At 42.3% G+C, this 138,470-nt stretch overlaps 4 protein-coding genes across 5 annotated transcripts; 3 read left to right on the top strand and 1 right to left on the bottom strand.

Moving 5' to 3' along the window:
* The first annotated feature begins 7,964 nt into the window (after positions 1–7,964).
* LOC306939141 (POU domain, class 5, transcription factor 1-like) lies at positions 7,965–12,216 on the top strand. The gene is made up of 5 exons (XM_079523654.1): positions 7,965–9,116; positions 9,250–9,361; positions 10,006–10,136; positions 10,335–10,499; positions 10,972–12,216. Exons 1-5 carry the CDS (start codon positions 8,262–8,264, stop codon positions 11,269–11,271), a joined length of 1,563 nt encoding a protein of 520 aa, XP_079379780.1. The 5' UTR covers positions 7,965–8,261; the 3' UTR covers positions 11,272–12,216.
* A 1,489-nt stretch (positions 12,217–13,705) lies between these two features.
* On the bottom strand, positions 13,706–17,298 carry fut7 (fucosyltransferase 7 (alpha (1,3) fucosyltransferase)). Of its 2 annotated transcripts, none has more exons than XM_079524511.1 (2): positions 17,200–17,298; positions 13,706–14,827 (listed from the first exon to the last, which is right to left on the bottom strand). In XM_079524511.1, exon 2 carries the CDS (start codon positions 14,789–14,791, stop codon positions 13,751–13,753), a length of 1,041 nt encoding a protein of 346 aa, XP_079380637.1. In that variant the 5' UTR covers positions 14,792–14,827; positions 17,200–17,298; the 3' UTR covers positions 13,706–13,750. The 2 variants fall into 2 exon arrangements, with proteins under 2 accessions (XP_079380637.1, XP_079380636.1); XM_079524510.1 differs by lacking the exon at positions 17,200–17,298 and adding an exon at positions 15,490–15,613.
* A 5,433-nt stretch (positions 17,299–22,731) lies between these two features.
* On the top strand, positions 22,732–29,619 carry clic3 (chloride intracellular channel 3). The gene is made up of 6 exons (XM_079524221.1): positions 22,732–22,777; positions 25,982–26,091; positions 26,632–26,757; positions 26,874–26,980; positions 27,999–28,174; positions 29,102–29,619. The coding sequence occupies exons 1-6, from the start codon at positions 22,742–22,744 to the stop codon at positions 29,267–29,269; spliced, it is 723 nt and encodes a 240-aa protein (XP_079380347.1). The 5' UTR covers positions 22,732–22,741; the 3' UTR covers positions 29,270–29,619.
* Positions 29,620–32,426: 2,807 nt separating this feature from the next.
* On the top strand, positions 32,427–117,645 carry LOC306940146 (patatin-like phospholipase domain-containing protein 7). The gene is made up of 35 exons (XM_079525148.1): positions 32,427–32,553; positions 33,796–33,856; positions 35,443–35,517; positions 38,843–38,930; positions 41,985–42,067; positions 43,561–43,646; positions 44,246–44,386; positions 45,337–45,496; positions 45,939–46,019; positions 48,017–48,145; positions 48,580–48,660; positions 49,380–49,530; positions 50,371–50,417; positions 51,656–51,829; positions 52,025–52,102; positions 59,445–59,650; positions 60,110–60,241; positions 61,206–61,329; positions 64,394–64,507; positions 65,502–65,568; positions 66,535–66,684; positions 70,220–70,283; positions 72,180–72,348; positions 76,111–76,293; positions 78,065–78,183; positions 79,805–79,961; positions 97,571–97,687; positions 98,687–98,756; positions 101,697–101,813; positions 103,839–103,987; positions 105,879–106,031; positions 107,168–107,287; positions 108,623–108,707; positions 113,135–113,250; positions 117,123–117,645. The coding sequence occupies exons 2-35, from the start codon at positions 33,809–33,811 to the stop codon at positions 117,267–117,269; spliced, it is 3,981 nt and encodes a 1,326-aa protein (XP_079381274.1). The 5' UTR covers positions 32,427–32,553; positions 33,796–33,808; the 3' UTR covers positions 117,270–117,645.
* Positions 117,646–138,470: the final 20,825 nt, after the last annotated feature.

Raw genomic sequence — 138,470 nt, 5'->3', positions numbered from 1 at the left:
TGATATTCAACATACTCACCTTTTTATCATCATCTAGCTGACCATTTAATTGCACAAAATAATTTGATCACTTTGGAAATGAACTATTAACATCTGTGAGTTTGACATACTACACTGATGAAGACAGCATGTATATGTTAGCATAACGATGAAGACATTGATGAAGAATCTTCGCCACGGCGACTTGGTAAACTGGTCAGTTCTCCGGATACCCTCTGGCTTGTCTCATGGGCATCCATACGAACACGTTTGGCCGTGTTGGGGGGAGGGAAGTGGCCTCTGTCAGCACAGGTTGACCATGGGGTATGGCTGGTACTATAGGAAGAATAGCATGTACCTCCACATGCGTTACGTCATTGCGAGCAGTGTTGTGTTGTTTTTGTTTTGGTCTCTTCAATAGTACATTTTAGTCACCTGGAATGTTTTAGTGCTAGTCTAGTTTTAGTCGACTAAATCTACAGTTGATTTGGTCGGCTAAAATGTATTTTGGCGGGCCTTGATGGCGTCGTAATGACTGTTTTTACATTTGCTGAAAATAGCCTTATCTACAAGCTCACAAGTTGTGAGCTTGTAGATCTGCTATTTTCAGCATGCAACCAAGTGTAAAATGACTTATACTGGATCTTTTGTCCACTATTGTCCCTTCCTAACATTTTAGTCTAGTTTTTATTTGTTGACGAAATTCTCAGTATATTTAGTCTTAGTTTTAGACAGTCATCATAGCTTAGTTTTCATTTAGTTTCCATTTAGTTTTAGAACACTTTTCGTCTTAGTTTTAGTCTACGAAATCAACACTGAACGAACTGCCATGACATCACGCATATCAGAGGATCTGATCTTCTAGTTAGATAGTTAGATAAACAGTCAACTACACAGGGTTTGACATTGACAAATGTAAGGGTATAGCAAATTTGACTTGACTTGCCTATATACACTTATTATATTATATAATGATATGTAAATTAAGTACCTGATGATGTCTCTTACATAGTTTGATTGTGACATTCTTTTAATCATGGTGAAGGTGATTTTGATGAGTCATTCTGCTCTCTCTGTGTGTGTGTGTCCTGTCATAGGAGGAGGAATGTAAAAGTGTGTTCTTAGCACTTGAATGAAAACTACTCTTTTTAATGGACTCATTGGCTTTAATAAACATCACTACTATTATCCAATTTTTCTTCCTAACATGTACATACAAAGAGTGAAAGAGTTCACTTTCTTATATGGATTATATTTGTATACTTTCAGACCCAAGCATTGAAATTAAATATTTTTACCACACGTGGAAACTCGTCTTTTCTTCCCCCTGATGTCTACTTTATTATAGTATCAAGGCTACATGAAAACTGTGCAACAATGAAGATAAATATTATGTCTTCAAATGATATGACCTACTAACATAGATAAGGGACCAGTGGAACAGAACGGGAGAGTCAAGGGTATTCTGCAACAGAACTTGTGTCAGTGGGACAGATAAAAGATTTGAGTCAAGGGTTATAAAATAGATCAACACTTCAACGACTAAACAGTCAACCTTCTGTAACAAAACGTACAGTACAATAACCCAGTACAGGACAAACTGACTGGCCTCAATCGGTGGCATTGCCATTTATTTTTTTGTAGTATGTATGTATTGAATGAAAATGTTAGCTTATATATAGGGCATATATACAGTGTTTTCCAGACAATGTGTCGGGGACACATTTAATGGGTATATCTTTTTTATAAGCATATGGTTTCAAGAGATTTTCAAAAATAATAAGAGACCAAATAAACCCCCTTGAGGTACATAATTGGCAACATATACAATTCCTGTTTGTCTTAATTTTGTTGACCGTGAATGACTGCACCCAGAAACCTGGAGTTTTTGGGACGAGGCTGTGTGTGTGTGTGTGTGTGTGTGTGTGTGTGTGTGTGTGTGTGTGTGTGTGTGTGTGTGTGTGTGTGTGTGTGTGTGTGTGTGTGTGTGTGTGTGTGTGTGTGTGTGTGTGTGTGTGTGTGTGTGTGTGTGTGTGTGTGTGTGTGTGTGTGTGTGTGTGTGTGTGTGTGTGTGTGTTGGGAGGGGAGGGGAGGGGAATGGTCACCTTAACAGTCCCTATTGAGCTGCATGCCAAGGGTCACTATGGGCCTTTGTGCTGGTCCACGGTTGAAGGAAGGCAGCCATTGGTCAGAAGATGAAGACATGTGGTGGGTGGAGGATCTGTGTGTGTGTGTGTGTGTGTGTGTGTGTGTGTGTGTGTGTGTGTGTGTGTGTGTGTGTGTGTGTGTGTGTGTGTGTGTGAATACAGACATTAGGAGAAAATCAAAAAGCCATCAGACTTGATTGTGGGGGAGGATTATATCATGTTGCTCAACAGGAGAGGTGGTATTGATATCACAGGGCTGCTGTTGAGATGAGATGAGATATACTTTATTGTCCCACGACGGGAGATTTGTCTTGGGCAAAAGTGCAGTAGTACATGACGCTTTTTAAAACAGACAAACAATACACAGTAGACAATACACAATAGCAGCAATGTACAGTATCACAAGAGTATCACAAGAACGGTGCAAAATTGCAATCAGAGGAGGTATATAAATATAAAGTACTAGAGTATTCACAGTTTTTAGTACCACAGGTATAGTGCATTAACTAACTGATGAAGGTCAATAAGTACCTTCCCCACTATGAACTATGTGGCGGTTGTTTAGTAAGGCAATTGAAGTAGGAAGAAAAGAAAGTTTAAATCGGTTGCTCTTGCAACGACACGCTCTGTAGCGTCTACCAGAGGGGTTGACAAGACATATAGTAATATTAGTTTTTGTATTGAGTTGTACTTGAAATGTACTATAATTCTGCAAACTGTTAATAAATCAATCAATACACAATACAATACAATCATGCACATGTAGATCCGACACACCAAAGGCCGGACATACGGACCGAAACATGCGCTGCTCCGGTGCTTGCGGTTATGGTTACAGTTAGGGTTGAACAACAATTATAGAGCATAAGAGCAATGTTAGAAATCATGATGAGAAGTGTCTAGTTGCCAGGCATTATAATACTGTAAAACGATGACATTTGTACACTTGAGATTTAAAGGTTTAGAAGTTGTCAACTCATTGTCAACTCATACTGGATCAAATTGTATTCATTAAATGTGCAGTAACAATACAGAATAGTTTCATGTCTTGCATCTAACAATGGAGTGGTGTTTAACTTTAAAGTTGATGTCCTGGTTTTATAACAATTGTATAACGTTTTGTTGGAAACTGTCGGTAAATAAGCATGTGTTCTCAAGTCTAAAGCACTGGTCCTGGGGCCACCAGTTGGACTCTTGTACAATTTACAATTTAGGCATTTAGCAGATGCTCTTAATCCAGAGCGATTTACATTAGGCAAGAACAAAAGCATGGGAATACATCACATATATAAAATGCATTTATCATGAAACATGCGTAAGCTAAGAACGTAACTAGAACATATCTATATAATGACACTATACATAAACTATACTATACTATACATATGTAATATGAAGTGCTATGACTACAATGCAATTAGTGTGCTGTCTACATGACAAGTCTGTATAAAATGCTATCTAAGGGGGTAGGGTAAGTGCTATGGGCCATGATGGAGTCTGAAAAGGTGGGTTTTCAGACTACGGCGGTAGATCTTTAACTCTTGTAAAATGAAACCGTTTCATTTTACACTCTGAAGAGAGTTCAATTATGAAATTGTTAAACATCTGGACTACTTGAGTTACTTACAAGAAGTCTACACAATTAGAGAACGTAGAAGAATTGTTAGTAATATCAAGAAAAGAAACTGATACATTTGTGTGTGTGTGTGTGTGTGTGTGTGTGTGTGTGTGTGTGTGTGTGTGTGTGTGTGTGTGTGTGTGTGTGTGTGTGTGTGTGTGTGTGTGTGTGTGTGTGTGTGTGTGTGTGCGTGCATCTGAGAGTGAGTCAGTACGTGAGTGAGACTGGCTGCAGGTTTTAATCCGCAGCATGTTTGTACTGCATCTGTACCAACCTAATATACAGTAGGCCATTGGTTCCCAAAGTGGGGTCCGGGGACCCCTAGGGGTACTTGAGGGAGTTCCAGGGGGTACCTAGCTCAATTAGAGATGGTTAGGAACCAAATGGACCCTTATGGGTCTGTAACTCAGAGAGTGTACAAAGTATTTTTGTATTTGTATTTATTTATTCAGCACAATATAAAAAACAACACAGTGAACAGTGTTGAAGAGGGGTAAAGTGCTAGGCTGAGGCAAAAAAGCCCAAGGGGCTTATACGAGGCCTCTACCTAAAAGTAACAGTGGTTTTACAATTTAAATTGGGGTACCAGAGATAGAAATGCCATTAAATTGGGGGTCCGTAGCCTAATGCGTGTGCATTTGGAGTCCATGAAATTAATGTTTCGGAATCACCGCTAGAGCCGGCATATGTTTTCAAATGGGGCGTCCGTGACCTAATAAATGTTGATTTGGGGGTCCTTGACACGGAAACGTTTGGGAACCACTGCAGTAGGCTTTCCTTTTACCTCAACTGTTCTCCCTCTACTAAACTGTCTCTGAAGTCTAAGCAGAAAATGCATCGTTCACATCAACAACTGAGAGATCTGAGACAGGGTGCATTTCAGCAATCCCCCCCCCCCCCCCCCGCCCCCCATCAATCTCCTACTACTGTACCAGGCTATTCAGGATCTTCCCCCTAAGCCCCCCACCCCCTCTGGACTCCCCAAGTACCCTAGCTGTGGTCAACGTGTCCCTTTCTCTCTGAAACCCGTGGAATAATCTCACTGCTTGTGTTTTGCATGACAATCCCCCGTCCCAAGTCCATGGTCCAGGACAATGACAGCATAGTTGTGGGTTTTGATGTCTTCTAAAAAGCCATTGATGGGGCCCCCATGGCCCCCTCTTAAAGACGTCCCGGTCTGATCCCATACCTAATGGAACCAGAAAAGAGATCACATACGAAAATAATATACGCCTTGTAAATCCTATACGTTTTCTGACATTTTTATTCAAAATATGTATTTTCAGTTGGGGGGGTCCACGGCCAAATATGAATTTATATTTTTTTTTCCCAGGTCTAAATGGGTTCATTCGATTCAATTTACAGGGAAACGTGTACATTTGTGTTGTCAAAGCAAGTGATAAAACAAAACAAAAAAACAAGTAATAAACAGAGCAGTGTAAGTGTAACAGTTCAACTTTGCACTCATAGGTACAAAACTACAATAAAATAAACTAACAAGAAATAAGAATACACATCGGCTATGATTGTCAGTCTTTAAATCATTATACCATCCAGATAATAACAACTAATGATATCTATATGTCCGTGTGTAACCTATAGTCCAGTAATAATGTAATTTGACCTCTAACTAATTGCAAAAAAAACAAACTCAACTGATTTGGCATCTTCAATATATCCTGAATAACAGAAAAAAAGTTGCCTGGAATTGTCTGAGGGGAAGTGTTTGAAAGGGAAAATGGCCTGTGTACAGTATGGCCACCATTGACATCCTATTATAAGGCAAAATTTGGCCATAACAACTTGCCAAAATGTGATGATGTCAGCACATTTGGGCAAGTTGCTATGCAATGTTTGCCTTATATTGGATGTCTATGGTGGCCATACTGTACAGGCCATTTTCAACACTTCCCCTCAGACAATTCCAGGCAACTTTTCTGTTATTCAGGATATATTGAAGATGCAAAATCATCTGAGTTTTTTTGCAATTAGTTAGAGGTTGATCCTGTATTTTCCATAGATTTCCTGTACTACTAGGCTGTATTTGCCATGTCTCTGATATGGCAGGTTTTTTCCCTTTGTCTCTTCAGACTTATATTATTCTCTAAGCGTTTAATAAACTTCATAACTTGTAGTGTTATACTGCCTGGTGTCATCATAGCTTTACCACCCTTAATCAGATTACTTATTCTTAGGACCAAATCCAAGGGGCTATATTAAATTCACAAAATAATTGGTTTGACTTTCAGGAACATGGGCAAGATAAGATTTATGTCAGTCTACTTTCTAACAAGTTTACAATGATCCATGATAGGCCTACTGTGTAGACAAATTACCCCCCGCCCCCACACTGATCTAATGTAGAGCTATTTTGAAGAGAAGTCCTTCATTGAACCATCTCTAGATTCTAGAGTGAAACCGCGCACTGAGTGCCCCATCTATAGCTAGCTAGTGTTTGTTTCAGATTCAAAACAGGGGGCGGGTGGGTGTTGGGGTGTGGGCGGAATCAAAGCGTTGAGACTTATTGTTCCAGGCTGAAAGGGAGCTAATGGTCGACCATCGCTACTCGGGCGCTGAAATCCGCGGGGTGTCCAGGGGGGCCAAGTCTCACAATGGCACCCCCCCTCTCCCTCCCCCGCAGTGTGTCTTCCTGCCACAATCTGTAGGGGCAACGACTCTCACACTGGGGGGGGGGAGCAGGGCAGCATCTGTACTAGGCCTATCGGTACGAGAACCATCTATCTATCTACGCCGTTTCAATAGCCACCATGCACCGACCAAGGGGTTTATTACCTGCATGCTGGTGGCGTTTTAAATACATTTCCTCTACGTTCGTTGTTATTTAAGTGGTTTGTGGTACTTCTAAATCCAAAACAGCCGACTTTTCAGTTAAAAAAAACAACGATGAAGACAGCCCTTTTAGCTGATGATCAGCCTAAAGGGGGGGGAGTAATAAAACAATTAGATTGTTTTTCTGATTGACTGGCTGACTGACTGATTGACGTTTTTATTGAGAAAAATGCATATGAACGTAGCCAACCTATAAAAAGGTCAAAACACAATAAAGGGCCACTGTGATTTGATTTGAACACACTTCAACTCAGCCTATTAGGCTGCAAATAAACAATGCTCATCAGCCATAATAACTTAATTACAGTCTTGACACATTGCCTTTTTCTTCCCTCCAAAAACTACTGACACCAATATGAAAACAGTCCTTTATCTGTTCACAACCTCCCACTGGTAAACACCACCTAATTACATATGTTATGACACTCTGTCTGACATCAACATGGCCCAGCCCCATGTGGTTATTTGTACATGATAGATTGTCGAAGTACATTAAATGTGTTAATGTGTACTTTTGTAGGCTACTTGTGTAGGCTACACTTGTGTAGGCTACTCATTTGCCTACCTATGTGAATGAAATATGTCACAGCATGTGGCTGCAAGCCTGCAACACACACATGTGTGTGTGTGTGTGTGTGTGTGTGTGTGTGTGTGTGTGTGTGTGTATATATATATATATATGTGTGCGTACATATATATATATGTACACACACACACACGCAGATAGACATACATACATTGCAAACATATGTTGCAATGTATATATATGCATAGGCAACATATAATGCCTGTTATGTTTTGTACCCTTTTAATCATCTTTTTTGCTTTAATTGTAGGATATACATTTGCCTCTTTTGTGGCTTTTTATGTGGCTAATGGAAGTGTTTACTAATGGAAATGGGTTTAGTATTGAGACCCCCACTCAGAAATGTTAATGTCAAAGATATCTTCTCAGCTGAAGGGTGAATAATCTAAACAAACTGCGCATGCCGATTAATAATGTATGAGGCGAGCTGTTTATGTACAGAAGCAGTCATGTCTGTTTAGCAATGTAAATAACCTACTATATTCGCTGGGGACAATGGTATTAGGTTAATTAATAAGGGTGTATGGGTGATGATTTTTTGCATTGCACAAAATGTGAAGAAAATGTAGTGCAGTTTGAATAGTGCCAGTGAAACTGCTTCAGGAGAAACTGAAAACACGCCCACTACTATTGCCAAGTATCAAGGTCATTCACAACTTCACCCCCAGCTGTGCGTAATCTCTGGTGACCAATGAGCGAAGAGATGACCCAAACGCCACCTCTTGGTCTGCTCTGGTTAAGTAAACATGTTTGGGGAGCCAATGGAGCACATCAGTGTTTGAGCTTGAAGAAGGTGTCTGTCTCTGAGCTGAACTGGAACTCCACTCTAAAGATTGTTGGTGGACATAATCATTTGGCAACAAGTGGCTTACATTTGTTGAATTTATCAACACGGAGATACCTTGGCAAATCCTTTGAGGAGGAGACGCGGCGATCACCATTATATTGGACACCCTTTTTTACCCTTTACGTGACTACTTATTTTCGGGGTGAACGGGCTTATAACAACATTCGACGCTAGTTTTTCCCACACATTTTACGAAGGGCCCGCCGGCCATCCAACTCGATTCTAGTGTAAAAAATGTCTGAGAGCTCTAACAGCCCGCTTTCAGATTGTAACAGCCGACCGTATGACTTCAGCCGAGGGGTCAATCCGTACGCCCATCAGGTTGGTTTGGGCCCGGAAGGCGTAATGAGTGCCGCCGGAGTCGGAGTCGGACCCATCCAATTTCCCCACGGCATCCTACAACAAGACCCGAGTGCTGCCGCCAGTCTCTTTTTCAACAAAACGGCCTACAACGGCATGGCGACAACGACATCGCAAGCCTTCTTCCCGTTCCCACCGGTCGGCGCCGGCGATTACCGGGCGCACGAGCTGCAGGCTGGAGGAGACTATGGCCACCCCAAGCACTGGTATCCTTTCGCCGGGCCGGCAGATCAGGCCGTATACACGGGGCAGGTGGCCAGCGTGACAGCCGCCACCCAGCCCATGAACATGAGCCCCCCCATCGCCGAGACCAGGGAGCAGATCACGCCCGAGATCAAGACCGAGAAGGACAGCAGCGGCGACGAGTCCTACTCCTCGGAGGTCAAGATCCAACCGTATCCAACGACGCCACAGGCCGCCATGGCGCACCACCACACCGGGGTATACTACTCGACCCCGTGGAATCCGTCCTTTTGGCCGGGCCTGGCCCACATGACCACGCCGCCCACCATCGCGAATAACAACCCCAGCAACAACCCGTCTATTGCGTCTTCGTCCGCGTCTTCCCCGTCTCTTTCCCCGTCGCCTCCCAGTAACGGGGTGCCAGGGAACGTGTTCTTCAGCGGCAGCGCGAGTCAACCCGTGTCCGCGCCCCAGGCGCAGAACCCCGTCGGGTCTACAAGGAGCAGCGGGTCGTCCAGTGGAGCATGCAGCGATTCCGAGGAGGAGGTTAGAACAAAAATCTTATTATTTTGTAATGTGTGTTCCGCGCCTGGGTGTGATGATGGATTATTATTTATTTTATTTATCTGAATGTAATGTCTTTATTCGCTTTTCGTTAATGTCTGTATTCTTCCTATAGGAAAATCTTTCCACGGAGGAACTAGAGCAGTTTGCCAAGGATCTGAAACATAAACGTATCACCTTAGGGTTCACCCAAGCTGACGTTGGCCTCGCCCTGGGTAACCTTTATGGTAAGTTTTATTATTTTTGTACATTGTTGTAATGCTTTTTCATTGGAAAGTGGTGTGGGTCTACATGTAATTCTCAGTAGCTGTAGTGTGTAGAGGCTGCATTTCAGTTGTCAAATTGAGTAGTTATTGCCAGTCAATTTATTTGTAGGCATATAGTAAGTCCTTATACAGCAATGGTAGTGAAATGGACCAGAGTAGCATAAGTGACCATTACCCCCCCCCCCCTATACAATCTCCAAATCTTTCCAAAACACCACCCAGATTCATACATTGTTGGGTCTAATGCACCACCATAAACACACAATGCATATGCCCACATTGTCTTAATACCAGGTAATGCACACATTCTATCGTTATGTCTCAACTAACAGACATGTAAGTCTGAAGGACACAGTTTCCACTGATCTCATGTCATTCATTAGTTTTCACAGTGTAACTGGTCTATGAGCAGTGAACATGTCTGATGCATTTAGGTAGGCGCTAGACCACCCGGCCTGTATGATGGCACCAATTGGGAACAAATGGATTGAAAAGTACAGGACCCAGAACTAACCACACAGACGTTTCCAACTCTCCTAGTAGTTTAAGCCAGCAATATATGTATATATTTTAATATGTATACATTTTTTTCCTTTTGTGCGCAGGTAAGATGTTCAGTCAGACCACCATCTGTCGTTTCGAGGCTCTCCAGCTGAGCTTCAAGAACATGTGCAAGCTGAAGCCTCTTCTCCAGAGATGGCTAAATGAAGCGGAGACCTCTGACAACCCACAGGATGTAAGTCTGCCTATTGCGTGACCTCCACACTCACTTTTTAGCCATACGAGACACATTCACTGTATAGCATAGGCCTGTTCTTTCCTTTCAAGTCAAATTTTGTCTACTGGTAGTAGTGTGCATAATGTCAGAACTTGTTGTGCTGCTTCCTGTCCTGGATTCAACGCTAACATTGTCACGCTTTTTCTTTTATGTCAGATGTACAAGGTTCAGCGAGTATTTGTTGACACCAGGAAGAGGAAGAGACGGACCAGCTTAGAGGGGACTGTGCGTTCTGCCCTGGAGTCCTATTTTATCAAGTGTCCCAAGCCTAACACGGGCGAGATTACACATATTGCTGATGACCTGGGCCTGGAGAGAGATGTAAGTGCACTGTAATATTTGACTTGTATCAGTGTTTTTGTCGACTAAAACTAAGACGAAAAATGTTCGACTACCTTTTTTTTCACTGACAAAAACTAAATGAACTAAGCTATGATGATTGATGACTAAAACTAAGACTAAATGTATTGACAATTTCGTCAACTAAAACTAGACTAAAATGTTAGGTAGGGACTAGTGGACAAGAGATCCAGTACTATCTAGTCATTTTACAGCTTGTAGATCGGCTGTGAAAAAAAATACGACATCAAGGTCTGCCAAAATATATTTTAGTCGACTAAATCACCTGTAGATTTAGTCGACTAAAAATCTTATTATGATATCTAGTCGACTAAAACTATTGACGAGACTATGACTAAAACTAAAATAAAAAATGTGCTTCCAAAAACAACACTTGTATCCATCAAAGGTGTCTAGTTCTATGTCTAACTCGTCTTTTTATTTATTTTTGCAGGTTGTACGTGTTTGGTTCTGCAACCGCCGACAGAAGGGCAAACGCCTGGCGCTGCCACTGGACGAGGAGTCTGAGGACCATTCCCCCCATGCAAACCATTACTACGAGCAGAGTCCTCCTCAGATGAACATGCCCCAGCATTCTCCTCTTCCCGGGCAACTCCAAGGCTATGCCACGGCCGGCTACCCCGGAGCCCATCCGACTGTATACATGCCCGCTCTCCACCACCGGACAGACGTCTTCAAGCAGACCATGCACCCCGGGCTGGTCGGTGGGCTGGTCGGTCACCTGACTGGATAAATATGCATTCACTCACAACATCCCTCGCTCGGACATTGGGCTGGATGTTACTTTTTATTTTATTTTTTTATTTTTATTTTTTAAGATGGGGATCATTCAAAGACTATTTCATATCCCCCCTTTTTTATTTTCGGACTTGGTGCACGTTATTATATATATATATTTTTTAAAGATGGGGATCATTCAAAGACTATTTTATATCCCCCCTTTTTTAACATTTTCTGAATCGGTTACGTATGCCGCTTGCCAAAGAATCTTGGGTTCTGCGGTCATACGCGTACCATATAAAAGACTTGTTCTTTGCAGAGGGCCAAATGCACATCCATCTTACTTGGCCAAACCACCAGAGAACAGTTCAACCAATCAGCAACACATTGGTTTCCTCAGACTGAAAGGAACTATCGATTTTTAAGCATGCTGTAACACTATCGAAGCATGAGCATGTCGACATTGTAACTGTTCGTTCAGTACGAGGACTTGTTGTGTTGATGTTCAACTCTGAACTCTACTGTCCCAACACCAAAAGACTGCCATATGTTAATTATTTCAGGGTTTGACCATTACATAATGCTTTTGCACAAAGTAGCTTTATACGATTTTTTTTTTTACTTTTACATTTTTGTATGCCTAAATATCGCTGCTGTTCCTCTTATCTATGCAGAGCTGCAAGTTTTTTTTTTTTTGATGATTGTTTACATCATTGGAAAGGCTTTTCATGGCCATGGTGAGATTATAGTTTAAAATATTGAGATTGTGTCTCTTAAACTGAAATGAAATGTTCTGAAAAGATAAATGAATGGAAAGTCTGTTTTGCACAAAGACTGAAGCACATGAAATGGGTCGCAAAACTGCTGATTGCAGCTTTGAGTAAAACAAACGGGTGTCATCTGATGTATCTAACTTGTTACCTGCCTAGCCTTTCAATAAAAAATATATTTTCCTTGACATTGATTGGTTTATACAGTATACTAAACCCAACTGCGCTGTTACAGATGCAGATTTTATTATTTTTTTCCTAGCATACATGGAAGTGGGTTGGGTTGATACTTAAGCCCTAACCACACCAAAGGTTCGATGTGGTTTTAGCGTTGTCCCTGCGATGTGATATGTCCTGTTGCACATTGACGCGCGTCGTCCCTAGTGATTCAACGCAATGGCACAAACCACACCACGGGTCAAGACGGTTTTAGCGTTAACTCCTTGCAACCGTTTGGACCCAAGGAGCTGCAAGTGTGGTTAGGGCTTTAGAAATCACAATTGCACAGTTTCCCTTATTGCTGACAATGCAACTAGAAATGATTCTGGTATCACATTATGCTTTGGATACTTTGGGGGAAAAAAGCACAGGGAAGTACAGGAATTAAACCTAGTAAGAAAGCACTATGGCTTGTTTCCAGTTCTATGTACTCAATTCATCAATAGCAGGGGTGTCCGAAGTGCAGCCCGGTGACATATTTTCTACGGCCCTCGGCTTTACATTTACGTTTTTTTTATTAACCTGCCCAGGTTTCCCACAGTATAATTTGGCAGATTCCTTGTTCCTTGTCTCATTCTGAAGGGGTAAAAAAAAGGCTATTTATTTCATGTTTTACCTTGGGCTTCTAGCTACATTTGGTAATGTGAAATAAGGCTGAAATGTTAATTTTTGTGTTTTGTTCACAGCACACCTAACCAAAAAAAAACCACGATATTAAATATTGATGGTTACATAAAATTGTTTAAATTCATATGTATGATTGTGTTATAGTCCGAAGGCACATTATGTCAGTCGAGAAGATGTAGTTGGCCCCTGGGTGTTTTGATATTTTCTAATATGGCCCCTTCCCCTTGGGAAAAAGTTTACACTAAACTGAACTAAAGCGGTTCTCATTCCTGATGATGGGAGCATCACATGTCCTATCTGTTTGCTGCTGGTGTGATGCCATTTCCCATGCTGTAAACCTTCTTTTTGGGAATAAATCACGATGTGGCTGCATTTTACCTCCAGACTCTGTGCTCATTTCCAGCCGCTTATTGGGCCAACACTATTGGTGCCTGTATTCTCTCAACCTCTTGGAACAGGGTTTCTAAGGTGGGGGAACGTGTACCCCTAGTGGCACGTGGATGTAATACAGGTGGTATGTGAAGTGAAAAATTGAACAAAAAATATTTGACCATATTTAAACAATGATAAAACAAAAACTAAAGGTTCAAATAAACTTGACCGGCAACTCTTGTTTTGAGCAATACTTTACTGTTAAACAGTAGGCCTACTGTTTTATTTAATATGAAGATAGACATACAATGGCCACTCATTTTCATTTGAATTTCAAATTCATTGAAATGAAAAAAATTTCATGAAATTTCATTTCATTTCAAATTCTTAAAATCTTTCACTCCAGTTATTTGTAATGTTACACTACAAAAGGTGGCTCATGATACATAACCTGTGGTTTTCTCTTGCCGTTTTCAAAGCAAAATATAGTTTTTATGTATTTTTTTACCCATTAACCCAGGCTTCAAGGTCAGTGTAAACCTGATGTTGAGGTAACGTGTCATACTGAGAGCAGATTCTACACAACCTCTCTCTCCAGTCAGTGTAAAGCTTCACCTTCCAGTTTTGTTTCCAAGCAAAATAGGCGGCGTAGCTTTTCTTGTCACCCGCCAGCCGTTTCAGATGATTCCCCAAGTCCTCTATTGATGCAAACTCATCGACGTGGATGAAGGAGTTCGGTGGAGCCACAGCCCTGTAGTCCTCCAGCGATGGTCCGAGAACGACGGGCACGGCGCCTCCCTGGTACGCGTTCCTCCACAGCTTCTCGGTGATGTAATCTCTGGAGATCGAGTTCTCAAAGGCCATGTAGAAATAGCAGCGGGAGATGGTAGGCAGGAGGGCTTGGGAAGACAGCGGTTCCCCTTTCCATCTCCCATACACGCGCACAGGAACTACGGCGTTCAGCTCTCGGTAGACTTGGCTTCTCCTGTGGCGGGAACGATAGTTCCTAACCACCCAACATACCAAATTGCTTTTATTCACCGCAGCGCCTTCAGCTCCCCGTTCCTCACCGCCGGGCTCTGTCGAGACCAGCTCCCCGTAAGGGATTTTAATATCGGCGTCTCTCCTGTAGGACATGGTCAAGTTGAAGGCGCTGGCGTAAGGGCCCAGGTCCCCGTTGTGCTCGGGGGACTCCAGGGACATCCAGACCCACCTTTGACCTCGAGGCCGTGGCAGATCGTGGGGCAGCTTTTGACGTCTCTCTTGCAATTCTCTGTTGTGGAAGACCACCACGTCCGCTGTCGGGTACAGAGAACGCTGGTCCACCAGGCGACAGTGCGGGACGCCATACCGGTCCCAGCACACGTCACCCGTTAGGTTGTAAGAGCTGCCGAAAGGCCAGTACCACAGCAGGACAGTTACGGTGATGACGCCATGACCGGTGGAGGTGAAGGGGGATGTCAAGGTCTGGAATCCCCACTGCCATCCAACAGCGAAAATGACAGAAGAGGTCAAAAGAACATAGAGAAAGGGATGTCTCCTCATTGAAGTGATATTTTCACCTTAGTGTCAACATGAGCCCTGTGTGTGAGAGAGAGAGAGAGAGAGAGGGAGAGAGAGAGAGATATTTTGCCTTCTATCTTTATTTATACAAGTTTTAACATACGTTTATAATGATATTTTGTGCATACTATAATAATTATAGTACACATAAAATCAATTATTATAGTATAATTGATTCCCCGACAAGTTTCATAGATACAAGACAAAAAGTAACGACAATCAAGACAACTCTTTGAGGGGCCTCAAACACTGTGACTGTTACTGCAGGCATTCGGAACAGGATGTGGTCAAAGATTTATGGCGTTATGCAAAGGATAAAAGTGGGACTTTTATATGTATGTTTAGTCGTTTATAATGTAAATCGCTGCTGCACTGGACGTAGGCTATACAATGTACATAGGCAATGCACAATGATCACCTTTGGCATTGAAGGTGCAATTATCACTTTTTATCTGCTTGTACCTCAGTTTTATATTCAGAAGAACAGCAGAATATCAGTACTTCTTATTTTGATAATAATAGTATATCTGTGTGAAGAGCACATCCTAGCAACACCCTCTCCTGACCACAACGAGCACATCCTAGCAACACCCTCTCCTGACCACAAAGTCAGAAGCACATGGTAACACACAGTCAACCCCAAAAGAAAACAAAATCCAAACTTCAAGCTCCGCACTAACCTGACGATGAGTACAACAATCTGTTCCTGCGGTCATCACAGAAGCAGCAACCATCGGCACACAATTTTGAGATGGAATGGCAAGTCTCTTATAAAGATGATGATCAATTTGAACAAGATTGAAAGAAAGTTGCTATACGAGAGACACACCCGTGTTATGTGATCTGATCTCTCTCTCTCTCTCTTGTGATTACTCTCTTGCCCAATTGATGCTCTATGAATGACGATAAGAGGAAGTTGTGGTAAAGTATCAACAGGAGTGTCCCAAAGTTTCGTAACCCTACCACATGTTCATGAATTGCAAATGCATTTACAGGAACCGGGCATGGCAATAGCAATAGTTTACACTGAGAAGAGGGAATTAAATCAAATCAGTTGCCTTCATATTAATATCCTTTTTTTCAGTAACAAAGTAGACAAGGGCTGGATGTGAAATGACAGTGTGGAGGCTATCCTCCACACTGTCATTTCACACGCTTTACATGTGTGGGGGCCAGGGAAGGGCACAAAGAAAAAAGGACAACTTTATTAGCAGAAACAAGTAAAATAAGAATTAAAAACAGTACAAGTAACAACTTAAAAACAGGTCAGCTTGGGAAGGCTAGTCTAAACAGGTGGGTTTTCAGTGCGGTTTGAAGGTAGGGAGAGAGGGGGCTTTTGCTCCTCACCCTCCTCCACCCCAGCTATACACCTGTCGTTTTGGATCTGCTGTTTAGGTATACAGGGGATTCGGAGTCCCTATGGTTGGGACTGATGCGCATGATCACAGTACCTAAAAGCAGATCCAATTCATCGCCAAACAAATATATTGCTCATTTTATATTCAATAAATATATATTCCATCCATGAGTTGTCCTGAGTCTGACTGAACAGGGTTAATGTGGTTTTAATGCATGCAGGTTTTTTCATTATTCTATGATGTGAGACTGAGGTGCAGTGTTGCTTTCCAAAGTATCTCATGGAAAAAAAGTCTTAATTCTAGATAAATGACACAGATATCAATATGCTTACTTTAATTGTTTATGTTTGCAGATTCGAGTATTTGATTATTTTATTATTCTTGGGGTTTAAGTGGTTTTTATTGTTAACCATTTTAAAACCAAAGGAGATCAAATCTCTCACTGTTAAGAAATACAAATAAAACAGGATGTTAAACAGGAAGCTTGCCTGCACCGTAATGCCTTTTATACAGAACTCTCCATTTCACTCTCTGCACCAAGTAAACAGGAACTGTGTGCGTTGTAACACATTTTCGTATAGTTTCTGTATCTTGTAGTCTTTAGAGTTAATTTTCATCATGAGAGTTAAATGAACCTACAGTGCTACTATATGATCTCATCATCCTAGGTAGAGGCAATGATGGAATATTGCAGATTTCCACTAGCCAAATAAAATTCTGGTGTGTTCAATATTTTGTTCTTGGATGCTAATAGTTAATATTAGGGTTGAAGCTTGAAGGACATGGTGATCGAGGCCTCCATCATGCCATATAATATAATTACAACCCACTGGCTCCAACCACTGGGTTATATGAGGAACTACACAGCTTCCAATAGAGGGTATGCGTGTGACATCATCATCAAACCAGGAAGTTATGCAGGGACGCCTACTGAGTGGCAAAAAACTACTTTCTGGCCTTGACAGCCCATACATCCACACAGAAAAGTCTTATCTGATTGCATTAAACAACATTAAACAATGTTTAACTCACTTTGCCTGTTGCTTTGCCACTCGATGTGCCATTCACTTTAAGCATGCGCATACTCTCTATTGTAGCCCTAGCTGCACACACACACACACACACACACACACACACAGTCAGTAGTAATCAGTATTGGTTTACAGCTGCTGCTAGAGGCGTAAAATACAAGTGATGAACGGAAATCTTTGCAGGTAATAAAGTCCAATAAAGTATTCCATAGAGCAGGAGTGTGTGAATGTATGTGTGTTGAAGTAGCCTAAGATTTAGACTCTCGTAGATGTATTTTTCGATTCTGACGTCATCCCTCGAAAAATACATACGAGATTCTAAATCTTTAGGCTGTGTTGATTTCATTGGTTTCATAAATGCCAATACATGTGCCAATGTAGTGTGTGTGTGCGTGCGTGCGTGTGTGTCTGTGAATCAATGTTTAACTGTTTCAGATAAATCTTGGTCCAGAATGACCACTAGATGGGAGTGTGCTGTTGTAAAAATGGCCAGTTACCCAATGCAATTGTTCATACATGCAGTATTTATTTTTTATACCTTTTTCAAAATGCTATCATCTTGTTACCAACAAATAGCATCGATTCCTCACACATACTGTGTCTGACTGTACAGGATAACTATGTTAAATGTCTAGCGGATTGTGATTTGTAGATTCAGTGGGACGTCACAGATAAATTTGATTGATTGATTGAAATATTTATTAACAGTTTGCAGAATTACAGTACCTTTCAAGCACAAACTCAATACAAAGACTGTTAACTGTGAGTGGACGACCCAATTAAGCATTACACTTGTTTACAATAGAGCGTCGCAGTCCCGCCCCCTACCATGGCCCAGGAAATGAAACCCAATGCATTATTCTCATAGACATTTCGTAAAGTATTTATTTAAAGACGGTTACGCCGCGGACAAAGCCAACTCGAGTCGTGACAACTCATGACAACACAAACAATATTTTGGACCAAACAAATAATTAGAAAGAAGAAAAACAACAAAAAAGTGTTGTAACCTGCCGTTTTTTTCTTCTTTCTAATTATTTGTTTGGTCCAAAATATTGTTTGTGTTGTCATGAGTTGTCACGACTCGAGTTGGCTTTGTCCGCGGCGTAACCGTCTTTAAATAAATACTTTACGAAATGTCTATGAGAATAATGCATTGGGTTTCATTTCCTGGGCCATGGTAGGGGGCGGGACTGCGACGCTCTATAGGGTCCACCATGTTCAATTCATCAAAACATTTAGAGACGTACAAATAGACACTTCTATATAGACAAAGAACAGAACATGAATTCATCATAATGGAGGTAAAAAGGGAAAAGAAACATATACAGTGAGGGAAAAAGGGGGGGGGGCGGTGGGGGGGGATTCAGATTTTACGGGGGCCAGTTTCGAATTGCAGCCATCCGTAGGTGCCCTTTGAGAGCGGTTTTGAAGGAGTCAAGGGATTTGCATGTCTTAATGACTGTTGGTAGGGCGTTCCACATTTTGGTGGCATAGGAGCGCAAATAATTTAGTCCCTTGTTTGTGCCGAATCTGGGTTGTACATGGTTCGTTGCACTCCCTCTGGTGTTGTGGGTGTGGACTTAACATTAAGGAAGTATCTAGACAGGTACATGGGTATCTTGGTGGAGTATCGAATCTTGTGGACCAGACCCATTGCAAGATGCTGTACTCTGTCGTCAACCCTAAGCCATTCCAGTCTGTCAAAGTGGGCAGGGGTGAGGTGGGTTCGGGGGGTGAGGCCAAGTAGGAGCCTGACCAGTTTGTTTTGGGAAGTCTGGAGCCTAGTTTTAAGGGCCTTTGAGGTGCTGTGGTACCAGGAGGTGCATGCATATTCAAAGAAGCCTTGTACGAGGGCTCCTGTTAAGGTCTTCAAGGTGTTTTTGTTGACCAGTGAGGAGATCCTGTAAACTAAGGAATCTTGTTCTTTGGTTGACTTTTTTGATTACGTTGGTGGCCATTTTATCACCGGAAAGATTAGCCTCCAGGATGGAACCTAGGTAGGTAATTTCATCTTTACGTGTGATAACATTGTCACCCACTCTAACCAAGAAGCCATTTGCCTTGCTGAGATTACTATTAGATCCAAAGAGAATGGATTCAGTTTTTCCCAGGTGTAAAGATAGTTTGTTATCAGCGAGCCAGGTGCAGATTCTACCGAGTTCAGAGCTGAGGGCATTTTCAACCTGCAGTTTGTCCCTGTCCGAGACCAGCAGTGCCGAGTCATCTGCGAACAGGAACAAGTTGCAGTCACAAGCTGAAGTGTCACTCACACTCTCGATCCATATTTAATTTCCTTCCTACAAAATTACATTATTCTGACTGGAGGCCTGGAGGGTTGTGCTGGCATTGTCTGTATGTGTGTGTGAATGTGAAAGTAATATATTACTATAGTTACTGGAAAAAGGTAATATTATTACTTTAAGTAATACGTTACTTTAGTTACTTTCCAACGCTGATCTCAGAGGCAAATTTGTACTTTTTACTCCACTACAATTATTTGACAGCTATACTTTTGCAGATTTATTATTACAAAACAGAGAAGATCGTAGAAGATCCAAAATCTTCAACGTTGTCAGCTTGTAGATCTGCTTTGTTTCCCTGAAAAGGTTTCACTTTTTTGGGGGACATTCTGCATAATGAGTCGCCAACTGTATTTTTTTTCCCAATAATATATTTATTGATTTTTACATTTTATGACACTTTGTACTTTTACCTTCACTCAAGTGTGTGTGCGTGCGTGCGTGCGTGCGTGCGTGCGTGCGTGCGTGCGTGCGTGCGTGCGTGCAAGGTAGGGATGCAAATGATCAATTAATTCATGCTAATTGAATTAACCGGTTAGTTGATAAACAGTGTTAACTAGAAAAAGTGCCCTTCTGGGCACAGGTCTCCACCAGGAGGATAGGAGTGTGTGTGATGTTTGGCTAAATGTTTAGGAGTAATATAAACATGTTTTTTTGTTTGTTTGTTTCTTGCAACAATTTTCTTAATTTTGTTGAGGAAATGCAGAGCCAGATCACTCATAGCATCTCTGAGGATAGAATTCTGGATGAGCAGGACATGTGCAGCATTTTGTGCAAAACGGGCTACTCCTGAAAACTTTGGAAGGCAATCTTAGCTAATCAGTGTAGAATCTGAGAAATCCAACAGGCTCGTCTTGATCACATGACTACAGAGATCATGTGTACCGATTTGCGTGAGATTTGGATGAAATCTGTGCGACTAACATAAACAATGTGTTTTGCAGAAATCGGCCTCATGGTGGCGCTATAACCGGCAGATGTGGAGGGATGCAGGGAAAATGTTTTTCCTTGGCCTCTAGGGAGTGCACATACATAAATTGTCGATGCAGTCGAAACAGGATTTGGCCTGTTATAGCGCCACCGTGAGGCTGATTTGGGGGAAAAATTGTGGAATGTCGTCCTCGGCCTAGTGGAAATGTGAGTGTATAATTTCATGGAAATTGGACACTGTGTTTGTGATTTGTGGCATTTTGTTCGAAACGGACCAATCATGTGAGCTTTGGAAGCCAATCTTAGCCAATCAGGATGGAAGATGGGAAATTGTGCAGATCTGTGTTGATCACATGACTATGGAGATAGTGTATACCGAATTGTGTGATGTATGGATAAAATGTGTACGAGTCATCTACAGAAATGTGTTTTGCCTAAATCGGCCTCATGGTGGCGCTATAACAGGCCGTTGAGGAATATTTGGGGCAGAGGTTCATCGTTGGCATCCAGGGAGTGTGTGTGCAAAGTTTGGCATGGATCGGGCCAGCGGTGCCGGACATTAGCTGATAACGGACGGACGGAAGGACGGACGGAAGGAAGGACACACACACACACGGACGGAGTGCAAAACATACTCTCTCCCCATTCCTTCGGCCTGGTGGAGACAAAAATCTGTACATGTAAATGTACCTGTGCATGCATTTTTTACTTTCTCTCTGCTTGTCTCATATTGTGACCTTTTTGTGCATGTCAGCAACGCATGAGGTACCCCCTCCCCCCATCCCACTTTCTCTCAAAGACAACATTTATGTAATTTGAAAAATTCCTATAAGATGAGAACAGTTTCCGTTTATAGTCATGAATGTTGATCAACAGGAACTGCCCAAAAACAACCCACAACAAGAGAGAGAGAGAGAGAGGGGGGGGGGGGTAGAGAGAGAGGGGGAGAGAGATAGAGAGAGATTCTGTTTATCTAATGAGCATAGATAGGTATTGTGTCATCAGGGAAGGGTAGACTTGCTAAACAGAGAGGAGGCAGGATGGAGGGAGCCGTAGGTAGGCTAAAGCAATGGAGACATTGATAGAGATAATATGACAAGCCAGGCGAAGACAATAATGACGCTCTGAGGCCCAGGAGGAGAGAGATCCAGCTCTACTAGTCGGACAGGTAAGTCCTGAGGGGGCGTGGCCGACTGTCACCACTTGACAGGTGTGGTAGCAGGAGACAGACAAGCAGGGACGGACGGACGGAGTGGAGATCAGATCAGAGGAGAGGAGAGGCGAGGAAGACAGAGAAGAAGAAAGGGGGGAGCGAATCATAAGGAGAAGGAAATACAGGTGGGTTGAAAAACTGTATTCACTGATTTCACACAGAGGCTTTTATTGCCGAGTGATTCATTTGACCTCAAAAGACCTATGAAGGTAAATATTCACACACATACATACACACACACACACACGCGATTCATATTTTTATTCATATTTAGAAGCAGATTTAAATTCGTCTGGATCTGGATCTACGTAGGATCTTACTTTAGCTATTGAAAAATAGCAGATCTACAAGCTCATAGCGCTGCACCGAGTGCCGCGCTACGAGCTTGTAGATCTGCTATTTTCTTTTAATCGTGAAAATGTAGTGTAAATCTTTGAATGTATATATTCTTTCAGAGCGAACGTTTTTAACTCAAATCTTTGCTTCTGGGGGGTGCCTGGAACATACATATTTTCAAATGGGGTCGGCGGCCAATTACAGATCATTTTTGGGGTCCTTGACATGAAATAGTTTGAGAACCACTGACTGATATAAACAAACAGGTATGTCAGAAAACTGCCGTCAGGTCTAAATGTCATGTCTAAATGGGTTAAATATTTATTTAGACTTCTCTGACCTCGAGAATATCATACTGTACATCCAGTTATGTGGGTGTGTGGATGTGCTGATGTCTGTCTCCACCTGCTCTATGATATGTTCTATTATGTGTTCTACTATTGTTCTTGTTCCTGTCTGCTTCTGTGATTTGTGTCCTGTAATCTATTTTTTGTAATGTATTGTGTATAAAGTCGTATCGTAACGTACCGCATCGCATCGCATCGCATCGCATCGCATCGCATCACATCGCATCGCATCGCATCGCATCGCATCGCATCACATCGCATCGCATCGCATCGCATCGTATCGTATCTGCTGTTTGAACTCACTGTTACTGTACGTGTAACCGACAGGTCTGGAGCAAAAGAGTGAGATATAAAGGAGAGATTGAGAAGAGAGGGAAAGAGGGGGTGATGGAGAAGAAAGGGAGAGAGGGGGTGATGGCAGAGGCGCCAAAGATTGAACTCTTCATCAAGGTAAGAACTACAATACGTATAGAGAACTTAACCCATTCTGGGTGGTGTTTATAGCATTATGTTATTCTTTAGCTATTGAGCTTCTAGGTCTGCTATTTTTGAAAAGTCTTGAAAATGTGGTGCAAATCTTTGAATATACACTGTATATATTCTTTCAGAGAAAACGTTTTAAGTCAAATCTTTGCTTATGGGGGGTCCCTGGAACAACATATTTTCAGATGGGGGTCGGAGGCCAAATACATATATTTTTGAGGGTACTTGACATGAAAATGCGTGAGAACCACTGACATAGAAACATGGGTTTTTCAGAAAACTGTCAGAATTTAGAAGGCATTTGTAGAATCGTTCTCAGGTAATGCTTAGACACTGCACATAAGATGTATCTTGAGAAGAGAATTCCCTTTCTTTGATGAAAATGCCAGCGAGATTTATTGTAAGCAATCCTACAACAGCTAGACAACATACTATTATTAATATTATACAGTATTGTAATATACAGTATTACATCTCCTGGCCCTGGTCTATATGTGTCTATTTACATTGCATTTCCATATTTAATCATAAAGGCTAAGTTGGGTTGATTATGATTCATAATCAGTAGCATACAGAATCATTTCTAGACAATGCTGCAATTATTGTAAGTGTAGAAAAAGGAGTATTGGAAATATAGTTTCTTGCATTTCTTGCACTGACAGTGTGGAAAAGCCATGTTAGGTCAGTATAGCCTGAAAAGAGGCTTGTCCAGTTTGTAGACATGTGCTTTGTTTACACCATTGCAGAAACTGTCAACACTTCCTGACATTCCAGTGACTCACTGCTATTGGATTGTGGAGAATACATCATCTTTAATGCTGTATTACACAGCATACAAATACATGTTTTGTTTAAAGATGTTAATAATAACGAATAAAAACATAGTTTTAACCAATCTGAAAAAAACAGTAATACATAGTAGTACCTGATACTGATAAGCACAATATCTTAGCCAGTCAAGCAGGGATTGCCACTTTGTCTCTCATGGAGGAGACTAGCTCTGGTCCATAGCTCTAATGCCGTCGCATTTAGAGCTATGTTACCGATGACTTCCAGGGCTCGCATGAATGCAGACCGCTCGCCGGGGAACATCACTATGGTCTTCCTCCGACCCGCTACTATATGTGACTGCTAACTGTGAAAACTACCTTATATTGTTTAACCCTTTGTTCCGAACGCCCTTCGGAAAGGCGTTGTTTCTTTATTGTATTTTGTTTATTTGTTTATGAGCTGTTATTGTATTTATATCTTTGATTACGGTTTATTATTATATATATATTTATAATAAAACCTCGTATTTGATCATGGTTTCCTGCTCCCCCTTCTTATGTTGCCTAGTGCCTACTCATTTTACCCCTAGACATATGATTTGTAACAACCTGATACTGATAAGCACAATATCTTAGCCAGTCAAGCAGCGTGTGAGATGGAGGATGACTGATTTAAGCAGTCACACCTGGCCTGAGTCAAACTAGAACTGGACTCAGAGCTGGGTGTATGGCTGCGCACCTGTTGTGCCTTGATCAAGTCCATGCACAACAGGTGCGCAGCCACACCCAGCTCCGAGTCCAGTTCTAGTTTGACTCAGGCCAGGTGTGACTGCTTAAATCAGTCATCCTCCATCTCACATAGGGATTGCCACTTTGTCTCTCATGGAGGAGACTAGCTCTGGTCCATAGCTCTAATGCCGTTGCCGCTTAGAGCTATGTTACCGATGACTCCCGGGGCTCGCATAGATGCAGACCAGCCTCTCATCTTTATCGTAAATAAAAAGAACGCTTTTGCTTCTCACCAATACAAAGGCGGGTTGTGTCATTAGAAAGCCTACTTTCCTTAGTGGAAGCACTCTGAGACCCCCCACCACACGTATAAAAGGTACTTTTGGCCAGAAAGGGATTTTTTTTCACCGGAGGAACAATATTCTGTATGAGGGTTTTCTCTTGGCAATATCGGTAGAGGGCGCAGTGGAGTAACTAAAAGTATTATTTTTTTCCGGTGGTACTTTGCCCAAAAAGTACCTTTTATACGTGTGGTGGGGGGCTCAGAGTACTTCCACTAAGGAAAGTAGGCTTTCTAATGACACAACCCGCCTTTGTATTGGTGAGAAGCAAAAACGTTATTTTTATTTACGCTAAAGACAAGAGGCTGGTCTGCATTTATGCGAGCCCCGGAAGTAATCTGTAACATAGCTCTAAGCGGCAACGGCATTAGAGCTATGAACCAGAGCTAGGAGGAGACTATGGTTTGAATCCCAGGTAGGACATAAAGATACAGATTGCAGCTTTAGTGTAAATAATCTTATAATTAAAAAGCTTGTGTAAGATTGTCAGAGAAGATGTGAGCAGGCTTATATCTGTGAAGGAGTTAATTTAGTCTTGATCCAGTATTGTATTGTTTGCCAGTGATCAATGTAAATTGATGACTGACATTGCAAGGTCTGACATGGATGACTTTCACATTTAACCCTGTAACCCTTTCTGGGCGGGAACCCCTTTTGGTTATACTTTAGCTATTGAAAAATAGCAGATCTACAAGTTCATAGCGCGGCACCGAGTGCCGCACTATGAGCTTGTAGGTCTGCTATTTTTTGAAAAATCGTGAAAATGTCGCGCAAATTTGGAATATATATTCTTTCAGAGCGAACGTTTTTAATCAAATCTTTGCTTCTGGGGGAGGTCCCTGAAACAACATATTTTGAGATGGGGGGTCGGCGGCCAATTACATATATTTTTGGGGGTCCTTGACATGAAAATGTTTGAGAACGACTGACATAGAAACCTAGGGTTTTTCAGAAAACTGTCAGGATTTAGAAGACATTTGTAGAATCGAGCTCAGGTCCACATGAAACCTAATGTCTCTATGGGCATGTCAAGGTGAACATTCAGCAAAAATAGGTGAACATGTGGTGAAAATAGCAGATCTACAAGGTATAGCCTAGCAATTGTTGTCCCCTGTTGTAGCTGCATGGGAACCGATGTGGTCGAACATTGTTGTCTTTATCATGGGTCAAATTAAAGTAATTAAGTCGCACCAAGGCTGCTATTATAGCAACTATCTGAACATTGAACGCATTATTCTTTTCCCTCTTCCTGTGTGTGTGTGTGTGTGTGTGTGTGTGTGTGTGTGTGTGCGTGCGTGTGTGTGCGTGTGTGTGTGTGTGTGTGTGCGCAGGCCAGTGATGATGGCGAGAGTGTGGGAAATTGTGCATTCTGCCAGAGACTCTTCATGATTCTCTGGTTGAAAGGAGCGAACTTCACCCTCACCACTGTGGATATGAAGAGGTGAGTGGTGTTTATTTCTTGTATCATATTTAAACTGTGGTCTGTCACTTTAATCTTTATTCTTTATTCTTTATTGGGATCCCCATTAGCTCCCACAAAGTGGTTGCTATAGTCTTCCTGGGGTCCACACAAACATCTATACAATAAAAACAGATGATAATTGAAATCTAAAACATACATAATCTAGTTATCAGCTAAAACAGTGAAGTCGCTCTGCATTTAACAGACAACAACGACCAATAGTAACAAATAGGCCTACAGTGTTTACACAAAAAAAAAAAAAAAAAAATACAATAAGAATATAGAAAAAATAGAAGAAAAAAAAACGTCATCTATAAAGGACTCATCAATTTATGTTTAAGTATTTTTTTTTAAAGAAAATCTGCTTCTGGTTTGTCTCAGATAGATTGTAATGTTCAATAACAAGTGTAATGTTCATGACAGAAACCTGTATATAATATCTGTTCATGAAAGAAGTGCAGTATGTTGTTAATAATAAAAATATATATATTTATAGTACAGTTGTTGTTTCTGTTAAAGGGCTCCTGAGGTCCTGAAAGACCTGGCACCAGGTTCTCAGCCGCCCTTCCTCATCTTCGATGATGAAGTCCGCACGGACACTAACAAGATTGAGGAGTTCCTGGAGGAGGCCCTGGCTCCGCCACAGTGAGCACGCACTCACTCACTCACTCACGCACGCACGCACGCACGCACGCACGCATATACAGACACGTACAGGCTGATTTGCCAAAAGCAAAAAACTGTTAATTCTCCACTGCTAGGTTTCCAAAGATGTCCTGTCGATACAAGGAGTCCAATGGAGCCGGCGATGACATCTTCCATAAATTCTCAGCATACATCAAGAATCCCAATCCTGGACTCAATGACAGTAAGGCTACTATATTACTTTCCTTGCTATATGGACATGGATGGCCTTCTAAATCAATAGTTATCACACTTTCAAGATTCTTCAAAAAAAAGTTCAAAAATGGCAAGCTAGCAGCACGTACGGCAAGAAGTTTATTTTCTTCCTCGGTTTTAATGGGTTAAGAAAGACATAGCCTCGGAAACCCAGACGTTTTTATTTCCAGGGAGAAAAAAAAAGAAAAGAAACACTTGAAATTGATCAATATATCACCATGCCAATTATAGTTTAGCATACTATACAAAATGCTGCCTTTCTGTAGTGTTTATTTGGCATAAATCTTTCAACTGACTGATCACTGCATGCCAATAAACTGGCAGGATATTCAAATTCGGAACGGCAGAGCTGAAGAGCTCCCTCAAATCAGAAAAGGAAATAAAGGACTTGTGACTTTTACTTACTTGGACATGTGTGGAAAGACTTGAGAACAAACAGCTCCTGCTGGATATACCTATTAGGGGGTCCCCCAGCTAAATGATAGTTTGGAACCAAATGGTTCTGTAACTCTGACAATGGGTCTGTAACACTGAGAGTGTACAAATGGAACCAAATGGACCCATTAGGGTCCATTTGGTTCCATTTTGTACACTCTCAGAGTTAAATTAACATAGATTTTACAATATACTGTACATTGGGGTCTCAGAGATAGAAATGGTCCGTAGCCTAATAATGCATGTCAAACTGGGGGTCCTTGAAATTAAACGGGTTGAGAATCACTGCTAGAGCCGTACAAATCTTCTCTCATGGCGGTCCCTGGCATATCTTTTCAAATGGGGGTCCGCAGGGTAATTATAGTGTCAATTTGGGGGTCCTTGACATGAAAACGTTTGGGAGCCACTGGTATGGACTATATGGGTAAGGTAACAAAGATTGGGGATTTGGCTGCTTGGAGGTTGTGAGTTTATTTATACCTTCCAGGTGACCCCACAATACATTCAGACCTAAAGAAAAAAAACCTTTTGTGTACATTTTTGTCATTCAGTGCTAGAGAAGAAGTTCCTCAAGAGCTTGATGAAGTTGGACCAGTACCTGCTGTGCCCTCTCCCGCACGAGCTGGACCAGAGCCCAGACGCCAGCCAATCCACACGGCCCTATCTGGACGGAAACTCCCTGTCCTTGGCAGACTGTAACCTGCTTCCTAAAATCAACATAGTGAAGGTTAGCGCCGATATAACACATTCTGCCATCTGGGACCATTTTTTTCCACTGTAAATGATCATATATTTTATTTATTTATGTATGTATTTATTGGTATAGCGACAATTAATAATAATAATAATAATAATAATAATAATAACGGGCGGGGCATGTTAACGTGAACACACGCGCTGTTTCGACACCACACTGAACATCATTTTCTGTTCATATATTCAGAACGGGTAAGGACTAGTAATAATAATTATAATAATAAAATCACACCTAATTTGCGTCCTCACTTTTGTCTTCAATTTTCAATGGCATTTAATGTTTGTGTCGGGACAAATGCTCAAATCTGGCCTTTCATTGTCAATGGCATTTTAATATTTGTGTTGGGACAATGACGTAAAACTGCAGCCATTCATTATCAATGGCATTCAATGACTGTGTTTCGACAATGTTTGTGTTTACACGCGCCCTGAAAGCTGGACATAGGAGGGGCTAGCACCAGTGTTGTTTTCGTCGACTATGACGAAAAATGGTCGTCGACTAAATATACTGTTGATTTTGTCAACAAATAAAAACCATACTAAAATGTCAGGGAGGGACTAGTGGACAAAAGAGGTCCAGTATAAGTAATTTTACACTTGGTTGGATGCTGAAAATAGCAGATCTACAAGCTCACAACGCGTTGCGCTGCGTTGTGAGTAGTATAAAATCAGCCATTACGGCGGCATCAAGGCCCGCCAAAATTCATTTTAGTAGACTAAATCACCTGTAGATTTAGTCGACTAAAATCTTATGATATTTAGTCGACTAAAACTAGACATTAAACACTAAAACATTCCGGGTGACTAAAGTGTGAAAACTATTCAAGAGACTATGACTAAAACTAAAATAGAAATTTGCTGCCAAAAAACAACACTGGTTTGTCCTGCTTTCCTCCAGGTGGTGTGCAAGAAGTACCGTGACTTTGCCATTCCGGAGGCCCTGACTGGTCTGACTAGCTACCTGAAGAAGGCATATGAGCAAGACGAGTTCCGTTACACCTGCCCCAAAGACTCTGAGATCCTTCTGGCCTACCACCCTGTGGCCAAGTACCTCAACAAGAAATAAACACAGAGAGTGATCATGGAAAATGAGGAGTAGTGAGTGCAGAGAATAACAAAAACAGGGTAGAAGAGGGACGATTAAATTGTTTAACATAACTAGAAGGAGTGTTTACATGTTTGTTTGTGTGATTGATGAACATAAGTAATGATGTTGTGTCTCTATGTGTTTGTGTGTTGGGTTATAATCTATAGCTGACAAATGCAGCTAAATGTTGCCCAAAAAAATGTATCTGGATTTCTTATTCTACCCCTTATAAGAGAGAGGAAGCACTGTAAAGGAAATGCCAGGAAATATTTGTTTTATGTCTCTGTGTGAATGTGTGTATAATTTGAATAAAGTAAATATTTAGCCTATATGTATGTAACTGCTAATTATCAGATTTTTGTTGAGAAATCAGATACACTTAGAAACAGATTTGTGTTTTTTTAGTGTTTTAAGAAGGATCTGGAAGCTAGTTATGAAATGTTAGAGAATTATGGCAACGCAGATATAGGAATAATATAGAGGGTATGCGCATGCATAAAGTGAATGGCAGATCGTGTGGCAAAGTGAGTGACAAAGTGAGTTTAATGTTGATTAAAGTCATTTAATGCAATCAAATATGACTTTTCTGTTTGGATGTACGGTCTGTCAAGTCCAGAAAGTAGTTTCAGTAGGCATTTCCGCATAACTTCCTGGTATGATGATGATGTCACGCGCATACCCTCTATTTAGACTAATCTGCTCAGCTACCTTTTGCTTTTGTATGACTTTTCATTGAGAGTCTGCCTGTTTATCAAATAATAATATCTTTTGGATGGACACAATCCAATCTTATAATGTTTTGATATTTTTGCCTTGTATGGAATGGAATCGAATATATTAGAGTTGAACATGTACTTACTGATGGACAATTGGACATGCTTGCCTCTCATTATTAAGTCAGTACGCCTAATAAATGTTGATATGGTACTAATACTGAATGTGCTTAATCTGATCTGAAAATCAGGAATTGAGGGGAGAGAGGAGCTAAAGTAGAAGAGATATCAAATAGCTAATGGTGAGGCTTGGCTTTTGCTCCTGGTCAATTCATGGATATGGAGGATAATGTGAAAGTGGAGCAAAAGAAACTGGAACATAATGGTCCCATTATTCACAGAAGAGCTCCATTGTGGATAGAGAGTGGCAGAGTATATTACTGTAGGTCGGGTGTGGTCAAGGTTACAGGTCAATGCAGTGAGAGGGATGGGTGCATGAAAAGTGAAGGTTAAAATCTTGCAGTTTTAAGAGCAGGCCTAAGTACAGTCAAATTGAGCTCACAAGAAAGCCATAAAATCCAATTGGTTTCATAGAATGGAATTCTATAAGACCAATGAATCTGTATAGCCTACATGACTGAACACATGGGGCTCAGTTACAATGTGCAATTATATCCCCACTAGCTTCTGATTAAGCAAAAATGGCTGCTAATGTGACTGTGATGTGCACGGCTGAACATTAGACCAGGGGTATTCAACAGGGGGTCGGGGACCGTAGGGGGTCCTGCAGAGTTACTACTACACACAATGCCTGCGTTGCGAGGCATTGTGAGGCTTGTAGATCTGCTACTTCGGCAAAGAGGTTTGGTGGAGAGGGAAAAAGCACAGACCAAGTACAGAGCCAAAGCATTGATTCAAACAACACTGATGATGCTGTCAAACAAGTAAACAAATCTAAGTAGGCCTATGACATTTTTTTAATACAATGTATAGTGGGGGTTCCCAGCTGTATCTCTCTCATAAGGGGTCCTTGGCCTGAAAAATAGAGACTAGCATACTCCACCATATAGGCCAACTCTTATAGGCCTATGATATGAGGGCAGTATTTATCGTTAATCGTGCAAATAGATAACCTACATAAAATTAATGAACAAACAAACAAGCGCGTACACGCACGCACGCACGCACGCACGCACGCACGCACGCACGCACGCACGCACACACACACGAAATTAAGTCAACGTGCAGTGCCACCCTGTGGTGTTGATTGATTGATTGAAATTTTGATTTCACAGTATGCAGTATGGGTATACACTACATTTCAAACGAAAGTACAGGTCAATACAAAAACTGTTACTTTGTGGATGATCCATGGTTAAGCATTACACTTGTTTACAACAGGTCTTTAGAGACATTTAGAGATGTACAAATATACACTTCTATAAAGGAAGAACATGTATACAATATGGGGAGAAAGGGGAGCTCAGACTTAATTTACAGGGCCAGTTTTGCATTTTAGCCGTCCGTATAGGTGCTCTTTGAGAGCGGTTTTGAAGGAGTCAAGGGATTCACATGTCTTAATGGCTGTTGGTAGGGCGTTCCACATTTTGTTGGGCAGTGGCATAGGAGCGAAAGTACATTATGGGTATATCTTGGTGGTGTAGTGAATCTTGTGGACCAGACCCATTGCAAGATGCTGTACTCAACCCCAAGATGCTGTCGTCAACCCCAGCCTATCAAAATGGGCAGGGGTGAGGTGGATTCGAGTAGCCTGACAGTATTGCGACGGTAGGTCGCATTTACTATGAAAACCTGCATCTCGTCCGTCCGTCTGTCTGTCACCCACCCATGCCTCCATATATGGTCACGCCTCGTGACATCACGTCTCCATATATGGTCACGCCTCGTGACATCACGTCTCCATATATGGTCACGCCTCGTGACATCACGTCTCCATATATGGTCACGCCTCGTGACATCATGAAGACCCTTAGATCTCCATATTTATATGGTGCCTCGTGACACGTCACGCCACCATATATGGCCATCTTATTATTATTTTGAGACAGCTGGCTACTCCTCCATGGTGTGAAGTGTGAGACCATTTACCATGAAATGGTAAGAAGTTAGAACATAGTAGCAGAAACAAGTTGTTACCGGTATGTCAACTTAAGAAACAAAAAGGGGAAACGTCTCTCTACTCTAATAATGCTTATCATGCAGAAAAGGGGCGGAGAGGAGAGGGGGCGGCCCAATGTAAACAGGAACTTTTTTTTGACAACGCTAGCTGTCTTTTGGCCCGCATATCATGATTGGTTGACAATGGTGTACTGTATCGCAGCAACGGCAGATTCCAGAGCAGCAATTGGTCTATTAGAGTTAAATGGGTGGAGCCCAAACAAGTGAAGCGACACCATCTCATTCTCAACACAAGAAAAGTTAGTTGTTGGTGTATGTATGTATTTCTGTCAATTAGCCTGTTAGCCAGCAGTTGTTTCTTGTAGTTCATTCATCGTTCTCGTCCCCCCTGACAGTGCAACGGTTGGATTTGTAGGTAATTAACATTCCCGTGTTTAGTTGCAAAATAACTTTAGGTTTGCTAACTTAGTTGAATTGTTGTTATGAATAAGAAAAATGGCATATAGTAACGTAAAGCTAATTATTAGCCAAGCTGTGTTCATGGTAGCCCTGAAATATGACGTCTGTCTGTCATAAACATAATGCATGCATCTCGTGAAGTACGATGAGTCATGTTATGTGAATACCATGGTTCATGGCAGTGTAATGTTATCTGCAGTGTCCATAATGTCCTATGTACCTATTTCCCCTCACTGGAAATGTTCTTTTCCCTTTTTTCCTCCTTTATGATGAATTCTTGTTCTGTTCTTTGGCTATATAGAAGTGTATATTTGTACGTCTCTAAATGTTTTGATGAATAATAAGGTGGACCCTCTTGTAAACGAGTGTAATGCTTTATTGGGTCGTCCACTCACAGTTAACAGTCTTTGTATTGAGTTGTGCTTGAATTGTACTGTAATTCTGCAAACTGTTAAATATTTCAATCAATCTATTATACCAGACAGTGGGTTTTCAACCCTTTTCATATCAATTGCTCAATTATTTATTCAGCATTTGAGCCACGGACCACCATGTGATGACATTTAGCCTCTCAGACAGACCCCCAAATATATTTTGTTATTGTTGGATATTAGATATGTGTCCACATTTCCATGCTGTATTGATGTTGGTACCATTAGGAGAGATATCAGGCAAATGTTGATCAAAATAACAATTATTCTACATTCTCTAATTGTGTAGACTTCTTGAAAAATTAAGTAATGCAGATGTTTAACAATAATTTAACACTTGAGACTGAGTGTAAAATGTAACCAATTTTATAGAGTTTTTCATAGAGTTAAAGGTCTATACTATAGTAAAGGGTCCATTTGGTTACCAACTCTCCATTTAGCTGGGGACCACCTGGAACCCCCTCACCACTGGTTGGTTCCCTGGACCACTGGTTTGAAAACCACATGTCTTGCCAAGAAGTTCACTCTGCAGTGTAGTTCCTTCCTAGTTCACTCTGCAGTATACTGTAGTTCCTTCCTAATCCGTATCGTTGGGGGGAAACTGTCCAATCCGCTCTTTTGGTGTTCAATCGCTGTCCTGTCCTCACTGTTCATATATACGGTGTAATGCAATTATTGGGAAAGGATCACATGATGGTGAACATACTTTTGCCATTTTGCACGCAGTTCGAAAGCTGAAAGAGGTTTTCATTATTACTTTTAGACTTTACAGCAGCATGGATTGCCAGGGAGAAGACGGGGATCTGTGCAGCTGGGCTACTTCAGTGAGTATATGTTATATAGCTACACACACACACACACACACAATTACAATTTTACAATTTACAATTTAGGCATTTAGCAGACGCTCTTAATCCAGAGCGATTTACATTAACGCCTAAATGCCTAAATTGTATATGTAGACTTAGATAGTATTTTAAACAGACTTATAGCTTGTTACGTAGACAGCTCTAGAATTGCACTTTATGTAGTCATAGCACTTTATAGTACACATGTATAATATATTATATAGTATAGTATGTATAGTTTACATAGATAATCCACTGTTACGTTCTTAGTTTACGCATGATTCATGATAACTACTTTTTATATATGTGGTGTATGCCATGCTTTTGTTATTGCTTAATGTAAATCGCTCTGGATTAAGAGCGTCTGCTAAATGCCTAAATTGTAAATTAAGCAATAACAAAAGCATGGCATACATCACATATATAAAAAGTAGTTCTCATGAATCATGCGAATCTATGTAAACTATACATACTATACTATATAATATATTATACATGTGTACTATAAAGTGCTATGACTATATAAAGTGCAATTCTAGAGCTGTCTACGTAACAAGCTATAAGTCTGTTTAATATACTATCTAAGTCTACATAATGTGCTATCTAAGGGGCTAGGCTAGGGCAAGTGCTACGGGCCATGGTGGAGTTTGAAGAGGTGGGTTTTCAGACTACTGCGGAAGATTGGGAGTGAGGCTGCAGTTCTGACTGTGATGGGAAGTGCATTCCATAGTTTTGGAGCCAGAAGGGAGAAGAGTTTGGGACGTGTGGACACACGCACACACACACACACACACACACACACACGCGCGCATACGCGCATAGTCGCACACTTGCATTTGTCTGTTTTTACCTTTAGTAATGACTTAAACCCATTTAGACCTGACGACGATTCTACAAATGCCTTAGTTCTAAATGCTGACAGTTTTCTGAAAGTGTTTCTATGTCAGTCGTTCTCAAACATTTTCATGTCAAGGACAGTAGGACCCCCAAGATTATATGTAATTGGCTTCCAACCCCATCTCAAAATATGTTGTTCCAAAGACCCCCCCAGAAGCAAAGATTTGAGTTAAAAATGTTCGCTCTGAAAGAATATATATTCTAAATTTGCGCCACATTTTTTCAAAAATCGCAGACCTACAAGCACCGAGTGCCGCACTATGAGCTTGTAGATCTGCTATTTTTCAATAGCTAAAGTATAACATAATGCTATAAACACTAAGAGGGGTTCCTGCCCAGAATGAGTTAATGTGTTATATCCCTTTTTATTTTTATGTAATCTTAATTCATTCCTAAACACGTGTTTTAATATTTGCATTTATGTCTGGCCACTGGTATGCATGCACGTATTCGAGCTAAATTCTGTATATACAGCGACATAACAGACACATTGATTGGTTTTTCAGGCAGCTGTGATCACTTTCGCTTCTCGATGATTTTAGCCAGTCACAGATGGGCACATCTTTCGTTTCTGATATCTTACTAATTAAGATTACTAATTACAATTATGTTGCTGTAATGTTAATAGAACTAACTAGAGTTCCTTATTGATTTGTCTTCTTTAGATGTTGGCGAACAGCAGGAGTGACATCAAAGCACGAGTGTTACAGTTTGTGGAGGAGAGAATGCAGACAACCATGGTATGAGTTGAACTAATCTACCGTGACTGCTGCCAATTACTGCTGTCTGCAATTTGCTACAAATTTTCCCCAAGGCTCACATGTTTTTATTTTATTTCAAATGTATTATTTTGTTTTGTAATAAATGCAGTCCACATTTATGCACACATACTGAGAACACTTGTAACAAAAATGCATAGTATTTATATTTGAGGAGAAAACCCAGTTCCCAGGAATTGTTTGACTATAATATCTAGACCACATGATACGAAATGTGAAATAGCAAGCCATGCTGCGTTTTCATTGCCTGCTGTTGTTATTGCACGGATTCGTGTGTTCAGGTTTCAGTACCCAGCATTGGGCCGGGTTATTGCATGGGTGAATAGAATATCCTTCTTTGGGTTATTGCGTGGCCGTGGTGTAATAATTATGGATCTCTCTACCTCCCGCTGCCTCTCCATCTCCCTCTCTCAGCTTGTTTGAGGTTTTTGGTATCCAGGAAAACGCATAATATGGTGTTGTGTGTTTTGATGATGATGACAGGCTATCATTTGATTTCTATGGCATAGGCAGCTCCCAGCAGGATCCGCCGGGAGAATCTAGATGCAGCTGCGCTACATGAAACTAATTAATTAGAGCGACAGAGAGAGTGTGTGTGTGTACGTGTGTGTGCATGTGTGCGTCAATTTAACAAAGGTGCAGACGATTAGAAATCAGCAGAGAGTGATCGACATTTGCGCTACTCTATGCCGAATTGAAGTGGACTCTGTTCCCTGGAAGTAAAAACTTCTGGGTTTCCGAGGTTAATCAAATGAAGCTATGAGAATCTGACCCAGAACAGGAAACGGTGAATGCCACGTTCTGGAAAAGGGAACTGCACTCATGCACAGAGCCTATGTCCATATTTGGGCACAGACGGACTCCAAGGCTGATCTTTAAAGTAGATTGGGAAACATTTAGCCGAGCCACGCATACCCAACGTTCTCCTCCTGTTACGTAGCCGCGGGAGACTGATTGTTATCTTCTCAAACGATTAGATATGATCCCACCCAAATGTGGTAATTCACCCATGTAATCCTTGACACAACATATATTATAAAGTGATACAGAAAGATTCAATATTTTGCAGCGACGAAGAAGGAAGCAAGCTTCTAAGCATTTAATTATTGTTTCACACAGAAGCCATTTTGGTCTTAAAGTCACACGTAAGACCAAAAATCAGACCCGTTTGAACTGAGTGGTGCTGTTGGTTGTCGGACTATTGGCTGTCGGAACTATTGGTTGTCGGACTATTGGAGTAGTGGGACTATAGGCTGTCGGAACTATTGGTTGTCGGACTATTGGAGTAGTTTGACTATTGGCTGTCGGAACTATTGGTTGTCGTTGTCGGACTATTGGCTGTCGGACTATATTGGCTGTCGGACTATATTGGCTGTCTGAACTATTGGCAGTTGGAACTATTGGTTGTCGTTGTCGGACTATTGGCTGTCGGAACTATTGGCTGTTGGAATATTGTCTGTCGGACTATTGGCTATCGGACTATTGGTTGTCGGACTATTGGCTGTTGGACTATGTAGTCTGTACTGTACTGTACTGTACTGTACTGTACTGTACTGTACTGTACTGCCTCTCTTCATGCACGTGTGCATGTGCTACACCGTAGTCTCTACTGCACTGTACTGGTGGTAAAACTGCTGGTCTTACACTAAAAACCCATCTTCCCACCATGCACCTGCACCACAGTGTGAAGCTCAACAGCGCCACTTTGTCAGCTGCTGGTACTCTAAACATACATCCCTACATACAGACATACAAAGGGACACACATGATCCTTGGTGGCTGCACCGCTCAAACACGTAAGGTTAATCTAAGTCAAGAATGTGACCAAACTTCATTTAGAGTAGAGTAGACCATGTACCTTGCCTTCCTTGGAACAGACTTTGCTTTTTCCACCTCCGTCGTTGGCAATGTTGTATATTTTATTTTATTTTATTTTTTCAATGAAACTCTGGGGTTACAAGTATACTGATGTAGTGGGTTTGTGATGGGGAAGAGCCTTTGTGTATGTCTTTATTGTTTGTTGCTGTATTGTTTTGTTGTACGTTGTATGTTGTGCCCTGAGGACCCCCTTGAAAACGAGTTGCTGCAACTCAAGGGAGTATCCTCTAGTGGAATTTAAAATAACCCGTTTTTCTTCATCGCAGTTTATTTATTTTTGGTGAATGCGTCCCTCTTATGACCCATTTGAGAACTGGGAAAGCATTTGTGTCATCTTAAGTTGGCTATTCAAAAATAGCAGCCATACGAGCTCACGGCGCGTAACTTCATGCCGCTCTGCGAGCTTGTGCGTCTGCTATTTGTGAACATGGAGAAAGAAAAATCTTGAAAGTGTTGAGAATGTTTGAGAACTACTGATTTGGAAGAGTGTAAGTATTGTAATGTACACACACGCACGCACGCACGCACGCACACACACACACACACACACACACACACACACACACACACACACACACACACACACACACACAGAGATCTCTCATATCATGTTCCCCGCTGTGAGAACTGTATTTGCTCTTGAAATCTACTCCCAAGCAAGCCAGATTCTCTTCTTGGAATTGATCCATTTTAAACAAATTGGACACCTGCTTGCCACATGGGGTGCTCATTGTTTTTAAATTCTCTTACTTTGGCGAAAGGGCCTTTCTGTGCATGTTCTCCCTGTGTACCCTCACAAAAAACATGCAGTAATTCTGGTCTCTAAACTGCCTCCCCCTGGCCAGCCCCTTCCCTGATGGAGGAGAAAAGGAGCTGGTTGGAATAACGTGTTCCTTCCACACGCTACGTCCAACCAGGGAAACTCCCCCCTGTCAGGTGTAAAGGAGCGACTTGGACACTCATGCATGAAGGAAGCATGAGTTCAAGTCTGTTGCTCTCCCCAGGTTGGTGGAGGGTGTGTAGAGCCCAGGATCACATTAGATAATTGACACAGGGGGTGAAAAATGGGTTACAAAATCGTGGGATAAAAATTATGAAAAAGAAATATATATCTTACTTTTTTTTATGAAATTACTTTGATTATGTTGTTTCAAGTGGGGACCGCATGTAATTCAGACATTAGTCTGCTCCCGTGCTTGCGGTTATGGTTAGGTTAGGAGATGAGGTGGGTTGTGATTTGTCTGAACAATGTACTGCACCCGTTTCAAGTCTGTAAGGAACCATTGATTTCAAGCAGGTACCTTTGTGCTGTGAGTGTGCTTTGATTCAGCTTGCATCATTTTCATCATGTGTGTAAATATTCTCATTGCTCTGCCCTTGTCTGCCTCTATTAAATCATCCTATACAGCTCACTGGCGTACTGATTGGGGCTGCTGTCGCCGTGTCTCTGATTGGCATTGTGGTGCTTTTCCTGTACAGAAGATACAGTCTGACCAGTGAGTTATGTAATGGAATACTGGACAACTCACCCTGGTGCTTGTCCGTTTTGCCTCCCGGAATTTTTCCCCAGTGAGGGGGATAACTTTGTAATGTGCTATTGGCTGTTTGTATTCTTTTTGGAAAATATATATAAAAAGGTACTTCTATGGAAAGGCTATTTAATTTGACCCTATAAACAATTTAGTATAATTTAGTATATGTAAGGTTTTGCCCACTCAAATGGTACCTTCAATCAATCAATCAATCAATCTTTATTTGTCACATACATATTTATAAAAGTAGTATCTTTAAAATGCAGTGAAATGTAGTAGGTCAGCCCCACAGAAGTGAGCAGTAAAACAGGACAAGAGGACTCAACTCAACTTTATTTATATAGCACATTTTACATGACCAGGTCAACCAAAGTGCTGTACAGGTTCAGAAACAAAAACAATACAATATAGACAGGCATTTAAAACATGAAAACAAACAGGCATTTTAGAAGAAATTAAAGCAAGAATATACAATATAAGCAGGCAATACAAAGGAGCAAACAAAGCAAACTATTGCACTAGTGAAGGGGGCTATACTTCAACTGTCGTTAAAAGCCAGGGAGAAGAAGTGGGTTTTAAGCAGAGATTTAAAAGTTATGATGGACTGGGCAGCTCTAATATGAAAGGGCAAAGTGTTCCAGAGCCTGGGGGGCAGCCGCTGCGAAGGCTCGATCACCCTTGGATCTTTTGTTGGTCACTATCGCATCTAGTTTGAGCTGGTCGGCCGACCTCAAAGCCCTAAGTGGGTTGTAATTTGAGATAAGGTATGCAAGGGATGAGGGTGCTAACCCATTTCGGACTAAAAGCTAAAATAAAATCTACCATTTAAAGCACTTCCAACCCTAAAAAACAACACGAAAATAATAAATAACAACAATAATAATGTCCATAGAGGTATTTGTGTCATGTCCATGTGTAAATCCATAAAGGTATTATGTCATGTCCATGTGAAGGGAGGGGGGGGGGGGGGTCAGATAACCTAACCAGATTACCTTGTCAGATAATCCCCACATAGCCTACAACAACTTCTGTGAACTGACTTCACTGTAGTAGCCTTTTCATAAACTATATTTGTACTTAGGCTGTCTGCTGTCATAAAAGTTTATAGTTAGAGAAATCCAAAGTCCAGCCGTCTGCTGTCCAGCCTCTCCCACCCCTCACTGGGGAAAATGAGGATAAGGGGAAAACGGAAAAGTGGTGAGTTGTCCTGTTGCCATGTAATGTTCTTCCCGCACTACGTCATGCAGTCAGCGGAACACCTCGTCCACACTGCCAGCGCTGCGAGCCAACGATCAAATCTCATTAGCCCATTTTAGAAAAAAAGTGCAGATCTGTGGCTACGAGCTTGTAGATCTGCGTGTTTTTGTTTTTGCTTGTAGATCTGCTGCGACGTCGTCCAACCATCCTATATTTGCTTGCAGAGTCTCTATTTGAGCGAGGTTTCGCGGCACCAAACAAGTTTATTAGATCTTAATACGCTGCGATTTATCGGTTGTTTGATTGGTTCAAGTCGCAGCGCCGACGCTCCATTATCAGGACAGTTGTTTGTGCAACATCGCTGTCGGGAACGCTCGCTCCTGGCCTGTGCAGATGAGGTGTTCTGCAGGAAAATGTTGTATACGTTTCTGTTTAATTGGCAAGCTTCCTTCCTTAGATGACTCTGTTGTATTAGTCCACTTGCCAGAATGTTAACCCGGACATGTTGAGTACCCTAACGTTTTATGCTAGAAATGTTGAGTATGGATCCCCAGCATTTAGAAACTCAATCAATTGCAAGCATTAGTTTTGCATGAAAAACACTCCTTGGGCTAAATTCGGCCATAGCCACGGCTGTGGACGTTTTTAGCCGAAGGAGTGTTTGTCGTGCAGCAAAACTAATGCTTGCAATGAATTCAGAATCATGAAAACCCCCTAGTTTGACCCGTCGCATGCTACTTAAAACATAATGAAAATATAAAATGTTGCCTTATATAGGATGTTAACCAATTCAGGCCTGACGTCGAAATTAAAAAAAAATGTTTTCTAAATCATGACTATTTTCTGAAAGATTTGAGGCACATTTTAACGATTTTTCAAAAATAGCAGACCTACAAGTTGTAGCTTGTAGATCTGCTATTTTTCAATAGCTAAATTATAACTTAATGTATGTAACCACCAAAAGGGGTTCCCGCTCAAAATGGGTTAATGGTACCCCAGCTTATTAAGCTAATTATGAAAATTGCCCAACTTATGCAAGTTAGCATCCAGCAGTTTCTAAATGCTGGGGACCCATACTCAACATTCCTAGCATAAAACTTTAGGGTACTCAACACATGTCCGGGTTCACAATGGAGTTCTATGGGCTGGCAAGTAGACTATATACTGGTCAATCAAGGCTTTCTCTTGTGAATAAATGCCTTCCAAGCATGAAGCAGGATGTATCATTGGCGCTGACGCTTAACCCTGCCGGGGCTTATTTAGCTATTTTTTTACCTATTATGCAGTATTGTCATTTTTGTTGTTGTTTTACTTACTTTCTTCTGAGATTGGTTCATTTGAGGGCGACCTGTCGTTTCTCTCTAAGCTGCTTGAGAATGTGCCCTAAAGTTAGGTTGGTACAAAACGTTTTTTAACCCATTCTGGACGGGAACCCCTTTTGGTGTTTTAACTAAGCATTATGTTATACTTTAGCTATTGATTTTTTTTATAGCAGAAAAAATAGCAGATCTACAAGCTCATAGCGCGCCACCGAGTGGCGCGCTACGAGCTTGTAGGTCTGCTATTTTTGAAAAATCGTAAAAATGCGGCACAAATCTTTGACTATAATATTCTTTCAGAGCCAACGTTTTTTTTTATTTCGACGTCAGGCCTAGGTAGACCACACCAATGCAACTCAATGAGTTGCATTGGTGTGGTTTGGATCAGAATCAATGTAAGAAGTTTTAACTTGTGTTTTCTTTGTGTCAAGGTGTACGCCAGGCCGGTGAACCTCACTATCGCTTCAGGAAGAGTTTTAACTTGTGTTTTCTTTGTGTCAAGGTGTTCGCCAGGCCGGTGAACCTCACTATCGCTTCAGGAAGAGGGACAAAGTGCTCTTTTATGGGAGAAAGATAATGAGAAAGGTTCTTTTAATATTCACTCTTTTTTTTGATTGATTAATTGAAGAATACCGTATTAACAGTTTGCAAAAAAAAAGAAGAGTACAGTTTAATTACAAATGCAATGCTAAAATTGTGTATTGTGTAAAATGTGTATAACCCTGATTATGGTAGTATGCTACAAGTAGGTCGCAGTGGTGGAAAGTAACTAAGTACTTTTACTTAAGTACTGTACTGTACTAATTTTGAGGTATTTGTACTTTACTTGAATATTTCCAATTTCCAATACTTTTACTTCTACACTACATCTCAGAGCCAAAATTTGTACTTTTACATCACTACATTTATTTGAAAACTTTAGTTACTTTGGAGATTTTAGAAAACATTAACCACTTCAACCCTATACATTTCGGCTATTTGAAAATAGCCGATCTACAAGCTCACAATGCGTCGCATTTCCAGTAGTTCCACCACTGCTAGGTCGTAGGTCGGTGTTACAAGTAGTAGCATGTTGTCACTGGTGGAGTATTTCAAGACTAAAAATGCATGCATTTGTGTTATGTCATCCTTTATGCATAAAGCAAAAAGAGCACCACCAGGCGCTCTTTTTCTTTCCATCACTAGAGGGCAGAGTTTAATTAACATTTAATTGAAGGATTTATGGACTTGATAACACATTCATTCTTTTTTAACAACTTAAACCCACTTGGTCGACTTCCGGGGGCTCTATACCAGGTCCGCTACGCACCAAATATCCTAATCGAAAATAGCCTCTCTACAACAGTGTTGTTTTTGGTAGCAAATTTCTATTTTAGTTTTAGTCATAGTCTCTTGAATAGTTTTAATTTACTTTTAGTCACATTTTAGTCACCTGGAATGTTTTAGTGTTAGTCTAGTCGACTAAATGTGACCAGAGTTGACTGAGAGCCTGCCATCGCGCAAATTCCAGCTTCACCAGAGGAGAAAAACGTTTTTTCTTTTTTTTCATGTCTGAAATAAGTGTCAGAGCTGAAATCGACATGTAAATATGAAATAAATGGTTAAACATGTAGCTAGGTGTAATGTTATAGACCACAGAAGTGAAACTTTCAAGCCTGTTTTCTCAACTCGCTGTTTTCTGCAAGACATTACTCTATAAGCCATATCTCCAAAACTGGTGGGTCAAACTGAACAACCAATATGTCAATTTGAAGCTATGATTCCCAGCTTTCACATGACATGAAAAAAATGAAAATTCAAAAAAATGTGGTTTTTGTCAGTGAAAAACTTTTTTCGTCTTAGTTTTAGTCGACGAAAGCAAACAACACTGCTCTAAACAAGCTCACACCACGTCACAATGTGTATCCCCCACTACCCCATCATTGGGAATCTAGGGTTTCACATGGTTAAAACCCCATCTTGAATTGCTTCCGTCTATATTTCTAACTTGATTAATTTCCACTGCAACGTTTTTTTTTTTTTTTTTTGTCTGTATTGAAAACGGCAAAAAGTTTAACTTTCATTTTCCTGGTCCCCAGGTCCAGACCCTGTCATCTACGCCCTCCACCTCAGTCTCCAAAACACGCATACGGAAAAGAACCAAAGTTCTCAGCATAGCGCACAAGTATGACCTGTTTTTTCCTTCTTTTTTTTTTTTTTGACTTGTGAGTAATATGTACGTACATCAGGGACGTGCACACATAGACATCAAAGGGGGCTTCAGCCCCTGCCCTTTTACCCGTCTGTAGAACAACTGCCCTCTCCAGACCACGAATGTGAAAGAAATGCACATGCCACTCCTTTCCATGCCATATACCGGAAGGCAGCATTCAGCAGAATTGCTTTTTTTTAAACAGTATTTTGCATTGGAACAATTTGTTTAGAAATCCATGTCGTACAACCGCATCTCCACTAGCTAAAGAGTGCTGGGTTGCCCTGTGAAAATAGCTGATCTACAAGCTCTCAACGCGTCGCAGCGCGTTGCGTTGTGAGCTTGTAGATCTGCTATTTTCGCAACTTTCTTTTTTGTCCAAAAGTGCCCTCTTACGGGATTTCAGCCCCTGCCCCTCTAACACTCTCTGCACGTCCCTGGCGTATATCCGTGGACATCTTACTTACTTATTAATGACATTTGTGGATTTACTTTACGTTTGGTTAACAGAATCCTTAGAATTCCTAAGGACCCTCCCCACTTGTCTAACAGTTTGGTCTCCTGTCCAATAGAATCCTTAGAATTCGTAAGGACCCTCCCACCTTGCAGCCCAAGGAGCCGCCTCCCTCTCTATTGGAAGCTGACCTCACAGAGTTTGACGTGCAGAGTTCCAACTTGCCCTCCGAGGTTCTCTACATGCTCAAGAATGTCAGGTAACAGACTGGTTTGTGTGTTATTTGAAACTAAAGTTGTCAAATAATTGTAGTGAAGTAAAAGTACAAATTGTGGCTCTGAGATGTAGTGGAGTAGAAGTATTGGAAATTGGAAATACTCAAGTATACTCAAAATTGAACTTAAGTACAGTACTTAAGTAAAAGTACTTAGTTACTTTCCACCACTGCTTAACTTCTTGGATTGGGGGGGCTCTAGTAACCGGCAGACAGTAATGACTTGAATGAGGAGATTCGGATCTTCTACTGACAGCGTCCTATTTCTCTCGAGTCTTGGCTTCAATTTAGTACGATAGTTTCCATTGAACTCAATTATGTGTCGCAGGCTCAGCCATATATTGAGGTAAATTGGAGGTGTATTGTTAAACATCAATAATTCACCTTGTCAAAGTATAGCCGTTTCATCGTAAATGGTGCATTTATATAGCGCCTTCATCCATGGCGCTTACATAGATGCATTACATTCATACACCTTTACATAGATTGTGCATTACATTCACCCATTCACACACACATTCATACACCTTTACATATATTGTGCATTACATTCACCCATTCACACACACATTCATACAATGATGGCGGCCGAAACCATGCAAGGCAGTAAGGCACCAGCCAGCACATCAGGAGCAAGTAGGGGTTCAGTGTCTTGCTCAAGGACACTTCGACACTAACTCTGGGGGAGCCCACTGCAGGGTTCGAACCAACTGGCAACCTTGCGGTTACCATCCAGCCACTCTACCCCTGAGCCGCCGCCGCCCATCATCATCATCCGTAGCTTCCTAACCTACTGTAGTACGGGAATGTCCCTATAGGGACATCTCCCCGTAACAGTTTTCCTAAATGTGTATCCACTGTTTTGATTGGTTCATACCTTCAGGGTCCTGGGCCACTAATGTGTATCCACTGTTTTGATTGGTTCATACCTTCAGGGTCCTGGGCCACTTTGAGAAGCCTCTGTTCCTGGAGTTGTGTCGTCACATGATCGTCATCGAGCTACAGGAAGGCGAGGGGCTGTTCAGGCCCGGAGAAGATGACGACAGCATCTACGTTGTTCAGGATGGACGTCTGGAACTCTGCATCCATGAGAATGTAGGTACATATCGTTGTCGTCAGTGTTGTTTTCGCCGACTAAAACTAAGGCGAAAAATGTTCGTCGACTACCTTTTTCCACTGACGAAAAGTTCGAAAACTAAATGGAAACTACATGAAAACTAACCTATGATGACTAAAACTAAGACTAAATATACTGACAATTTCGTCAACGGCTAGTTTCAATAGATTTTGTACACATTTTGAACTTGTGAAATGGCACATTCTGCACAATGAGTACTTTTACTTTTAGTACTTTTAAATACATTTTGATGCTGATACTTGTGCTTTTACTCAAGTACATTTTCAATTCCGTACTTTTACTTGTAAGGAAGTAGTTCTAAATTGCAGTATTGGTACTTTTACTTAAGTAAAACAATTGAGTAGTTTTTCCACCACTGACTGTAATATGTAATAAGTGCTAGTATATTGTGCATTGCAGGACGGCACAGAGCCAGTGGTGAAGGATGTCCTCCCTGGGGACAGTGTCCACAGCCTTCTCAGTATTCTGGATATCATCACTGTGAGTTCCTTATCTTTCCTCCATCTGTCCTGTCTGACTGTCCTCGTCCCATTTTTGACCTATCCAGATTGGAATCAGATTGTCTTCGTCAAGCCTGAAGTCTTAGGCCTCACTCAGACCTTTGCAGCATTGCTGCATGCTTGTTGTATGAATGCTGTGAGTGTCATGGCCGCCCCAATGCATTTCCAATGGAAGTCACATGGTTTGAGGACTACATTTTGGACTACAAGCTGTTGTATGGCTTTCGGCTGTGTTTCGACTGCGCCCCTCCCCCTCATACAACACAAGTGTTGTGTCAGACCATGTGACTCCCATTGGAAATGCATTGGGGTAAGCTGTGTCACACCCTTTGTATACAGCAAGCATACAGCAATCTGTTGTAAAGGTCTGAGTGAGGCCTTATACTTAACCCATTCAGGCCTGACGTCGCAATTTAAAAAAAAAAGTTTTCTAAATCATGAATTTTCTGAAAGATTTGAGGCACATTTTAACGATTTTTCAAAAATAGCAGACCTACAAGCTCGTAGCGTGCCACTCGGTGGCGCGCTATGAGCTTGTAGATCTGCTATTTTTCAATAGCTAAATTATAACATAATGTATGTAACCACCAAAAGGGGTTCCCGCTCAAAATGGGTTAATATGCAATATAATACGTTGTGTCTTGTTTTATACATTTTCAATACAAATTTAGACATATTACTACAATTCTTGTAGTTTAGTTAATTTGATCGCAAAAGCCATGTCTTTAATTCAATGAACCAATCCATAAAACAACAGCTGGAGTTAGATTGGTTTATCAATTTATTAACTCTTTCCTTGAACACATTTCCAATTTCCACGCATTATATTATAATTGACAAGATACCGTGACTGCCGGGATTGTTTAAAACACTCCCATCGCCCAGGACGAAGTTCTTTGTCCTTTCTATTAGTAACGCCCGACGCCCAGGACGAAGTATTGTCCAAAAGACGAAGTTTATTGATATGAGAACGGATCGCATGGCTCCACAGCCTGGGAGCGCCTGCTGGGCAATCCTCGGTGACGCGCAGGAGTGAGACTGTGAGACGTCATCGAAAAACTCCCTCCTCTGTTTAGCTGATGAAAACGAAAATCTTAAAACGTCCATAACTCGCGATCTATATCATCGCGTCTTTTTATGAAAAAAGATCCTGTGTTAGACGGCGCTGCGCGGTCCAGTCGCTAGTCTCGATAGAATTATTCTTGTCTCCCGTTGTTGTCGATCGACTCTAGAGTGGTGTGGCTATTGTTAGCTGCTACACACACATCAACAACTTCCGCCGGTCCGTCCGGAAAAGGGGTCCGTGTTTATAATATAATAATCGAATGGGCGCTATAATGTAATGGATTAAATAACCCTGGGCAATTAAAGTGTTAATTAATTACCTTTTGGAGCATAACGCCGAAGTATTCGCACCTTTTGATCCATGAAAAGATCCGCTTGAAAATAGTCCCATGATTTGTTATTGAGCCGACACATAAAAGCCACTTCCGCGATCCGGGGTCACAGACAAAGAGAAAAGCGGGCTAAGATCATCTATACCCCCTCGTTCACTTTGCATTGGACTCAGTTTCCCAGAAGCCCTTGCAAGCCGGCGGTTGGTTGATTTCCAGGTTACGTCATCATAACCTGTCTGCCTCGTCACTAAAAAAATGGATTTTCATATTAACCGTCTAACAACAGCGAATTAACCCATTTTGGACTAAGGTCGATTAAAAAAAAAAGGCTTCTAAATCCTAACATTTTTCTGAAAACCTATGTTTCTATGTCAGTGGTGCTCAACTTTTTTCATGTCAAGGACCCCTAGAATTATCTCTATTGGGCCACGGACCCCCATCTCAAAATATGACCCCCCAGAAGCAAATATTTTAGTTATAAAAATAAATAAATAATAATGTTCGCTCTGAAATATATATTCAATGATTTGGGTTATTCAAAGTGTTAATGCCTGTCGTTCTCCTCTTGCCTGCCACACAGGGATATCCAGCGCCGTACAAGACGGTCTCGGCGCGGGCTGCTTCCCGCTCCACTATTTTGCGCTTGCCTGCATCGGCTTTCCAGTCGGTGTTTGAGAAATACCCAGAGACGCTTGTACGCGTTATTCAGGTAACGGGTCACTGTTGAGGGATTTTGTCTGTTTTCAGTGCAGCTCAAAAGGCTTCAGAACACACAGAGAAAACCCACTGCGTGTTCTGCATGTTCCCCAAAGTTCAGGTTGTGTGGGTGTAATTGAGGTCATAAAACCTAAAAAGAAAAAACGAAAACTAAATGAAAATTAATGTCATGAAACATTTAAACTATGAGAGTTAAATGTGTAAAAGTTTAGTGTAAAAGCCTCAGTTAATTTAACTCCGAGGATACAAATCATCTCAGTGTTAGTCTAACTCTCAGTCAGTCTGTCCTGAACAATCAAACAAAACAAATGTTTTCTTTAAAGCCATTTGATTGGCTGTTTTTAACCACACCACCTGCACCGAAAAGACATGATGAAAAGCATTTTGAAGCATTCTCGTCTTTGTGTGTGTGTCTGTGTGTTCCAGATAATCATGGTGCGCCTCCAGAGAGTCACCTTCCTGGCTTTACACAACTACCTGGGCCTGACAACCGAGCTCTTCAATCCGGTAGGCGGGAGGAGGGAATTACCTCAATGCACCCTTCTCTATCTCATCCTTATCTATCTCATTCACACACGCACACGCAATCGCACTCGCACTCTCACTCTGAATGGAATTCCCCCCCAAAAACTCAAAATGTTGAGACGGGTAGATGGATCTCCGTACATTCACAATCACATCCTTTTTTTTAAATTAATGCACACATACACAGACAAGCCATACACGGGCAAGCCAGAGGCGTATCTACAATAAGGCGAGGGCAGGCGTCCGCCTGTCCAAATCCGTTGTGGTAGAGGGCGACCCTCAATCACCCATTGGAATGTAAATGCATGCCTTTCAGCCTTTGTATCCTACTCGTCTGGCAGGTATATCTCTTTGAAAACCTTTAGTGCTACGATTGTGCGCGGGGAGACGACAATTAACACTTATCTTGCCTGCCCAAAACGTAATTCCTGGATACGCCACTGGGGCAAGCTAGTCAATTTCACACAACATTAAGCGTAGAATCATAACGCTGTCTCCATAACGAGTCGTAAAGCTCAGAATGAATTAACATGGAGAATAAATATATAGATTAGCTGTTCCCAAACCTTGTCATGCCAAGGATCCTCAAATAGCCATAGCCTCCCAATACAAATAATTTACAACGTCATCTCACCACCACATATAATATTAATACGTGGTCATATAGTCTGTGTTTTTATTGTGGTTATCTTAACTTCCAGGAGCGTCAGGCGGTGCCCTTGACAAACGTTAACAACGTGGTCGGAGAGACGGCCAGTCCAAGCAAGATAAACCGTCGGCCTCACTTTCAGGAAGACTCTTTTTCTGCTGGTATCACCGAGGTCCTCCCTGCTGAGACAGGTACTACTGCTGGTATCACCGAGGTCCTCCCCGCTGAGACAGGTGCTACACTACAACAGCAATGCACACAATAACAACACAAAGAACATGACATGTTACACATTCTCTCTTTGGCACACATACAGGTACATTATACATGGGGCCCTATTATGCGAGTCTTAAGTACCAGGTCTTATTCCTTAACTTAAGACCTGGAGGCGTGGTCAATGCCATTTGGCCACTCAGAATAGCCAAATGGCATTGATCACGCCTCAAGGTCTTAAGTTAAGGAATAAGAGCTGGTACTTAAGACACGCATAACAGGGCTTGGAAGTTGTAGACGTTGCCTTTAACACAATCAGTGCAGGGATTCATTCAAAATGGGAGCTCTGGGGTGCCGCTTTTACTCTGAAACCCACCCCCCGGAAACAATCCGGGAAAAAAACGGATAAATAGTTCGCTTTACTTTGCTAGCTTACATTGCTATCGTTTTAATTTATACGATATATGATCCAAAAAGCGTTCATATTTTGAACGAGAGGCGGATGAGGAGCAGAAATGAAGCGCTAGTATATCCATCAGATCAAAACCACGGAGAGCGCCCTGGATTAGGAGAGACGAGGCATTCTTTCTGCCGCGCTAACAGCTAAGTCAACGGGAAGCTAATATGGCCGAGAGTCTGAAAATTCAGACGTCCTACGGATGGAATGTGTTAACGTGAATCCAATCGTTCTGTTGTTGTGAGGAGGAGGACAATCTGACAACACTTCACTAGGGGTCCTTGAGGGACCTTATATGCTCCATCTCTGCGCCCGGCAGACAAGGTTCTAAATGCTCAACTATCCTCTTCCTCCTCCATCACAGGTGACAGAGCCAGAGTCACCATAGAGGAGCTTCAGTCCAGTCCTGTCACTCACAAAGTAAGACCTCCCCCCCCACCCCCACCCCACACACCCAACCCCGAGCCATACGTTCTGCCATCTGTGCTCTGTCTGAACCTAGCCTGGTTTTTCCAGCCTCATTAGGCCACGTTCCGTGATTTGTTTTGTCACTTTCAGTGATGTAAATAGGTTTTCAATGTAATGAGTCCCGGGATGCAGGGATGGTCTTTTAGATGAGTCCCAGGGACATTTTATGAGTCCCACTTCAACGACGTTAGGAGTCATATTTTGCCATTTTTACAAATTGCAGCATTTAACTCTCATTTCATTTTATATGGTTATAATGTGGTTATATTCATGTAGAAAACAGTCTAGTTTTAGTGGACTAAATATCATAAGACTTTAGTCGACAGTTGATTTAGTCGACTAAAATGCATTTTGGCGGGCCTTGATGCCGTCGTAATGACTTACACTTGCTGAAAATAGCCGATCTACAAGCTCACAACGTGTCGCATTTTGGCGCTGCACTGCGGCGACATGGGCACAAGGGCTACGCTTGCATGCGGGCCCTTTGTCTAAGACAAATTTCTTCCTCGGGAGACAAATAATAAAGAACCTTGATTGTGAGCTTGTAGATCTGCTATTTTCAGCATGCAACCAAGTGTAAAATGACTTAAACTGGATCTCTTGTCCACTAGTCCCTTCCTAACATTTTAGTCTAGTTTTTATTTGTTGACGAAATTGTCAATATATATTTAGTCTTAGCTTTAGTCATCATGGCTTTTAGTTTTCATTTAGTTTCGTTTTCGTCAGTGAAAAATGTAGTCGACGAGCATTTCTTTGTCATAGTTTTTAGTCGACGAAATCAACACTGGAGCCTTAAGTTGATCGGTGTCTCTCTCTCTCTCTCTACACTACACTAAAACAGACTAAACAAATTGTCAGTGATGTTACCCATGTTTGAAATGGCGAGTTTGTACTTCTGCCCTCTGGGGGAAGATACAAAGAACCAAAGTGGAAGTACATCAGATTTAAAAAAAAATCGTTTGTACCAGCATCAACTAAGATGTTGAACGAGGCTCTGAAACAGCAGTAACTGTGTGAGGCTAGATTATCCACATCATGTGTGCAATGGTGTAATGTTGTGTCTCCCTTTGTAATGTATTTTTGTTTGTCATTGATGTTTTATGTGTGGCTGTAGTTGGGGTCAAAGCCCAAGACAAATTTCCCCCGTGGACATTAAAGTTTACTTTGACCTCTCCGTCTTCCTCCACCAGTCCATTCTGAAGAAGAGCGTGACCATGCAGGACGCCCCCTCGGCCGTGTTCCACTATGACTACGCGGACGGCGGCGGTGGAGGGCGCTGCGGCGACACGGGCGTCCACCCCAGTAAGATCAGCGCCATCTTCCAGGCCGCCAAGAAAGACCTGATGGGCATCATCGAGTTGCAGGCGAGTGCCAAGAAGGGTCTAATGTTGGGGGTAACGGTGGCCAAATGCATATCATTCTGGGGGTCCTTGACATGAAATTGTTTGAGAACCACTGACATTATAGAAACATAGGGTTTTTCAGAAAACTGTCATGATTTAGAAGACATTTAGTATAATCTGTTCTCATGTCTAAATGGGTGAACGTCTCCCGTGCAGGATCCCAGTCTTCTGGAGGGCAGAGTGACTCTTCACCAGGTCAAAGCGGGGTCTGTGGTGGCTCGAGAAGGAGACCAGGTTAGTGACTCTTCACCAGGTCAAAGCAGAGTCTGTGGTGGCTCGAGAAGGAGACCAGGTTAGTGACTCTTCACCAGGTCAAAGCGGGGTCTGTGGTGGCTCGAGAAGGAGACCAGGTTAGTGACTCTTCACCAGGTCAAAGCGGGGTCTGTGGTGGCTCGAGAAGGAGACCAGGTTAGTGACTCTTCACCAGGTCAAAGCGGGGTCTGTGGTGGCTCGAGAAGGAGACCAGGTTAGTGACTCTTCACCAGGTCAAAGCGGGGTCTGTGGTGGCTCGAGAAGGAGACCAGGTTAGTGACTCTTCACCAGGTCAAAGCGGGGTCTGTGGTGGCTCGAGAAGGAGACCAGGTTAGTGACTCTTCACCAGGTCAAAGCGGGGTCTGTGGTGGCTCGAGAAGGAGACCAGGTTAGTGACTCTTCACCAGGTCAAAGCGGGGTCTGTGGTGGCTCGAGAAGGAGACCAGGTTAGTGACTCTTCACCAGGTCAAAGCGGGGTCTGTGGTGGCTCGAGAAGGAGACCAGGTTAGTGACTCTTCACCAGGTCAAAGCGGGGTCTGTGGTGGCTCGAGAAGGAGACCAGGTTAGTGACTCTTCACCAGGTCAAAGCGGGGTCTGTGGTGGCTCGAGAAGGAGACCAGGTTAGTGACTCTTCACCAGGTCAAAGCGGGGTCTGTGGTGGCTCGAGAAGGAGACCAGGTCAGAAAAGAACCCTACCGACACATAACTCTTTTATATTGTCTACAGTTCAGTGCTATAGTCATCGATTTTGCACCGTTGTGCTGAGGCTGTGATATTGTCTTTCTCTTAAAACACATTTTGTGCCCAAAACGTCTGTGGACGTCTTGGGTATTACCGCACGTGCATAGCCCAAGACGTCTGTGGACGTCTTTGAAAAAAAATAAATATATATATATATATATATATTTTTTATTATTATTAAAAAAAATCAAAACCATTTTTTTTTTTTTTTATATATACGTGGTGCCAAAGTTTGTGTTTTCGCCATTGAGAATGCATTTGGCGTTTAAATTAAATAACTCAGAAACTATAAAACATTTCAAAGTAAAAAGTTCCAGCATGTGTCTCCACAGTCAGCTGAATTATAAAAAATGTGAATGGATTTTCTAGGTGAAAGTGATTTTGGGCAGTTTTGCGTGGGCTCTCAATGTGTTAACACAATCAGCGCCGGGATTTCTTTCAAAATAGAAGCTCGGGGTGCCGGGAAGATATGGCCGCTTTTACTCTGTAAAGTAACAACGCGCATGCGTGAAAGAGCAAGGAGTATGGTGCAGAAGGAGAGGCCAACTCCACCAAAAAAGAAAAATTCAGAATATTTTTCTCTCGGTTGATATCAATTAAAATGCGCTACACGTCCTAGCAACCCGTCGGTTGGATTAGTTATGACATGCCCACACGTCGTACGGTCTGAACCAGTTAAAGATGGACTGCCCCATCCCCCCCCCCTAAAACATGATCATTAGGTACTATGATGATTATACTCGGAGGAAGATTTCTTTAAAAAAACAAACCTGAACCCACCTGAACTTAAGCCTCACCCACAGCTGTTGTTGTATGATAATGTGGGAGGGGCTAGGGTTATGATGTCACTGGTGTTATTTCGATTGGGCCTTTTGACACGAATACAAGACAACTCACCCCGGTGCTTGCCCGTTTTTCCTCCCGGAATTTTCCCCAGTGAGGGGGATAACTTTGTAATATGCTATTGGCTGTTTGTATTCTTTTTGGACAAATATAAAAAGATACTCCTGTGGAAAGGCTATATTATTTTACTTATATTGACCCTATAAACAATTTAGTATTATTTAGTATATGTAAGATTTTTCCCACTCAAATGGTACCTCGTCAGATAATCCCCACATAGCCTACAACAACTTCTGTGAACAGACTTCACTGTAGTAGCTTTTCATAAATTATATTTGTACTTAGGCTGTCTGCTGCCGTGAAAGTTTATAGTTAGATAAATTCAAAGTCCAGCCGTCTGCTGTCCAGCCTCTCCCACCCCTCACTGGGGAAAATTCCGGGAGGAAAACAGAAAAGGGGTGAGTTGTCTTGTTACCTTTGACACTAAGGCTGCGTTCGAATTGCTAGGGTTGTTCCCTACTCCCTACTCCCCATACGGGGACCCAGACTCAGTGGACTCAAATAGTGATTAATTCGGACAATACTCCCTGTATGGGGAGCACCGACTCTGACGTCAATATCGGTAGAGGGCGCTATAGGTCCGCGGGTTCATGTACTTTTTATTTGCATTGTAATCCCCATAGGGTTTTTTCAGATGCCTCATAAAGAACTGTATGAAAAATAAACAAATCATCCCGGCCGTTTCACTCAATTGGATATGAAGAATCAACTGACTACAAAAAACCAGTCAAAACGCTGCTGCTGAAATGATGATAAAAAGGTTATTATTTTAAAATAACATAGGCCTATGATTATTATCAATAAATTAATATTATATCCATTATCCAGCAATATGAAAACAGTGCACCACCTTGACAATATGAAAATATCAGCAGCATGATTATGAACCCCCGCTAACGCGACGTCCGTGTTGTGAGCTTGTAGATCGGGTACTTTTGGTAAAGAATTACCAAAAGTAGCCAATCTACAAGCTCTGCTCACAATACGGACGTTAACAGAAACAGCAGTCCAATAAATTACTGCCTACATAATGAAGTTGTAATGTATTTAGCGCAATTTAATGAAATCATGTTAGATAACATATATTTTTGAATGGCAGGAATTAATTAATATGAATAAAACATATGTTTGGAGACACAATTAATGTGTCTCACATGCATGTACAAAATATATATTGGACTTTAGCACATAGCTTTACAACCTCACCAACCTTAATCAAAAAACTATTCAAATATAAGGCCTTCTACAGCAAGCAACTGTTTTATTATAAATAAATAAAACAAATCAATTGCAAATAAATGCACAGATCATTTGTCTCGAGATCTGTAGCTTTGAGATCCGCCAGGGAAGAAAAGAGAGGGGAAACGAAAGTTTAAAAAGTACATTTGTGTTGATTTCTTTCGCTGGTTCAACTTCTGCCTCTTCTGAGTTGGAGCGCAATAAATAAGCGCATGCATGCAGAAGCAGCGCACGTGCGCGCAAACGCGTGCATGTGCGCTCAAGAGCGAGCGTGCGCAATGCATTATGGGGCAGATTTGCTTCGCTGTGTTTTTGTAGTGACCATCGGATGGTCCCTACAATTCCCGGTGCATTGTGGGATACTTCAGTCCACTACATTAGGGTGCAAAAATGCTCACTACATATTCGGACACTATAACAAAATGGCGGAACCCCAAAGTAGTGCACTATATGGGGCATAGGGAATGAATTCGAACGCAGCCCATGGCTTTCAGCTTTCAGGAAGAAACCAAAAAATACACAGTGATTGTTTTCCCCCCCTAAAACATGATCATTGGGTACTATGATTATAGTAGGAGGAAGATTTCTTTCAAAAAACAACAAGGGGTAGACATATTTGAATATTCTAACCACACCTGGGGGTCTATTAGACTCTAAGAGCTTAGATTTAGAGTAATGCTCCATAGCGACACACAGGGACTACAAATTTCACGCCCCCAAATGAGACAGCGGCCCCACTTCTGGTCCGTTTCAACTGTGTACTGCAGCTGCCAATGCAATCCCTATGAGAGGCATCATGAAATACCCTAATGTCACTGGTTCATTACTGAGGCTATAGCGATTTTTTTGTGTTCTAATAAAGTGTCCCATATGTTTGATTTGTCCTTTTCAATGTCACATAACTGCCATCTCAATATACATCCTACAATGTACTATAATATACTCCATCAGTTTGTGAAAAGTGCTAGCATTGTAAATCTCAAGTCAAAGTGGTCGCACGGTATATACGTCACGGTTGCATCCCTTGAGGTTTTCAATACCCAGATATATTTGTTGTATTTCGTTTTATATGCTATGTATTTGTTGAAAATGATCTAAACAGCTTCTTGCAAGACTATTATTAATACTCATCTGGAGAATTCACTAGGTAGTTGAAAATGTCAGGATGTCACTCCTCCATTTAGCTGGGTTATTTTCCCATGCAACTATTCAGCAAAGTTAATTATACAACAAGTTGACAGCGGTAAAACACACCGCCGGAGCTCCGTGGTAGGTAGAACATATATAGTAAGCCTGTGACATGTTCAAAATATAGACATGAATAACAAAGTCAGTCGGGATCGGCTTGTATATTGAGAATTCCACTCTTCAAAGTCGGCACTCGTAGCCTCGTAAAGGCAGTGACGTCCCTTAAAAGCGACAGGTTCTCTGTCTGCCGTCTCCCCTCTGCTCCGTTAACATTATGGGTAACTCATTCAAGTGGTAAATTAAATGTGAAATACATCCTCTATTGAGAAAACAACAATATATGTTGACAAAGACACGTCATACATTTGGAAACATATTTTTATTCAAATCAATATAGTCTTCAGTTCATTTCATATTATTTTAAAAGTAGGCTAACTACAGTTGAATTTCAATGGACTTCTATGGGCTGGCCTGCAGTATCCGTGCCAACGGACCAGAAGTGGGGACGCTGTCTCATTTGGGGGCGTGAAATTTGTAGTCCCCGTGTGTCTCTATTGACACATACAAGGCCAGAAAAAAGTACAAAAATCACGGAACTCCATCTTTGGAATGAAAGCCATTACCTGAGTGAAGTGCATGGCCATACGAGACACACCACCTAATAACAACGTTGGCTTCCCTGGACAATCTTTGGCTGTAAGACAGTTACAATGTACAGTAAATCATATTAATGTGGTGTTCAGCGGTGAAGCTGCATTATACAGACTTGTGTGGTGTGCTAGTAGTGTGATGAACGGTTTATGGTTCACCAGGACCAAATGGAAATAGCATCATAAATACTTAACCAATAATACGGACACGCATACACGCGTTGCGCACACACACACACAGGTTGTGGCTGTAAATTGTGCCGAGGCTGGCTTATCCTTTTCCTTCAGTCTATTAGGACCCACAAAAGCACCAACTCAGTAAAACGGGTGTGTGCTTTCCTTTTATGCCTTGTTTGGGGGTTTGTTTTTGCAACCCAAGGGGCTGTGACATTGTCAAGGAATGCACATTCTTTGCGTGATTTGGAATGTTGTTTTTGAGCGGTGCTATCAGCCACTCCCATTAGACGGCAATGTGTGTCCCTATGTGTGTACGTGTCCGTCCAAGCACGGAAATAGCGTTTGTCGACCACCAACTGCCACATGCACGCACGCACACACACACACACACACACACACACACACACACACACACACACACACACACACACAGAGAGGCCAGGGAGGAGAGACAGTACAGTACAGTACAGTACAGTACAGTGCCGCGCTACAAGCTTGTAGGTCTGCTATTTTTGAAAAATCGTGAATATATTATTTCACAGCGAACATTTTTAACTCAAATATGTGCTTCTGCGGGGTCCCTGGAACAACATATTTTCAGATGGGGGTCCCTGGAACAACATATTTTCAGATGGGGGGGGGTCGGCGGGCCAATTACATATAATTTCCTTGACATGAAATTGTTTGAGAACGACTGACATAGGAACCATAGGTTTTTTTTCAAGAAAACCGTCAGCATTTTATCATCATCATCATCATCATCATTTATTTAACTCTCGACCATGATCACATGGTTTAGAGCACAGATTCATAAAAGTATACAATACATTACACAATATACATAGACATATCAGAAGGCTTTCCCTATTTGAACAGTGGAAGAACATTTTTCAGAAAAGCACCCAATTCTAGATTACTTTTTGTTTTTCAGATTTTAATAATGCAATTCATTTAAACATTGGCAGGTATTTTTGCCTGAAATTCATAATGCTAGTATTCTTACATTCCAACAAAACATGGTACTCATCTCCAATTCTGGCTTCATTACATAGGTTACAAATCCTCTAACTTCTTTCCAGTCCTTTATATCTACCGATGACCTTTGGAATTCTTGTGTTGTTTAGCCTAAAGTTGCATATACTTACGGTTTTCACATAGAAGGTATTTTTCTAGTTTGAACTCTTGTTTGTATTCAACATAGAAGTCACATGATGTCATACTATTGAGTTCACTTTGCCACTTTTGCCACTTTCAACCTTTTGTTCGACAGTTCGCTTCAACCAGTCAATGTTATTACATTTCTGGGCCAACCAAATGTAAGACATACCACAGTCATCCAATATTTTCTTCACCTGTCTGTCTTCACCTGTCTGTCTTCACCTGTCTTCACCTGTCTTCACCTGTCTTCACCTGTCTGTCTTCACCTGTCTTTCTTCACCTGTCTTCACCTGTCTTTCTTCACCTGTCTTCACCTGTCTTCACCTGTCTTCACCTGTCTTTCTTCACCTGTCTTCACCTGTCTTTCTTCACCTGTCTTCACCTGTCTTTCTTCACCTGTCTTCACCTGTCTGTCTTCACCTGTCTTCACCTGTCTTTCTTCACCTGTCTTCACCTGTCTTTCTTCACCTGTCTTCACCTGTCTTTCTTCACCTGTCTTCACCTGTCTTTCTTCACCTGTCTTCACCTGTCTTCACCTGTCTTCACCTGTCTTCACCTGTCTTTCTTCACCTGTCTTCACCTGTCTTTCTTCACCTGTCTTCACCTGTCTTCACCTGTCTTTCTTCACCTGTCTTCACCTGTCTTTCTTCACCTGTCTTCACCTGTCTGTCTTCACCTGTCTTCACCTGTCTTCACCTGTCTTTCTTCACCTGTCTTCACCTGTCTTTCTTCACCTGTCTTCACCTGTCTTCACCTGTCTTCACCTGTCTGTCTTCACCTGTCTTCACCTGTCTTTCTTCACCTGTCTTCACCTGTCTTCACCTGTCTTTCTTCACCTGTCTGTCTTCACCTGTCTTCACCTGTCTTCACCTGTCTTTCTTCACCTGTCTGTCTTCACCTGTCTTCACCTGTCTTCACCTGTCTTCACCTGTCTTTCTTCACCTGTCTTCACCTGTCTTTCTTCACCTGTCTTCACCTGTCTTCACCTGTCTTTCTTCACCTGTCTTCACCTGTCTTCACCTGTCTTTCTTCACCTGTCTTCACCTGTCTTTCTTCACCTGTCTTCACCTGTCTGTCTTCACCTGTCTTCACCTGTCTTTCTTCACCTGTCTTCACCTGTCTTCACCTGTCTTCACCTGTCTTTCTTCACCTGTCTTCACCTGTCTTTCTTCACCTGTGCAACTTTAGAAGGCATTTTGTAGAATGGCGCTCAGCTCTAAATGGGGTTTTAAAGCATCCTCCTCTCCCTCTCTCTGGGTTCATTTCAGGAGGTGAGCATCCACTTTGTGATCTCCGGCCTGCTGCACGTCTACCAGCGGATGATCGACCGCGAGGAGGAGACGTGTCTGTTCGTGACCCACCCCGGGGAGCTGGTGGGTCAGCTGGCCGTCCTGACCGGAGAGCCGCTCATCTTCACCGTCCGCGCGCTCCGAGACTGCAGCTTCCTCGCCGTCTCCAAGACTCACTTCTACGAGTTAGTTTAATGACACGGCCAAAAAATGCATCTCATCAGTAGATAAACTACTAGGGCTTTAACCCATTTTGGCCTGACGTCGACATTTAAAAAATATCTTCTAAATCCTGACAGTTTTCTGAAATACCTATGTTTCTATGTCAGTGGTGCTCAATATTTCATGTGAAGGACTCCAAAAATGATCCGTAATTGGCCGCCGACCCCATCTGAAAATATGTTGTTCCAGGAACCCCTCCGGAAGCAAAGATTTGAGTTAAAAACGTTCGCTCTGAAAGAATATATTCAAAGATTTGCGCCACATTTTTCAAGATTTTTCAAAAATAGCAGACCTACAAGCTCGTAGCGCGGCACTCGGTGCCGCGCTATGAGCTTGTAGATCTGCTATTTTTCAATAGCTAAAAGTATAACATAACGCTTTTTTTTGCTGCCAAAAACTGCTTTGTATTTTTACTTGACCAGGATCATGCGCGTGGAGCCCACCGTCGTGCTGAACGTGGCGCACACTGTGGTGAGGAGAATGTCGTCCTTCGTCAGACAGATCGACTTCGCTCTGGACTGGATGGCCGTGGAAGCTGGCCGGGCTGTTTACAGGTATGGTAGTCTAGTTAACCCGGATGTGGCTGAAGCAGCTAGATGTAGCCAAAACACTCTAGAGCCGATCGACAACAACGGGAGGTATGAATAATCTACCGCGACTAGCGGTGGGCCGTCTAACACATGATCTTTGCTTAGAATTGGACGGGATGATTTAGATCAAGAGTTATTAACGTTTTAAGATTTTCGGTCTCGTCGGATAAAACAAAGGGGGAACATTTTCTTTTTTTTTAATCTTTTTTTTTGTGGCTTTCGCCTTTATTTTATATTTTTTATGGAGGGACAGACAGTAGGCTGACAGGAAATGGGGAGAGAGATGGGGGGGAAGACATGCAGTAAAGGCCGTCGGGATCGGGAGTCGAACCCGCGGCACACTACCAGACTGGATTACCAGCCAAGGTGCCTGGACCACTGAGCCATGGCCCAGGCCGGGGGGGAACATTTTCGATGACGTCCCACTGTTGCGCAACATCGAATGATGCGCAACAGACGCTCCCAGCCTGTGGAGCGATGCGATCGGTTTTGATATCAATAATCTCCGTCCTTTTGATCAATCTTCGTCCTGGGCGCTGGGCGTTACTAATTGAAAAGACGGTGAACTTCATCCTGTGCGCTAAGGGTGTTATCTCTCCTAACGGTACCGACATCAATAGCCTACAGCATGGAATTGTGGACAAAATCTTATCGACAATGACGACAAAATATTCAAGGTTTTTGGGGTCTGAGAGGCTAAATGTCATCAAATGGTGGTCCGTGGCTCAAATGCCGAATAAATAATGGACCTTCTTGGTCATGAAAAGGGTTGAAAACCACTGTTGTGCGTGCGTGCGTGCGTGCGTGCGTGCGTGCGTGCGCGCAACCTGCCTGTGCTGTGGTCTATAAAACACAATGGAGGAGGCACACCTACAGTCATTTGTGCAAACTTCTAGTGTGTGACTGTGTGTGTGTGTGTCTCTCTCAGACAAGACGAGAGGTCAGACAGCACATTCATCGTGCTGAGTGGTCGTCTGCGCTCCGTCATCATGAAGGAGGACGGCAAGAAGGAGCTAACGGGGGAATATGGTCGTGGCGACCTCATTGGAGTGGTAAGCAGTTGTTTTTGGCAGCACATTTTGGTCAAATCAACTAATCAAATGATTCCCGAGCGCGGCGCGGCACGGCTGCAGCTCACAGCTCACCGCTCTTTGGCCATTTTCCAAAATTGAGCTGTTTTATCTTAGTATTAACCACATAATAACTGCTCCAACACGTTTCTATTCCTGAGAAGCTATTTAATTTAGATAGTGGATATTCAGCCTACGAATGTCATTGATAAAGGAAATAGAGCGTCGCAGTCCCGCCTCCTACCTGCAGGGCCCAGGAAATAATTCCCCGTTCATTTTCCTCATTTATGTATTTATTTAAAGACCTTTTAAGCCTCGTACAAAGCCAACTCGAGTTGTGAGAAATCATTTTTGTAATTATTTGTTTGGTCCAAAATATTGTGTTTGTTGTCATGATTTGTCAAGACTCGTTGGCTTCGTACGACGCTTATAAGGTCTTTAAATAAATACTTTTTGGGAAAATGCATTGGGAATAATTTCCTGGGCCTGGCGTCGTCATGATAGGGGGCGGGGCTGCGACGCTCTATTGATCAATGATCAACTGATCACATATGCTTATAGTTTGGAAATCATTACACTCGGGTTCTATTTTTGTTTCCCACAATGGATACAAAAATAATAATAATTCAGATTACAGACGCAAATGGGTCTGTTTTAGATATACTTTCTTTTTTGTTAATGGCTGTGTTTAGGACCTAGATTAGAGAAGTATAATTCTAGGATTTGTCACGGGTTTGATATGCTTAACCCATTTAGGCCTGACCTCAAAAATTTAAAAAAATCTTCTAAATCCCCCAGTTTTCTGAAATAAATATTTTCACGATTTTTCAAAAATAGCAGACCTACAAGCTATGAGCTTGTAGGTCTGCTATTTTTCAATAGCTAAATTATAACATAATGTTTAAAACACCAAAAGGGGTTCCCTCCCAAAATGGGTTAACGTTGGTGTAATAGTCCGAGAGAGTGCGTTCACTAATCAAATGAGAACGCCATCTGACAGCTAAATGGCAACTATCATTAATTTATCCTGAACACATCAATTATTAAACATAATTAGGACTGGAAAACGTAGGTTTGAGTTTGTCAGCACTCTCCCGAAAAGGCCAGCGTCAGCACATCTGTTCTCCTCTTTATTTTCTGTGTGTACTCGATAATCTTCTGTGCAGGTATATTTCCAGTATGCTATGAAATACCCGTAAAACAGCCATACACTTTGATGGATTCTTTATATTCAGAATCAACTTTGTCACATCACAGTTTAAACAAGTCAAAACAAGTGGGTGGTCTTGTGGTTACCAGACAGTGGCCTTGTGGTGAGAGTGTCCGCCCTGGACATACATGTAATTGTGGACAACGTTCGCTCTGAAAGAATATATATTCAAAGATTTGTGCCGCATTTTTACGATTTTTCAAAAATAGCAGATCTACAAGTTCATAGCGCGCCACTCGGTGGCGCGCTATGAGCTTGTAGATCTGCTATTTTTCAATAGCTAAAGTATAACATAATGCTTAGTTAAAACACCAACAGGGGTTCCCGCCCAAAATGGGTTAAACAAGTAAAAACAAGTGGGTGAGACGGTGGCCTTGTGGTAAAACAGCCATACACTTTGTCCTTAGAGAGGAACCGCATAAAAGTATTCATAACACCTTGCTTCCAAATTGGGCCCATAAATAAATTAATAAAACAATGTTCTATAGTGCACAGTTTTTATTCCATCCTGGTGGATAAATGCCCTCTCCTTTTATTTATCTCCAAACTAATTGTTTTACCACTTTCACCCACTTTTGCAATTATCAGTGTCTCTGGGATATGATGCCCACGCTTCTAATAATAATACTGGGGCGAATGGATGGATGCCATGGTTACTGTTACCTGGGAAGTATTATAACCTTAGTTACAGAGTCTGTGGCGGTTCGGAAATAAGATGCTTATAACTCCTTTAGGACTGAGACCAGATTCTACAAAATGTCTTCTAAATCTAAATGACGGTGTTCTGAAAAACCCTATGTTTCTATGTCAGTGGCTTCTCAAACTACTCAAGGACCCCCCAGAAATGATATGTAATTGGCCACTGACCCCGATCTGAAAATATGTTGTTCCAGCCCCCCCCCCCCCCCCCCCCCCCCCCAGTAGCAAAGATATGGGTTAAAAATGTTCGCCGTGAATGAATATATATTCCGGGATTTATACGATTTTCTCAAATCTTTGCTTCTGGGAGGTCCCTGGAACAACATATTTTCAGATGGGGGGGGGCGGGGGCATATTACATATAATTTTTGGGGTCCTTGACATGAAATATTGAGCACCACTGATACAGAAACAAGGTTTTTCAGAAAACTGTCAGGATTTTGAAGACATTTTTTTTTAAAATTTCGACGTCAGGCTTAAATGGGTTGAAACACCAAAAGGGGTTTCCCGTCCAGAAGGGGATAAGGTCGGCTGTGCACTGTGAGACAGATTTAGCTCCCCTATATGTGGACGTCATCATCACTTGGATGATTAGATGGAGATATGGGCTAGAGTCAGATATAGATCTCATATAACGGGGCCAGCAGATACTGTCGTTCTCCAAGAATAGAAAATGGATATATATATATATATTTTCAATACCAATTCAACTTTTTCTTTACCGTCTACATTTATTTTGAAAGGAGAATTCCATACTAGAAGGCTTTCTTACCTTTTATTTGTAGTTGTTACGCTATTTCCCTACCATAAGCCCTCAATGGGGGTTGGGTTTTTGTGCTAATTCGCTTATTTACATCGAAATAAGTAGTAAAGTGTGCCGCTTGGGATACTATTTACATTATGAAGAGAGGATATATATATACAAAAAAAAATATTTTTGAGCGATGGAAATAAGCGAATTAGCACAACACCCCAATGCAATCAATTCATTGGGGGTTATATGTAATGGGGGTTGTCAGGATTTAGAAGACTTTTTTTTTTTCGACGTGAGGCCTAAATGGGTTAAGACCGTGACAGTGACACTCTCCTGAACCTTGTGTGAACATGTCTGTGTGTTGTTGTTGTTGTGCTGTCCAGGTGGAGGCCCTGACCCATCAGAACAGGGCCACCACGGTCCATGCTGTACGGGACTCTGAGCTGGCCAAGCTACCAGAAGGGGCGCTCAGCTCCATCAAAAGGAAGTTCCCTCAGGTAGGCTGTATGCTGTGGTGGGAAAAAGTACTGTAATTGTTTTACTGAAGTAAAAATACCAATACTGCAATTTAGAAGTACTTACAAGTTACAAGTAAAAGTACGGAATTGAAAATATACTTGAGTAAAGGTACAAAAGTATCGGCATCAAAATGTACTTAAAGTACTAAAAGTGTACATATTGCAGAATGTCCCATTTCACAAGTTCAAAATGTGTAGAAAATCTATTGAAAATAGCCGATCTACAAGCTCACAATGTGTCTCGTTGCGATGCAGTGTGAGCTTGTAGATCGGCTATTTTCAAATGGCCGAAATGTATAGGGTTGAAGTGGTTAATGTATGTTTTCTAATCAAAATTAAAAACTACAAAGTAACTAGTAAGGAGAGTTTTCAAATAATTGGAGTGAAGTAAAAGTACAAATTTTGGCTCCGAGATGTAGTGGAGTAGAAGTAAAAGTGCTGGAAATTGGAAATACTCAAGTAAAGTACAAATACTTCAAAATTGTACTTAAGTAAAAGTACTTAGTTACTTTACACCACTGGCTGTATGCATATGCAATGCCTGGTCTATCAGAACTTGAATTTTAATTTAATTTAACGGTTATAGTTTTTAACATAATGTTGCCTGGTTTTCCTTGTAACTACACGGCGTTGAAAACAAGGGTCTCTCCCTCAATGCGTTCCCAAGCTTCACCACCTGTAGGCCAGAATTATACTTGACTCACCTGTCGCCGAGTTTGCCTTTTTGACGCCTATTTTCGTATGTACCTCGGCGCCGATGATGCCTTATCACGCCTTTTTTAATTGTATACGATGATGTCGTGGGGAAATTAATTATCTGTTACAGTATGTTCGCTCTGCAACACTGGTGTTCGGTGAAAGATAATTTAAGCGCATGGGCAATTTATTTTTTTAAGCAATATTCCACCTACAACGGAATGCTCAGAATAGGGACTGCATCGATAAAGACTGACATTCAATTCTTCTAAAACAGGTTGTCACAAGGTTGATTCATTTACTGGGACAGAAGATCCTCCAGCAGGCGAATGGCTCTCTGACAGGTGTGTGTGTGTGTGTGTGTGTGTGTGTGTGTGTGTGTGTGTGTGTGTGTGTGTGTGTGTGTGTGTGTGTGTGTGTGTGTGTGTGTGTGTGTGTGTGTGTGTGTGTGTGTGTGTGTGTGTGTGTGTGTGTGTGTGTGTGTGTGTGTGTGTGTGTGTGTGTGTGTGCGCGCGCGCGCTAGGGCTTTCACTTCTAGTGATTTTTACTAGTTGCCTAGTTGCCTAGTTTACTAGTCGACTAGTTGTTTAACTACCTATTATGTAAAAAAGAAAAAAACTTGAAAAAGGTTTTTTATTTTTTTTAATAATATTTGTACATTTCAAAACTGTGTACATTGGTGACTATAATCTAGCATTCTAGCTGATCGTGAGGCCTACAAAAACTAGAACCCCCCCCCCCCCCCCCCCCTTTTTATTTTTCTTATCAACTAGTACCAGCAAGGTCAACTAGTGGATTTACTAGTCGTTGAATAGTCGACCATGTCACAACAACGAGGTAGAGAATCTGAATGTGATTTTTAGACATGCCTAGGTTTACTTGGTTGTCAGGTATCACAGCCTGCTGTCTAAGTCCATTTAGACCTGATGATGATTCTACAAATGTCTTCTAAATCCTGACATTTTTCTTGAAAAAACTCGTCGTTCTCATACATTTTCATGTCAAGGACCCCCAAGATTATATGTAATTGGCCGCCGACCCCATCTGAAAATATGTTGTTCCAGCCCCCCCCAGAAGCAAAGATTTTATATATATAAAGATTTGCGCCCCATTTTCACAATTTTTCAAAAATAGCAGACCTGCAAGCAGATCTACAAGCTCATAGCGTGGCACTGAGTGCCGCGCTACGAGCTTTTAGATCTGCTATTTTTCAATAGCTAAAGTATAACATAATGCTTAAAACACAAAAAGGGGTTCCCGCCCAAAATAGGTTAATAACATCTTCTGTACGACGCCCTCACGTCTCTCAGCTCGCAGCCTGGCTCTTCACACCCCGGGCAGCAAGTGGGATGCGGGGAACCAAGCCTCCAACCTGTCCACGGTGACGGTGCTGCCTGTGTCTGAAGAGGTGCCCATCATGGCCTTCACCTTGGAGCTGCAGCACGCGCTCATCGCCATCGGTACGAGAAAAGACACACACACGCACACACAGTGGCGTGCACAGATAGACACTAGGTGGTGCTAGAGCACCTGCTCTTTGCCCTCTGGATAGCAATGTGCCATTTTGAAAAATATATATACCGGTATATATTTATTTATTTTTTGTACAGTGTACACTGTACAGTATGTGGACCATGGTGACATTGATCAATGCTTGATAAAAAAAGCTTCTAATATATTATTTATGCCCCAAAACCTATAAATCTCACACTATTAAGGCAACCGGCCGGTTCCACGCGCTGCACAAGGTGCCCTTTTTTTCACTTGAGCACCTGCCCCTCTAAATGTCTGTGCACACCACTGTGCACACACACTTTATTTGAGTTTACATTTAGCGAATGAAATTCTTGAACACAAACGATAGTGGATGCGCAAACTTGCGGAAAACTCAACATGTGTTTCAGGATACAGATGACGGGTACAGGAAGCCTGGCCTCCTCCATATATACAGTATATACAGTATGGCGACCGCAGACTCTGAACAGAATGCCTTAGCTCTCAGCTTGGGCAGTCCTGCAGGTCTCTCACAACTGATTTATGGACATTATACCGTGGCTTCCAAATATGCACGCACGCACGCACGCACGCACGCACGCACGCACGCACGCACACACACAGGCTCCTTGTCTGTCACAGAGAGTTGCGGCCTAGATTCAGTGTCCTTGTGTTTACCGTTTGCCCTGCAGGTGCTCCCTGCTCAGATTTAATTTCACTTTTTACGACCTGTTTCCCGTCAACTTTGAGAGAGACTGAGCTGAGACTATAATATACCCTCTGGCCATTCTCCTCCCAATGTGTGTGCGTTCCATGTCAAGAGTAAAGGCTCATACATAGTCTGGATTTTCGGTGGTTAGGTGACCACCGAACTACAACATGACGTCACGAGCCGCGGTGAAGAGCAAACCCACCGCCACCGCTCCAGCCCTTCTCTCTGTTACTAACCACCACTCAACGTTATTTCAGCTCCGGTGGTCACCTCACCACCGGAGCTGTGGTGGTCACCTCACCACCGAAAATTCAGACTATGAATGAGCCTTTAAGCAAAGGGTTAGGGTTAGTGTCTTTTAACGTAACGGTGTGTCTTCCCTGTGCAATATGTATAGCTAATGGCTAATGGATAGCAAGTCACTGCATGTGACTTTATCGCGGCAACCATTTTGACATTAACCCATTTTGTTTCTACGTCAGTGGTTCTCAAGCCATTTCATGTCAAGGACTCCCAAAAATGTTATGTAATTAAATTGGCCTCCGACCCCCATCTGGAAATATGTTGTTCCAGCGACCCCCCCCAGAAGCAAAGATTTGAATTAGAAACATTTGCTCTAAGTAATAAAAGTATAACATAATCCTTAAAACACAAAGGGGTTCCCCGTCCTGAATGGTTTAAATAGTGGGCTAAACACAGCTGTTACAGATTAAACGTACCGGTATTACCTTCAGTTTTAGTGTAGCAGATCCGTTCCAAGAATACGAGACTGCTCGACCCTTATACCAACTCACCCCGCCATTCTTTTTAATGTAGTTAACAGTTAATTTAGTATTTCCCTCCCTCTCTGAAATCTGAAATTATCTTGTATACAGATTTATTTGATTGCATAGTAGTCGATCTCTATACTCTGTAAAATGTAGAAGGAACAACATGTCACAGAGACGGTGACTGCTTAATTAAGTTAATGTAGGACCTTCTAGCAGTTAATTTCGTTTTATTAATCACATTTCTTCCATGTAGCCCATGTTTTGTAATGGCATCATCATGCTATTATGCCCGTGGATATACAGAGTGAACTTAACAATGATAAATTAATATGATAATACCTTTTTAAATAATCACAAACATGAATTGTGTTTGTTATTTACAGCTAGGTAGAGTAGTGGGGTGAGATGGAAAAGGGGCGAGCGTACCTGTTACCCTTTCCAACAGTGAACCAACATGATGCACCCACACACTATAGTATCAGCACCCTGTCTCCGTTTGACCTGAACGGAACTGAACCTCTCGGCTCAGAGAGCATAATCAATCACCGTCTCACGCCAGAGGCGGCCAGACATGGTAGCAGCTGAGATTCTTCATGACAGAGTGGCTCCGTCACCTTGACTGCGGACAGTGTCACGCACGCACGCACGCACCATTCCCTGCTCTCTTCCGTTCTCGCTAATGTGAATTAAACAGTAGTCATTAAACCTTAAAGGGACACTTCACCCTTTTTTGCAAATGCAAAAAATATATATATGTTAATGACGTTTAGGAGATTTAGAACACTTTCCTGGGGGGTCTTTATGTGTGTGATATGTGGTTTTAGATATTTTAGATTTTAGCAGTGTCCATGATGTCACAGACACTGGGCTCACTTCCTTCCTGGGACTACAATTCCCATAATGCGTTGGTGCACTGCTCCTCCTTGTGGACAGGGGGAGGGGCTGTCTTACTGAGACAACATGTAGTCCTATTTCCTTCGCCATTTCAGTAGCGCATACGTTCGTTCACGCGGGGGTTCAGAAGAAGCAGTTTTCGGGCTATGAACAGGGTCATGATTATCACAGATAATCTGATTGAAACAATATTGTTTCGTCTTCTCTGTCCCTCTTGTTACAATGTTCTAGTCATCACTATACCGCCGTCATTTGGAGTGTGATTTGAATGACACTTCATAGCGTTTCAGTACCAAGATAGCGTACAAAATGTTGCCCTTTCAGCATTCTGCACCCAATGTCAAGGTCACGGATACAGTGAGACATTTTGTCTATCATTGCTGTACCACCTTTTATTTATGGGTCTGTTTTGAATTAAACTGTAGGGGTTCACTTAGGCCTTATTTACACTGGCAGACAAATCTAGCCTGAATCAGATCTGTGCCACATCGAGATTGAAATCCGATTGGTTTAAATTAGTCCAACATGTCACATGACAAATCGGATTCCAATCTGGATGTGGCTCAGATATGATTCAGGCTGGATTTGGCTGCCAGTGTAAATGGGGCCTTACTTCACTACTAAGACGAGATTGTGTGTTCAGCATTCTGAGTCAAAGGTCAAAGGTCAATGTTGGTGTACATTAGTTTAGCAGGAATTTTGTGCAACTGTTTGGTTTACCTCCGTTTTCCCTGCTTAAAGGGATCGTGACTTTAAAAAAACATTTTTGTAATATTTCTTATTCATTATGTTTTCTGAGCTCAATTTGCACCCTAAAAACCTGAACTAGTAGACCGTAGATTTTCTGTGGTCTGGGGTTTTTCTGGCTCAAACAAGCGCTCTGATTTTCCTGTGGACTCTGATGTTGAGGCCTGTTTTTAATTGCAGCTCAAAAGGCATCAGAACACACAGAGAAAGCCCCAGACCACAGAAAATCCACTTGAATGTTCAAAGTTCAGGTTGTGGTGGGTGAAAAATTAAATGTCATGAAACCAATTTTAAGAAAAGACTGGAGCACATATAGACCTATCATGTAAAGGCGGTGGGTTTTGTAACCAAAATGGCTTCTTTGGTCAACATGTACAGGTCCGACTCTTTTACTGACCAGTGGTTCCATCAAACAGCGTCTTGGCGCAGCTGCTCTTGACAGGTATGTATGAGGTGCACTGGTGGTAACTACCGTTCAAGGCAAGACATTCGGTAGTGTTAACATTCATTTGTCGTCAGCTTTGCCCCAAAAATAAAACTTGAGTGTCGAACTTCAAATGGCCTAAAAGGCTCATATTTTCTGCTGGCTTTTGCTTCTGTTGACGTGTCTTGTTTTTATAATGGCGCTAGCCTCTCTCTTCTTTTTTTATAATGGCGCTAGCCTCTCTTCATCGGTTTTTATAATGGCGCTAGCCTCTCTCTTCATCTGTTTTTATAATGGCGCTAGCCTCTCTTCATCTGTTTTTATAATGGCGCTAGCCTCTCTTCATCTGTTTTTATAATGGCGCTAGCCTCTCTCTTCATCTGTTTTTATAATGGCGCAAGCCTCTCCATCGGTTTTTATAATGGCGCTAGCCTCTATCTTCATCTGTTTTTATAATGGCGCTAGCCTCTCTTCATCTGTTTTTATAATGGCGCAAGCCTCTCTTCATCGGTTTTTATAATGGCTCTAGCCTCTATCTTCATCTGTTTTTATAATGGCGCTAGCCTCTCTCTTCATCTGTTTTTATAATGGCTCTAGCCTCTATCTTCATCTGTTTTTATAATGGCGCTAGCCTCTCTCTTCATCTGTTTTTATAATGGCGCTAGCCTCTCTTCATCTGTTTTTATAATGGCGCTAGCCTCTCTTCATCTGTTTTTATAATGGCGCTAGCCTCTCTTCATCTGTTTTTATAATGGCGCTAGCCTCTCTTCATCTGTTTTTATAATGGCGCTAGCCTCTCTCTTCATCTGTTTTTATAATGGCGCTAGCCTCTCTCTTCATCTGTTTTTATAATGGCGCTAGCCTCTCTCTTCATCTGTTTTTATAATGGCGCTAGCCTCTCTTCATCTGTTTTTATAATGGCGCTAGCCTCTCTCTTCATCTGTTTTTATAATGGCGCTAGCCTCTCTTCATCTGTTTTTATAATGGCGCTAGCCTCTCTCTTCATCTGTTTTTTTGATGGCGCTAGCCTCTCTCTTCATCTGTTTTTATAATGGCGCTAGCCTCTCTTCATCTGTTTCGGTGGTGGTTTCACTCTGGCTTTCTCTCCCTCATATCTAAATGGTAAATGGTGCATTTATATAGCGCCTTTATCCAAGGCGCTTTACATAGATTGTGCATTACATTCACCCATTCACACACACATTCATACACCGATTGCGGCGGAAGCCATGCAAGGTACCAACCAGCACATCGGGAGCAATTTGGGGTTCAGTGTCTTGCCCAAGGACACTTCGACAAGTAGACAGGAGGAGCCGGGATTCGAACCGCCGACCCATGGATCATTGGACGACCTGCTCTACCTCCTGAGCCACAGTCGCCCATATCTCCGCCGTCGTCTTGGTCTTTTATCTTTCATCTATCTCGCTGTGTTTTATACTTTGACTCTCGACCTTGATCGGTTTATGTTTTTCCAGCCACTTCGTCTCTTTATCTCTCCTCCTTATCTCTTATCCTCTTCCTTATCTTTCTCTGTCAAATCTAGTCTCTCTCTCTCTCTCGCCCTCCCTCCCTTTTTTTTTGTCCCCGTCTTTTTTTGTCTTTGTCAATCGGCCACTCATCAAATTGAGCTCCAGTTTCTGTACTTGCGTCACTACAAAGCGGACCCAATGCCGTCAAGCTTAACCCATTTTGGGCGGGAACCCCTTTTGGTGTTTTAACTAAGAATTATGTTATACTCTAGCTATTGAAAAATAGCAGATCTACGAGCTCATGAGCTTGTAGGTCTGCTATTTTTGAAAAATCGTGAAAATGCGCCACAAAACTTTGAATACATATACTTTCAGAGGACTTTTTTTTTAATTTCGACGTCAGGCCTAAATGTGTTAACGCTGCGACCCTGTGTCCCCCCCCCAGTGTGCACGAGTACCGTCTGTCCAGCTGGCTCGGCCAACAGGAGGACATCCATCGCATCGTCCTCTACCAGACGGACTCCACGCTGACCCCTTGGACGCAGCGCTGCATCCGCCAGGCGGACTGCATCGTCATCGTGGGACTGGGGGAGCAGGACCCGGCCGTGGGGGAGGTGGGTGTTGGAAATGTCATCTTAACTCCATTTAGACCTGAGGACGATTCTACAAAATGTCTTCTACATCCTGACAGTTTTCTGAAAAAGCTATGTTTCTATGTCAGTCTATGTCAGACCTACATGCTCGTAGCGCGCCACTCGGTGGCGTGCTATGAGCTTGTAGATCTGCTATTTTTCAATAGCTAAAGCATAACATAATGCTAACACCAAAAGGGGTTCCCGCCCAAATGGGTTAACCCATTTAGGCCTGACGATGTCGAAATTTAAAAAAAAAAGTCTTCTACACTCTCAACTCAAGAGCTACGTTATTGTTAAACATCTGCATTGCGTGGCCCTGCAGAGTGACATAACACAATCGATTTATAGCCTACTGATGTAATTGTGTGTTTTCCAATTACCACAGGACGGGGAGCAGGTGGTCGCATTGAACTGTGAAGCTACGCTACATGTATGACCGAGACCACTAGCTCATTGACTGCCAGATTTATGACTTGCTGCGTTTAGCCACTGCCAGTCTTTTTTGGAGCGGAGCCTCCGCTCCATTACGCAACTCTGTCTGTCTGTCTGTCTGTCTGTCTGTCTGTCTGTCTGTCTGTCTGTCTGTCTGTCTGTCTGTCTGTCTGTCTGTCTGTCTGTCCCTCCGTCCGTCCCTCCCTCCCAGCACGGAAAGCTGCAACACGATAACTCATTTCTCGACCGCTTCGGACACGGGAAGGCTCACCGGAACCGGGCCGGCCACCTGACCATGTTCCTGGGGGTTCGGATGTCCCCCGGGGACCCCAATACACTACAGTTGCACCGCTCACTTCACAACACAGGTGTGATTTTTAGTGTTTGCTCACCTTTTAAGTAGTCGCTGGATGTTCATCTTCACTGCGATCGTATGTATCCTTGACCGTTGATAACCCGAGAGACGTTCGCTGCACGTTCGCGAAAAACTAAATTAACACAAAAAAAAAATCTATTGAGCTTAGCATACATAGAAAGAGACCTTGCCTTCAGGCTTGTGGTTTACGAGTTAAGCCATGGACAGGGACCTTTTGACTTTGAAGTTAAATATTAAAAACAAAAAAATATATATATACAAAATGTCAAGAAACCTTGGCCTACTGGCTGCGTGCACAAGGCAATTGGTGCTGATCGATCCAGTGGTTTCCATAATTATCCCTGGACAGACAAACGACTAACAAGAAAAACCCCGGACAAAACAAATGCAATATCCTCTCCCTCCTTGCCCTCGGCCTGGTACAGATAGATATGAATCATGGTTTATGGTGGCCATAGTACTGTATGAGCCTGCGAGGCCAGTGCTTGCCCTTGAAATGCAACGTTGGAATTTTCGGAATAAGGATATATCTGCCAAAATAGACAGACGGAGGTAATCTTCTCTCGGTATGGGTTGTATCGTAGCGATTCTGTTCTATACAGACTATGATAACATTGAACTGAAATGCATTGTGAGTGTTTCTCTCTAAGGGCCACACAATTTGCAAACCACAAGCTGGAATTGATTGGATATTGTTTTTAAAGATTGTTTGTCTTATTATATTCTTGATGAAAGTCTAAGAGCCTTACGCCTTGTTCTAGTCAGTGGGTAAATGGTAAATGGTGCATTTATATAGCGCCTTTATCCACTTTATATAGATTGTGCATTACATTCACCCATTCACACACACATTCATAGACCGATTGCGGCGGAAGCCATGCAAGGTACCAACCAGCACATCGGGAGCAATTTGGGGTTCAGTGTCTTGCCCAAGGACACTTCGAGGATTCGAACCGCCGACCCACGGATCATTGGATGACCTGCTCTACCTCCTGAGCCACAGCCGCCCTTTTAGTCGCCCTTTCAGTTTGTCTTCTGAAGAGTTTGTTTGAGGAGAATGTTTGCCTCCTCCACATTTTCATATTTATCTCTTGCTTGTAATTTATATTTCCTGTCCAGGGGCAGAGCAGACACCACATGAATTGTCACACACGGACTATTAAGCGATGAACCACTGTGTCTGTGTGGAGCCAGCGCTGCTCACCACGCTGGCCAGAGTTTGGCAGAGCCGGTTGATGTGTTTGCTCAGCTTAATCCATTTACACCCGAGGACCATTCTACAAATGCCTTCTAAATCCTGACAGTTTTCTTGAAAACCCTATGTTTCTATGTCGGTCGTTCTCAAACATTTTCATGTCAAGGACCCCCAGCAAATATATGTAATTGGCTGCCGACCCATCTTAAAATATGTTGTTCCAGGGACCCCCCCCCTTCCCCCCAGAAGCAACATTTGGGCCACATTTTCACGATAAAAAAAAAATAGCAGACCTACGAGCTTGTAGCGCGGCACTCGGTGCCGCACTACGAGCTTGTAGATCTGCTATTTTTCAATAGCTAAACTATAACATAATGCTTAAAACACCAAAAGGGGTTCCCGCCCAGAGTGGTTTAATGGTTGTAGTGGCTGTTGAAAAATCTGAGGAGGAGGCTGGGAGGGAAGAGGGGAGGTATATAAGCCGATTCAATGAGTGTGTAATTGCTTTTGCTTGGGGCAACAAAAAAAAACACAAAAAAAAACCTGAAGGATTAAGGAGAAGAAAATGGTTCACTTTCATCAGGAATGCGAGGACAAAAATTGAAGAATTGATCAATATTTCCCCAGTCGCAGAATGAGTCATAGCTCTGCTGATTTTATCCTCCTTTGCCACGTGCCCTGGCCTAGCCCCGGACCTTGCCCGCCCCCCACAGACACTAAACCATTTTAGTGCGCGCCCTATTGACTACAAGGAGAAGTGCAGTGGAGCGTGACCAGGTGGAGAGGTCTGACCTTCCTTGTCGACTGCTCGCGGTTCGTATTGCACCACTAATGAGAAACCTGGTAGCTATATCGCTCTGATGAAAATGGTGGTCTAGCTGGGCCGCCCGCGGCTGACGACGTGACGATGTGTCACGGGTTCGAGTCCCGAGCCCGTCCGGCCTTTGCCGCATGTCTTCACCCCATCTCTCTCCCCCTGTCCTGTCTAATTACTGTACCCTGTCAATTATTTAAATAAATAAACTGTGGCAGATATGGCTTGCACATAACCGAGGGACACGTTAGTTTGAGTTTCCTCGCCTGCAAACACGTTAATCTAATTCCTTTGCTTTTCAACAGTGTAAAACCTTTGAACCGAATCACATACTTAAAATGTAATGTTGAATTGTCGATTTGGAGAGTTGCAACACTTCCGTACTATTGACAACCATATCTATAACCAGCAAATGAGTATTACCCTTTATTTGGGGGGAACAAACCAGTAATACAATGGGGGGATATAAAAGCGTGTGGCCCTGGTTTTTCCCTAGTGGGACTGATCGAGGGTAGCTACTGGGACGTAAGTCGGGACTTGATCAACCCCGGCTGGGTCGCCTGAGTGAGGGGTATGATGTTCGAGAGACCCGAAACCCCCGATGACCTTGGGATACATCACTGTGGAGGACACGTCCCAGGTGCATCCATGCGATGTTTTTGCGAAAGCAGTGAGCAGCTTACTATGGAAGCTAGGCAAAACTGTCTGTCTGTCTGTCTGTCTGTGTGTGTGTCACGCTGTGACACCACCCACCCGCCACCAGAGGGCGCAGCTGTATCACACACAAAAGAAAAAACATACACACACACACACACAGTAGAAAACGTAATTTATTCTAATTGTTGTTGCAATTTACGAGCTGCGTTCGCTTCCTGCGTTCGCGCGTCTTACTTGTTTGTTATGTATGTCTACCTCCATGGGCAGCTGGAGCGCATGTTGGAGAGCAGTGCCGTGCGCGCCCAGAAGCAGCTGGTGTTGCTGCACCGGGAGGACGGCCCGCCGCCCAGAGGCACCGTGGACTGGCTCAACATGCGCAGCTGGATCTCCAGACACCTGCACTTGTCCTGCCCTCGCCGGGTCTTCTCCAAGAGGAGTCTGCCCAAACTGGTACGTTACGTTGTTGTTGTGGTCTTCTCCAAGAGGAGTCTGCCCAAACTGGTACGTTACGGTCTTCTCCAAGAGGAGTCTGCCCAAACTGGTACGTTACGTTGTTGTTGTGGTCTTCTCCAAGAGGAGTCTGCCCAAACTGGTACGTTACGGTCTTCTCCAAGAGGAGTCTGCCCAAACTGGTACGTTACGTTGTTGTTGTGGTCTTCTCCAAGAGGAGTCTGCCCAAACTGGTACGTTACGGTCTTCTCCAAGAGGAGTCTGCCCAAACTGGTATGTTACGTTGTTGTTGTGGTCTTCTCCAAGACGAGTCTGCCCAAACTGGTACGTAACGTACCAGTTTGGGCAGTGGTTGGTGGTTCTCAAACACTTTTCATGTTAACCCATTTTGACCTGAGATCAGATTCTAAAAATGTCTTCTACATCCTGACAGTTTTCTGAAAAAGCTATGTTTCTATGTCAGTCGTTCTTCGATTTTTCAAAAATAGCAGACCTACAAGCTCGTAGCGCGCCACTCGGTGGCGCGCTATGAGCTTGTAGATCTGCTATTTTTCAATAGCTAAAGCATAACATAATGGGGTTCCCGCCCAAAACGGGTTAAGGACCCCCTCCCCCCAAATTGACACCAGTGTTGTTTTTGGCAGCACATTTTGATTTTAGTTTTAGTCCTAGTCTCTTGAATAGTTTTCACTTAGTTTTAGTCACATTATAGTCACCTGGAATGTTTTAGTTTTAGTCTAGTTTTAGTCGACTAAATATCATAAGATTTTAGTCGACTAAATCTACAGTTGATTTAGTCGACTAAAATGTGTTTTGGTGGGCGTTTATGCCGTCGTAATGACTGTTTTTTTTTTACACTTGCTGAAAATATCCGATCTACAAGCTCACAACACGTCGCAGCTTGTAGATCGGATATTTTCAGCATGCAACCAATTGTAAAATGACTTGTAGTGAATCTCTTGTCCACTAGTCCCTTCCTAACATTTTAGTCTAGTTTTTATTTGTTGACGAAATTGTCAGTATATTTAGTCTTAGTTTTAGTCACCATGGCATAGTTTTCATTTAGTTTCCATTTAGTTTTCTTCAGTGGAAAAAGGTAGTCGACGGACATTTTTCGTGACACTGATTGACACTTATTAGCCCCGTGGTCCCCCATTTTGAAAAGGTAGGACGAACCCAAGGACTATTGAAAGAGGACGGGAAGCGAAGACCTTACGGTGGACTCCATGTTGCTCCCTGGAAGGAGAGAAACATGCGCAATGGGCTATATGCAGCCAACACTTCCGCGTTCAGCTTCCTTGGTCTCAACTGCGCATGTTTCATTCCTTCCAGGGAGCAACATGGAGTCTTCGCTTCCCGTCCTCTTTTAATAGTCCTTGGACGAACTCCATGAGAGAAGATTTGTCTATGCTCTAGCATTATTTTCATTTGAAGGACCCCCACTTTGACATGCATGAGGTCACGGACAGACCCCTATTTAATGGGATTTCTGGGACCCCAATTTTTTTTCGTAAAATCAATGTTAATTTAACTCTTGAGAGTTACACTCAGAGTGTACAAATGTCCCATAAAATTAATTTAGCTCCTATCGTTTTGCTGGGGACCCCCACACACACACACACACACACACACACACACACACACACACACACACACACACACACACACACACACACACACACACACACATACACACACACACACACACACACACAATCATTCAATGTTCTCCTCCTCTCTCCTCTTCTGTCTCTTCTCTCTCCTCTCTCAGAGAGAGATGTACCAACGTGTGTTCCTGAAGCCGGCCGACCGCCACTCAGACTTCTCCCGCCTGGCCAGGGTCCTCACCGGCAACACTATTGCCCTCATCCTTGGAGGAGGAGGAGCGAGGTAACAAAACACCCTATCTAGGCCTGTCACAACTGTTACATAATCACCTAAATCATAATTATTTGAGATAAATCACACTTATTTTGATTGAATAATCACCATAGTCGTTTCCATGTAAAAAAAAAACAAATAAAACAAACCCACACTACACCCCTTGCTAGCAATTGAAAGAAAATGTACCATACATTTTAATTAGTAACAATAGTCTCGTCACTGCTTCCTTGCTTCTTCTTTTTTTTTTTTTTTTTGAGATTTGTTTTGGGGCTTTTTATGCCTTTATTGATAGGGAACAGTACTCCGACAGGAAAGGGGGAGAGAGATGGGGAGTGACTCGCGAAGCAAGGAACGCAGGCGTTGTTGCCTGGATCAACGACAGGTCTGCTCCAGGTCTGCTCAAGAGGGGCGCAACAACGCAAGCGTAAAAAAAAAAGCTAAACAGAATCCAGGTCTGGTAGAGTCGCGGGCGTGTGCACGAAACGAGCATGTGCGCAACAAATTCACGGGACCGCGTTCACGTAAATACGCTTGCGTTGTCGCACCGCGACTGCTCCCCAGTGCTCCGCGCAAAAACACAGGTCTCATTGAAAACGAACTATAGGCGTGTTATATCGCTTCACGTTTGAAAGGCCCTTTATACTGGATCTCTTGTCCACTAGTCACTTCCTAACATTTTAGTCTAGTTTTTATTTGTTGACGAAATTGTCAATATATTTATAGTTTTAGTCATCATGGCTTAGTTTTTATTTAGTTTCCATTTAGTTTTCGTCAGTGAAAAAAGGTAGTTTTAGTCGACGAAATCAACGCTGCTTGAACTGTATTCAAAATAAATGAGGAGGAAAGAGTTGTTTATTTTACAGCATCCAAACAATGTGTCGTAGACTTGGTTTCCTTTCCTACGAGTTCTGAATTCCTTTTCTCATTTAGTTTCACCTCTTCTCCTTTGTCTGTCTTGTCTTTGTTTTTGTATTCAAGGTGCGTCAAGGTTGGTCGATTGTTTTTTGTTTGTTTTAGTGCTTGTCTCATTTCTTTCATGCAAATACTATTGTGTTGACATTTCATTTCTTTTTTTGTTTTATAGTTTTTTCATGCAAGAGGCAAAGAGTAGAATGAACAACATCTAAAGCGATAGCAGCAACAGATGGAAATGTGGGAATCCGAACGTGGTGCAATACAAATCTCCTTTTTCAAACGAATTAAGAATTATAATGAAACGCACAACTCGAGTGTATCGCAGATTCGCACCCTCAGTTTTTTTTATAATTCGACTTCTGACATTTGCATCCCATTCGGAATGTACTTCCAATTCCACGCTACAGGAATCTCCTCGTCACTAATGTCAAGATGGCTCCACTAATGATTTTTGCAAATGACACCACGGGCCTCCGCTGACATGATAATGGATATCGAGTCGTTGTCACAATTCACACTCCTCTGACCTTAATGATCCTGCTAGTGTCTGGAGTATATGGCTGTGTCTGGGTTGTGAATGTCTAGGTGCATGTGGTGCTGACTGCAAAATAACAGTCTGCACTAAAGCCGGTTTCCCCTTTTTTCTGTGCATCGCGTCACGCTCTCTTACTGTCTTCCGTTTTGCTCTCGCTCTTCTCTTCTCCTCCCCCAGGGGCTGTTCCCAGGTGGGCGTGCTGCGCGCGCTCTGCGAAGCGGGCATCCCCGTTGACCTCATCGGCGGCACCTCGATCGGTTCCCTGATGGGCGCGCTGTACGCCGAGGACCGCAATCACAGTCGCATGAGGATGAGGGCCAAAGAGTGGGCCATGGTGAGACCATCCCCAATGCTGTCTAATCCAGTCTTAGCTGTGCCGTCGCAATTTATTTCACTGCACACATGATAGTTGCCCAATGGCAGTGGTGTAGTACATTTTCTCAAGTATTGCACTCAAGTACAATTTTGAGGTATGGTTTTACTTTAGTGGAGTATTTGAATATTTCAAAAATATTTGTACTTTGTTGTGTAACTAGTAAGCAACGAGTACTTAACACCTTGAGGGCCTATTTAATCCATTAATAAAATGTGCCCATCATTTATAGCGCCCGGACCACTTTTACCGGCGCACCGGAAATTGTTGTGAATGTCTGTGTAGCAGCTAACAATAGCCACACCACTCTAGAGTCGATCGACAACAACGGGAGGTAAGAATACATCTATCGCGACTGGACCGCGGAGCGCCATCATAATTAGACGGGATGATTTAGATCGCGAGTTATGTAATGGCAGCTTTTGATATTACTATTAGTAAGTAAACATCATCAGGAAGAAGCAGGACTCAACCATCAGGATTCGAACTCCATTATTTTATTGTATATGTCATCACACCAGAGAGAGACTAGTGTCTCCCTCCAGAGCTTCCCCCAGCACCCCCCACACACATGTCCCACACATATTTTATACTTTCAGCAGTGTACAGAGTTTCAGGAGTAACAAGAGATGGTCCTGCCTTAAATGGACTCTATTCTATAGTTAACTCACACAGTTTGAAATAGGTTTACATGAGTCAGCAGTCTCTAATGAGTTGGTCAGTGAAGAACAGGTGGTAATTAGAGTGTCCAAACTTGATGAGTCAACCAAAGACCCAGAAGTTGAAATAGAGAACTATTCTTTGATCAGAAACGACAGAAACAGGCATGGTGGTGGCGTGTGTATGTATATTCACAAAGACACTGAATATGTTACTCGTACTGACTTACAGCATGATGAAATTGAAACTGTGTGGGTTGAATTAATTTTCAAAAAAGCTAAATCAGTATTAGTGGGCACCGTCTACAGACCGCCTGACCAACATGGGTTCTATGATATACTTGAGGGGTGCTTAGCTGAGGAGGAATGTGTAGAGAAAATCCTGATTGGCGACTACAATACAGACATGCAACGAAAGGAAGCACCTGTGTTTAAGTCATTCAGTAAGTTCTGTGATCTACATAGTGTCAGTCAGCTAATTACCCAACCCACTAGAGTGTGTGATTCTACTCAAACTGTCATTGATCTCATTCTGTCCTCGGACAAATCCAGAATCTCCAAGAAAGGGGTTATTGTATGTGGGCTTAGTGATCATTTTATGATATTCTGTACCCGCAAAATACAAAAACTTAAGACCGGCTGCCACAAAACAGTCATATCAAGGGACCTCAAAACCTACTCTAGTGAGGTCCTTAACCAAGTATTGGAGAGTCTGGATTGGTCCGATGAGCTTAAAAGCACACATGTCGAAGAAGCTTGGCTTGGCTTCAAAACCAAATTTACATCAGTACTGAACAACATGGCTCCTTTGAGAACCACCAGGGGCAAAACCCGCTCGGAACCATGGATGAATTCGGACATACTGGCTGCAATGAAAGCCAGAGACAAAAAATGCTCTGAAGTTCTAAAATGCAAGTCAAAGCTAGCCAAGCGCTTCGACAGTGTTCGCCAAGCTCGTTTGAACAACCTAAATACACAACGAATCAAACTACGAAACAGTGTAACTGCCATGACCAAATCAGCTAAAAGTAACTTCATTAATGATAAAGCTGAGGAAAACAAAAACAATCCTCATGAGCTCTGGAAGCTACTAAACAATCAACTAAGCTATGGTCAGAAACTAAAAACCAGATTTTCGAACATAAACATCAAATCTGACAACACTCTCATCACTGACAACCTTGATGTGGCCAACTACTTGAATATCTTCTTTACAAACATATCAACAACTCTGGTTAACAAACTGCCCTCCCACTCTGGGCTCTTTGGTGTAGAGCACATTACAACCTTCTACAAAAACCTAGGTGTTTGTAAAGACGATTTTAAACTAGTTATGGTAACAACTGATGAGGTAATTAAGAAACTGAGTGCCCTCCAACCCCACAAGGCCACAGGACATGACAACATTCCCTCCAAATTTCTCAGAGACTCAGCCATCTCTATAGCTCCAATCATCACCCACATAGTAAACCTCTCCATCAAACAGGGACAGGTCCCCCAAGATTTCAAACTGGCCAAAGTAACCCCCTTGCACAAGAAAGGGAGTAAATTAGACCCCGGCAACTACCGCCCTATTTCTATTCTTAGTTCCATCTCGAAAGTGATGGAAAAAATAGTCTATGAACAGGTTGAAAAGTATCTTGCCACTAATAAATTATTGTACGAGTTCCAATCTGGCTTCAGAACATCCCACTCCACTGACACATGCCTCCTCTATTTGAGCGACCACATCAAACAAGAGGTGGACGCTGGCAAATACTGCGGCATGGTCATGCTGGACCTCCAAAAGGCTTTTGACACCGTGAACCACTCCATACTGGTTAACAAGCTAAAAGCAATTGGTTTCGATAGCACATCAGTGAGCTGGATGCAATCCTACCTGGAGGGGAGAGAACAGATGGTGGAAGTGAACGGAACACTGTCCCCCCCCCTCCCAGTGAGCTGTGGCGTTCCACAAGGAAGCATACTAGGGCCTCTACTGTTCCTAATATATGTAAACGACATGACTTCAGCCTGTGACTGCAACTTGTTCCTGTTCGCAGATGACTCAGCACTGCTGGTCTCGGACAGGGACAAACTGCAGGTTGAAAATGCCCTCAGCTCTGAACTCGGTAAAATCTGCACCTGGCTCGCTGATAACAAACTATCTTTACACCTGGGAAAAACTGAATCCATTCTCTTTGGCTCTATTAGTAATCTCAGCAAGGCAAATGGCTTCTTGGTTAGAGTGGGTGACAATGTTATCACACGTAAAGATGAAATTACCTACCTAGGTTCCATCCTGGAGGCTAATCTTTCCGGTGATAAAATGGCCACCAACGTAATCAAAAAAGTCAACCATAGAACAAGATTCCTCTACAGGATCTCCTCACTGGTCAACAAAAACACCTTGAAGACCTTAACAGGAGCCCTTGTACAGGGTTTCTTTGACTATGCATGCACCTCCTGGTACCACAGCACCTCAAAGGCCCTTAAAACCAGGCTCCAGACTTCCCAAAACAAACTGGTCAGGCTCCTACTTGATCTAGCCCCCCGAACCCACCTCACCCCTGCCCACTTCGACAGGCTGGAATGGCTTAGGGTCGACGACAGAGTACAGCATCTTGCAATGGGTCTGGTCCACAAGATTCGATACACCACCAAGATACCCATGTACCTGTCTAGATACTTCCTTAATGTTAACGAAGTCCACACCCACAACACCAGAGGGAGTGCAACGAACCATGTACAACCCAGATTCGGCACAAACAAGGGACTAAATTCTTTTCGCTCCTATGCCACTAAAATGTGGAACGCCCTACCAACTGTCATTAAGACATGCGAATCCCTTGACTCTTTCAAAACCGCTCTCAAAGGGCACCTACGGACGGCTGCAATTCGAAACTGGCCCCTGTAAAATCGGAATCCCTCAAACACGAACGCAATGACAACACAAGAGACGGTCGCGGCCACACAGCCAACTCAAGGTATGGCCACTGAGCCAACTTGGGGACCCAACGCAAGGACAACACAAGAGATGGTCACGGCCACACAGCCAACTCAAGGTACGGCCACGGAGCCGACTTGGGGACCCAACGCAGCTCCTCCAAGGAAAACAAACAATTTAACGGAGCTGAACGTGAATCCCCCCCCCCGCCCCCCCCCTTTTTTTCCCCTCACTGTTTATTTTTCTTTTCCCTTTTTACCTCCTTTTTGATGAATTCTTTTTTGATGAATTCCTGTTCTGTCTATAGAAGTGTCTATTTGTACGTCTCTAAATGTTTTGATGATTTGAACATGGTGGACCCTGTTGGAAACAAGTGTAATGCTTAATTGGGTCGTCCACTCACAGTTAACAGCCTTTGTATTGAGTTTGTGCTTGAAATGTACTGTAATTCTGCAAACTGTTAATAAATTCTTCAATCAATCAATCAAAGTTAAGTATCATCTACTAGTAGGCTACATTCAATGAATCAATACCATAGTGTTTATATGCATTTTTGCCACTACATTCCATCCTATTTCTCGTTGTAACTGAAAACCTCAGTTACATGTACACCAGAAAATACATATAATAACATTAGAATCATAATTCACTGGGATACAATCATGAACAAACATTCAACTATATTGTTATGTACATGTGTGATGACAGTGACAAATAGCATTGCGCATATGCTATCAGTCACCCAGTCCCACACGGTGTAGTCAACAATAATTATTTGGTTAAATAGACACCATTGACAGTATAATTTCACCTCCAACATATCTAAAACTCACTGGACATTTTGGCATATTTTTGATAATGCTATGCTTTTTGTTAAACAATGACCCTATTGGTCTGAACTCTGAATATAAGACTACGTTTTTGTTTGTTTGTTTCTTTTCAATGGAACTATCTTGGCCCTGTGACTGTTTTAGACTCATACTGGTCTTGACATAAAAGTCCTGATTTGAGAATTCCTCACAGCAAATAAAACATAAAACATTAAAAACTGTAAATAGAATTAAACATAATTAAATAATTAACATGACTTCAAATATTTCAATGTTCCAATAAACTTTAAACACTCAAAAACACAAAAAAATGAAATAGAATTAAATTGAATTAGAATGATAAAAATGAAATAGAATTTAATAGAATTAGAATGATTAAAATGAAATAGAATTAAATAGAATTAGAATGATTCAAATTAAATAGAATTAAATTGAATTAGAATGATAAAAATGATAAAAATGAATTACACTAAAAAATGAAATAGAATTAAATATAATTAGAATGATTAAAATGAAATAGAATTAAATATAATTAGAATGATTAAAATGAAATAGAATTAAATAGAATTAGAATGATTAAAATGAAATAGAATTAAATTGAATTAGAATGATAAAAATGATAAAAATGAATTACTCAAAAATGAAATAGAATTAAATATAATTAGAATGATTAAAATGAAATAGAATTAAATATAATTAGAATGATTAAAATGAAATAGAATTAAATATAATTAGAATGATTAAAATGAAATAGAATTAAATTGAATTAGAATGATAAAAAGGATAAAAATGAATTACACTCAAAAATGAAATAGAATTAAATATAATTAGAATGATTAAAATGAAATAGAATTAAATAGAATTAGAATGATTAAAATGAAATAGAATTAAATAGAATTAGAATGATTAAAATGAAATAGAATTAAATAGAATTAGAATGATAAAAATGAAATAGAATTAAATAGAATTAGAATGATAAAAATGAAATAGAATTAAAATATATATACATGTTCCAATATCACTCTGGCTGTTTGTTTTCACACCCAGATAAAATAAATTAAAATAAGAATCTAATATTCCCAATAAATATCCCCTTCTCCCCCCCTTAGTTTGTGAGTAACTTTCACAGAATAATGGTTAGATGAATAGCCCTGCAGAAACCACCATCAAACCCATTTAGAAAGCCGCACACAAACTAAGAGCTAAAACATGTACAGTATACTCAAGGTGAGGTTTAATCCCTATTAATACTATCTCCATCAGTTCAACATTTTCTGCAATATATTACTCGATAACCTAAAGCCTACGGGTTACTTTAACTTTATTTTTTATATATCATCACGTGGAATTTGCTTTCGCATTTCGTTACATGGAAATAAAAATAAGTACTTCTCCCACACAACCATCCTTCTCCGTTCTCTACACTGGCTCCCCGTAGCGGCTCCCCGTAGCGGCCCGCATCCAGTTCAAAACCCTGGTGTTAGCCTATAGGGCAGTGAAAGGAACAGCTCCTTCCTATCTCCGGGCTATGGTCGATGCCTACACCCCTGCCCGACCACTTCGGTCTGCCACCTCGGGGCGACTGATTGCCTCGTCACTCAAGGGTCCTTCTGGCCGATCCACACGGTCACGACTCTTTTCTGTTCTGGCCCCACAGTGGTGGAATGAACTCCCCACTGATGTTAGGACAGCAGAGTCACTGCCCATATTTCGCCGCAGGTTGAAAACCCACCTCTTCAGGAAACACTACCCTTCCTCTCTGCCTGACCTACTTGTTGTTAACTAGTTGTACGAACGCTTGTTTTCTATTGTTGTATTGTTTATTGGATCTTGTTTAGTCGATACACTTAATTGTTTTAGCTCATGCTCATTTGATTTAGCTATTTTGTCTCATCTGGTTAAGGAAATAGGTAGCTGATATATTGCACTTTTACCTTAGCGCTAGGTATACTCTTGGTTGCTTGTTTTTGCAGAAAATGCACAAAAAACTTCTTTGGATAAAAGCGTCTGCTAAATGACTGTAATGTACTTGCCACATGGCATTTTTTCCTCACGTGGTGCGTTTAGAACCGAGACTTACTTAACATCTATACCTAGTAATAGCAGAATAATGGACAGGAGACAAAGTAATATTGGACATCCAACCTTGTGGAAAAGCCATCATAAATGTTTTGGTATTTGGTAATGTTCAGTATTTTGGTCTGTCTCACCCACACACACAAGCACACACAGGCGACCTCTGTGAACCCTGCCACCCCAGACAGATGAGTCAATTTGTTTATCTATTTAGTGCATGTGTGTGGATATACAGGTTCCAATAACAACTTACTCACATTTTCTGACGTTATTCTCCTAATTTAGGCCTATTTTAACTAACAATTAAAAAACATTTGTATTATTAATTAGACTATAATTTTTGGATTGGATTTCACTGTGATATTTAAGGAAGTTATCTAAAATACTCATATGATCACTATTAACCTATATATTTATTTTTAAATGACAATGAATAGAACGTATAAAGAAAATCAAACCGTTTAGGACATAAGGACATGAACCTTCATGGATCCCACTCTGCATGTCATGGATTGGTGCATGTTGTATTAACACGGTCACCTGGTCCATATTGCTATGGGGCCCATGGAGCCTGATGTGGGGCCATGCAGTAGATGTGGTCCACCCCGTTGTGGATCGTAGGCCGCTGCATTGCCACCTGGCTCATAGTTGTATGGAACAGGCCCTGTCCCATACTGGTCTGCTCTGTCATATGGGTCACTGTTTCCTCTTTGTCTTTGTTTCCATTTACGGCTCCTGATACTCCTATGTGACTGATGATTTTGTTGTCGCTGTTCTCCCTGTGGCTGGTGCAGGTTCTCATAGAACATCAGCTGTGCTGTCTCCAATTTCTTCTTTTTCATGAAGTCCTGTGAGAGTGCGTTCCTCTCAGCATGCAATGCGTGACCCCACACCTCAGTCAAAGGTCGGGTTTCCCAGCCAATGCAAGAGGTCATAACACTGTAGATTGCAGGGAGCAGGCCATTGATCAAGGAGGTTTTTAACAAGTCATTGTAAGCGGGGTTGTCTAGTGGCACACCACAGTGCTTCTGAAAGCAGTTCTCCAGTCTATTTCTGTAGGTGTCACAGGTTTCATCAGGCCATTGCTTAGTGCTGTGAATCTTTGGCCAATCAGTGGGTACTGGAAATGCTGCTTTGATGCTGTCAAAAAGACCACTGTGATTCAGCAGCTGTCCAGTGACAATGTGATTTTGTGCTCCATTCACATCAAAATGTTCCCTGAGATGTAGCCATTTTAATCCAAAGACTTTGCGAAATACAGATTCGAGCATTCTTGCCGATGGCTCATACATCTCAATCAAGTCTAACACAGCTGCACACCAGCGCTCTGTCATAGAAATCTGTTTGGTCAAGTCATAAAAGAAAGTAAAGATAGTTAACAGCTTCCCATAGCTTAGTTTCCCATGGGTGAAATGATCTCCTTAAATGTATAACTCAGTGTATCCCACATTTCCTCGACATTTCCCCCATTTATTCATTTAAGAACACAAACACCCATATCACACCCCACTGAACGTAGAAGTAGGCAAAACGACCCTGAATTCACAATCAGGTAAAAAATTCCCACATGGCTCTCTGTAAGTCTTTCAGAGCAACCGCCCTCGGGCCTACGTTACACAGCGTCACAACCATAACAAGGCAAAGCCAAAATAACATACATCAAAACGTCGTAGCCCTCAGACCAAAAAACATCTCCCCTCAGACCAAAAAACATCTCAGCACCAGAAAATGTCCGTTCAGAACTGTCCACTTTGCACACATCACAGACAGTGTACTGCAGGTGCCATGTGGTCCACACCGCACAGAGCAATCCAAACCGGAAGTAGCTCTTTCACAGAGCTCAAAGCACCAATGTGCATTACATCCACAAGCCCCAGACATGTCGTGAGCTTGCAGATCGGCCATTTGACAGAACTGCACACGTCACAGCCTTCCAAAAGACCAGAAATTGTCACCGCACAGGTGATGCAACATCATTCAGAAACGGCTCCCGAGCACATGATCGCAGGATTCAGAGTCCAGAGTGCTAACAGCACTTGATCCCCCAGTGTAGGGACATCAGCGTGGACACGTCGCGGACAGCAGACTAACCACTCATTTCTGAAAAAGAAAGAAAACCAATGTGAGTAATATGTCATTAACCACACCTAACCGGAGCCGGGCATTCATTCAAGATGGCCCCTGACCTTATATAAATCACGGGTCCCGCTCCGTGGGCATGCCTGCATTTAAGCCCCCAGCCTGCAGGAGCAGTCACAGCAACCCCTGGTCCATTTCGTCAATTATATTATGGGTATGTTAAGTCGGGTCTTGAACCTAACCTGCATTAATCAATCGTACTTATCTTCTGTCCACAACAATCAGCTGGCACATTATTACCTTGTGTTATCTCAACATGGATAGGCATAATAAGCTTTGGCTTGATCATGTAACACAACCGTCTTTTAAACACGGAAATGTAAGTACCAAAATTAACTATTCATTCATAAACCAGTCTATACATACTATCATTCATTCAACCCGACTCCGCATCTAAGTGGACCTTAGTTAGTTGACTTAATTGACAACTTCTCATAATACATATTCCATATCATCCCCAAACGATACTTAGCCATGTCATCAGATCCACTTCATCATTCGTCATGTTATTCCAACACGACTCTTCTCATTATTATGGAGCTGAAAGAAAAAAACTACAACACCATTGAAAAACCCTACTCTACCTGGATCACATTTCCTTCGCTATGTCATCTCCAGCTCAGATACAGTCACATTACTACTAATTTCAATGTTGATGGTGGACTCAATACTACGTAGCTACAGCAGCAATAAACATGTATTATCGAATTTTATTTACTGCTAGTCCACCACTTCTCAATGCCCTTTCTGACCAGCCCTTTCTGACCAGGCAGCTATGCACAGCTCCAACGTACAACTCTAACTCTCAGTAAGCATATGTGTGTTTGTGCAACTATCTATTGCGTAGATATCTTATCTCTGAACACATTCTTATATGTCTCTTTAGTATGGCATCATCAAACAATACCGTTGTTCAGAACTAATCGCATAACTGCAACAGAACATGATTTAGAACATCCTCCTATGCTCAATTATTCCACCAGGAAACATCAAGTTGTTGCATATCTTACTTACGTAATACTCACAGATTCGACTTCCAAATCCAATGACTTCTGCAAACACAGCAAGATATTCGGCGCACATGCACACATGCACAATTTCAATTTCCGTCAGAGATTAGTCAATTTCGTTAGTAACACCATGCAAATCTGGATCGCTCCACCATGAACCTAAGAAACTTGGATCAGAATATTCATACAGGAAACATAACAATTTTAGTACACTCTTATACATACTTTTGTTTGTTTCAAGGCGTCCCTCGAAAACAAACCCTTCTTTGTCCTGATTTAAATACACCACATAGCACTCCTATTTCTGTATCAAACAAAGCTGTCATATAAGTGTACACAAAAGAAATCCCTGTCTCAGGTTAACGTTCCACCATCGGTCTTACCAGAGTTTTTAGATAATTGAACAATGCGTGATGGCTCATCAATATGATACTCCACCTTGGGGTGTCCAAAAAATAGATCACAATATGACCATCTAATCCAACTACAATATGTCTTAATAACGTAACTCATACAGCCAATAAAATAATTTAAACAATAGAGACTTTTGTTAACATGTTACTCAAAGTTGTCAATGGGTCTTCCTCTTCCTGCTCAAATCCTTATTTATTTAATATTTAAATGACTACTGCTCAGCTCATACCTGCTCTTACTATTGTAGCCTACTAATGTATCCTTCTACTGATATGTTCGCACTATTGGTGAGATGCGAAAATACTTTCCGCTGTACTTTACTTGTATTGTACACTGACAATACATTGAATCTCATCTCATCTCATCTGTGACACACATTCCATTTATCAATTTAAATTCACCGGTCTTGAAGACTATAGCACAATATAGTGTCAACCAAACTGTCATGCATCATTACAAATACTACTCAAATCAATTGTTATTTAACAAAACTATGCCTGCAATATACTGTACTTGCATCATGACCTTCATGACTACAGGACATTCTTTAAGAATGATTCTATCTTAACTGTCCTTATTTGAGTGAGCGTAATTACTGCACACACATGCTGAAGTGATTCAATGATCTATCTCACTTATCTAGTACTATAGGCCTACTATTGAACTCCACCAATTTATTAGTATTGTAGTATCTGACCCGAGCAGCTGATCATAGTATGCCTTTACATTCAGCCATACGGCTAACACCTGTAGCACAGCCTAAATAAACTATTCACTTTTAGGTGCATTCTATTCTGAGGTAAATATGAGATATCCTCTTTGCTCTTTACTAAACTTCTGTGTACAGAAGGACAAGGGGTTTTTTGTTGTGTCTTGCCCATGTTGTAAAGTCATAAACATTCAAATAGCACTAGGCCAGCTGTTTTCCTTAGGTCTATCCTTTGTCAAGATAAGGTCAAGATAAGATCAGATCCTGGGGCACAAGTCAAAACCCATTTTAAGAGGTTTACTAGACCAACCACCCATTTCTTTACATAGCAGCTATAATTTTCTATTTTTTGTCAATATGCATCTGTCAATTTTTACCAACACCTCTCTCCATCCCTACAGAGAGAGAAAATACAGCTTCTTGCTAGCCACAAAAATCTGCATAGTTTCCACGGTGTAGTCACAAAATCAGATGTCCAAACATATACTCCATTTCGTTGCAGAAGTCAGGAACAGCTACGCCTTGTATTGAACACAGTTCCTTTTCACGCTGCCAGTAACATGGGGTGCCCAGCCCCATCACGCAGTCGTCTCCGTACAGTTCAGTGTCAATAAGTGTCCCAAAGTCCATTGCATCATCCACACTTCCCACAGTGGTGCCCGCGGCCACACTGGAAAAAAATCAACCCAGTATATGTGGCTTGTAGCCTGTACCCAGCCTGTACCCCTCTCTCAAGGTAACGGATCAAGAGTAGGCTTACCTTGACAAATGCATATGTTCTGCACAACTGCACAACTGCAAACAACTATTCTAAATTATCACAATTATAGCTGCTATTACTCTAATAATTATATTCCATATGTGATATAGCTTTTTTGTTCTTACCTAATGTAAGTCGCTCTGGATTAAGAGCATCTGCTAAATGCCTAAATTGTCCATATTTCAATTTATCTGAATTTCTCAGATCCTCGCAAAAGATGTCACCAAATCGAACATCGTCACACTATTCCTATTTGCCAAACAGTGACTGCTTGTTAGCCTGTGATAGGCCTAAAGAAGGTTCTTAAAGGCCAACATGTTATCCTCGATAAATGCAATCATTTGTATCAGGCAGATATCTTTTATGTGCACTTGTCATGCACTTTAAGACATACAGTACAGTACATGATCAGGTCTCTGGCTCAGATACCACAAAACTAACTTTTGCCTTCTAGGTGTTGGCCGTGGGGCACAGTTTTACGGCCACATTTCCTATAATCTCACTGAGAAAACAACTCTTGGGTTCTTCACTAATAAGGGTCAATAAACCACAGGGGTGCAAACTCAACAAATGGTTGCTTGGAGCTGATAATCTGTAGACCTTTACAAATGACAGTTACAAAATGTAACTATCTTGGGAAGTAACCCTTTACATTCTCATTAGGGAACACATACTTACAGATGTTCCCTTATTAAAACCCAAATACCTAATTTACAATTTACTAATGGCTTGGTCAATGTCTATCTATCTCAAGCCAAATGGGCTTTCCTGTCTTTTCTTTTTAAATCCTGTCACATGCTGTGGGTCACTTTTCTCCTCTCCTGCCTGAAATAAACTCATTACAACAGGGGGGGTAATTATCTCACAAAAATGCTGTGACCCACCCCCTTCTAAACTGATAACCAAGGGTTAAGAATAGTTTAACAAACACAGCTGGTTTTAGCTAGCTTAGGGCTCTTTAAATGTAAACATTTTTAGCATCAACACTATTCCTACCTTTTCACTACTAATCAGACTATATTTTAAACAACATGCTTGCAGAACTGCTATTCTTAGAACACTTTAACCTATCATTACACACTATATCAAATGTATCATCTTGATAATCGTATTTCACTAGTCACTGTCCTAATAATTTCCTTTAAAAAGAAAATATATGTGCTCCATTTTACTCAAAAATACGTCAGGGGCAAATATATGTGCAATTTTACCAATGTAATAGTATGTAATAGTTAATTACTACTTAACTATTTAAAATGTATAAGACCAATGTTAGAACATCAGCTGATCAGAACGAGGTAATACACTATTTTATCAATAGTCGTTATAGCTACCATTTTCATGAGGGTATTAACCCCACACTATAAATTATAGTGAAGTTAATAGACTAGGCTATCGCGGTTACTATATCTACCCAAAATACTTTTAGCTCCACGTTCTGACACAGACAATGTCCACAATGCACTTAACTGTTTAAAAACAATGCCCACTATATGTGGTACGGATATGTTTAAGGAAATCTGTAAGTTGCTGCTATTTTACATTCCTGTTCCCATCCATCTGCCTAAACATGTCGCACCATGGTGTCATGGCACCATGCCTCTTAAATCTAGATTACAGGGGATGACCATTTAGTAATATATTGGTATATATTTTAGAAATCGTACAATTTATCTTACTTGTCCTTACTACAAAAATAATTTTAAAGACCCAACCTGGCTCAATGAGCAACAGCTGGGTTCACATGTAACATATGAGGGTCTGTTGATCAATTAGGTCAGATAAGGAGAGCTGCTCAAGGCAGCGCTGTGGGCCACATCTCAGGTCTTATCCTATAGCGATACTATTTTCACTCTAAAGCAATACAAATACATATAGTATTTCCTTTTTTCTCATCATACACATGTACACATGTCAACATACACACATCAGATCACTCTTTAGACATATGTGTTTTACCATAACTTCCTATAATTCCTCATCTAGGGGATTTCAACACTTGATTTAAAAAGTATTTATCTATTTCCAGTTATACTAATTATTATTTCATTACAATTTCCATATCTATCTTTACTTTAGGCTCTAGGCTGTTAACTATTTAACATCACTTTTCCAATTACCTCTCACTCCTTTTCTGTCTCACACTGTCTGCCTTTCACACACTTTCACTCACAGGCAGACCACTCCATTCAACACTCAATCAGTTGTCATGACAGACCATTCACATTCACTTTCAAACGATATATCCATACATAGCGCTTCACAATTGTTTTATGCTTTTGCTAGCAAAGGTACCCTAGTAGCTACGAACTTAGGCAAGACAACTTGTCTCCCTTTTTAGGCCATACATTTAACACTCACAGACACTTAGGACAATACACACACACACAGCTAGCTTTGCTTGCTCCCTTAGGCAAACAGGACCCTCAAGGCTGAACACCAGTTCACCTTTTATCAGACAACCGGCGACTTAAGTCCCAGTCTCTGTACATACGCGCATGTTTCAGGCAAGACTTTTATGTCTCCCTAGGCCTATCCTATATGTGATCACAAATTCATCATTGATACTCTAAAACTCTGAATAGCTCAACTCAGCACAAACACCAAACAGATTCCCAAGTACTCACGGTGGAATTTTGACCAACAGCAACAGACAGCACTCTCCCTTCCTGTCGGCCAACACACCGCGGCACAGCACCGTTCACCCTTATCTCGGTTGGACCTCCAAAATGTCATAGAAATCTGTTTGGAGAGCACTCATAACAGTTAAACAAAATAATGAGACAGACACAATTCAGAGTTTAACAGTATTAGAATCTTGTATTCGAATACGGAGTCAGATTAAGCATTAGCAAAGGAACGTCCATCCTGACTCCCAGAACTCAGTCAGGTCTCAGCTTATATACACGTCCGACCCCCCCCTCAGGAGTAGGTGGGTCTTAACAGCTGAGACAATGGGAAGACCCTTCCCTCAGACCACAAGTCATAGGTCAAGTCATAAAAGAAAGTAAAGATAGTTAACAGCTTCCCATAGCTTAGTTTCCCATGGGTGAAATGATCTCCTTAAATGTATAACTCAGTGTATCCCACATTTCCTCGACAGCTCCACGTTGACTTTGTGGTCTGGAAGGTCCTTCATGATGTCTTTCAGTTCATCAGGTGTCCAGCGTTGCTGCACATGTACTGTTGCAGAATCTGTGTCTATTTCTGAGTGCTGTGCCCCAGTCCCCCGATGAGGATGAGGTTCTGGATATGGAATGAATGGAAATAGCTTCCTTGGACAAAGTGTCGCTGTGACAACTGCTCCCCCCTGTCCTTGATTGTTTTTGAGGGGTTCAGGTTGTTCATGGTTGTTGCTGTTGTCTGCGGGCTGTTCCTTGGGTGTAGTAACAGTCAGTTGTGTGTCTCCGCTGTGGTTTGGCTCCTTCTGCCTCATATTGTTGTAGTCATCAGGCGTAGTGTTGGCTTGTAGATCTGCTAATTTCACCACAAATCTGTCAAGTTGCTCTCGCAATAGCATCACTTCTTTCTGTTGGTTGTTGAGTTGTTGTTGCATATTTCTGTCAAGTTGTTCTTGCAGGTCATTGATTTGTCGCTCCACAAGTTGTTCTCGCAATAGCGTCATTTCTTTCTGTTGCTCCTTGAGTTCTCGCAGTAACGTCACTTCTTTCTGTTGGTCCTTGAGTTCTCGCAGTAACGTCACTTCTTTCTCCTGTTGGTCATTGAGTTCTCGCTTCAACTTCTTTCTGCTTTGTTTCGCTCCCATCTTAAGATTCTTTTTTATCAAGTATCCATCTATGGTGAAGATGAAATAATGATCCTGTTCGTGACGCCAAAATTGTAATGGCAGCTTTTGATATTACTATTAGTAAGTAAACATCATCAGGAAGAAGCAGGACTCAACCATCAGGATTCGAACTCCATTATTTTATTGTATATGTCATCACACCAGAGAGAGACTAGTGTCTCCCTCCAGAGCTTCCCCCAGCACCCCCCACACACATGTCCCACACATATTTTATACTTTCAGCAGTGTACAGAGTTTCAGGAGTAACAAGAGATGGTCCTGCCTTAAATGGACTCTATTCTATAGTTAACTCACACAGTTTGAAATAGGTTTACATGAGTCAGCAGTCTCTAATGAGTTGGTCAGTGAAGAACAGGTGGTAATTAGAGTGTTAAGTATCATCTACTAGTAGGCTACATTCAATGAATCAATACCATAGTGTTTATATGCATTTTTGCCACTACAGTTATGAACGTTTTAAGATTTTAGTTTTCGTCCGCTAAACAGGCAGGGAACATTTTCGATGACGTGTCACTGTTGTGCAACACCGAGGATTGGGCAACAAGCGCTCCTTACCTAGGCTGTGGAGCGATGCGATCGGTTTTGATATCATTAATCTCCGTCCCATTTATCAATCTCCGTCTGGGGCACTTGACCATGAACTTGAACTTGACGGTGATCTCCGTCTGGGGCCTCTAAACTGTTAACTATGAGCTAGGTATGAGTTCTTTAATATTAATTTTCATCTTTTAACCACACAATTAGTGCTGCCCGCGCTCGTATCCAAGGTGGCACCCTGAGCCTCCCCCTGATGGAGGGGAAAGGAACCGGTTGGAATAACGTGTTCCTTCCACACGCTACAGTACGTCCAACCGGGGAAACTCCCCCTCTGTCGGGTGCAAAGAAACGGCTTGGACTCCTCATGCATAGAAGGAAACATGAGGTCAGTCCGTTGCTCTCCCCATGGTTGGCGGAGGGAGTGTAGCGCCCAGAATTACATTAGATAATATTGACCCTGGGAGAAAAATGGGTTACAAAATCGTGGGATAACATTTTTGAGCTTAAATATGTGTAAATATGCAACTTTAGTTGGTGGTGGTGTTTATCTAATCTATAATGGCATGCCCAAAAGGGACACCAGGTTGAAAGTATTTAAGGCTTGAATAAATGAAACTTATACACATCATTTATACAAGCTGAGCTTGTAGATCTGCTATTTTTCTGTATGCGTAACAGGTGTGTTCACCCAAGTATAAATCACCCTTTACTGGCGTTACTGACCTTTACTGTGAACAACACATTTTGCTGTAGGAGATGACGTCGGTGTTTAAGAAGGTTCTAGACTTGACCTACCCAATCACCTCCATGTTCTCCATGTTCTCCTCATGCTGTAGGAGATGACGTCGGTGTTTAAGAAGGTTCTAGACTTGACCTACCCAATCACCTCCATGTTCTCCATGTTCTCCTCATGCTGTAGGAGATGACGTCGGTGTTTAAGAAGGTTCTAGACTTGACCTACCCAATCACCTCCATGTTCTCCATGTTCTCCTCATGCTGTAGGAGATGACGTCGGTGTTTAAGAAGGTTCTAGACTTGACCTACCCAATCACCTCCATGTTCTCCTCATGCTGTAGGAGATGACGTCGGTGTTTAAGAAGGTTCTAGACTTGACCTACCCAATCATCTCCATGTTCTCCATGTTCTCCTCATGCTGTAGGAGATGACGTCGGTGTTTAACACATTGAGAGCCCACGCAATACTGCCCAAAATCACTTTCAGAAAATCCATTCACATTTTTTATAATTCAGCTGACTGTGGAGACACATGCTGGAACTTTTTACTTTGAAATGTTTTATAGTTTCTGAGTTATTTAATTTAAACGCCAAATGCATTCTCAATGGCGAAAACACAAACTTTGGCACCACGTGTTAAAAAAAAAAAAAAAAAAAGTGTTTTGATTTTTCTGATTTTTTTTAATAAAAAAAATAATAATAATAATAATTAAAATATATATATATATATTTTTTTTGAAAGACGTCCACAGACGTCTTGGGCTATGCACGTGCGGTAATACCCAGGACGTCCACAGACGTTTTGGGCACAAAATGTGTTAAGAAGGTTCTAGACTTGACCTACCCAATCATCTCCATGTTCTCCATGGTCTCCTCATGCTGTAGGAGATGACGTCGGTGTTTAAGAAGGTTCTAGACTTGACCTACCCAATCATCTCCATGTTCTCCATGTTCTCCTCATGCTGTAGGAGATGACGTCGGTGTTTAAGAAGGTTCTAGACTTGACCTACCCAATCACCTCCATGTTCTCCGGCGCTGCCTTCAACTCCAGCATCAGCAACGTCTTCAAGAACAAACAGATTGAGGTGGGCGCCAGTGGGATAGGGTTGAAACTAGTGAAACTGCACATTTTCATAACTGATTAATCTGTTATTAAGATTTATGTAAATATCAAAGGAATACTTAGTTGGATATCAAATGAAGTTGCTGCTATAAACGATGTGTCAACATTTTAATTACTTTTTTTCTTTTTTTTGACAGTCAGCAATGGGTAAAACGCTATTTATTTTGTCTCTGTGACACATCTATGGGCCACAATCGGCATTAGAAGCTTTGCCATTGGTCGATTTGCCTGTCTACTTCCTGATTGGTTAGTCATTTCGACCAGTTTTTGTTTGTTTTTTTTCGACCAATGGCAAAGCTTCTAGGAACATCTTTGAATGCAGATTGTGGCCCCTAGATGTGTCACAGAGACTACATTGTTTTTGGGAGCATTTTACACATTGCTGGCTGTCTGAATACCAAAAAAAAGGTAATTAAAATTTTGACATAATATTGCTTATAGCAGCTTTAAAATTAGTTACAGTATGGTAAATGTTCACAAATTATTTGAACTGACCTTTAGAAAATTGTCCTGCAGTCAAAAACGTAACTTTAAATGGGAGTCTTTTGGGGCTTCGGTAAGATTAGTATGATGATTGAAGATGAATGATTTAGTGCTAGGCTGGCAAGTGATGATACACAAATATGGCATTTTACTTAAAGCTTTCATGTCCAAAGGAAAGGGTTTGTAACACTCAGACAATCCCTGCAGCACACCTGGAAGCTATTATCAGTAAAGTAACTTTTTGGCTCCTTCAAGTGCCTTGCTTAAAATCACCTTGAGTAGATGAAAGCATTACTCATTCACTCATTCCTTTTTTTCCCTGCCTGCCCTTCTTAAGAATGTTAAGATATTCATGCTACTCCTCTCTTGATATTTAGGCTGCCATCATCTCAGCGTTGGCAACATGACATTGCAAAATGTCTCTGTTCAGCAAAAGGAAATTGTTGTTGATTTTGTTGTGACGTGTTTTTGCACGCAGGACCTCTGGATCCCGTATTTCAACATTACTACTGACATCACTGCGTCTGCCATGAGAGTACACACAGACGGTAGGTACAAGAATGTTTTTTTATTAGTGATGGGAAATTAATCTGCAAACACATATCGGTATCGGACGATTTGAGTTTTTAGTAAACGAAAAACCTGGGGCGACAGGGCCTTCTCTGTGGCCGCCCCTACTCTCTGGAACGCTCTCCCCCAACACATCCAAGATGCCCCCTCACTTCCCACCTTCAAATCTGCACTGAAAACCCACCTGTTCACAATCGCATTTCCAAGCTGATGTGTTTTTAAAACTTGTTATATGCACTGTTTTATTGGTTTTATTCTTATAATTGTTTTTTCTAATAAAGTTGTCCTTTTTCTTGTTTCCCCCCTGGCCCCAACACATGTAAAGCGTCTTTGAGTGTCATGAAAAGCGCTATATAAATCCCAGATATTATTATTATTAGATTAATCGGCATGGGTTCGATTAATCAATCAGACCGATTAATTAATCGGTCCGATTAATCGGTCTGTCTGTACAGATAAACAAGCCCAAAGTAACAGCTTGAACAGATCTACAAGCTCACAATATTATATATAAAGGTATTAAAGTTAAATCTGACTTTCCTAAGCATGCAGTGCAGACATCCTGTTACATGTATTTTTCAGAATGGACAAAATTAGTATAATTTTTCAATACAGAATGAGTTCATAATCGACATCTGTAATATCGGTTATCGGCCATAACAGCAATTAATTATATCGGATATCGATATCGGCCAAAATGTCTCATCGGCACATCCCTATTTTTTATCGTCGTTAACCTGGAAACAATGATTCTCAACCTTTTCCAATTACCACCTACACCCGCAAATGCAGCACTTAATCTGACGTACTGTATGATGATGTATGATGATAATAGCACCGTTCACATCACACAAGTGTGATTTTTTGACTGGTGTAATAAACCACTCCTACAACTGGCTTTGTTAGTTTACGTGTCTGTCTGTTCGTACCAAAAAAATGAGCATGGTTGCTATGGTTACCCAGTTCACACGGGTGTGATTTCATTATTAATTAGTCTACGTGTCTGTTCGTACCAAAAAATGAGCATGGTGCATTGTGATTGGCCGGAATGAGACATTACGTCACTGACATTACGTCAGTGACCACAGCTGATCAGGTTATATAAGACCTATATAAGACGGGTGTGATTTTTTTTTTCTTTATACCTCTGTGGAGGTGCATAAAGTGTAATATGTGTGTCTCAGGTTCTCTGTGGAGGTATATAGTGTCATATGTGTGTCCCAGGTTCTCTGTGGAGGTATAAAGTGTCATATGTGTGTCCCAGGTTCTCTGTGGCGGTGCATAAAGTGTAATATGTGTGTCTCAGGTTCTCTGTGGAGGTATATAGTGTCATATGTGTGTCCCAGGTTCTCTGTGGCGGTGCATAAAGTGTAATATGTGTGTCTCAGGTTCTCTGTGGAGGTATATAGTGTCATATGTGTGTCCCAGGTTCTCTGTGGCGGTGCATAAAGTGTAATATGTGTGTCTCAGGTTCTCTGTGGAGGTATAAAGTGTCATATGTGTGTCCCAGGTTCTCTGTGGCGGTGCATAAAGTGTAATATGTGTGTCTCAGGTTCTCTGTGGAGGTATATAGTGTCATATGTGTGTCCCAGGTTCTCTGTGGCGGTGCATAAAGTGTAATATGTGTGTCTCAGGTTCTCTGTGGAGGTATAAAGTGTCATATGTGTGTCCCAGGTTCTCTGTGGCGGTGCATAAAGTGTAATATGTGTGTCTCAGGTTCTCTGTGGAGGTATATAGTGTCATATGTGTGTCCCAGGTTCTCTGTGGCGGTGCATAAAGTGTAATATGTGTGTCTCAGGTTCTCTGTGGAGGTACTGTATATAGTGTCATATGTGTGTCCCAGGTTCTCTGTGGAGGTATAAAGTGTCATATCTGTGTCCCAGGTTCTCTGTGGAGGTATATAGTGTCATATCTGTGTCCCAGGTTCTCTGTGGAGGTATATAGTGTCATATCTGTGTCCCAGGTTCTCTGTGGAGGTATAAAGTGTCATATCTGTGTCCCAGGTTCTCTGTGGAGGTATATATAAAGTGTAATATCTGTGTCCCAGGTTCTCTGTGGAGGTATAAAGTGTAATATTTGTGTCCCAGGTTCTCTGTGGAGGTATAAAGTGTAATATCTGTGTCCCAGGTTCTCTGTGGAGGTATAAAGTGTAATATGTGTGTCCCAGGTTCTCTGTGGAGGTATAAAGTGTAATATGTGTGTCCCAGGTTCTCTGTGGAGGTATAAAGTGTAATATGTGTGTCCCAGGTTCTCTAGGTATAAAGTGTAATATTTGTGTCCCAGGTTCTCTGTGGAGGTATAAAGTGTAATATGTGTGTCCCAGGTTCTCTGTGGAGGTATAAAGTGTAATATGTGTGTCCCAGGTTCTCTGTGGAGGTATAGAGTGTAATATCTGTAGGTTCTCTGTGGAGGTATAGAGTGTAATAGCTGTGTCCCAGGTTCTCTAGGTATAGAGTGTAATATCTGTGTCCCTGGTTCTCTGTGGAGGTATAACGTGTAATATGTGTGTCCCAGGTTCTCTAGGTATAAAGTGTAATATGTGTGTCCCAGGTTCTCTGTGGAGGTATAATAAAGTGTAATATGTGTGTCCCAGGTTCTCTGTGGAGGTATAACGTGTAATATGTGTGTCCCAGGTTCTCTGTGGAGGTATAATAAAGTGTAATATGTGTGTCCCAGGTTCTCTGTGGAGGTATACAGTGTAATATCTGTGTCCCAGGTTCTCTGTGGAGGTATAAAGTGTAATATTTGTGTCCCAGGTTCTCTGTGGAGGTATAAAGTGTAATATCTGTGTCCCAGGTTCTCTGTGGAGGTATAAAGTGTAATATTTGTGTCCCAGGTTCTCTGTGGAGGTATATAAAGTGTAATATCTGTGTCCCAGGTTCTCTGTGGAGGTATAAAGTGTAATATCTGTGTCCCAGGTTCTCTGTGGAGGTATGTGCGTGCCAGCATGTCTCTGTCTGGGTATCTCCCTCCGCTCTGTGACCCCAAAGACGGACACCTGCTGATGGACGGAGGCTACATCAACAACTTGCCAGGTTTCTCATTATTAGTTTTTTTTGCACGAGATCATCACGACTGAACCACTGCTTAATAAAGGCACACAATACTGTGTGTGTGTGTGTGTGTGTGTGTGTGTGTGTGTGTGTGTGTGTGTGTGTGTGTGTGTGTGTGTGTGTGTGTGTGTGTGTGTGTGTGTGTGTGTGTGTGTGTGTGTGTGTGTGTGTGTGTGTGTGTGTGTGTACAAGGTCGCCAGCTGTTAACCCATTTAGGACCGATTCTAAAAGAAATCTTTTAGTTTTCTGAAAACCCTATGTTTCTATGTCAGTGGTTCTCAACCTTTTTCATGTCAAGGACCCCCGGAATTATCTGTATTTGGCCGCCGACCCCCATCTGAAAATATGTAGTTCCAGGGACTCCCCCAGAAGCAAAGATTTGAGTTGAAAACGTACGCACTGAAAGAATACCCACATTTTCACGATTTTTCAAAAATAGCAGATCTACAAGCTCGTAGCATAATGCTTAAAACACCAATAGGGGTTCCCGTCCTGAATGGGTAAAATGAAAGTACAGTGCATGACCTGCAAAGACGCCTGCGTAAACCAGCGTGCATGGTTAGTGTTTGACGTCGTCAGACCACAGCAGCTCAGCCTATATACTGTACAAGGTGTGAAAATGCCTTCAGCCTCCCCGGTGCATTAGAGATATATGATTAGAGCGGATAATAGCAAGATCAACTGCGATACTCTAGTCACATCATACACATTCCTGGATATACTGTAGCCAAGACACCATGGTTGAGAACACCTCCAGTACCACAACCCAGTATCAACTATCCCTGCAATACATTGTCTCGGGAGAGTCCTGAGGATTCTGAGAGAGACGGAGAGAGAGATGAGTTTCAGTCTCAAAAGACCTATACGCTCCTTCCCTATCGCCTATATCTATGTTGTATTAGCAGCAGCTTTGACGATGAACCGCCACTCCTGGAAGGACTCAGGAGGACCCAGTCTCCCCAGACTCGGGTCTGGCTGTTCTGTGTGTTCGTGTGTGTGTGTGCGTGTGTGTGTGTGTGTGTGCGTGCGTGCGTGCGTGTGTGCGCGCGCAGATCCGACATGCAGGAACAACGGTCGGACATGCGCTGCTCCTGTGCTTGCGGTTATGGTTAGGTTAGGGTTTGAGGTAGGTTGTTATGGTTAGGTTAGGGTTTGAGGTAGGTTGTTATGGTTAGGTTAGGGTTTGAGGTAGGTTGTTATGGTTAGGTTAGGGTTTGAGGTAGGTTGTTATGGTTAGGTTAGGGTTTGAGGTAGGTTGTTATGGTTAGGTTAGGGTTTGAGGTAGGTTGTTATGGTTAGGTTAGGGTTTGAGGTAGGTTGTTATGGTTAGGTTAGGGTTTGAGGTATAGGTTGTCGGTCGAATGACACTCGGACCAATAGTATGTCGCGCATCTTTGGGAAGTCGGTATGGTCAGATGTTGTCCAAAATGTCTGTAAATCCGCAAATCCCCATATATGGAGTTTGAGGCTTTGTGCCGACTCGAAATTCAAAGAGAACCGTTTGCCTACAGTACACAGTCCACCAGGCCTTTGAAGCCTTGTCACACACTATCCCCTTTGGATTTGAATCCGATGAACGAGGAAAGCCAAAGGACAGTTCAAAATGCCAAGCAAGCCCCCATAGTCTTGTTGTTGTCATCCTGTTAGCGATAGCTAAAGTTGTGAGCTTGTAGATCTGCTATTTTCAGCATGCAACCAAGTGTAAAAGGACATACTGGATCTCTTGTCCACTAGTCCCTTCCTAACATTTTAGTCTAGTTTTTTTTTGTTGACAAAATCGACAGTATATTTAGTCATAGTTTTAGCCACCATAGCTTAGTTTTCATTTAGTTTTCGTCAGTGATAGTGGCAGTGGTAGTCGACGAACATTTTTCGTCATAGTTTTACTCGACGAAAACAACACTGACACACACACACAGGCACTCTTTTAGACTCCTGCAGGGCCACGCCTTCAACGATAAAAATAATAAAAGTTGGGCTCAATTCAGATATTCTCCCTCCTTCCAGCTGACGTAGCACGCTCCATGGGAGCCAAGGTGGTGGTCGCCATCGACGTGGGCAGCCAGGATGAAACCAACCTGACCAACTATGGTGACTCACTCTCAGGATGGTGGCTGCTATGGAAACGACTCAACCCCCTGGCTGAGAAAGTCAAGGTAAAGAGAGTGTGTGTGTGTGTGTGTGTGTGTGTGTGTGTGTGTGTGTGTGTGTGTGTGTGTGTGTGTGTGTGTGTGTGTGTGTGTGTGTGTGTGTGTGTGTGTGTGTGTGTGTGTGTGTGTGTGTGTGTGTGTGTGTGTGTGTGTGTGTGTGCGCGCACACTGTATATATGCTTATAAATATATTTATACAATGGTGGCCACAGAGAATTGTCACTCAGTATTCATTTTTGAGTGGTGTAAACCACTCCTACAACTGGCTTTGTTAGTCTGTGCAGAAAAAATGAGCATGGTTGTTGACCACTCCTACAACTGGCTTTGTTAGTCTGTGCAGAAAAAATGAGCATGGTTGCTATGTTCACCCTGTTCACCCGGGTGTGATTTCATTACGTCAGACATGATTTCATTACGTCAGACAGGCTATATAAGACCTTACACCACTCAGTTCACACGGGTGTGATTTTTTTAGGTATCTCTCTATTTTGAACTAAGGGCGGGTTAAAGGGATAGTTCAGATTTTTTTTAACTTAAGCTGTATGAAATGCTCTGGTTTTGGTCAATATTAAGTAGTTCCAGTCATTTTGTGGGGGGCACAGGGGGCCACGCAGTAAAAGTAAATTAATTCACAAAGCTAACGTAATTTGTATTGTTGACCTGTTTCTAAAATATTAGCGCAACTTTCGTTCAACTCTATCACATGGAACTATTTTTTGGGCGTAGTGATATGGACACAAAAACATAGTTCTGTGTGATAGAGGGGTCAAAACTGAACAAAAGTTGCACTAATATGTTAGAAATAGGTCAACAATACAAATTGCGTTAGTTTTGTGGATTAATTTACTTTTAATGCGTGGCCCAGTGCCCCCCACAAAATGACCGGAACTACTTAATATTTCACCAAAACCAGAGCAGAACTCCCACCAAGGGACTCGGGCAATCAATTAATACAGTTGCAACCACTATATTAATGTAAAGTATTTCATACAGCTTAAGTTAAAAAACTATGCCTTTAACATGTTTAGCCCATTAACTACAACAAGTTATGCATGTTAGATTACTGCAACATTTCCCCCAGCTTTGGCTTAGATACAATGTACAGCAGTTATATGGGTGAAGTTTATGCTAAACTGGTTGATGATAGCTATTAGCTATGCATTAGCCTATGCTAAGTGGAAGGTAATATTAACCAACCATATGTCCCAAGGGTTTAGTTGTCTCCTAGCAACATGATAATGTTTGCTATTTGCTATTTATATAGCACCTTTATCTAAGGCGCTTTACATAGATTGTGCGTTTCATTCACCCATTCACACACCCATTCACACACGCATTCATACAGCAATGGCAGCGGAAACCATGCAAGGCACCAACCAGCACATCAGGAGCAATTAGGGGTTCAGTGTCTTGCTCAAGGACACTTCGACACTAACTCTGGGGGAGCCCACAGGGTTCGAACTGGCAACCTTGCGCTTACTATCCAGCCACTCTACCCATGAGCCACCACCGTCCCTGCTAGGTTATGCTAGGTTGCATGCTGAAAATAGCAGATCTACAAGCTCACACTATGTCTGTATCTACCACGTGTCACAGACAAAGTCAGAGAGAGAAGGATGAGGCTGGCAGGGCACTGCGTCACGGTCACGCACCCAGAACTTGAGGCAAGTAAATTGACCCTATGGGAGCCAACCCAGGGCAAAGCCAGGAGGGGAAAGAAGCGTACCACCTATGTAGACGTGCTGCAACGCGACAGCTTGGCTGGCAACACTGCAGAGCTCAAGAACCTGATGTTAGATAGTAAATTGTGGAGGGCAGCGATCCAGGAATCCCGAGTTGGTGTTGGCTAGACCTCACTCTCGCAGCAACTAACTACTAACTAACTGTATCTATCTAGGTGCTGAACATGGCAGAGATACAGACACGGCTGGCCTACGTGTGCTGCGTCAGGCAACTGGAGTCGGTGAAGAGCAGCGACTACTGCGAATACATCAGACCTCCCATCGACAGATACCGCACTCTGGAGTTCGGCAAGTTCGATGAGATCCTTGTAAGTCACACACACAATGGCTGGTGGATGGATGGATGGGGTCTTAGCATTTTTTATTTATTTATTTTTTCAATTCTATTTCATTAACAATCAGTGTTCGTCGACTAAAACTAAGGCGAAAAATGTTCGTCGACTACCTTTTTCCACTGACGAGAACTACATGGAAACTAAATGGAGACTAAATATACTGACAATTTCGTCAACAAATAAAAACTAGACTAAAATGTTAGGAAGGGACTAGTGGACAAGAGATCCAGTATAAGTCATTTTACAATTAGTTGCATGCTGCGCTGCGACGTTGTGAGCTTGTAGATCGGCTATTTTCAGAAAGTGTAAAAACAGTCATTACTACGGCATCAAGGCCTGCCAAAATACATTTTAGTCGACTAAATCAATTGTAGATTTAGTCGACTAAAATCTTATATTTAGTCGACTAAAACTAGACTAACACTAAAACATTCCAGGTGACTAAAATGTGACTAAAACTAAATGAAAACAACACTGCCCCGCAGACCAAGCATTTGGTGACGGTGGCAACGGAAAAGGTCATGATTGCTTAATATAAATGCTTGTGGTAGGATTATTTTTTTGTTGGCTTCCTAGTGATTTCTTTCTTTCTTTTCTTTTTTGAGGGGCGCTAGCCCCTCCTATATTCAGCTATTAGTGTAGATTTTCGTCTTACACAAACATTAAATTCCCTTTTGACCAATGAATGGATAATTTACGTCATATGCAGATGAGCAAATCGGCAGTTTCTGTCCTACACAAAGTTCCCAATTCCCATTGATGATGTACGATGATAAGAGCGCCCCTCACTTTACACGGGTGTGATTTTTACAAGCATTATTATTGAGCAATCGCCTGCTATAATGCTTGTACAAGTCATTATTGAGCAATGGCCTGCTTGTACAAGTCATTATTGAGCAATCGCCTGCTATAATGCTTGTACAAGTCATTATTGAGCAATGGCCTGCTTGTACAAGTCATTATTGAGCAATGGCCTGCTTGTACAAGTCATTTCAGTGTATGACTTCTGAACAACCGCTGTCCCATTCATATCAGCTTGGTGGCGTATTTTAGCCAATATATGTACAATTATGCTTGACACTGACACAGCATGTGTGTGTGTGATCCAGGAAGTGGGCTACCAGCATGGCAAGACCGTGTTTGATGTGTGGGGTCGCAACGGTGTGGTGGAGAAGATGTTGAAGGACAGACACCAGGAGGAGTTCCACAAAACGCAGAGCAACAATAATGTAAGCATGGAAGGCAGTGGCGAGTGCACAGATAGACACTAGGTGGCGCTAGAGCACCTGCCCTTCTTTGCCCTCTGGACAGCAATGTGCCCTTTTGAAAAACTCGGGATTTGGTATTTGGGAGAAAAAATAAGAGATAAATGTATTTTTTTCTAAATCTGATAACGTGGAAGCGGATGGAGCCAGAATTTTCACTTTCGGTTAATGGTAACACAATGAAATTATATATTTCCCTGGCTGGGTCTGTCCGAGCACGAAAATTGCATTTGGTTGGTTTTCGCAATGGTCAATACCAGCCATAATGCAGCATGAACAAGTTTATTATCGATTTATTATCCAATTACATTTCTAAATATTCCTTCTTGCTATAAGCTGTATGTATTGATCTACTGCTACACAATCCAATTATTCTTTTTTCTTTTTCTTATTGAGTGGTGCAACCACTCCTATTGACAGCTATGTGTGTCCCTGGCTGGGTCCCTGGTGCGTTATTATGTATCCCACCAACGTTCTAGGAAAGCCCTGCTGTGATTGGCCAGTAGTCGTTGTGATTGACAGTCATTAGTCCTACAACTACAACCTATCTCAAACCCTCGCCCTAAACCTGACCTCCCACGGGGCAGCACACCTAAACCTAACCTTAACCCATGTCTAACCAATGACTAGTCTAAACTAAGTATGCACCCCCCTAAACCTAACCCGAACGGCCTAACCTCAGTAAAACTATGCCTTCCCGGGAGCCAATCAGACACATGGTGAGGCGGGTCTACCCTAGAACGTTGGTGGGATTCATAATCACACGTCCCTGGCGGGGTCTGTCGGAGCACGGAAATAGTGTTTGGTTGGTTTTCACCACCAAGTGTCACTGTTGCGCAGCCTAACACACACACGCACATATTGATACATTCTGGATGTTTCCCGGGGACTCCCTGGGGACCCCCACACGGAGTTGCACCACTCACTTAACACGGGTGTGATTTTAATTGCTGCCTGACTCCAGAAGAACAGGGAGAAGTATAGGGAGGACATACAGACAGTTGGAAGACAGTATGAATACCCATGACCAAGACCATATAAATACCCCTAATCACAAGGAAATAATTGGAAAGAGAGAGAGGGAGGGGGGAGAGAGAAAGTGAACATGAAGACACTAATTGCAAAGTGAAGGAAATGATAGTGGAGATAAGACAATGCCTGTTAAGGAAACAGCTGCATAAGAGAGATGTGGTTACAGATTGGAGTTTATAACCTTTTGCAGGGATTTGATGCAGCATCAGATGTACAGTATATGAAAAAAATGTCCAGCATACCTTAATCATGTTAATGTGTGTGCAGGTGATAACATGTCCCAACGCTTCGTTCACTGATCTAGCAGAGATTGTGGCCCGCATTGAGCCTGCCAAACCTACCTTAGTGGATGGTAAGACACACACACACACACACACACACACAGTTTAACAATTTATTTATGTCCACACACACACACACAGGGAAAGCATGCAGGAACACAAATATTTTAGGTGCAGTAAAGGTTACATTCACAAACTCATGCGTCCTCATGATACAACACACATGTCACTCAGCACTCCATGGGCACAAGCAGTGGCAGCTCCGCCATATAGGGCAGCAGAGATGGCACACTTTGCCAGCCTTTCTGCCTCGTCTTTGGCCGCGGGCATCCCAAGTTGTCGAAGCCCTCCGACAACCAGTCTGTGGGTACAGTATGTCCTAGGATGGATCGCCATAGGAAACAAAGTTCTTAGAGGGGCCGTCAGGTAGCGTTGGCTGTTGGTAGATTCCACTGGTGAATAGTGCCTTCTTGTCTATGCAAGTTACACAGTCCACAGAAGTTGAAAATGCATCCATGCACCTACTACATTGACGATGGTGCTTACAACGGAGCAGTTTTACGTCATGCCCAGGGCACGCACGCACACACACACACACACACACACACACACACACACACACACACACACACATATATACATACACACACACACACACACACACACACACACACACACACACACACACACACACACACACAGTTTACACTCACAGTTTACAGACATTATTACTATCCTTCACACTGAATCACCCCTCATCAAAATAGTGAAATATGTTATATAGTATGGGTTGAAATATGGGTCCACTGTATTTAAAGTAAGTAGACTGATGTGAATTGGCTCCAGTTTTAATATCCGGGTGTGCCAATGTGCTACGCTTTATTCCTTTATTCCCTCCGGGGATCAATAAAGGTTTATCTTATCTATCTTAATAGGGAAGTATAAACTGTTACAATGGCTGGCTGTTTCCTTCTGTTCACCGGCCAGCCATCGGTCTCATAGCTGGGGTAGATAATATTTATATTGAGCTAATTTACCTGGATCCATTTCTACTACCACACACATGCACGCTCGCTCGCACACACACACACACACACACACACACACACACACACACACACACACACACACACACACACACACACATTTCAATTTCTTTATTTGAGTCCACATTTATAAAATACATTATCAAGGGCACAAATATTTTCAGTTGCTTCTGATATCCCACGCACTCAAAACATAAGGTGCTTTGAGTCCAAACAAGCCCTAAATGTACAGAATATAGGCAACACATGAACTTAATCACAGCCAACATTGGTCACTTCAGTCTGTCATATTACCAACATTAAATCATGGGTACAAAAAGCACCTTCTCCTCCAAATAGACCGACTGCCTATAATGGAGGAGATTGAACAGTATGTTGCAAGCTGCTTTGCCTTACACTTGGACAACCCTACACACACACACACACACACACACGCACGCGCACGCGCGCGCGCAAACATTGTGGAATTGCCCATTCCACCTTGTAATTTCAAGTGTCCTGAGGATTAGGTGGTTGGAGAAAAAAATACATTATATATGGAAAATGACAATCTATGGAAATCACATCGGCAAATTGTGTCGAAGGCGAACGTCCGTAATGATTGAATGACCGTGTCCATGTGGCCGCTTGTGCATTCGTGCGATATGTTGGGGAAAACGGAAGAGTAACTCTTTTGTCTTTGAGTGACTGTAGTACGTACGAGAGGGATGTTATAGCATTGCTGTGCGGAAACCCCTCGTTACAAAGACAAATGCACATTTAAAGATTGTGCCGTGATTTGTGTACTTTTTCTATTTTGCACGTGTCTATGGAGTTAACATTACTCTAATAGAACCCCAGGTGTCTTTACAATATTCAAATATTTCTTCCCTGTGTATTTTTGGTTTCTTCCTGAAAGCTGAAAGCCTTTGAGTCAAAAGGCCCAATCGAAATAACACCATTTTAGTGACATCACAACTCTAACCCCTCCCACATTATCATACAACAACGGGTGTGGGTGAGGTTTAAGTTCAGGTGGGTGGTGCTAAGGTGAAAACCAGGCATACTTAATGAACTGGTGTTCAGTGTTGCAAAACCCATAGCAACTGGTCTACAGAGAGAAGTGGAAAAACGCAATATGCCCCATATTCCCATCATGACATTTACTTGACGATTAATTGTCAAACAAATACTTGCCATTAACATTAATCTTTTAGTCGTGTTTATGGCATTGAACATTGGAACGTATATAGATAATATAGGTAACATCTTTGTGTCTTTTAAGGGTGCGTAAGTACTTTTACGTAAGTACAATTTTGAGGTATTTCTACTTTACTTGAGTACCCCCCGCCCCCCAGAAGCAAAGATTTGAGTTCTAAACGTTCGCTCTGAAAGAATATATACTCAAAGATGTGTGCCGCAATTGTGTGCCATTTTCGCAATTTTTCAAAAATAGCAGACCTACAAGCTCTTAGCGCCGCGCTACGAGCTTGTAGGTCTGATATTTTTCAATAGCTAAAGTATAACAGAATGCTTAAATCACCAAAAGGGGTTCCCGTACAGAATGGGTTAAAAATGTCAGAATCGATAAAATACATCAACGAGAGTAAATCATAGGCTAGTGCAACGTCATTGTTCAGGTTAATTTATTTGTTTGTCCCCGAAGGGCCGTTTGGTGTAGGCCTTACAGCGAAGCATAACAGGCAGACAACATGAATCACATAATTGTGAGGGTCGTATGCGGCCTGAACCTCGGCTGAAATCCCAATTTAAATTATGGACAGACGCAGACACTGAAACATTATTGGAAATACATTCACATGCTCATAGAAAGTCATTAAGAGGCCTTTGCAGAATCTCATTCCTGCTCAAAATATAACTCCAGGCTCCAGAAACAATTTATTTTTAAAATGACATTTGGAGCCAATGTTTAGTTGCCACCTTATTGTCGAAATGTGTTTCAGGCTTTTCAATCACTTGAATGAGAATGAATGCAAATGGAAATCAACACAATGGCCACAATACAATTTGATGAAAATTGCATTTTTAGTCCACTTCAGGTTTTGGGATTTAAAGGGACTGTGACAATGTATGTAATTTTTCACATTATTATTATTTTTTAGGTCAATTCAATTTCTGAGGTCAATTGCACCCAAAAATCCTGAACTTTTAACATTCAGTAGATTAGTTTAGCCTCGGAAACCCAGACGTTTTTATTTCCAGGGAGAAAGAAAGTCTGGGACCGAGACCACTTCAATTCGTCATAGAGTAGCGCAAACGTCGATCACTCTCTGATGATTTCTGATCGTCTGCACCTTTTGTTAAATTGACGCACACACGTACACACACGCATACACACACGTACACACACACACACGCTCCCCGGGAGCTGCCTATGCCATAGAAAGCATAGGTGGACCCCAGGCTAGTAGATTAGTGGTCTGGGGTCTTCTGGCTCAAAACACATGCTCTGATTTTCCTGTGGATTGTGATGTAAGAGTCCACAAATCCCATATATGACATTACAATTTGCCAGCAGATGTCACTGTTGAGGCCTGTTTGCCTTACCACAGAAAATCCACTGTGAATGTTCAAAGTTCAGGTTGTGTGGGTGTGAGGAAAAAAACCGAAAAATAAATAAATTAATGTCATGAAACCTTTAAAAGCTTGGATATTATGGATATACAGTGTTTGTGAGTTTGTAGCAGGGGTGGTTGTATTCAGTGGTGGAAAAAGTACTCCGTTGTTTTACTTAAGTAAAAGTACCGATACTGCAATTTAGAACTACTTTGTTACAAGTACAAGTACGGAATTGAAAATGTACTTAGTAAAAGTACAAAAGTATCGGCATCAAAATGTACTTAAAGTATTAAAAGTGTTGCGTTGCGACGCATTGTGAGCTTGTAGATCTGTTATTTTCAAATGTTCGAAATGTATAGGGTTGAAGTGGTTAATGTATGTTTTCTAATCAAAATTAAAATCTCCAAAGTAACTAGTAACTAAAGTTTTCAAACGATTGTAGTGGAGTAAAAGTACAAATTTTGGCTCCGAGATGTCGTGGAGTAGATGTAAAAGTACTGGAAATTGGAAATACTCAAGTAAAGTACAAATACCTCAAAATTGTACTTAAGTACAGTACTTAAGTAAAAGTACTTAGTTACTTTCCACCACTGGTTGCACTCAACAATCCTTCTCTCTCTACCTTCTTCCTCCTTGCTTATATCTCGCCGCATAATCACCCTGTTCGGCTTCTTCTTCCCACTTTCTTGCACCCCTCGTGGGACTTGACCCACTCGCTCACTCCTCCACCTGCACACCTATTATCCTATACCTACCTACCTACCTACCTACCGCCATTCCTTCATCTCTCCTGCTCTCTCTCTCTCCACCCTTCACTGCTGCTTCCGCCATCTCTCCCCCTGCTCCACTCCTCCACCCTCCTGGCCCTCCTCCTCCACCACCACCACCACCAGAGGAGTCAGACTACCACACTGACTATGAGGAGGAGGCGGTGGAGAGCGCTCTGTCTGACATGGAGCAGTACGGTCACTATGGAGAACACACTGAAGGAGAGGACACGGCTGACACGGTGCGGTGAATATATGTCCACTCAATGGGGGCTTTTAAACGGGTGCACTGTCTCAAACTACCTTTACCCAATGGTTCCCAAAACATTGGCTCGACTCGGGACACATTTGTGGGTCGGGGGACACATTTCTTTTTTCTATGGCTCCCTTTTATTTTTTATTTCCTACATTTCGTTTTTAATTATTACCATTTCAAAACATTAAAAAAGAAGTTCCCCCCTCAAGAATTATTGAAAAAACTAATTTAATGAAGAAATCCAAGAAAATTAGAAAACAAATGTTTTAAGTAGTAGTGAAAAGAGCCGATCTACAAGCTCATAACGTGGCGCGAAGCGATGCATTGTGAGCTTGTAGATCTGCTACTCTCACAAATGCAGTTTTACAAATGCCTTCCAAATCCTAACCTAAGTTTTCAGAGAACATTCAAAATTATATAGAAAAATTTACAAATTTAAAAAGTTGCTATGTATCAATATCTAAAATGACACAGATGCGTAGTACTTCAACTTCAACTTCAAATAACTTTATTTTTCCTTTCGGAAACTTCTTTTGTGCAGTGGTAAAAGACAACAAGAAAACACAATAGAAAACAATTAAGAAAACACAATACATACATACATACAGTTACTATATAAAAAGACTATGAAAACTACTTTAAAAAAAAACTACTGCTTAAAAGCATAATATAAGCATAATATTAAAATCAATTCTATGTACTAATCTGATATACTACAGTGAAATGAAATGAAATTAAATGAAATGAAATCTATATTTACCCAGGGTATCTGGGCTAAGCTCAAGAACTTGTTTCCAGCCAGGCCCTGCTCATAGAACACATTTCATCGTAGTGGTTCAATGCCTTGTTCAAGGGCACTTCAGCGGTGGTAATTTTAACGTGTCGGACGGCTGATTCGAACTAGGAACCTTCCGGTATCAAGACCGCGCCGCTATCCGTTCGGCCATCGCTGCCTATGCAACCTGTGTGTTCACTATAGTCCTAGTAGTAGTACAGCACTATAATTACATTCCTTGTCAGCCAACATTGTTATCAAACAATAGTTCAAGTGCAAGGTTCCAAGACGCAGTGCTCCGACAGTAGATTTAATATGAATGCACGACCGCCAGCTAGTTCAACAACGTGACCCTTTGTTAATGAGATGAGCTTGCAACAACAAGCTGAATAATATAACCTTGGGATAAACGGGACCACAGTTTTGCAAATTATATTAGGATTTCAGTCATTTGTAATGCATGTGGTTAATGAGGAAAATTCGCTTTTTGTGCTAGATCACTGTCTGCAGCAATATCAGACCCTTGAAGCTGAATAATTATTATTCAGCTTCAAGGTAGCATTTGCCATTAATATGTTATATTCTTTTCTGTGTGTGTGTGTGCGTGTGTGCGTGCGTGCGTGCGTGCGTGCGTGCGCGCCCAAACTAGACATCGAAATTCTCATTTCGGTCTAGGGCATTCACTTCTAGTCATTTTTACTAGTTGACTAGTTGCCTAGTTTACTAGTCGACTAGTTGTTTAACTACCTATTATGTAAAAAATAAAATAAATTAAATTTATTTTTTAAATTTTTCCTTTTTTTGGGGGGGGAAATACATATTTGTACATTGAAAAACTGTGTACATGGTGACTAACTATAATCTACCTGATCTTGAGGCCTACAAAATCGGGAAAAAAATTAAAAATAAAATAAACTTTTTTTTCTTATTAACTAGTCAACTAGTACCAACAAGGTCGACTAGTGGATTTACTAGTCGACTAGTAAACTAGTCGACTAGTTGGTTAATGCCCTATTTCGGTCTCGAGCTAAAATGTTTGGGAACCACTGGTTTAGAGGCCCCTCAATGTGTGATAAAATTGTGCGGTAGATCAGATGCTGCATTTATTTGTAAAACAAGCCCCTTCCGCAAACTTTGGAATGTAATCATTGACAATCTTAAAGGGACACTTACTTCACCCTTTACGCAAAAAAATATATGTTAATGACGTTTAGAAGATTTAGAATTTGTGTGTGTAATATCATATGTGGTTTTAGATTTTAGCAGTGTCCAAGGTGTCACAGACACTTCCTTCCTGGACTACAATTCCCAGAATGCTTTGGTGCACTGCTCCTCCTTGTGGATAGGGGGAGGGCTGTCTTACTGAGACAACAATGTAGTCCGGGAAGGAAGTGAGACCAGTGTCTGTGACGACATGGACACTAAAATATCTAAAACCACATATTACACACATAAAGACCCCCAGGAAAGTCTTCTAAACGTCATTAACGTATATTTTGTGTCCCTTTTAATGGATACGACATCTGAACGATACAGGACACCAGAGATAATGTGTACCGACTTGTGTGAGTTTTGGACAAAGTCCGAAGGAGTAGCAGCAAAACCTTTGCTAATAGAAACAAATGCAAAACCTTAGAAAATCAGTGGGAATTTAAATAATAAGTAAACAGCATTGTGTGACCTACAATTCTGGGGAAAAAGCATAAAGCTGCCTGATGTAGCACAACTTGAGGTTAGTGTGACCAGACAGTCTAACATAAAGCTGCCTGATGTAGCACAACTTGAGGCTAGTGTGACCAGACAGTCTAATCCATTCTAGCTTTCATCACAGGGTTGTGTGGACAAAGTGCTCTATAAATAACATTCATAAATCAATGTGCAGGTGTTAAGAGGTGCGTTGATCGTTTTTTTATTTTTTATTATTTGTTTTATCCCACAATTTTGTAACCCATTTTTTCACCCAGTGTCAATTATCTAATGTAATCCTGGGCGCTACACTTCCTCTGCCAACCTGGGGCTGGGCAGCGGACTGACCTCATGCTCCCTTCTATGCATGAGGAGTCCAAGCTGCTTCTTTTCACCTGACAGGGGAGAGTTTCCCCAGGCCGGACGTACTGTAGTGCGTGGAAGGAACACGTTATTCCGACCGGCTCCGATCGTGAGGCGAGTGCGCCAAAAACACAGAAGAAGAGACCACTTCCGCCTGACCCGGAAGTGATAGTCCTCCATATTTGAGCCACATCCTCATTCTAGGCTGTCGTGTGTCGACGCGCGACGGATTAACTATTTTAACGCGATTAAAGTTTAGAGTTTTATAAGGTCCCAAAGATCATAATTGGTCACATTTTGAGGAGAAAACAGACTATTAAGCGTGCGGCTGTGTGCGCGTCAGATCGGGATGTAGGTGTTTCTACCATGAGAGTACAAAAATATAATAATAATAATAAAAATAATGCTGGATTAATGCTTATCAATCAAATCTCGTGATTGGCACCGTTGGATACAATAGCTATACACGGGATTATCTCGTAATGGCACAGAAAAAGTTAGGCCTATGGTCTAAAGTTAGGCCTATGGTCTAAAGTTAGGCCTATGGTCGAACCTGACAACAAGGCATTAAATACGTTGCTATTAATGCATTTAGACCTGAGGACGACTTCTAAATCCTGACAGTTTTCAGAAAAACCCTATGTTTGTATGTCAGTGGTTCTCCCCCAAAATTGGCCAAAAATGATATGGAAATTGGCCTCCGACCCCCATCTCAAAATATGTTGTTCCAGGGAACCCACAGAAGCAAAGATTTAAGTTAAAAATGTTCGCTCTGAAAGAATATATATTCAAAGATTTGCGCCGCATTTTCACGATTTTTCAAAAAATAGCAGACCTACAAGCTCATAGTGCGGCACTCGGTGCCGCGCTATGAGCTTGTAGAGCTTGTCGGGCGGGAACCAAAAGGGGTTCCCGCCCGAAATGGGTTAATAATACCCATGCATGCCCTTCAGTTGTAAACAATGTATTGTGCATTGTTTGCCAAACGCACCATTGCAACTCTTCTTCAATGTTGCCCTGCCTGTCACACTCAGGATGAAGAGCTGGAGATGAGAAGACGGAAGCAGCACATTTCTTCTCCGAGTAGCAGCGATGGGAGCAACCCCTTCGCCTCCTCGGGTGCCCCTCGTGCTCGGTTGAACTTGGCCTCTCCCTCACCCGAAGTCCAGGAAAACGAGTGAAGGATCCACCTCCTCGGCCTGCGATTGAAACTAAAACCCACTGAAGATGTCCGAATTGTGCTGTCTCAGCTCAGCCTGTCCAGGTTGACAACACACCAGTCGGTGCCATATGTGCACTTTTCATCCCACCATTTTAGCCTGTCGAGTTGACACAAGTAAAATGCCTTCCAGGAAAATACAGTCAGCCAGGGTAAATGGTAAAAGGTGCATTGGCATTTATTATAGCGCCTTTATCCGAGGCACTTTACAATGATTGTGCAATACATTTACAAAAGTAGGGGGCTCGCAACTCACTTTGTATGCTCCAGACAATTTGTATTTACGAACACAGCAGGGCAGGACATGTCCTGCCTTGCTGTGTTCGTGAATACTGCCTGTGAACGCAATGTTTTTATTCACGAACACAGTAGGCAGGACAACACAGCAGGCATGGACATGTCCTGCCTGCTGTGTTGTGTTCGTGAATACAAATTGTCTGGAGTGAGTTGTGAGCCCCTACTTATCTGTTTAACAATTTGGTTCAGCACCAAGACCGGAGGATGTGCGTTTTATCTCATTCTGTGCATTACATTTACCCATTCACACACACCGGGAGCAATTTGGGGGTTCAATGTCTTGCTCAAGGACACTTCGACACTTTTAACTCTGGGGCAGCCCGGATCGAACTGGGAACCTTCCGGTTCCCATGCAAGCGGCCATCACTCCACCTCCTGAGCCACTGCCGCCCTAGCCTCGGAAACCCAGACGTTTTTATTTCCAGGGAGAAAAAAAAAAGTTCAATTCGGCATAGAGTAGCGCAAACGGCGCTCACTCTCTGCTGATTTCTGATCGTCTGCACCTTTGTTAAATTGACACACACACGCAATACATGTACACACAAACACTCCTCTCTCTCTCTCTCTGTCGCTCTAATTAATTAGTCTCATGTCCAGCAGCTGCGCATATAGTTTCTCCCGGCGGATCCTGCCGGGAGCTGCCCATATGCCATAAAAAGCATAGGTGAGTTCCAGTCTACTGCCGCCCCCAAGGGCCAGTCCTGTAACGCATCCCTAGTCCTATACCTGTTCAGCTGACTGTGAACGCATTCAAATACATGCAGGGAGAGAGGAGTGGGAGGTAAATGGAGGGCTACAGGGTGTTACCAATACCTCATACACTTTTAAGTGCACACAATCATTTCCTTTTTTCAGTCCATCTGTATAAGACAAAAAAGCATCTGTTTCATGCTTTAAGTTTACACAATCATTTCCTTTTTCAGTCAATCTGTATAAGACAAAAAAGCAACTGTTACATGCATTTAGGCAGTGACAGTTTTCTGAAATACCTCATGTTTCTGTATCAGTGGTGCTCCATATTTCATGTCAAGGACCCCAAAAATGATATGTAATTATGGCCACCGACCCCCCCCCCCCCCCCCCCCCCCCGCACGTTTTCACGATTTAAAAAAAATAGCAGACCTACAAGCTTGCAGATCTGCTATTTCTCAACAGCTAAAGCATAACACAATGCTTAAAACACCAAAATGGGTTGATTGTAATTTTCCATGAAATGGACTTCACCAGATAATATCCAGATGAACGGCTATCGATGATTCATGTTGATTTATTTACCCTAGTAGCTTCAGTCTTCGTTTTGAGGTATGAAGATGAAGGGTATACGTAGGTGACGGAATCAAAGTTCACCCCTGAGCATCTGGCCTATACCAGATTACAGTCCGCCTACAGTAATGGCTATTGACACGCGGCCGTCATGCACTGTGTGTCAGAGATGCAGCGTTTTCCTCTGGGCTGGTGAAAGATAATTCTCCCCATCTGTCTTTCTAGCTTGAACATATCAGACGCAAGACTGAGCGGCAGACAGTGGAGATGGGCTCTGTGAACTCTGAATTCACATCTTTCTGTAGAATTCATGCAGGGGGGCACGGTGGCACAGTCGGTAGTTGCTGTCGCCTCACAGCTAGAAGGTCCTGGTTTCGATTCCCGCTCGGGATGCTGTGGGCGCTGGCGGCGTGTTTCCTCCTCCGTGTCATCAGTGCCCATACCCGAGGCGGGGTTGGCAAAAGGGCCTTTCTGTGTGGAGTTTGCATGTTCTCCCCGTGTCCCCTAGGGTAGGTACCCTCACAAAATGCAGTAATGCAGTAATCCTGGTCTCTATACTGCCTCCCCCTGGCCAGCCGGGGCACCTGATGGAGGGGAAAGGAACTGGTTGGAATAACGTGTTCCTTCCACGCGCTATACGTCCAACCAGGGAAACTCCCCCCCCCCCTGTCAGGTGTAAAAGGAGCAACTTGGACACTCAGGCATGAAGGAAGCATGAGTTCAAATCCGTTGCTCTCCCCATGTCCCCCATATATGGGGACTAGGTTGGCGGAGGGTGTGTAGAGAGCCCAGGATCACATTAGGTAATTGGCACAGGGGTGAAAAAAAGGGTTACAAAATCGAGGGATAAAAATGTAGTGAAAAAAAAAGAAAAAGGAGCAACTTGAAGCATGAGTTCAAGTCCGTTGCTCTCCCCATGTCCCCCATATATGGGGACTAGGTTGGCGGAGGGTGTGTAGAGGTTAGGTAATTGACACAGGGGTGAAAAATGGGTTACAAAATCGTGGGATAAAAAATATTAAAAGAAAAAAAGATAATTCTCCCCATCGGTCTTCCAGCTTGAACGTATCAGACTGAGCGGCATGACAGTGGAGATGGGCTCTGTGAACTCTTGAATTCCACATCTTTCCGTAGAATGCATACATACTGCAGAGGCAGCTGTGACAAGACGGCTGGCCAATTATTCACCGGGACCACATTCTACAGCATACTCAATTTGCGTAATCAATCAACGAGGCTCAAATCGGATTTCTCTCATGTACTGCATGTGGCACAGATAGGATACTTTTTGCTGGATACATTTCATTCTTTCAATCTAAATGGGGGAGAAAACCCCCCCCCGCATATTTACCTTTACCATTCAGTTAAAAGCATATGCTTTGATTCATACATGCAGTATATGATGCACAAGAAAAAAATACATACACAAATCATATTTGAGCCAGCAATGTAAATCCAATCTAAGCCCCAGTTGGCATTGCATTTACAGTTGGGTGCCACCGATATTGTCCCTTATTATTTGACCCATTTAGGCCTGACCTCAAAATTTGAAAAAATCCTTCTAAATCCTCCAGTTTTCTGAAATAAATATTTTCACGATTTTTCAAAAATAGAGTGGCGCGCTATGAGCTTGTAGATCTGCTATTTTTCAATAGCTAAATTATAACATAATGTTTAAAACACCAAAAGGGGTTCCCGCCCAAAATGGGTTAACTGTCCTTTTGCGCAGATCACGCAAACCTCAGCAAAAAGAAAAGGACAATATCGATGGCCTCCAACTGTAAGCCCCAGTTGGCATTGCATTTATGCACAGGCACAATGCTGGACAATCACTACACTGTCTACACAGCACATTGTCATATACATGATTGTACTTTAGAATTATACTAATAGCCTTGATTAACTTAATGCCTATCTCTTTATCACAGACTGACATACTCACAGTCAACTACAGTATAGGCCTATATCAATGCAAATCGTTTTATTTTATTCGTATCAATCTCTTGTTTCTCATTAGATACGGCTGCGTGCCTCGGGCTGCGACAGCCTTAACTGCTAATATTGATGTTGTAGTGCAGAGGTGGGCAACTTTGACGATTTGACTATGTTTCCACACTCACTCCAGAGGGGCCGCATTGCATATTACTGTCGTGGCAAAACATTTGCTATATTTGAATTGAAATACTGAATTATTTTCTTCTTTTTGAAACTACCATAAACGATGACTATAGGTCTTGCCAGGTCAATAATGCATAGAACTCACGTTGAACTTTTACCCAAATCTTTTCTATTGGGCAGTTGTCTCGACTTATGTTCGTGTCTGTGGGCTGCCTGTGTGATATATAGGATATCTGGAAATCAGTTTTTAAATCACTTTAATTCCCAGATGTCATAGTGTAGCATTATTAATGATGTTGATTTTGATGTGAATGTGTACTGTAAAGAGATTTGAGTTTTTCTTTTTTCTGCTGTGAAGTAAATCTTCCATGTGAATTTCTCTTATTTTTAATGTTTGTCATATTATTGAACTTACAAAAAGGACATAGTTATATGTATACACATTACTATTAGCATACGTCTACTTTCGCCTGGAAAGGAGTCAGCTGAGGTGGTTCGGGCATCTGGTTAGGATGCCTCTCGGGCGCCTCCCTAGGGAGGTCCTCGACGCACGTCCCACTGGGAGGAGACCCCGGGGCAGACCAAGGCGCAGTTGGAGGAAACACATCGACTCACTGGCCTTGGAACGTCTCGGAATCCCCCAGGAGGAAGTCACTAATGTTGCTCTGGAGAGGGAAGTCTGGAGCAATTGGCATTGCATGACGACATGAATTCAAACCATGAAAACATGTAAGTCTCTCACACACCAGTGTTGATTCCGTCGACTAATACTATGATGAAAAATGTTTGTCCTGTATCAAATTCAAATATGAATGGACATCATTAACGACGCACAGCCACTCCCCTGACAGAAAGGCTGGGGTGGTCGGTTTATTTTTCAAACACAGTTCTTATTTGAAGCAACCTAAAATCGCCCAATCTCAATGCAACTAAAAAAAATCACACCCGTGTGAAGTAAGTGGTGCAACTCTGTGTCGGGGTGGGGGGGGGGGGGGGGGGGGAGTTCCAGACCCACAGGAACGCATCCAGGGTTCCCGGCCCGATTCCGGCGAGCCGCCCCGTGTCCGAAACGGTTGAGAAATGACAGAGTTACCGTGTGGGGGTCCCTCTACTGTACCCTCTACTGTACTGTCTGTCACTGTACTATACTGGCACACCCGAAATCACCATATATACAGTTAATACGTGCGTGTGTGTTTGTGTGTGTGTTACGCACAGGTGGTGAAAAACAACCAGGCTGTTTTCGTGCTCAGACTCACCCAGCCAGCCACCCAGGCAGGCAGGCACCCACACACATACTGGTTTGCGCCACTTAATAAAAATACATGAACCTGTGTATTGGCGCCCTCTACTGAAAGTGACCTCAGACTTCGGTGCTCTATTAACTCATTTTGAAGAAAAAATTAGTTTTTCTCCTCTGGTGAAGCTTGAATTTGCGCGATGGCAGGCTCTCAGTCAACTCTGGTCACATATGTTACCATGAGGGGACTATACTAGAACCACTCCTATCTGTCTACTATATGTTACCCTTTTTTGAGTGGTGTAAACCACTCCAACAACTGGCTTTGTTAGTTTACGTGTCCACGTGTCCATGTGTTTGTTCGTACCAAAAAAATTAGCATGGTTGCTATGGTCACTCAGTTCACACGGGTGTGATTTCATTACGTCAGACATTACGTCAGACCACAGCTGATCAGGCTATATAATACCTTACACCACTCAGTTCACACGGGTGTGATTTTCTTTTTACACCCTATTGTGTCACTCCTGGCTTTCATGGATTTGGGACAAAAAGGGCTTAACCCATTTAGGCCTGACGTCGAAATTTAAAAAAATGTCTTCTAAATCCTGACAGTTTTCTGAAATACCTCATGTTTCTGTATCGGTGGTGCTCAATACTTCATGTCAAGGACCCCAATTACAATGATATGTAATTGGCCACCGACACCCATCTGAAAATATGTTATTCCAGGAACCCCCCAGAAGCAAAGATTTGAGTTAAAAACGTTGGCTCTGAAAGAAAGAATTGTGCCACATTTTCACGGTTTTTCAAAAAATGGCAGACCTACAAGCTCGTAGCGCGCCACTCGGTGGCGCGCTATGAGCTTGTAGATCTGCTATTTTTCAATAGCTAAATTATAACAGTTTAAAACACAAAGGGGTTCCCGCCCAAAAGGGCTTAAATACAAGTGGGTCAGGCTATTCAGGTGTTTGAATGCCCCCCTTTGAATGCGAGAATAGAACAGAATGGAACAGACGGCTCCCATACACAATGTGTGGACCTGTACAGTGACGATAAACTACATACTCACAGAAACGACTGCAATTCAACATCAAAAATAGTATAATTCTCCAAATCTGATGCAGCATTTTGGGAGGCAAAATAAAAACGTTATTTATTTTAAATTAGATGATTAGAAACAAGCCTTTCGAATGTACCAAGTTACCCCAAGTTGTCCATTATATGTCAATAGTTTATCAAATGTATTTTAATTTGGTTTATGCCTATGCCCCAAAGCAACAAGGCCCTTGCCAGATTTCATGCTCAGTAAAAATACATTCCCTGAAAATTGCAGTGGGGAGATTTACATATCAACCCACAGTATATGTAAAGTATATGAATTTATATTACTAATATAACTTAGTATAATCCATATGCCATACCTGTTTGGGGATATGACGATATACATTTTTTCTTTGTGAGTACTTTTCTGAAGGAGGGTCCAGTATCTGTCCTCTTGTCATTTTTATTCCTCAGTCAGTAAAACCTACTTGAGTAGGTCAATAGATACATTAACCAAGTGGTTCCCAAACTTTTTCAAGGACCCCCAAATCAACATTTATTAGGCCACGGACCCCCCATTTGAAAACATATGCCAGTGATTCCGAAACATATTAATTTCATGGACCCCCAGTTTCACACGCATTATGCTACGGACCCCCGATTTAATGGCATTTCTATCTCTGGTACCCCAATTAATATTGTAAAACCACTGTTAATTTTACTCTGAGAGTGTACAAATGGAACCAAATACTCTCAGAGTTACAGACCCGTAAGGGTCCATTTGGTTCCTAACTATCTCTAACTGAGCTAGGTACCACCTGGAACTCCCTCAAGTACCCCTAGGGGGGCCTGGGCTGTGGCTCAGCGGTCCAGCTTGGCTGGTAATCCAGTCTGGCAGTGTGCCGTGGGTTCGACTCCCGATCCCGACGGCCTTTACTGCATGTCATCCCCCCATCTCTCTCCCCATTTCCTGTCAGCCTACTGTCTGTCCCTCCATAAAAAGTATAAAATAAAGGCGAAAGCCACAAAAAAAACATTAAAAGAAAACAGTGGGAACCACTGCATTAACCTATTTAAACCTTTCGTCGCCAATTCCGTCCAACTTTTGAGCACCGAATATCTGCCACTTTAATATATAAGTTCACAGCACAGAATGGCATCTTCCAGCCAATCACAACGGCCAATTTTGGTGCCATACATGGTCATTTTAGCCCAGTCCTAGTGTGCAGATATTTCTTCTCCCTTTATTGAAGGTGCGGCAGGGGAAGGAAGGGCTTGTGGGGATTGCTTTGGCCGGTGTGAGGCCTGGGCCAGTGGGCCACCTGGACTTTCTGGACCTCTGACTCTAAGCTAGAGGCTTGTGGAGAGGCCGGGAGCCGATCTGGGCCAGTGGGCCACCTGGACTTTCTGGACCTCTGACTCTAAGCTAGAGGCTTGTGGAGAGGCCGGGAGCCGATCTGGGGCGAAACGGAAGGCAGAGGTGAGCAAGGAGAATGTCAAACGTACAAATGTGTGTTTATCCGTGTTCCAAAGCTGTATATGGTCATCGTGCATGGTCTGGCCTGGTCATGGTTGAGAATTGAATAAAAAAGAAATCTCAGCATGAATTGAATTGGTCCCAACTAATTTTCTTCTGTAAATTAAACTTTAATTTAAGCAGGTGCTTCTAATGAAACAGGTGGGTTTCATTGTTTATTTCACACTGTTGAGTGATCAGATCAGTCAGAATTAAAATATCTTAATTGCGGATATTGCTCACCTGTCTCATCTGTGTGTGTGTGTGTGTGTGGGGGGGGGGGGGGTGTTATGCGCGCATGCACTAGATTGATATAATTCATATTCATGATGAATGAGAAGTCTAAACTATAGCTCGGTGTGCAGGTTCTGTCAGAACTTAAATCCTCCTGGCAATCGAATTGGCCGTTGGGCAGACCGATTTCCCAGAAGATGACCTTTCACCTCCTGAGTGAACCTGACCCTATAGGCCTTTGTGACAGGACTGACTGGCTGATCATAGTTGATTCATTGGCATGTTGTTTACGCTTCACAGCAGCACAGAGAATCATTGTAGAGGGAATAGAGTCTAGACTCAGTCTTCTAGAGCTGGGGCGTTCACCCCAAACGGCGTCCGTACGCTTTTCCGACCTGCCAATAGTCCGACATGCGGAAAACGACCGGATTAAGTTTGGCGAACATGCGCTGCTCTGTGCTTGCGGTTATGGCTAGGTTAGGGTTTGAGGTAGGCTTGTCGTTGAACTACTGTACCCGTTAGGGTTATGGCTAGGTTAGGGTTTGAGGTAGGCTTGTCATTGAACTACTGTACCCGTTAGGGTTATGGCTAGGTTAGGGTTTGAGGTAGGCTTGTCGTTGAACTACTGTACCCGTTCAAACTCTTATGTCGCATACACAAATTGATGTCCATTATAGGCAATGGACCCCCATTTCAAGTGATTCTGTCCTACTGTGTGGAGTTTGATTGATTGATTGATTGATTGAAATATTTATTAACAGTTTGCAGAATTACAGTACATTTCAAGCACAAACTCAATACAAAGACTGTTAACTGTGAGTGGACGACCCAATTAAGCATTACACTTGTTTACAAGAGGGTCCACCTTGTTCAATTCATCAAAACATTTAGAGACGTACAAATAGACACTTCTATATATAGTCAAAGAACAGAACAGGAATTCATCATAAGGGAGGTAAAAAGGGAAAAGAAACATATACAGTGAGGGGAAAAAGGGGTGGGCAGTGGGGGGGGATTCAGATTTTACGGAGGCCAGTTTAGAATTGCAGCCGTCCGTAGGTGCCCTTTGAGAGCGGTTTGAAGGAGTCAAGGGATTCGTATGTCTGGACCCTGCTGCCTGTGTGAAGAGATTTATTTTTTCTTAAAGGACAAGCACCTGACCGCTGACCTCTGACCTCTGCTTTATCACAAACACCTGACCTCTGCTTTATCACAAACACCTGACCTCTGCTTTATCACCTGACCTCTGCTTTATCACAAACACCTGACCTCTGCTTTATCACAAACACCTGACCTCTGCTTTATCACCTGACCTCTGCTTTATCACAAACAATCGTATGAAAAATTGTATGATGGCTTGAAAAGATTCCCCATTGTATTCCTGTTTTTTTAAGAAAATACATTTTAGGACAATGCATTATTTGAGACTATTATCATGGGAATTACAGTATTCTACACTCATCATTCAAAAATGACTAACTTTATAAATAAACATGGCAGATATGTTTGCCATCGTGTTGTGTTTTTAAAAGAATTTGATCAATTTCGCAACACGGATAACTTGGACTTGGCAGAGAAGTGCTCTCACTCCAGCTCTCCAAGCCCTGGCAAGACAAGAGAGATGCGGCTTGGTTTCTGTGGCATGGAAATGAAGTTTTCCCCGGTTGGTTGCCTCCACTATAACTAACTCACCGACTGGTTGCGGAGATGCAGACCTTTTCCCTGAAGTCTTAACATTTGTGGCGGCCTACTTTCTAAAAATGGTTTATATCCTTAATTATACTTGCCTTGTTGTGGGTGGACGAACGCTAGACGGTGGACATGATATGTTATGTAATTACACTAGTATCTAGCTATATATGCAACACCATTGTGGAAGTAGAAGGTTCCAGGTTCGATTCCCGGCTCCTCCTGGCTGCGTGCAGTCGAAGTGTCCTTCAAGCAAGACACTGAACCCTTAACTGCTCCCGATGATCAGGTTAGTGCCTTGCATGGTTTCCTCCACCATCCATGTGCAGGTTGGTGCCTTGCAAGGTTGGTGCCTTCATGGTTTCCTCCATCCATGTGTATGAATGGGTGAATGTGAATCACTTGAATGGTCGGAAAGGCTAGAAAGGCGCAGTGTTGATTTCGTCGATGAAAAATGTTCGACTACCTTTTTTTTCACTGACTAGTGACAAAAACTATATATAAAAACGATGATGACTAAACTAATACCGGTGTATATATATATATTGACAACTAACTATATATGGCCAATTTCATCTTCAAATACAAACTAGACTATACTAACTATACTTTTACCAAGTAATTTTCGCTCGCTGCAAATAGCCGATCTACAAGCTCTCAACGCGACACGTTGAGAGCTTGTAGATCGGCATAAAATCTTATAATATTTAGTCGACTAAAACATTTCTGATGACTAAAATATGACTAAAGCTATTCAGGATTTTTTTTTCTCCAAAAGACTATGACTAAAACGTACAACAAATGTGCAGTCAAAATCAACATTGCATCAGTGTGTGTGTAAATGGGTGAATGTGAAATACATTGTAAAGCCCTTTGAATGGTCAGCATTTCTCATAAAGACTAGAAACTAGAAAGGCGTCCCATTTACCATTTCAGGCAAAACGCATTACTGCCAAAACGTCGGCTGTCACAGTGAATGCGGACAGATTGTAGAGAGAAGCAGAATCCCAAAGCACTGGTCTTAAAAATATGAAGAGAAAACAAATGCAAAACAGGTACTTGTCCTGGATTTTTGCATTTTGCCCTAGTTTTCCAACCAGCACTCAACATCCAAGGCAGCGTATCTTATTGATATATGCAATATCAAGTGGAGCATAGTTCTTAACAATTTTGATGCAGAGACAGTTCTGGTGGCAAGACTAACTGTTCAGGAGAGGAGAAAAACTGTTTTTATTTTACAGTAAACGGTAAACACTATAGTCAGGTTTTAACCTGACAAAAAGTCAGGAACTAAAATGTAGTAGTACTGAATACATGAATATGTGCCAAGTAGCCTATATGCGTATCACATAGTGGTGCATTCAATTAATCAACATGGCAATATATATCGATCGAAAATCTGGACGATGGTGAATCGGTCGAGAGGCTGCTGTATCGAAACGGCATAAATGATCTGGGTGACGCAGTGTTGACAAACATATGTTTAACAAAGCCCCCCTTGCAAGTTGCACTCCCTTCCCAGACCCCTTTTTAGGATGTTTAGACATTTATTTAAATTTAAAGATCTCTGTGGGCCTGAAAGTGTTTTATTGTATTTGTGCAACATGGTCATTATATTGAATAAATGTATAATCTGTATTTCAGTTAGACAACTCACGAATAGATTTAAACAATATTCACCAAACATCACATAACAACCAGGAACCATATGCAGAGGAAGGCAGACCATAGACATATAAAGGTAGACGCCCTTTCCGGCTCTGAGGCACAATTTTCCCAAGATTCCTTGCAAAGCATTTGCCTTCAATGAGCAGCTTCCGCATGCGTAACATAAGTCCCGGAAAAGACGCGCTGTGATTGGCCAGTAGTCACTTGAGTGACAGCGAGAGACATGGAGGAGTCGCATGAGTGACATCACTTGGGCAGCGACGCAGCGTGACTTCAGCAAATGCCTTCAGCACTTCTAAATATGAAAGCTGCGGTGAACTGTTGCTTTGTGTTCACTCTTTAAGGTGTTCTGTTAGTAATCTAATCCCCCATGGCTCTGCTGTTGTATTGTTGTATTAATAACTTTGTTTTTGTGTTTGTTTGTCTTGTTTTGTATTATAATGTATTGTCATGACTCATGGCTGTTATAAAGATTTGTTTAAAAAAAAGAAGCCTTCAGCACTACACTTCCGCCTTCATTGGGATACACATCGCTCCAATGAACTGCAACGGCCAGTGAGGCATCTATTTTTTATAATATCTATGATGCAGACTAGTGAGCTAAGTAGCCCACCCAATTGGTCAGCTGACTGCCACATCAGCGAATCATGTGTGAGACTTGCACACACTTATACACCCACATAGTAATGCAGCACATTAACCCCTTGAGTATAGTATGCGCCCTTGAGCACGGCATGAACCCCCTCGAGTATATATGACTGAACTAACTCCGCAAGCTACGTATCATATATCAATAAATCAATATATGGATATATATATATGGTATCGTGGCCTCTATATCATGATACATATATATATCTGCGTGTCGGTTCCAGCTGTCAATCAGAGATGTTTACAGGTACAGAGTAATTCGTTTCAATCTGATGGGAATGGTTGTAGACAAGACATTGAGCAAAAATGTGTGCGCGCACAATGCACGAACGCACACGCACATGTACGCATGCACACACACTGTTTATTTAGTGTGTGTGTGTGTGTGTGTGTGTGTGTGTGTGTGTGTGCGTGTGTGCGTGTGTGCGTGTGTGCGTGTGTGCGTGCGTGCGTGCGTGCGTGCGTGCGTGCGTGCGCACATAGATGTGTGTGTGTGTTTGTACAGGGAGAAAATCAATACTGCGCTGATGTCTGGTGACATCATTGAGCTGCATTTGTCAGCCTTGGCTTTCTGTCTCTTCTCTCCCTCTCTCACACACACACACACACACACACACAAACACACGACGAATCTTGAATGAATTGAGCAAGGGCACGTTTGTCTGGGTAAACAGAGACGAGCACGAGGCCTCCATAATTCATCAGTCAGCCTCTGGGAGGACAGCCGTGCGTGTGACTTTCATTCATCCAGTTCCACTATAACGGACACACTATAGTAAAGCTCCATTATTCCATATTTGCTTCTGGGGAGGTCCCTGGAACAACATATTTTCAGATGGGGGTCTGCAGCCAATTATACATATATTTTTGGGGGTCCTTGACATGAAAATATTTGAGAACGACTGACAAACCAATACACACCGCGTGAAAAGAGGAGTTAACGGGCAATTATGGGCACTGTATTTTGCCCGTAAACCTCAAGTTTAGCGGGCATATACAGTAATATACGTGGCTTATCTTATCTGCTGCAAAAATACAAATCCACTTCCAACACACACTTCCTCAGCTCCCTTTCTATGCAGCAACACTAATCCCATTAATCAGAGCAGATAACCTTTCCGACCTGACGGTGTCACTTGATTTTTGACTGTCTTGCTTCGTATAGTTGGAAGCGAAACACTCAAGGTTTTGTCTCGCTGGCTGATTCCTTGAATGACCTCGTTCAAGGAAATGAGCTACAGCAGCAACTTTGACCGCTTTGTTCCTTCTGCACCAAATCCCTTTGCCAAAAACAGACAAAATCTGCAAGATCACAGCGTGTCACACAACTCCGAAACGTGTCCCGTGTTTGCCCTCGCCCTCGAAAAGGACTTTGGAGTGCTGCTAATTCATCTCCTGCATGGTATGGTATGGCCATCCAAGCATTATACTCTTCCTCTGACCTTCATCTCTATATCACACTGTCCACCATCACAACACTTTCCCCATTCATCCTCCTCCTTGTCCCGGCATCCACCTTCATTTCTTTCTTCTCCTCTTCCAGTCTCTCTCTCTCACGCACGCACACACACACACACCCACGCACGCGCACACACACACACACACACACACACACACACACACACACACACACACACACACACACACACACACACACTCTCACACTCACTCTCTCTGTGTTTTACCTCTGGAATCAGACCATTGCTATCTGTAGACAACCGGTGTGAGCAAGCATGCAGGAGAATCCAATAACTACAGCAGCAGGAATTCGTCACCGGGGACGTGACGTTAGGAGCAATTTAGTGGCAAGAAGAGGGATGGATGGAAGGACGCACTGCAACGCCAAGGTGAGACAAGGTGGGGATAGGCATGGGCGGCACGTACAGTGAGAGACTCCCAGTCTCTCCCTATAACTCTCTCCTCCTCCTCCTCCCTCCTCCCTCTCCCTCCTCCTCTCTTCTTCCTCTCTCTTTTTATCTCCCTCTCTCTATCTCTCCTCACAGACTCCCATTCAGCACACACACACACACACACACACACACACACACACACACACACACACACACACACACACACACACACACACACACTCTCTCTCTCTCACACACGCACACAGTGCTTGAACCTATAGGCTATATACAAGGCCAGAATGCAATTAATCTCAGAACAAGCTGATTCTGGGGAGTCTCGGTTGTCTTGAGTACATCACGCATAAAACAACATTAATCTGCATACAGTATGCCCCAATGAACACATATTGTTGTTATGTTAATTCACACAACGTAACGCCTCATTCCACAGTCACAGCACATCTGCGCTATGGCTATACTTATTGGAAGCTTGCATGCATGGCTATATGTGACCATATTTGACTGAGAGACTACCATCGCGCAAATTACAGCTTTTCAAACCCCCTTTTTTTTTTTTTTTTTTTCAAAATGAGTTAATAGCACAGGCAGACTCTTCACATACTAGAGCATGTCTGAAATAAGTGTCAGAGCTGCAATTGACATGTAAATATGAAATAAATGCTTAAACATGTAGCTAGGTGTAATGTTATAGACCACAGAAGTGAACCTTTCAAGCCGGTTTTCTCAACTCGCTGTTTTCTGCAAGACATTACTCTATAAGCCATATCTCCAAAACTGGTGGGTCAAACTGAACAACCAATATGTCAATTTGAAGCTATGATTCCCTGCTTTCATATGACATGAAAAAACGAAAATTCAAAAACATCCAATGGCAGTCCCTCAGTCAAATGTAGTCATATATGTGAGGTAAGCCAGAAACATGTCTCTTTCTTCCCATTGTGCAGCGTGGTCAATCATGGTTTACATTAAAAAAAAACATCTTATTAATACGTGCAAATCACATTGCATGATGTATATTAATCTTGTCTTGGAAGAGCCACCCATCGACTAATCTAATATATGGCAACCCAAGCTTCCACCGTGTTTCTTCACTATAGTCCGATCCAGAAGAACACAGTTTGCCGGGCCGGGGCTAAGGTTTTTTGATTCCCTGCAGAGCATATTTTGTAGAATTTTTGTCAATGTCATGTTGACCGTTTTTGTAATAATGGGAATCAAAAGCTGCTTTTGTACACCAGGATTGATTGATTGATTGAAAAGCACAACTCTACATAAACTGTGACTGTGCACGACACCATAAAGCATTACACTTGTTTCCAACAGGGTCCACCATTTTCAATTCATCAGAACATTTAGAGACGTACAAATATACACTTCTATATATTAAAAAAACAAAACAGGAAATCATCATCTGGTCAGGTATTCCAAGGTATTCCAAGGGTCACAAACACAATATGTAATACGCTTGTCTATGAGTCATCTGTGACAGCAGCAAAATGCAGTGTCTTTGTGAAATTGAGTATAATATTATATTCATCTTGTTTTGCTGTTTATCTAAACAAGCTACACTCAGCAAACAGAGTGGAATAAAATCATGAGGAGGTTCACTTATAGCTTATATAGAATCCCATCCAAGCTGTTTTATTACTGGTAAACAATGAATTGAATACAGCATATATATTTCATAACCACCTGTTATGCAAACGTAATGTGTGTTTCCATGGGTCCACAACAATGTGTGGACACACAATTACACCACGTGCCGTAACTAAGCAGATGTCTGTGTGTCAGCGGCTCGATTCTCAAGGAGAAATGCAGAGAGGGAATCTAGTTATTTGACCTTAACTAACCCATTATAACCGGGAAGGTGTGTGTGTGTGTGTGTGTGTGTGTGTGTGTGTGTGTGTGTGTGTGTGTGTGTGTGTGTGTGTGTGTGTGTGTGTGTGTGTGTGTGTGTGTGTGTGTGTGTGTGTGTGTGTGTGTGTGTGTGTGTGTGTGTGTGTGTGTGTGTGTGTGTGTGTGTGTGTGTGTGTGTGTGTGTGTGTGTGTGTGTTTTCCCTTCTTTTGTGAGCTTGTAAATCTTCTATTTTTGAAGATGTTTTAAAACTCTGAAAGTAAGAGCTTCTCGGCTTCTTAAAGGTCTGCCCCGGTAACAAGATGTGCACATGTGGGGGGACACGCAACAGGCCAACAGCACACACACCAAGGCCCGCCCCTGCTTGATCATGATTGGCAGAAGGCCCCCCTCTATCCTGATTGGATGAAGGCTTTGCCACCTAGCCAAAAACGAAACCTAAGGGGTTTTTTTTTTTTACCCCCAGGGGTTAACTGGGGACAGGGAGGAACTCCTTATAGTGTCAGCACACTCTATAGTAGGGAGGATTATCACAAAAAAAATAAGTGATATTTGAATTAAGTGAAATCACTTAAGTTCTATGCGACGGTGGAGTCTGTTCTCCTATACGGCAGTGAATGCTGGACCCTGAAGCCAATTAAGTAGCCAACCCTGCAGAAGTCTTTAGATGCGTGCTATACACCAGAATGCTGCATGCAGTACTTAACAAAGTACATGTTTCCAACAAGAATCTGTATGTCTGCCAGAAAATAGCAGCCAGGAGAATGAGACTTGCAGGACACTCGGAAGACTGCCGGAAGTCCCTCCCCGGACCTCAACTTTGAGGTCCTGAGTGTCGTAGGGCAACCGAGCGCTCAACGTTAAAGCCCAGCTGTTTCCCGGTCATGAATCCACGGGTCCGCCTGTAGTCCCTCCTCCTACCACTAGGACCCAGAGCTTCAACGTTGAATAGCCTCGCTGGCCCCTTGGTGTATACACTCAGGAAGCGCAAAGCACCAACGAGCTGGCCAGATGTATATATGGAGAACCGGGATGACTGGAAGTGACGATGGAGAGCTCGTCTGAGGACGACGTAGTAGAGAGAGAAAGTATGAGACTTTAGAAGACATTTTTTTTAGAATGGGCCTCGGGCCTTAGTGGGCTAAAGGAGCCCGACGCTGCCTGCTACAGTATAGCTGCTTTGTCAGTAGAAAAGGGAGCATCCCCTTTGTTCAGGCAACACGCAGACACCCAGTGATATCTGTCTTTGTAGAGTAAGGGCCCGTCTCATCACTGTCGGCGCCCTGCCGAGCTGCAGCAGGGACAGGGTATACATGCTCGCAATGTCGATGAAGTAATTTCACTGGGCACGTTCGGGCGGAAGTCACGTTGGAGACGGTGAACGGTGGACTGCAGCTAAATGAGTTTAAAGCAGTGGTTTTCAACCCCTTTCACATCCAAGGTCCATTATTTATTCGGCATTTGAGCCACGGAACCACCATTTGATGAGCCTCTCAGACCCAAAACTGGTACCAAATTTAGCAGAGATAACAGGCAAAGATTTATCAAAATGACATATTCTTCTACTTTCTCTAATTGTTTAGACTTCTTGCAAACTATATGTAATGCAGATGTTTAACAATAAAATCGCACCCGTGTGAACTGAGTGGTGCAAGGTCTTATATAGCCTGATCAGCTGTGGTCTGATGTAATGTCAGTGACCATAGTAACCATGCTAATTTTTTTGGGTCCCACGTACAGGTACACACACGTACAGGTACACACATACATAGACACATAGATACAGACAAAGCTGGTTATTGGAGTGGTTTGCACCACTCAATAATGGAACTCTTGAGAGCGTAAAATATAACCAAATGGACCCTTGGTTTCATTTTACGCTCTCAGGAGTTAAAGATCTATAAGGGTCCATTTGGTTACCAAACTGTTCCATCATTTAGCTGCAGGGGACCACCTGGAACCTCCTCAAGGTCCACTGGTGGTCCCTGGACCACTGACTTAAACCGTATTTGACACTTCACCTAATATGTGAGATTGTAGAGCTGCCAAGTATAGACTTTTTAATGTTGGCTTTTAACCGATTTAGATCGACAGTTTTCTGAAAAATGTTTCTATATTAGTGGACAGTGGTTCTCAAATTATTTCATGTCAAGGATCCCAGACATTTTATGAAATTGGCTGCCCCGACCCCCCCATCTGAAATATATGTTGTTCCAGGGACCTCCCTCCAGAAGCAAAGATTTGAGTTAAAAAACGTTTGCTGTGAAAGAATATATATTCAAAGATTTGTGTCACATTTTCACGATTTTTCAAAAATAGCAGACCTACAAGCTCGTAGCGCGGCACTCGGTGCCGCGCTATGAGCTTGTAGATCTGCTATTTTCCAATAGCTAAAGTATAACATAATGCTGTAAACACCAAAAGGGGTTCCCGCCCAGAATGGATTAAGCATGCCTCCCCTAGCTGTGACGTCATGAGGCAAGTCTATGGACTTTTGATGTTTGTCTTATTCATTCGTGACGTGATGTGGCAGCTAAGTCTACGGACTTTGTGCGTGCCCCCAAGGGCACCCCTCACTGCACACAAGTGTGATCTTTTTTTTTTCCAACTGTGTCTCGGAGGGGAAATCATCATTGATGGGGAATACAAGCTAATAGAAACTGCAGGCTTTCTTCACATATTTATGCCTAATGTTTGCCTATTTCGACATGCCTAGAGAGAGAGAGAGACGTTATAAACTGTAACATTTCAGAGGTTTTGGCTTCTCGTCATGTGAGTTTGAATTTGGGCAGCGGTGGCATAAGGGTTACAGGAGCGCCCTTGTTGCCGAAAGGTTGCCGGTTCGATTCCCCGGACGGGCAGGAAAAATCTGGGTGGGGAAGTGATTGTCATCACTCACCCAACACCGCTGAAGTGCCCTTGAGCAAGGCACTGAACCCCCAACTGGAGCCCCCTGGAGCTGCTTAGTGGCCAACAGTATGCACTGTGGTTGTACTGGTCAGCTCCCAGGTTTTAATGTGTGTCTGTGTGTGTGTGTTTCTATGTGCAGGGCGTTGCTGAAAATGAGCACCTGTGCTCAGCTACTACCCTGGGTAAATAAAGGATAGAAAAAAACATTGCAGAATTTCTATAGGATTTCGTTTTATGACCAGCAGAATGCCATTGTGCGAAGGAAGCTTAGGCAGACATGACTGCTGGGATTCCCCCGTTAACTAGAGAGAATGACAATTACCTTCCTGACACCTTTGTGTCGTGGTCGGTCGGTCGGGTGAGGGAGGGGAGGGGGGGGGGTCTTCTCTGGTCTTTCCTGCCAAGCTTCTTTCTGAAATTCTAGGTCATTCATAGCATTAGTATTCCGAGGAGCACTCATTTTACCTCACCTTCTCAGAGCACCATGTGACAGAGAGCCAGGGGTTGCTGCCATATAGCTAATATTATGAACAGAGAATGGAATGGTCTGCACACTGTAGTTACCCTTTGAATGGAATGGTCTGCACACTGTGGTTACCCTTTGAATGGAATGGTCTGCACACTGTGGTTACCCTTTGAATGGAATGGTCTGCACACTGTGGTTACCCTTTGAATGGAATGGTCTGCACACTGTGGTTACCCTTTGGAATGGAATGGTCTGCACACTGTAGTTACCCTTTGAATGGAATGGTCTGCACACTGTGGTTACCCTTTGGAATGGAATGGTCTGCACACTGTAGTTACCCTTTGAATGGAATGGTCTGCACACTGTAGTTACCCTTTGAATGGAATGGTCTGCACACTGTGGTTACCCTTTGAATGGAATGGTCTGCACACTGTGGTTACCCTTTGAATGGAATGGTCTGCACACTGTGGTTACCCTTTGAATGGAATGGTCTGCACACTGTGGTTACCCTTTGAATGGAATGGTCTGCACACTGTGGTTACCCTTTGAATGGAATGGTCTGCACACTGTAGTTACCCTTTGAATGGAATGGTCTGCACACTGTGGTTACCCTTTGAATGGAATGGTCTGCACACTGTGGTTACCCTTTGAATGGAATGGTCTGCACACTGTGGTTACCCTTTGGAATGGAATGGTCTGCACACTGTGGTTACCCTTTGAATGGAATGGTCTGCACACTGTGGTTACCCTTTGAATGGAATGGTCTGCACACTGTGGTTACCCTTTGAATGGAATGGTCTGCACACTGTGGTTACCCTTTGGAATGGAATGGTCTGCACACTGTGGTTACCCTTTGGAATGGAATGGTCTGCACACTGTAGACCCTGGTCTGCACACTGTGGTTACCCTTTGGAATGGAATGGTCTGCACACTGTGGTTACCCTTTGAATGGAATGGTCTGCACACTGTGGTTACCCTTTGAATGGAATGGTCTGCACACTGTGGTTACCCTTTGGAATGGAATGGTCTGCACACTGTGGTTACCCTTTGGAATGGAATGGTCTGCACACTGTGGTTACCCTTTGGAATGGAATGGTCTGCACACTGTGGTTACCCTTTGGAATGGAATGGTCTGCACACTGTGGTTACCCTTTGGAATGGAATGGTCTGCACACTGTGGTTACCCTTTGGAATGGAATGGTCTGCACACTGTAGTTACCCTTTGGAATGGAATGGTCTGCACACTGTGGTTACCCTTTGAATGGAATGGTCTGCACACTGTGGTTACCCTTTGAATGGAATGGTCTGCACACTGTGGTTACCCTTTGAATGGAATGGTCTGCACACTGTGGTTACCCTTTGAATGGAATGGTCTGCACACTGTGGTTACCCTTTGAATGGAATGGTCTGCACACTGTGGTTACCCTTTGAATGGAATGGTCTGCACACTGTGGTTACCCTTTGGAATGGAATGGTCTGCACACTGTGGTTACCCTTTGAATGGAATGGTCTGCACACTGTGGTTACCCTTTGGAATGGAATGGTCTGCACACTGTGGTTACCCTTTGAATGGAATGGTCTGCACACTGTGGTTACCCTTTGAATGGAATGGTCTGCACACTGTGGTTACCCTTTGAATGGAATGGTCTGCACACTGTGGTTACCCTTTGAATGGAATGGTCTGCACACTGTGGTTACCCTTTGAATGGAATGGTCTGCACACTGTGGTTACCCTTTGAATGGAATGGTCTGCACACTGTGGTTACCCTTTGAATGGAATGGTCTGCACACTGTGGTTACCCTTTGAATGGAATGGTCTGCACACTGTGGTTACCCTTTGGAATGGAATGGTCTGCACACTGTGGTTACCCTTTGAATGGAATGGTCTGCACACTGTGGTTACCCTTTGGAATGGAATGGTCTGCACACTGTGGTTACCCTTTGAATGGAATGGTCTGCACACTGTAGTTACCCTTTGATAGATTTTAACCCATTTAGACCCGAGATAGGATTCTAAAAAAATCTACAAGCTCGTATAGGGCGGCGCTATGAGCTTGTAGATCTGCTATTTACAACATAATGCTTAAAACACCAAAAGGGGCCTGGGCCATGGCTCAGCGGTCCAGGCACCTTGGCTGGTAATCCAGTCTGGCAGTGTGCCGCGGGTTCAACTCCCGATCCAGACGGCCTTTACTGCATGTCTTCCCCCCATCTCTCTCCCCATTTCCTGTCAGCCTACTGTCTGTCCCTCCATAAAATATATAAAATAAAGGCGAAAGCCACAACCCATTTAAAACACCAAAAGGGGTTCCCGTCCTGAAAGGGGTTAATTAATAAGGTA

This window comes from Electrona antarctica (genome assembly GCF_951216825.1).
Source record: "Electrona antarctica genome assembly, chromosome: 16".
Classification (NCBI taxonomy): Eukaryota; Metazoa; Chordata; class Actinopteri; order Myctophiformes; family Myctophidae; genus Electrona; species Electrona antarctica.
Note: the sequence above shows the minus strand (reverse complement) of the source record. Positions and strands in the feature narration are given on the sequence as shown.

What these genes read in the sequence shown, in the direction of transcription:
- clic3 (XM_079524221.1), top strand. Translation starts at nt 22,742, where the DNA reads ATGGCAGAGGCGCCAAAGATTGAACTCTTCATCAAG. An exon ending in AGATTGAACTCTTCATCAAG is followed by an intron (nt 22,778 to 25,981) that starts GTAAGAACTACA and finishes GTGTGTGCGCAG; the next exon opens with GCCAGTGATGATGGCGAGAG. An exon ending in CTAAAATCAACATAGTGAAG is followed by an intron (nt 28,175 to 29,101) that starts GTTAGCGCCGAT and finishes GCTTTCCTCCAG; the next exon opens with GTGGTGTGCAAGAAGTACCG.
- LOC306939141 (XM_079523654.1), top strand. Translation starts at nt 8,262, where the DNA reads ATGTCTGAGAGCTCTAACAGCCCGCTTTCAGATTGTAACAGCCGACCG. An exon ending in CCTCTGACAACCCACAGGAT is followed by an intron (nt 10,137 to 10,334) that starts GTAAGTCTGCCT and finishes CTTTTATGTCAG; the next exon opens with ATGTACAAGGTTCAGCGAGT. An exon ending in ACCTGGGCCTGGAGAGAGAT is followed by an intron (nt 10,500 to 10,971) that starts GTAAGTGCACTG and finishes TTATTTTTGCAG; the next exon opens with GTTGTACGTGTTTGGTTCTG.
- LOC306940146 (XM_079525148.1), top strand. Translation starts at nt 33,809, where the DNA reads ATGGATTGCCAGGGAGAAGACGGGGATCTGTGCAGCTGGGCTACTTCA. An exon ending in AGAGAATGCAGACAACCATG is followed by an intron (nt 35,518 to 38,842) that starts GTATGAGTTGAA and finishes CATCCTATACAG; the next exon opens with CTCACTGGCGTACTGATTGG. An exon ending in GTTCTCAGCATAGCGCACAA is followed by an intron (nt 43,647 to 44,245) that starts GTATGACCTGTT and finishes CCTGTCCAATAG; the next exon opens with AATCCTTAGAATTCGTAAGG.
- fut7 (XM_079524511.1), bottom strand. Translation starts at nt 14,791, where the DNA reads ATGAGGAGACATCCCTTTCTCTATGTTCTTTTGACCTCTTCTGTCATT.